The sequence below is a fragment of the Oryzias latipes genome, chromosome 17, assembly GCF_002234675.1.
Source record: "Oryzias latipes chromosome 17, ASM223467v1".
In the NCBI taxonomy this organism is placed as follows: Eukaryota; Metazoa; Chordata; class Actinopteri; order Beloniformes; family Adrianichthyidae; genus Oryzias; species Oryzias latipes.
The window spans coordinates 29,289,666-29,429,827 of record NC_019875.2 but is presented as its reverse complement, the minus strand read 5'-3'; the positions used below and the strand labels follow the sequence as shown (position 1 = coordinate 29,429,827).

The following is a 140,162-nucleotide window of genomic DNA, read 5'->3' as shown; positions in this document are numbered from 1 at the left end:
ACCAGTTAGTTTCAGGTGCGCACCAGTTAGTTATAGGTGCGCACCAGTTAGTTTCAGGTGCGCACCAGTTAGTTTCAGGTGCGCACCAGTTAGTTTCAGGTGCGCACCAGTTAGTATCAGAAGATATCAGATAGTTGACCTGCTTGCTCATTGTGCACCAAGTAGCTACAGTTGTCTTTAGAATGGCTAAAGTTGAGGATACAGACCTTGTAAACTTTCTGAAAACACGAAATATTACTGACAATGTCTTAATGTCACCTGAAACTAACTGGTGCGCACTTGATACTAACTGGTGCGCACCAGTAATTTTCTTTTTCTTTTTTACTTAAAAACAAAATGTTTTACTCCCAAAAAATGTTTTTTACTTAAAAAAAATTTTTTTTTCCTCCAGTTTTTTTTTTTTCCATCAATGGCCCTTTAGGGGCTCCGTACAATTCCACTTTATTTGTGAAGCACTTTTCCTGCTACAGTGCATCTCAAAGTGCTTCCCATAATAAAATAGATATTATTAAGATAAAAAATAGTAGTTAAAATAGTAAACATATTAAAAATACTACTACTACTAACAATAAATTAACTGATTAATAAATAAAAACCAAGACAGATCCCACCAGTACAATCAAAATAAATCAAATGAATTGTCAATAAGATTTATAAAATGAAATGAAAACATGTGGCCAGTGTAAAAGCTTTACTAAAAAGATGCTTTTTAAGGTTTTTTTTCTTGAAAACGTCCGCGGTGGATGAAGCCCCCACGTCCTCAGGTGGGCAGACTGGCAGACCTGCACCTGCAGACCTGAGGGCTCCGGGAGGGTCATAAACTAAAAGTAGATCTGATAAAAATGAAATGCAAACTTTTATTAACCAATAGAAGAACCTCGATCCTAGAGCTAACTGGGAGGCAGTGCAAAGATAAAACAATATAAAACATTTGGTTTTCAGTGGCCATCAGGAGCTAAAGAAACCCAATTTAAGCTCCTTACCTGGTCTGCTTGACAGGTTTATTGTTGCAAGCCGTCCACACGTCAGTCCCCACCACACTGCTTTCAATATAGTAGCCAGCTAAGTGTTTGACATCCTTGGAGGCCTTCCATGTGACCACCACCGAGGTGCCTGTGTTCCTGATGACCACCGGCGCTCCAGGGGCTGACGGCAGGTCTGAAAACACCACAAGACTTCCAGTCCCTGCAGTCTGGACAGAGGTGGACTCCGTCCTTAAGGTGACACACTGGCTCACCGAGGATGTCCCCGACGGTGACCTCCTCCGTCGGCTCAGAAGGCCCGCCCACGCCGGAGGAGTTGCAGGAGCGAACGCGGAAGCTGTAGGATTTACCCTCTGAGAGGTCAAAGAGGGCGTAGCGCGGAGACTTGACCGGCATTCCCGTGTTCACCCTCTGCCAGGCGTCCGATCCTGAAATACGCTGAGGGGGAGACGAATGGGTCAAACTATGCAAGAACATCACCGAGGAGAAGAAAGGTGTGATGGAGAATGTATATGTTCAAAACCCACTGATTGAATGTCAGAACACGTTTGGAAAACATGAACAACACGTAAATTCAAACTTTTGAACCCAGATGGTGTTTTTCATTTATTTATTTCAAATCAGTGACAAACTGCAGCTTCTTCTTCTTCTTCTTCTAGTGTCATCTGTGCAAAAAAATAGATTTTATTGCTGGCAATATAACATGTGAACGATCCTTCAAATGAATTTCCCCGCACGGAAAAACAGCAAATTTACTTTTCTTTGTTATCACAGGAAGCACTCATGAAGATATTATCACTTGGAGGTTTGTTTGTGACTCGAGAGAAATGAACTAGAACAAGTTTGTAAGTTTAATAAAAATGTTAAAATCACACTTTTTATACAGAAACAACCATTTCTGTCTATTCCCTAAAGATTGCTCACCTTCTCTATGAAGTACATGACCCCCTCGTGACCCCTCTGAACCGGGGGCTTCCAGGCCAGCACCACATAGCTCTTGGTTGCCTCGGTAACCACAACATCAGTTGGCTCTCCAGGTACGATTCCCACTTTAGGAAGAAGTTGAGATGAGAAAAAAAAAACACACACAGCCTGTGTCACAGTTCGCCCTGTAAGAGTCGTCTGAATGGGGAAAAAAAAAGGATTTCAGCGGCTCGGAAACCTATTTTCAATGAAACTGAGATTAAATAAAGCTTAAGCTTCAAAAACCTTTAAATGTGGACCACACACACACACACACACACACACCAGTATCCAAACCACAAGAAGCAGAGACGTAAACGTTTGAGAAAAAAAATGATGAACACTGATGGAGTTATGCAACAGAAAAAAAACTCTAATATATATATATTTGAATATACATTTGAACTGTGAATTTAAATGGAATCAAATGTGTGTGAGATGTTTTTATGGGTATATTTACCATAAACGTGTAGTTATATGTGTATCTGAAACTGTTCTCACTGGAGAGGGAGCAGGATGATGAGAGGTTCAATTTAATGGATGTAGTAATAAAACTGTTGTGGGCATGGGGGGGGGGTGATTTATGGCGCCTAAAAGCCTTATTTACATACACCCGTACGGATGCTCCAGGTTTTCCGTGTCCATGGAGGGTCCTGGAGAGGAGCGGCTGCATCTTGAGGGGACGTTTTGCACTTATGACGTACGGGTGATGCCGCCGTACGGTTTCCTTACGCCACACTCAGGTCGTTAGTAACGTGCGAGCATTGGACCCTTACTGAGCACGTGCAAAGGCTGTGTGTGATACACAGGTGCCTTAAAATGCCAGTATGATTGTCCACACAAACGACACTCTGATTGTCTCGTTTCGTGTCGCGTGAACAGTGCTAACAGTCTGCAAATTGAAATAAATACGTACGACTCACCTGCGTCTTACCTCCTTCACCTTTACATGTTCACTATAACCTGTCACTGGCACGTAGAAAAATATGAGCGTGAACATTCATTCTGGAAGGGCTGACTGAGCGGTCTACGACCTGCATATTTCGCGTGCCCCCTGCAGTATTTGTCACCCACACACCGCCCGTCTCCTCCCCCCAGGGCAGTGGGGACTAAGGCTAAATGCTGCAACTTTTGCCCATTTCCTTTTTTTGTCACATAAAGTAAAAATTTTCATCATCGTTTATAAAACTTTAAAATAAAGTTGCTTTGCAAATCGTTTTTTGGATTTAATTAAGAAAAATAAAGAAGGCTGTTTATGGTAATAAGGAAGTTGAGTAAAGTATTTGTACTTATTAAAAGACAAAGTACAGAAAAAAAGATCAAAGAGAGTGTGAGCTCTGATTTTCTATCTGATTACTTCCTGCAAGAAAATACATTTACAAGGAAAACAGAAAGGGATTAAAAGAAGAAATAAAAGTACCAGTTTTTGCTTTCTATTGCCTCTATTATTGCAACAATTGCTCAAAGGAACATTACATTGAATTTAAAAGAGTAGAAATGAAATCAGCTCCACTCTAATCGTCTTCTTCTCTTCCTTTGGACTTTTCCCTTCAGGGGTGGCCACAGCCAATCAGCTTCCTCCACCTTCTGCATCCCCTCCTCTAAAGCCAGGTACCTCCATGCACCTCCTCTATGGTCTTCCTCTAGACTCTACTTGTCAAATCTAGTGTCTGACCAGAATCTCTGACATACCAGTGGAGTCTTCCTCTGTGAACTTGATCATCCCGGTCCAGGGGGCTGAAGGTCCAGCTGTTGGTAAAGTGAAGGAAGACGATGACTGCAGTGACCTTTTTCATTCCTCTTCGTCAGAACTTTAGCGGCTCGTACCTCTGAGTCGAGCTCTGTCGGAGGGGTCCATGGCGACCACCGCCTCGGAGACGCGGGACGGACGGCTGACCCCCGCCGAGTTCAAGGCGCGCACCCGGAACATGTAGGAGCGGCCTTCAACCAAGCCGGTGACGGGGAAGCGGGCGTACTTGACTGGAGCGTCGTTGCACTGAGCCCAGTGATGAGCGCCCACTTCACACCTGCAGAGACAGGAACCTGGTCGAACTCACCTTTTCCCGCCTTAGGCCACGAAACGATTTCTTAACACAATTTGCAGAAATTATGACGTCACAGCCGGAGGAAATGTAAAAACAATGAATGAGGCCTTTTTCGCACAAAAGGTTTCACAAGATTTCACACATGCCGTCAGGTTAAGTCTATAACCACAACTGAAGTTTGTTGACCTTTGACCTTGAGAAGATGCTGCCATCTTGATGTAAAAAAACAAACCAAAAAACACCTTTAGTTCCAGCAACAAATGTAAATTCCTTCTAAAGATTTCAACCAATCGCATCCTCCCTTCTCGAGCATCACTGCGAAGCTACTTGGGAGAAAATGTTGGACATAATGTTTGTAGATTTTGAACGCCGTGAGCGTGGCGAGTTCAGAAATGTGGTGTTCCCCTGTTGCTGGCAGAGTTTTCAACTGGAATATTATCAAAACATGCATCGCTGGCTCAAGCTGAACAAAACGATATGACACATGACATGAACATGTTAGGAATGTGGGCGTGGTTAGCAAAAAAAGGTTGTTGCCAAGGAAATCCAAAAGTTTACTTCTGCAGATTCCTCTAAAACTTACATCGACCTGTTCGTCACCCCAAGGCGACCAAAAAATGAAATGGTTGCTATGGAGATAAAACTTTCAGGAAAGCCGCCATTTTGAAAATGGTCGTGTCATAAATTTGTCACGTGCAGCTCTGACCATGGCGGCAGACGGGGAGAGTGAGGAGCCTGAGCAGCCAATGATGTCAGGTGAAAAAGGGGAAATGGGGGGAGGGGGGGCAGATGGCGCCTGTGGGCCATACGACGCCATTCTAATTAATACTAGCTTCATTCTGACTACCTGGGTTGATTCATTCCTTCTAGGTCAGCTGAGATGACTTTGTGATGCTTTGACAGTTTTTTCTTTAAAAAAACAAAACAAAAAAAAAGGTCAAAAGGTGAAAAAAGGTGAGCTGACCGACCTGTCGATGTAATATCCGAGGATGGGGCTGCTGCCCTCCACCGCTGGCTGCTTCCAGGTCACCACCACATAATCCTTATTGGCATCATGACAGCGCACGTCCAGGGGGGCCACGGGAACCCCCTCTAACTCCACCTCAGCATCTGGCATGCACACGCGGACACACGCACACACACACACACACACACACACACACACGTGGGTGATGCTGTCTCTAAATCAGGTGGATCTCCGTCACACGCTCCGGTTTCATCGCTGTGACCTTCTACATCCTGGAAGCTGCAAATAAAGTTCCCGGATGTTTTCTTTGAAAATTGAACTTTACATCTACATAAACAAACTGACTTACCTGTAGGCTTTCAGTGAGATGTAACGGTTTCTTTGAAGACAATAAACCTGAAATATTCTGCTTAATCCTGAAAATATTTCATGTTAAGTCACATCTCTAATAAAAACAGGTTTTGACTCATAATTTACGTCTAATTTTTAAGATAAATTGATGTGTAATTCTACTCCTATTTCAGGATGATTGTGGTCTGGAAATGAGGATCGTAGCGCTTAAACTAGAATGAATTTAGAGTTAAAAACTATAAGCAAATATGAATGACATAATATTTGTAATTATTTGAGCTTTAGACCTAAAATGAGTGTTTATAGCTATTTTTAAGATTCAGTTTTGCCTTAAAAGGGCAGGAATTCATACCTCATTTTGGAAAATCATACAAAAACTAATTCTAGTAGCAATATTAGCAAATTTCTTTTACTCATACGAGAGAAAAAACATCTTGTATTCTGTATGGTTTCAGAAGGACTTTTTCTCCAGTGCAGAGTAGTTTTTTTTTAAATTGGAAAGTGATAAAATACATTTTAATGGAAATACAATCTGCACATTTCTGTTAGGATCTGTTACAGCTGAGGCTGTATTTCTATTTTGTGGATTTTCTGTCTCTGTTTATTATTTTTTGTCAGAGTGGGAGATCTTCTGTCGGGTTTTTGCCATCTTTGTTTACAGATTCTCCTTAACTGTTGGGATCACTTGATCTGTGTGGCAGCATTAATATAACGAGCATCTTGGTCCTTGTTTTGTTTGGTTATTGTTGTAAATTATTCCTCATAACCAAAATAAAATAAAAAGACGTCATAATAAAAGACTTTTTATTCCTTTGGTCTTTGTGAGAATTTTTGAAGCATTGGTTTTATTCCTTTTTCCTTAATGTAACGTCCTTTTACAATCAATCCCCTTTTTAGACGGGGACAAACCAAAATCTAAATTAGTTTAAAAGTTTTGGAAAAGTGTTCTGGCCCGGCATTACCTCGGACAAAGACGTAGGCAGAGTGGGTTTCGAAGCCGGACTTGGTGTTGACGCGGAGCGTGTACATGCCCTCGTCTTCCTTGTTCAGGTGGGTCAGGGTGAGGATGGCCCGCTCTCCGGACCAGTGGTGGTGCACCCACTTTGAGGGCTTCAGGGGCACAGCTGAGGGGACACGGTCACAGTTTGACAGGAGCCAGGACGACCTTTGCCCTTTGAGACTTCCACTTACAGTCTCGGTACCACACGACCTCAGGCTGGTACTTCTTCACGGTGGGATAAATGACCACGGTGCAGCCCAGACTCAGCGTCTCGCCCTCGCAGCCAAAGGCGACGTCAAACTTGTCGATGATGGTGGTTTCAAAGGTGACTCCATACTCTGGGCAGAAACCATCTGAGGGCAGAATCATCACAGCATCTTCCTTAAATCAGCCGTGGTATCAAAGTCTTCATCGTAGATGCTCAGGTATTCCTAAATTACTTCTTTTTTTTTGTATTATCTCATTTTCTTTTTTAACCAAAAAGTTACAAATGTGATTTCTAACTTTTGCCACGAGAACTTTAACCGTAATATACTTGTTAGCTTAAATAAAATGAAACAAAACAGTCTGACATTGAAAAAAAAGAGATTTTAAACTTCTTTCAGAGGTTAGGACAGGCGTCTGCAACCGGAGGTTCTTTGGCTTTGAAAAAAAAATGCTAATAATTTGTAGTTTTGGTTCATTTGTTTTTTTAGGTATATAAATTTTACACGTCAGAAAAAGTTGACTCTGCTGCTGATTCTCATCTCCGGCTGCACTGCAGTGTCTAGTTGCTGTTCAGAGTTCAAAGATTTTAAATCCGCTCCAATTAAAAATCACGTTTTTTGTGTTTTTAAAATGTTCTTGCGGCTTTTTTGCAAAGATGGAGGACATTTATGAAAAAGATGGAGCTCAAAATTGCATGTCTGAATGTTTCTTTTTTTCAAATCCTTTTGAATCAGGAGCTGACAAAAAAGAAACAGTTTGAAAAAGTTCTTTTTTGTGATGTAGAAAATACGCTGGGAGGGGCCACAAGCTCCCCACTCCGAGCTCTCAGCAAGGAGAAATGAAACGTGGGCGGGGTTTCTTCACACCTACAGTCCCGCCCACAACTCAGAGGTGAGTTTCTAATGAAGTCCTGTTGTCCTGCAGAAACTATGTCCTGGAAAACGACACAGATTTAATGATTTTGGCTAAAAACAACACAATCGTGATTAAAAGACGACTGAGAACACTTTGAAAGCAGGTCAGAAGATGATCTGAGTGGGACTTTAAAGTATATAATTGCATTAATATGTATTGAGCTCTGTGCCAGTGTTGTTTATATTTAATAATAAAATGATGAAAATAATGATGGTGCACCAAATGATATGATAAATATTAACATACAATTCCAATTTTTCAATTTTTTAATTTTTTATTCTTCTAAATCTGCTGCAGTAGGAGGGTGTATTTTATTTTGAAAGGAACTTCAAAAGTAAAAGAAGTTCAATTTGTTTAAAATAGAAAAATATAACATTGTCATAATTTAACTATTCTACATATTCAAAAGCAAAATTTAAGAAAAGAATGGCTTTAATGTTCTCAAATGATATTAAAAAAGTGTTTCTTTTTAAAACAATACAGTGAGACATTGCTGCGTTTTGGTCTGTAAGAAACTGAACCAAATGGATCTTTTATTTTTAAAGGTTGCAGACCCCTGAGATGAGAGAAAACACATTTTGGGTTGGCCTCATGTGATTTTCAAACTGCAACAGTAAAAAAAAGAAGTTATTGATTTTTACTAAATAACGTACGTGGTTTAGGATCAAGCGGGCCTGCTTCCTCGCCCTCCTGAAATCCTGCAAAGAAACATCTCAGTAAATGAAGAAATTTAAGATCAACTTTGGATCAAATTTACCATTAAATCATCAGGTTTTTATGTTAATTTTAAATGTTCAGTAAAACTCCATCTGGAGCATCTTTACCTGTAAATTTGAAACTGTTACCTACTTTTGACAACAACAGTGGCCACAGAAGAAGCCTCGCCCTTCACGTTCAGAGCGGAGGCGCAGTACTGAGCAGTGTCCAAGAAATCACAGCTGAAAGTGAAGCATGAGAGTCGATCAGCGTCTGCCGGAAGGCTGTGATCTGCAGGGGCGCCGTGCGGGGGGCGTGGCCTGGAGGATGACCTACTTCTTGATCTCCAGGGAGTGCATGTTGTAACTGCTCTCTGCGGTGTACTTCTCAGGGTGGGCTTTGGCGTCGATGAGCACGTTGTTTTTGTACCTTGGGAACATCATTTTAGAGTTTGTTAGGACGCAGAGGCGGGGAGGAAAACTGTCTCATGACTTCTGATGACGTCTCTCGTGTGACGGATGATCCTGGAAGGCGACTCACCAGGCGATCCTGGGTTTGGGCCATCCGGCCACAGTGCAGTGCAGCTTGACGGTCTTCCCCTCCAGCACGGTCTGTCCACGCGGCTTCACGATGAACTCTGGAGGGTGTGTCAGGCTGTCCGGGTTCATTTTCTTACGGAATTCGGACCATTCCTCCATCTGTAGTGTGACAGTGAAGAATTTCAAAATCCTCCGAGTGAAAATGACTTTTCTGTTGAAGATCCAGAAGAATTGGCTTTTTTTTTACCGTCTTCCCCAGCTCCAGGCGGTCTGCAGATTCCCTGACGTTCCTGGTTCGGGTTTTCTTCTCCACCTTGACCTCCACAGCCTCCCTGACAAATAGGTTCCTCATGGCCACGTAGTTGATCCCCTCCTCTGCGACCTCGTCTTCCTGGGCCTCCATCAGACCCCGGACTGTGTCGTGGCTGCAGGAATCAAACCCCCAACACATGAGAACAGAACCGCCTTGGCGCATGGGAGTCATTGCATCATTCTTCTGCGCTCACTTGGCTCTGAACACAGGAACAACGTAACCTATGACCTCTTTGTCCTTGTCCATGGCCAGGTAGCTGCCCTTGGCTGTCTTGGGTATGGAGCTCAGTTTGACCCCCTCCTGCCCTTTCTCGACCTTCACAGACTTCTTCTGGCTGAGAGGGGAAAATAGGAAAATGAAAAGATTCTCCACGGAAACATGAAGACCAAGCGTCTGCAGATCAGAAACAAACCAGATGAACACTTATTTATTTTAATATTCAGTTTGAAGAAAATGACTTTTGCCATAAAGTGTCCATCTTAGGCTTGATCTTTTGACCTTTGTGGGAACAGTTGTACCGCCACATGATCACATGATTATGGGGAGAATTTGGTTCACCTGCAGGGTGTTTTGGGTTGCTGTGTGTGCAGAGGGTGGGCGGGGCCTCATATTTTTGTCACAATGTTTACCTGGAATTATTTGAGCTTTTTTTGTACAGGAATAAACATAAAACTTTGTTAGGCCAAGAAGTATATATTTATTTTTGCATGCTATAAAAACATTCAACCAATGACTGGATCTGAGAACTGGACTGACTCCTCCCCCCTGGCGTTCCAAACAGGAAGTGGCTCCAAGAAGCCCAAATCCCACAGACTTCTATTGATAAATAAACAGCTGTTACTCAGTCATTGTATTGGACAGAATAAACCTTCTGGATCTGATACCTTCTTTTTATTTAAATCCTCATTTTCTGTAGTTCAAATTTTTCAAGTTATAATCTGACCAAACAGACGCTTGAATAAAAGTAGGAGGAGCCTGCAGGAGCCCACGTTTCAAAGATTGACAGTTTAAGTCAACGTTAACCTTCGAGTGGTAGGGGTGTGGCCTAACAACGTTTCCCCTCCTGATTGGTGAGAGTGGTTGCCATAGAAACTCTGACCGACCCGGACCAATCCCTGCTCGTCTGTTCTCCAAAAAAAAGGCAACTCAATTAAGTTAATTTGGTGATTAAACCATTTTCTGTGGACGGTGCACTTGCTCACTCCAGGTCTGAGATACAGTCCACGGTTTGGCCTTGAAGTCGTCATTTGAGTAAAACTTACATCCATTTTTTTGTGATCAAAACGGATCAACTGCATGTAAAGTTCTGCAAATACGTGTTCTGATATATAAACACGTTTTCTGAGCACTATATAGTCCAACTGCTCAGAAAAATAACGTTTCTGTCCCTGCTCTTCAGTTCCGGCGTGTCACTTTCTGTCTCGTTGTCCCATTGGGTCTGTGTGTAGACTCTGAGGAGCCAACGCAGCGTTTTCACTCACGATTTCTGCCAAGCAGAACGCTTTCTGTGCACGCCGTGCTGCAGCAGAGGCGCCAAAGCACGGCGGCCCAATGAAGCATGAGCACACTGATGTGAGGCCCTCCCAAGCACAAAAACCCTGTCAACCCCCCCTTCCCCTCCAAAAAAAAGAGCTTTGAGGAATGAGCGGCGGTCGTCCTGAAGTCAAACAACTCTCAAAGAATTTCAGTCTTTTAAAAGATGTCACTGAGAGAGTTGGTCTTAAACAAACAAAGAGGAGAAGCAGCTCAGAAAAAAGACAAATTACAGCAGCGAACAAGCACTATGGGGATTCCAGGTTTGTGGTTTCCACCTTCTGAAGGAGCTTCATCATATTTCTTGGCTTTCACACGGCGGATTTACAGTTGACCTGACGGCAACGTCTTAAAAATAGCTCTGCTGTCTACGAAGAACCTGGCAAGCCGCTGAAATTCTTTCCTTGACCCCGTTTGGAAAGTCCTCTTGTTCCAACATGTACTACAAGCCTGGCGGCTTGAAGGACACGTTCTTCCATGTTCAGAGAGGAGGGGATCATCCCTCCCACCGGTTTTTTACTTCAGGATTTGACCAAACCAACAGTTCTGGTGTTGAGGAGCATCAATGCAGAGATGAGAGACAAACAGCTGGAAGGACAAAACTGAAAATGTAAAGTCTTCCTCATCCTCTTGAATGCCAGCAGTGCATATTAGTCCTCTGTAGAGGACAGTTCTAAACCTGAAAATGAACTCCTTTTGGTTCCTACAGAGGACATTTGAGGCTTTTCAATGATGCCAAATGCGAAGGGGCGGGGCTCTGGGGCTTGTCGTTTAGGGTGGATTTTTTGACTGGACGTTTCTCTGGTAGTCAGGAGGTCATGGAAGGACTTTTTCAACATCCCCACCCTACCAGAAGTGGCGCTTCCCGTTATGAGCTGATTGTTTCATGTCTGCCTTTGACATCGGAAACACAATGAGGAGGCTAGAGTGAAGGAGAAGCTGCAGGAATAAATCCAAACACAAGCAACAACAAAATATGACTGTTGAACTTGGAAATCAGTCCTTTTGTTTTCATTCATGAACAAACCTGTACACTGTATAGTTAAAAGTTTGATGCATTTTGGAAACTAAAATAAGGCAAAAATTGGATGGAGGTTGAATATATGAATATGTATAAAGTGGACGGTGTCTGTAGTGTAGATTGAATCCATATGGTTTGTGTTATAGATGAGATTTCAACAATCAAACACTCCTGGTGAAAGAACTTCACAAAAAGACACTGAAGGAATCCACTATTGTTGGATTTAGACATTTAAAAAAAACACATAAAATCTCTTGGATTTTAAAGGTTTTTGAATAAAATATATGATAAATGTAAACTAACTTCTGGTTTTACAGATGTAAAAACAGCAAGTTTTTATATCTGTGACTCATCTGACCCTGATTTGACTGAAGGTACAGCTGACAGCATCGATCTGGGCCGCAGTTCTTGTCCATCCTCTTACCGACGGCTGGTGGTCGTGGTCGTGGAGGCGGAGAAAGCCTGCTGGCTAACAGACGACTTGGTGCTCAGGTAATAGCTGCTCTCATAGTGATGATGCTGCTGCTGCTGCTTCTCCTGCTGCTGGTGCAGATGCTGCTTCTGCACCGCTTGTATTGATCCCGACATCCCGCCAACTTACACTGGCCGTCCTTTACTTTACCGGCTCTGTAAGTCAATCTCACTGTTATTCATGTAGATGGATTTCAGAGCGGGGGTGGGGGGATGGGGGGCATTAGTAAGGGTTAAAGCTGCAGCAGGTATGAAGCTCACTGAGGCAGCAGCAGGTTCTCATTGTGTTTTTTTTTTTTATCTAAATGATTCATATAAATGCAGAAAAGTTTGATTCTTTCTGATTCAACAAAATGTTTTTGATGAAAGAAAAAATACAATTTTGCAAACTTTGATCAACTGAAACACAAAAAAATCAAAAGTGTGGACGGAGTATCCTGTGGGGTCTAAACACGACGACTGGACAAGAACTGGTCTCATCCCAACTAAAGACGCAACCAAAAAATAAAAAATAAATCTACGTGGTCAACACTACTAAAAGTGATGTTTATTGTGACAATAAGTTGCCATAAAATATGTTACACGAGGAGTTTTCCATCTCATCTCGTCTAATGATGTTTTTTTTCCCGGCAAACACGTTTCAGATTCAAGATTTGGTCTAAAGATGACTTTCCATAAATTTACCCACAGTTCCAACATATTTTCCTGGAAACATGAACACATCAGGCTTGGTTTCAGCCGCCCTGCCCATCACTGTCAACTTAATGTTTCTGAATAAACCATCTGCTGATGTCTGCTTCAGCCAACAAACACTTGCAAGCAGCAAACGCTGAGAGCTGCATCCTAAAATCTGCTGTGAGCCAGGAGAATTCTGGTTGTTAAACTGCAATCCAAGTCATCACCAAAAAACAAACCTTTTTTAAGGAAACTGGGATGGATTAATAGGTTATTTAGGTACACTATAAACCTGACACAGGGATCCATGCAGGCCTTTGTGACCCACACTATGTCAGGCAGCACTAAACGAGATTAGACAAGAAGCAAAGCAGTTTTAGGAAGATTATAAAATGACAGGACCCCTTGATAATGGGAGGTCAGAGTTCATAAAGACATTTTTTTTGTCTTTTTTTGTTTTAAAGTATTATCCATTGAGTGTCACTCACCACAAGGCAGAGGTCAGCAGTCAACAACAGTGGAAAATAATCAATGAAAGGGTGTGTTATTCCTAAAAGCAGGCTTAGTTCCAGGCAAAGCGGCAGGACGAGGGGCCGTGGACGCGGTGGCTGTCCACTGAGCAAAAATAAGGCTGCCACTCGGCAGAATGCAAAGACACTGTCAGGACCTTTTAAGGCCGGAGCCGCTTTAAATATAGAACCATGAGACCAGAAGGGCCACACTGGATCTAAATGCAGGCCTCGCCTGAGCGCTGGACTGCAGGGCCAAAGAATTATGAGACGCTATGACATTTTATTTTAGTATAATTATTGAGTGACAGCGGCTAGAACCGTGAAAGTATTTATTATGAATGAATAAAATGGAATCAAAATTATGCGTACAAATATAGTGAGAAAACTGTTCTCCTGAGTTTTGTTGCCATCTAGTGGTCAAACGTTTCCTGCGACCTTTTTTAATAAATTAATGTAAATACATGTTATTGTATTATTATTATCAATTAAAATAAATGTTAGCCCGCATGCCTCATACTTTAAATAATTATCTTTAAAATTATATACGAAAAACTAAAGTTTTGTTTAAAACGGCGCTGTAAAGTGGAACATTCCAGACCGTTGGTTTCGTCCAGCTGCCCTCTGATTGGTCCATTTTCAGAACCAGAACATAAAATATTGACGCTCCTCTTCTTCATTAGCCTGTGGCTGCGGTTTATTTTAAACCGTCATTTTCTCTGAGAGATTAATATTTGCACTGAGGTGGGTCATTCGGGTTATTTTTTCGGTCTTTAATTCTGTAAACAGATTAGTTTTAATCGATTTAAGGTCAGCGGAGATGCGCGGAAGTAATCCCGTGTAGCGGCTAAAGCTAAAGCTAGCTCACCGTTTTAATTAGGTCAAGAGATGATGATGAGATAAAAAATTATGTTTTGTTTGTTTTATAAATAAAATGCGTTGTTTTTTCTTTAAAAAAATAAATAAAAATCATATATATATATATATATATATATATATATATATATATATATATATATGATTTTTATTTATTTATGACAATTAATAAAATCCCATGAATAAGCTGTTATTATTTAAAAAAAAAGGATCAAATCATAATAAAACTCAAAATAAGTTTAGAATAAAAATTCCGCTGTAAGTTTTTGTGCTTTAAAATCACAGTTTAGCTGCATCATTTTATAATGTATTTTTCCAAAATAATACCAAACACACCACATCAGTTGATTCCTTAAACTTTAACTTATAGGGCTTTTCAGCAACAACAAAAAAGGTGTTTTGTTTATAGAAACTACTCAATGCAAACAAAACCTGTAATCCAGCACACGATCGATTTATTACAATAATCTATTAACATGTAATACTAAACCCAAGAGACCTTTTATTTAAAAGAAATCAGAGATCAATATTAATATTGGTTGGTAACAACAAATGTCAAGTTTATGCTGAAACTTACCATCATTCCTCCTTACTCTAAAGAAATTAGAATAAAAATTGGATGGATGTACTTCCAGGTAGAGCTTCTGTTTCACAGAAGTTTTAGTTTCTGCTTCACAAACTAAACGTCCTAAATTCTAAGGATCTGTCCCATCGGTCAAACCGTAACTGAACTCGGATCAATCGTTGGATCTCGTACTTCGGTTCCAACCTGTCTCCATGTCTGCATTTCAGGAGGTCGACCACGCAGCAGCCAGAATGTCCAGCAAGAGGGCCAAGGGCAAGAACACCAAGAAGCGTCCCCAGAGGGCCACGTCCAACGTGTTCGCCATGTTCGACCAGTCCCAGATCCAGGAGTTCAAGGAGGCGTTCAACATGATCGACCAAAACAGGGACGGCTTTATTGACAAGGAAGACCTTCACGACATGCTCGCCTCATTAGGTAGAGCTTTGTGTGATTCTGTCTGCGCTACACAAGCCGTGGGGCTGGTGATGCTAATAGGGACTTGAATGTGTTCCAGGTAAGAACCCCACAGACGAGTACCTGGAAGCCATGATGAACGAAGCTCCGGGCCCGGTCAACTTCACCATGTTCCTGACCATGTTCGGGGAGAAGCTGAACGGCACCGACCCGGAGGATGTGATCCGCAACGCTTTCGCCTGCTTTGATGAAGAGGGAACGGGTCAGTCCTCCTGCTTAACGGGCTTTTCTAGGAAATAAAATGAAAGCCTGAGAGGTCCTGGGCCCTTCTCAGCTTTTTTTTATTTACTACGATATGCTCCAAAAACATACTTTTAAAGTAGTTTTTTGTGGGACTGTTTAGTACAATCGCAGCCAGGGATTTCATAATATTTCACATGAACCTCAAACTATACAAAAACACAATTCAGAGTTTGTCTTTTTTTACCAAAAAAAAGAAGAAATCGCAAAAATGATGAAACAAATTGATTTTATGTTTAATAGCAAAGATCACAACTGTACAGATAAAAAAATGGTATAATCCTCCCTAAATATATAGAAATATATCAAAGCAGCTGCACTTTGCTGTCTTTCCTTCCTCTTCACCACAGGAATGTGGACAGATGGAACAAGCTAGCTTTATTCTTAAATCTACTTTATCTACACTTCAGTCTTCACTAAAGGGGGGGCGGGGCTTACTCCACACCAACAGTCCCGCCCACAACTCAACTCGCCTAGAAAACAAAAGAAAATTTGGGTTAAAAACGTCATAATCATTATTGAAAGACCAGTGGAAACGCTTAGAAAATGGATCAAAAGACGATTGGCGTGTCTGAAAACGATTAGATGTTTGTTTCTCCATTACCTTTGATGATATCAAAGGTCGGACGCTCCTCCTCGGTCAACTATCTCCTTGTTCTGCTGGCTCACGTACGCATGCACTCGCAGAAACGCACAGAAAACGGCCTTTTCGCTCCCGCTCGTCGACAGCGAGGTAGCGGTTTAAAGGACATTTGGTCTTGTGGTTCCTGTCGGCTGATTCTGAACGACTTCAGCACCACAGAGGAGGACAGCTCCATCTGTCGCAGCTTGACGAGTGAGAGGAGACGGTTGGACGTTTTGGGACATTCTGGTTTGAAGGACCTCGTCATTCTTGTCGTAACCCGGGCTGTGTTTGTTTTAAACCCAAAAATGATGTCAAAGCTGTTTGAAACGTCATATTGTGAATGCAAACTGTCAGTGGTGAGTCGGGCTGAAATCAGCGTTCAGAGACTTCTAAGGGTGATGATGATGATGATGATGCAACTTAACTATATCCAGGGTGGGTTCAAAAATATTTTAGGTCTCCTTGGAATTGTTTTTGATAGCAAAATGTATCCAAACAGAATGAATTGGGTTTATGACGTCCGATTCTGATTGGTTCCCAGTTTTTGGCAGAAACACGGAGGATTCCCCTGAAAGTGTTTCCTCCCCGCAGGTCTGATCCAGGAGGAGTTCCTCAGGGAGCTGCTCACCACCATGGGCGACAGGTTCACAGACGAAGACGTGGACGAGCTCTTCCGCGAGGCGCCCATCGACAAGAAGGGCAACTTCAACTACGTGGCTTTCACGCGCATTCTCAAACACGGCGCCAAGGACAAGGACGATTAGAGACTCGCCGCCTGTCCAAAGGTCACGGCGTTCTTCATGTTGGACGGCGTTGGCTGTTGTGGCGTCACGGCTGAACCTGCCAGCGGTGTTTTGTTGAAGCTGCTTGCGGGACCTCTGGGTCCTCCACCAATCCTACTTTAAAGCTCCTTTGCACAGACCAGACGTCTTCTTTCTTTCAGAATAAAGTGTCCTGAAATGATTTTGGCTTTTCAGAAAAAGTTATTATATGGGATGTGATGAGTCGGCGTGATTCACCGGCGCCATGACGTCTTCATGTCACAGAAACAACCTCATGTTCTAGAACAGCTGAAGGTGGATCATTAAGGGATTCCTATGAAGGAATCCAGTCACTTCTGCACGTCATTGTGGGTTCAACGATGGCGGTCACCATCTGTTCTAATAACATCGCTTGGGTCACTTCCTGTTCCTGCCTCCCTGAAGGAGGCAGACTGGTGCCATTCTTGGAATGGAGGCCTGATACAATCCATCAAAAATCCAAAAAACATGGCGTCATCCTTCAATCATCAAGATATCGGTATTTACGCTACATTTATCCACTTTAAACTACCGGCACTCGATCATGTTGACGATTAGCAGTTACTGTGTCCAAAAAGAAGAGGACTGAGCAGAGCAGCTTCATCTTTAACCGAGACTCGGAGCAACATGACCAGTAAAACCAAATTAGCTGCTGAAATTGCAGATATTAAGGAATCTCTGAACTTCATGTCAAAGGTCGTCAGTGAAGTGGTAAAACATCTGAAAACACCTTGTGGAAGAAGAGACCCAGGAGCCAAAGGCCATCATCGATCAAAAAGATCTAAGGATGGAACTCCTGGAGCGAACGGTGGATGACTTGGCGCCGTGTTCCAGAGCGGATGACCTTGCGATCACAGGGTCTCTTGGGTTGATTTCAAGCGTCATTTTTTTTCGCCTGCTCCTGATTCACAACAAGTTGAATAAAGAAATCCTCAGATTTGCAATTTAAGCTGAATTTCTTTTAAATATTTGTCCTCCATCATCAGAAAAATGCCCCAAGAAGAGGTTAAAGAAACACACCAGTTTCCCCAGAGTGGGTCTTTCCATTAAGCTCACTGTATAAAAGGATGGGCGATGGGAAGTGGGGGCTGGCTTACTCTGATTTTGGCTAAAAATGGCATCATCATTAAGGAATGCTGGGAAAATCGATCAGAAGATGATGGGAGCGGGACTTCAGAAATAAACGTCCAAACATTGGAGATCTGTCTTTTTGGCTTAAAATTTATTCATTTTTCTGCAGTCGTCGTGATTTTGATGAACATGTACAGTAGAAGTCAGTTGATGATGATGTGATTTGCCTAATTTGACTTTCTCCTTTTTTTATAACAAAAATACAACTCTGTAAATTCACAAACCTCTTCAAGTTGACGTGGTGGAAACATCTAAAGAGGGTTCACTTACTTCTGTGGATCAGGCTGGCGGCGACCGAGAGGAACAGCTGAAGGCCGATGGGAGGAAAACGCCACAGGACAGACGGAGGATTTGATCTACGGTAAACATCAAAGCACCACCGACGCTCCAGTCCATGTCTGAGTCTGAGACGCATCTTCACCTACGGCTGACCCTCATGATCTCAGCAAAGTCTCCTTTCGTTATGAAGCACATCACACCGAGAAATAAATAAAATCTGCTCCACATCTGAAGCCGTTGGTACACTTTGCTCACAGAGCAACAGATAGCACACAGTAAGGGAAGCAGCTTCAGTCTGCCAGAGCCAAGTTCTTGGACTGGGTCTTTGATAGGTGGTCTGATATACCCGCCTCCAGCCTGTCGCACTGGGCCAGGAAGTCCTGAGGCCACGAAAAACAGAAAAATAGGAGTCAATTTTTTTTAGCGTCGTCAGTAAAAGCAGAAAAAAAGAAACCTACTGGCTAACCTGCACGGTTTTTATGAGGCCCCTTTTCTTCACTCTGAAGTCGTTAAAATTCTCCGGGACAGACTTTAGAGGAAAGAGAGAGAGAGAGAGGAGTGTGTTAGAAATGACCAACACTCGAGGGATAAAAAGCTCAATCCAAAAAGAGATTACTATGGCGTCTATCTGCTCCAGAATCTTCATGAACTGCTCAGCAGCAACTTTAACTCTCTGGTCAAGTTTGCTCAAAGCCTCAGCTTGGAGGTCTTTGGCCAAGAAGCCCTGCAGAGCAAAGAAAAGAGGTGAAACCTCAAAGAAACGACCCATCTGACGATGCTTTTCTCCCTCCAGGATCTGTGGCTCACGTTCTTCAGTCCCGTCAACTCCCCGTCCACCTTCTCCAGCTTCTTGGCGGTCACTTCCACCGACTTCTCAATGTCTTTCAGCTTCTTCAGCTCAGCTTCTTCCTCCGGACTGTTCTGTTTGTACAGCGTTGTCAGTGGGATGTGCGCACGCCAACTCAATCAGGGGCGGCGCCCGAGCGTCTTACCCGTTTCCCGATCATCATGAGTTTGCAGCCGTCTTTGATCCCGTAGGTGGAAAGCCTCTCGTCCATCTCTTTCAGAGACTTCCCTGAAGAAAGAAGAATATGTTAGCAAAAAATTGCAGACGCACCAAGTCAAAGAAAATACAGAAATAAAGATTTGGTCTTCCTTATGTATAGTTTTTAGCAAATTAAAGAAACTGGTAACCACGACAACCGTTTTTGTCTGCATCACCACGACACTGCAACAACGCTCAGCTGGTTGATCACTTTAGATCTTCGTTTTCAGAAACTATCACAATGCCGCGACATGGAGTCAAGGCCTAATTATGGGATGCATTCAAAAAAAAAAAAAAAAAAGAATGTAGGTCAAACCCAAACCTTTGAAGATGAGTTTTTGAGAGGCGGGGGGAACGCCGGTGGCCTGACAGACAGCTTCTGATAAATCCTTCACTGCCGGCCCGTTGCCGTCATCTGGACTCGTTAGTTTGATGTTGTGTTTTACTGAACCTGATCAACAGACATTCATGCAGTTGTCATAACGTTGTGAACATAAATAAAACAGGTTTGTGTGAATTCATATCGCCAAACCTCAGTTGTGAAGCCAACAAAAATTAATCAATTACAATTTATTTCATTTAAAATCTGTAATGAAGTGAGACTTCTTGAAAGTTTATTATAATCAAACCCATTTGTAGAGTCTGATCCTCATTAGTCTTTTGATTTGAACCTTTTTTCTGCTATTTTTAGCATTTGATGACACGTTATATTTGTTATGAATCCACAATTAAAAATGAACATAATTCGAATTTTGAGCAGACAGGTAAAGCAGTTTGCTGAGACATTCAATGCCTAACAGTAAATAGTTCATTTCACATCATGATCAGCAGAAGTTTTTCCTAGAACCGGTTTTTGCGTTTGGGCTACACAACAACAAGCAAAGGATTTCTGAGCTACAGTCACATCTAAGACTCGGAGCCGCTTCAGTCTCCGTTTGTTTAAAATTCAAAACGTTTTCTTACCGTAGTTGACTATCAGGTTTATCGTTTGATCAGACATGTCTTTGTGTTTGTTCTTCAACCTCAACACAAGTCACCCGGCTATCTCCGCTAACAGCTAACTACTTCCGGTCAGCACCGGAAATGACGGACTGATTTTCCGCTGCATTTCAAAAGGTCCTTTTTATCCATATACATACGTATAAATATATAGAGACAGATTTAAAAAATAATGTCGAAGCGTGTTTTTCTGTTTGAATGTTTGATCCTTAAACTTTCCAACGCCGACAGTCAGTCACGAATGTTGAAAATTTTGCTTTCTATGCAGACCTTGACTCGACCAACCGGCTCTGTGGCGCAATGGATAGCGCATTGGACTTCTAGCTAAATCGATCAAAAGAGATTCAAAGGTTGTGGGTTCGAGTCCCACCAGAGTCGCACTTTTTTACTTTTACAGTTTATGCGCCTCAAATACTGCGTTAACTACAAACACGTGATGCATTGTGGGAAAAGGACAGCGCCCGTAAGTCGATATAAAGTTTCCAACTTTCATAACACACACCCTGAAGTTGCAAGTTCGAGCCCCGCTTGGAACGTGTGCGATTTTGGAGGTTTTATGTCGGCCTCGTGGCTTTCATGATCTCTTCTGCCATGTGTGAAATATGCATGCCTAATAGTATATGACATTTGTTACTAACGGAAATATACACTAAATTAAACTTTGGAGATTTTGCACATTAAAACATCATAATGGTCTATTTAATGTACTACAGCAGAATAACATAAAATAAATTATTTATGTGAAAAATACAGATGTATTGACAATATTAAAAAATCTGACTGTTGATTTAAAAGATGAACACACATAAATAACTTTTTAATTGTTAGATTAAAGGGGATTTACTTGTTATTTTACTACACGTTTCCATTAGCGGAAAAACACAGCTGGTTTACCTACAACGGAGGACATCTAGTATAAACCACCAAATGAAAAATACCTTTAGCACCTGCAACAGGTAACCCCATCAGCAAAAATGTGTGATTTGATTGGAAATCAATTCCAAGAATTAGCGAGCTTGAACTCTATCAACAAGCAGCTTTTGCAGAGTGGATGTCTAAATAAATCGTTGACAAGAGATTCAAAGATTGTAAGTTCGAGTCCCTCTAGACTCTAGAGACAAGGTATTTTGTTTTCTATATATGTATATGCCCTTACACGTCCAATTTAACTACAAAAATGAAATGCATTGTGGGAAACAATGTCCAGTCCATGTTCTTTTGGTTTAAAGAAACGGCGTGCGCTCAGTTTTTAACTCTATTTGCAAATAGTAACTCACTGTTTACTATAGTGGATGGAGATCTACTGCAGGAAATTACTACTTACTCTTTGTAAAAATAGTAAATATTTATTATACTAGACGTGCAACCCCTTGTGGCTACACAGTTTGACACTAGGATAGAGGGTCTAGCCCAAAGACCCACGCCGAACGAGGCTCATTGTAGTCTATGATTGCACCCCCCAGGACTGAAAACCGGTTTCTCCCGAGACTCTAAACCAACTGAGCCATCCAGCCTAATACCAACAAAAAAAACATCAAATGAACAAAATGAAAGCCGAGCTCTTGTTTGATATGCCTTTTTTGTTTAGTAGTCACATTTCCCCAGGTAATCAGACTTAACTACAGTGGTAATAAAACCCACAATGAGATGTCCTCGGTTGTGGACGCCTGGCCTCAAGATGTAAGGTCAAGCCATGAGACCAACATTTTTGGCCAAAAATGACAAGAGCCAGTTGTTAATAAGTTAGTCTTATTCAGGCATTGAGGAGAGAAGAGTTTGTCCATCCACCTCAACCCGCTATATTCCTTTTTGGGGTCACGGGAGCCTGTCCAGGCCAGAAAAAGGCAGGGCACACCCTGCACAGGTCACCAGTCCGTCCCACATGCAGACTTCAGAGTCCTCAATCAATAACGCCTGAGAAAAAGTTTACAGGAATAAAGGTGTAAAATTTTAAGAAAAAAGGTCAAAATTTTATTCAAAATAAAATTGTTCAGTTTATAGAAAAAAAAGTTAAAATTTTATTAGAATAGAATAAAAAATATAATTAAATATGTTGCAATTTTGAAATAAAAAAGTGAATAAGGTTGTAATTTAATGAAAATAAACTTGAACATTTACTAAAATAAACAAAACCTGACTTTACAACTTTATTCTCTCAAAATGTTTCCCTTTTCCTCATAATTTTATGAATTTATTCTCATATATTTGTTTATTTCTTTTTTTTTTATGGGGGCCCCTGTATCCTATAAGCTCAAGAATACAAAACAAAAATACTACATTTAATCAAATGTGAACAAATATTCAAATTTCTTAGGGTTTAGTTAGAACAAAGGATTTATTCTGTGACTTTAAAATTCTAGAAACATTTTTAATAGAGAAAAAGCTCAAAACAAACAACTTCTCTAACACAGAAAACTGGAAGAATGTGAAATAAATTATTGTTGACATTGACGAGAAGATTAAACAAAAAAGAAATGACTGATAAGGCCACACGCCAACACAACAGCTGTAACAAATGACGACACAAGGACAGCGACACAACCATAGTGTTCTCCGCTCAAATGCGTGGCATGTAGAAACGTTTCTCTACATAGAAAAGTGGATTCAGTTGAAGTGCAGTCTCTTTCGGGCGTCTGCGTTCATGTGGCGGGAATCTGCGGCAGGCCGAACTCGTCCACCAACACGCCGTCCTGCAAACAAACCACAACTTCAAATGGATTCTTTTCCACAGCGTGGAGTTCTTCCAGAGATTTGCAGAGAAGCAACAGAGTTTTCTGGACTCTCAGATCATCGTGTTGTTTGTGTCCCAGCGGCCATAGGGGGGACTAACCACACGGATCAAAGGCAGCATGGAATCGTCTCGAAGACAAAGTTTGAAACTGAAAAGAAGTTTTAGATGAAAAAGCTGCAAACTGAAGGTTCTGATCTGTCTTCCTCGCCTCGACTAACGTCAACGATCACGACCGATTCATATTGAAGGGCTCTACGAAAGCATCGGCCGCCATGTCTGGGTTCATGACCTCCTTCATGAACCACGTGTTTGTAAACTGGCCCTTAAACTCTGTGGTAGTTCCAATAGCTAAATTAATGCTGGATACAACTTTTTTATTGTTCTATACTGTGAACAAATTGAACTCTTCTTTCTTTCGACGTTCTTTTGTTTTGTTTTTCTGTGTGACCCGTCACCTTGTTTGTCTTGCTGTCACTGGGGATTCCTTCAGGGATGGACGGAGCAGCCGAAGCCTCATCCAGGTAGGAGCTGTCTTCATCCAGCAGCAGCTCGTCACCCAGAGCATCCAGCTCTGGAAAGCAAAGTTCATTTCCAGGAGAAACCAATTAAGATTCTGTCATCATTAAAATCCAATCTCAACAGTCATATTTCTCGCGCCCAGGTCGGCGTGCTCCACTTCCTTTGCCTGCAAAGGTGATTGGCGTGCAGGTTATTCCCTTTGAGGTTCTTGGAACCGTGAGGTAATTAAAGTCTGACGCGACCTGCAGTTTCATGTTGAGAGGCAAAAAAGACGTACCAGCTTCAAGGTCCTCCTCATCGATGTCTGGAGTTCCGTAGCTGCGGCTCAGGGACTCCTGGACCTCACCTGCCTCCTCCATCATGTCCTCCAGCTGGTCCTGCAAATCCTGCAATAAAAATGTCTTTGAGGCCGCCCTCTGACCCCTCAGCTACCCTCCTACTCTGTACGGGGTAAATATCACTCTGATACACAAAGACTCATTTAACCACAAAAAATGAATACGTATTTTAGTCGCATTTCTGTTCTTCACTATTACTCACGTCCAAATTTTCAAACTACATCATATCAGCTCAGCAGTAGAGCTTCTTACTGGTTAATGTCCTGCCGCAGCCGTCCTGGACCATAAGGACTGTAAGGACTATAAGGACGGTTAGGATCATGAGGACCATAAGGACCATTTGGACCATAAGGGCCGTAAGGACCATTTGGACCATAAGGACCGTTAGGATCATAAGGATCGTTAGGACCGTAAGGACCAATGGACCATTTAGACCATAAGGACCAATAGGACCACTTGGACCATAAGGACTGTAAGGACCATAAGGATCGTAAGAATCGTTAGGACTATAAGGACCGTTAGGACCATAAGGGACGTTAGGATCATAAGCACCGTAAGGACTGTTAGGACCATAAGGACCAATAGGACCAATAGGACCATAAGGAGCGTTAGGACCATAAGGATCGTTAGGACCATAAGGGACGTTAGGATCATAAGGATGGTAAGGATCGTTAGGACCGTAAGGACCAATGGACCATTTAGACCATAAGGACCATGAGGACCATAAGGACCATGAGGACCGTTAGGACCATAAGGGCCGTTAGGACCATAAGGGCCGTTAGGACCTAAACGATCATTAGGACCAGATTGTTTTCTTAATTCTTTCTTTCTGTGCCTTAGAGGGAAATTTCACCACGAACAAAGTCAGCCCTGTGACAGACTAGCGACATGTCCAGCATGTCCCCCGCCTTCCTACAGTTTTGTCCAACAATATAGGAGAAGAAAACTACACGTTGACTCAAGCTGAATGACAGGATATCACATACGACATGACCAAATTAGGAATGTGAGCGTGGCTAAAAAAAAAAACCTCCGTTGCCAAGGAAATCTAGAAGTTTACTTTTACAGATTCCTCTAAAATTTACATCGACTTGTTCGTCACCCCCAAACGACCAGAAAACAAAATGGTTGCTATGGAGATAGAACCAATGGAAGATTCATTATTTTGAAAGTGCTTTTAAAAAAATAAATAAAAGACGGTAAACTATCTGCAAATAGGAGCACCACCACCAACACTTAGTCCCAATGAAAACAGACATACGTCGATCTGATCCAGTTTGACATCTTTGTACGCCTTTTTCATTTCCTTTGCTCCGATCTTCATGGCCTCCACCTGCACACAGAGAGAAGGCAGGGGACTGAGTCACATGACCTGTCGTTCAGGTAAAGACCGGTGGGTCGAGTATGAAGCAGGATTAGCAGCTCAGCGAGGTAACTTCAGGTTTTTTCACCTAACAAAGATGGCTCCGGCTTTCTTCCTGAGCTACACCATGAGCAAGGCAGAAACATTTTTACTCTTCTCTGAGACACAAATTTAAATCAATATAATGCAATACCGTTAGGAGTTTTTGTTAAGCTACATAAATAACAAATATGCAACACATTTCTGGGTTTTCCCTCGGGCTGGAGATGATTCTTACGGTGGTCTTGGTGTCCTTTAATGTCTGGATGGTGTAGTTGGCCTGCTCCATGTTGAAGGACTGCTGAGCCAGCTGCTCCCTTTGACCTTCATACCTGAGGATGAGCAGGAGTTTCTTAAAACACCGGGAGCTTCAGAGGAATTAGTTCAGTCGAAACGTAGGAAGTTCCGATTGTTGTCAAGCATTTGACTAAAAAGGCAATTATATTGTGTGAGTTTCCAACATTTAAAATGTTGTGGGAAAACCACAAGAGGAGCCTTTTTATTCCACATTTCAGTGTAAACATGATCAATAATCCCTTGAATCTGCTTTTCCTCCACTTTTTTTGTTTTTTGAGACAAGGCAGATGTTTATTTTGTATCTTTTGTTCATACATTAAAGGATCCGTCTAAAACTTTTCTGATTGGTTTTGGTTAAAGTGAAACTGGAATGGGGCCAGAACCCTAAATGGTGCTTTTTGTGGTGAAGTAGCTGCTGGGTGTGCGACTCACATTCTCTTCTGCTTCAGGACCCTCATGGCCTTCTGCTTCACCGTGTTCTGCACATGAAAACAGAGGAGTGCAGATGTTTCCTCCGGCACAGACACGCCCAAATCCAATCCCATCTCCTACCTTGGAGGGTCCGTCTCTCATCTTCTTCAGCTGATCCTTGTACTTCAGCAGCTCGGCGTCCAGTCGGCCTATTTTCTTCTCGATGGACTCGGATCTGGCGTCCACCTGAGGGAGGATCCGAATTCGGAAAATACGTCTGTGACGTTTGAGGCAGCTGGAAAACTTCTACAGTGTCTTCATCCGAGAAGCTTTTCTGAGAATTACTTTGGAACTTTAGGGATTTGAATCTGTTCATATTCAACCAGCAAGACCTTTTTTTTCTTCTTCTTTTTTTTTTAATGGGAAAAAGATGTCTCCTAAAACATAAAGAGGCATCACTGTCAAATAAAAGCACTCCTTTATTTATATAGTTCCTTTATTTTGAAAGGAACCTGTGTGAGCTGATGTCAAAACTACAAAAGTTAAAATGATCCCAAATATAGAAATATAGACTGTTATAATTAGATTATTGTAAATATGTAAAAGCTATGAATAAATGGTTAAATGATAACAAAAAAATAAATAAAGTGTATTTTTTTAAACCAAACTAAACTAAACCAAATGACTCTTTTAGTGGGACAGGGCGCAAACGTTACCAAACATTACTTCTTTTGTTTTGTTTTGCAAGCTATAATGTCCCAAAGTTTCTTCTCCGTCACTGAAAAACAACTCCAAATCATGAAGTTCCCTCTGCCGTGTTTGATCATTCAGGGTTGACACCACCTTGTTCCATCAGACTATAAAACCTGCTCTGCAAAAGGCCAGTCTGGCTTTTCTGCTTCCTACCTGGACAGGTGGCATCCAGGTGGGTCTGCATCAGTGGAACTGACTGACTTCCTTCCATGCTTTTGTTTGCTTTTGGAAATTGTGTCTGCCAAAAGCATTGGTGGCTCAAAAACCAGACAACGGTCAAGGAAACGTGACGGATCCACGATCAGACGAAGCTGCCAGCAGACCTTGACCCCGCCAGCGGTTTTAGGATCCCGCAGATGAAAATCCTGATCTCAGCATCCCTGTTTTTAGAGCCACCAACACAGTAAACGGACACAACACTGCCCAAAAAATAAAAGATGTTTTCTATTCTAAAGGTTTTGCTCAAAAGATTAAATTATTTTATAAATGTATTTTATTGGTCAAAATAGTAATATGTAGACATATATATGTATATGAACTGCATTGTGTTTATTTGTGTTTGGGGGGGGGAGGGGGTCGCGTGTCATTTCTGGACTAAACCATCTGCTGGTTGATTTCTAGAATCCCCTAATAGCTTAAATAATTGAGGTTTAACTGTGATTTTAGGAGCGTCGACATCATTCCTCGGTTTATTGTTTACCCTGTTTTTTATAGTGGACATGCTAGCGCGTTCACGGCACCGTTATGTGGATGAAAACACCCCCGTCCTCCTTCCGCCTTTACTCACGGTGCTGATGCAGTCCGACAGGTTCGGAGGAGGCGCTTTGGGCTTCCCGCGTCCGAATATTCTGATCATGTTCGAGCCCTTTCCCCGACTCGCAGCGTTCAGACTTACTCGATTAAAATACAAAAAGCAAAGGATTTCTCCAGAAGTCACCCGGAAGCGACGCCGCACACGCAAAAGGCTCTGATTGGCTAGCATGAACGCTCGCAGCCAATGAGGGAGCTGGACGCGCTGCTGCCCCTCTGTGGTGAATGGAGGTACTGCAGTTCACACAGAAAATCTTTTGTCCCCCGCATGAGAGGGGCAGCATCGTAAATCCGTCTGGGGGGCCGTTTGTATGATCCCCCTCCCCAAAGACACTGCCCGAAAACGTCACGAGAGAAAAAAAGATAAAATGCCTGCTTTTGGAAAGTTTTAATTTTCAGCAGGACAGTCAGTTTTCTTGCCTTTAATGTCTGTAAATGTTTAATAATTTATCATGACGTTCTAATATTTAAGCTTTTATTGGCATTTTATTTAGATGCTATAATCAAACAAACCATCTGAATAAATTTGCAAAAACTTGCTTTTTTTTATTTGAATATTAATGCTGTCATTTAAATGGGGGAGCGCTCCAATAAAACATATAGCAGTATATGGTTTTTTTTTTAAATGTTTTTCTAATTTCAATCTTTATTTCATCTGAGGTCTAATTGAGTTTACAACATTTGACAGACTGGATCTGAGCTTCGATTGGAAAAATACAGAAACATTTTCATTCTTGTTTTTTTTAGAATTGAAAATGTTTTAATTATAGACAGTTGAAAGATTTGTCCTTTTCCTGAAACTCTCAAAACTGATCTGCTTTCAAGAATATTTTTTTTTTGTTTGTATAATTGAAAAAAAAGGTTTTGAAAATGTTTTTCTGGAGTTTGAATTGAAGGACGGGTCTGCACAGCATCAGGACCACAATCCCCTTTGCAGAAGCGTCACTTCTTTACGCCTGTTTTTATTTCCAGCTTTGGAAAAAAAAAACTTCCCTCATGTTTTCACTTTCAAGTAGACGCTAAATTAAGGTCAGTTTGAATCAAAAATGGTTTAATGTGTGTTTGCATCAATGGGCGTCAAACATTCAGCCTCAATGCTGCTGTTTTTATTTCAAAATAAAGCTGAAGCAAAAAAAAACAAGGAATAACAAACATAAACATTTATTTTGAAATTTCTTGGTAAAATGTTGGCTCTTTGGAAAATTTCTAAAAACAATTTCTAAAATTTCTTTTTTTTAATCTGTTTTCCAGCTCATAATTCATAAGTTACATTCTTCACGTTTACCATGTTTAACAGGCTTCTAATTCAGGTGCATCTTGGGATGCAGAAAGTGGGAGAACAATGAAAGGATGTGGGTAATTACAGTGGACCGTTTCATCAATGCTCTCAGCACTGAGTGATTTCATTTTGCCTCTCCAACCTCCGAGGACCCCTCTTATCTTTTCACCGTTAGGGACTGTCAGCTGCGGCGGAGAGCGCCACCCCGTCTTGAAGAGTTTCACGAAAGCCAGCTGGTGACAAACCACGGAGCTGTGAAATGGAAAAATAAAACAGAATCTGTGCAGGAGGCGCAGCTCTGGGTCCCAGAACTACTGCGCCTCCAAAAAGGCTCCTTTTAAGGAGACATTTCATGTCCTGAGAAAAGATTTGACAAAGGATTCACGATTGTTTCTCAACCAACAGCTAAACAGACTTTAGGCATTGCTACCATTCAGATTATGGGCTGTTTCTTTACAAAGATTAGCTGAATATGTTTTGCAATAATACTCAAATGGGGAACGTTAAACTGCAAAGCATTGTAAGTGAAGTCAAGAAGATAAGATAAGCCTGAATCAAAATGTGCCGTCAGAAAGAAAGTTGTTGCCAGAGATGCTGTGATTCTGGAGGTCCAGGATCATCCATCTCCCCATTTTCTGCTCTCGTTTCTCCATTTCAGGGTCACTCTGAGCCGGAGTGTGTTCACGGTGTGAGAGAGCCGCATGCAGCCTGGACAGACTGGCAGAACATCAGGGACATCACGAACCAAACAAAAAAAACAGCTCCAGTCCGGCTGCCTGCACCTCTGACGTCTGTAAATCTGTTGGTCTCTGTCGGCTGGAGGTTTGGTGAAAGCACAGAAACTGCATTTAGATAAAAAGACAAGTAGGGAGTCTGAACTGTCAGCCGTCAAAACATGTACTTTGTGAGTAAAAAGAACAAAATGAATGAATTGATTTAAATGAATCCTCGTTAGGAAGAGCCAACGGACTCATGAAACCAAATTTATTTCAAACGTCATCTTGAATTCCTTGACTTAAAAACTCACATTTTCTTTAAGTCACAAATTCCATTAAAAACTTTTTTTTTCATGACAATTAAATGCAGGAATGTAGCATGGAAAGTTTTCAAATTCAAACAAATTCTATATTAAAATTCATTGAGTAACATTTAAGGTTAGATTAAATTGATTTAAGAATTAAAGTCAGAGGAGTTCTGTGGCAAAAGCTTCTGAAGATCCTCTAAAGTGAAAAAGAAAAACACATTTTTACAAAAGCTTTTTGTCTGTAGGCTCTTTTGTCTCATCCCAAAGCGTCTATAGCTACGTTTGTCCACAAGGAAAAACGTAGCGTTTCTACGAAAAGGGCATTTTCTGCTGAAAAAAGAGAAACGTACTTGTCCTGTGACCCTCGCGCACGTCTGCAAATAAGAATGAAAAAAGAAATAACCTTGTTATTTTACAATATCAGAGCCTTTTTGAGAAAAAGTTGAACCAAACAAACAAACTACGAACTTTATGTCCAAAATGAACGCATATTATTAAAGTAAAGGGTGTTTTCTTGTTGAAAAAAGAAAGATTAGTCCTCAAAATGTATTATTTTGTTGGGATTTTCCACCGAGAAATAGTGAGAATCCGCCATGTTTTTTGTTCAGAGCGGGAAAAGACTGAAACGTCACGTGATCCTCAGAAGGCTCATAGAAAATGAAACGGAGCCATCTCACAATAGAAAGCCCGTTTTTGTAGAGCCGTTACGTTTTTCCCTGTGGACAAGCGTGGTTACTGCACGTTTTGGGATTAGACTGGGTGGGAATTTTAACTCTGAGCTGTGGGCGGGACCCTTCACTGAGAGCTCTCTGTTCACAGCCCCTCACACCCCAAACTGTCCAACAATATCGGAGCTATCCAGACGTCCAGTTTAGACCCAGATTCCAGCTCAGACCAGGAAAACAAAGACGTTCATGGATCTATGTGTCTGCATCAGAAAGGGGCGGAGCAGGGAGCTTGTGGCTCCGCCCACCGTCTCGTTTTCAAACTGTGTTTTTTTGTCCGGTTCTCAACGATTTGAATAAAGAAATACTCAGAGTTGTAATTTTCAATCTATTTGTCCTCCAGCGTCAGAAAAACGGGACACGTTCTTTGAAGAGCAGAAGTCTGCGTCTAAACTCCACAAAGTCTCAGACTGTTTTCAAAAACATTTTTGTCTCCAAAAGCTCAAAATATTTTAGTAAACAGTATTTATGACTCAAACCAAACCCTCCCGTAACTCTAAATCATATCATCCTTTAAACTGAAAAATAAATGCTCACTTGTTTGGTTCCTCTTCCTTTATCTTCATGCTCGACTGAATGTTTGTGCACACTTTGGATAAAATCATTTTTAAAAACACGAATAGTGTGTCTTTTACCCAGTAAAATGAGAAATAGAACGATTTTTATTGCTGTTTTTTCTTGGTGGGGCTGTAAAAAAGAGTTAAACACCCATATCTGCAATCTGGTCTTTTTCCTTGACTAATTAGTTGCCATGGTGATCCCAGTCAGCTTCAGAATAACCTGCCTGTCCTTCATGTGATCCAAATAAATCCGTGGGAGTCCCTATAAGTAGAAGACATTAGCTTAAACGTTCTTGTGCTTTCAGCAGAGCACGTTTGCAGGAGGAGCCACCAATCACCTGTGGCTTCAGCTCTGGAGAGATCATCGTCATGCGTGGTGGAACATTTAGTGGAATCTGCTGCAACAGTGACTCATTCTTCTAACTTTATATAAAGTTATTTATACTCGTCATCACTTTTCAAAGAGAACGGCTTGAATTGACTGTGAAGTTGCTGAACATTTTGGCGCTTTTGCGCGATGAAAACTTCTGGATTTGATCTGCAGGGCGTCATGAAACAACAAACGCCATTGGGTTTGTTCGAGTGCACAAATGAGTGAAGCTCCAGATGATTTGGAGGAGACATAAAGACGTATTTGTGATGGTTATGATTCCCCGGCGCAGTGCATCCACTACAGCGGCCATCTCCCCCACTTTACAGCTTTATTAGGACTCAGTCGTTCATGCATGACGCACGTTTTGACATTCAAAGCTACAGTTTACATCGAAATACCCAAAAGATACAGCAGCACATTATGCACACGCACACATGTGAGGTTCACCTGGGCTGACATTTTGTTTGTGAATCAAAGCAGAAGTGGGAACAGTAATTTCACACGGGAAAAAAAATTGCCGTTAGGCCAACAAAACGCGCACAAAAAATCCAGCTGTGGGTTGAAAAACGGTCAAAAAGGGATGATCTTATACTGAAAGCACACAAACAGTTGTTTTTCTGCTGCAAACACTGGATTATTGGTTGTTTTAGGAAGGTTTCTACATCAACTGTTGCAACATGACAGAACAGATTTTTTTCTTTCTATTTTTTGCATTAATGAAGCCAGTTTGCAGCAAATGTTTTTCAGGCTGGATAAGGTTAAAATAATCACACTCTGAGTTTTATGAGTAGTTTAAAGGTTTGATTTCAGCCATAGATGATGCACACTGCTGAGAAGTCTATACATTTTCATCTCAACTAACCACAGTTTTATTTCTATATACAATAAGCGCACAAACACAAAGCTGAGCTGACATTTACAAAGAGCAAGTTTTGCTAAATGAAATTAGGAAACAGATTAAGAAGATTTAGTTTCCAATTCTGGCTTGTTTTTTTCTTTTGTTTTGTTTTTTTCCACAGTCCAAGCGTCCTTTTCTGCCAGAGCGTCGTCTGGAAACGTTCAGGTCGGGGTCAGACGGGGCTCAGAAAGTCCAAAGACTCGCTCATCGTGGATGAGAAAAGGCTGCCGTTCAGCTGGGATTTTCAGATCCCTGAGTTTGAGCCAAATATTCCAGAAATGTACATTTTCATCAAAGCAAAAGAAAAACTGATTCCATGTCCAGCATCTTAAAACAAGGATCTGCATTTCTATTTGTGTTTTTTCCTGCTTGACTGGATGAAAAAACCCTCAAAGTGACAGTTTGTAAAGAAGCAAAAGACGTTCGAAAAGGAATCCTGTTTTCATGGACGTCTTTCATTATTTTCTGTTTATAAATGCAATTTAAACAATTCAGAGTCCAACTTCACATCAGAGTTTAAAATAAATATCAATCCTACAATCCTAAATGTGTCTAATCTTCACTTTTACCTGAAAGAATAGCTGCTTTTCTGTAGCTGTGACCACAGGCAGGCTAAAAGTACTAAAACTTTGAATGAAATGACCTGAAGTTTATGTCTGCGAGTTCTTGACACGAAATGGAACAAATGTGGCAGAAACTGAAACGAATATAAGTATTTGAGTGGTTCGTTTTCCCTCAATCTAAAGATATGAATAAAATATTTGTAGAGTTTGAGAAGCAGATTTTCACAGATATAAAGTAGAAGTACACACAGGAAGTTGAAGATCTGGAAAAGTTTGCTTTTCAAAACTTCAACCACATCTGTAATAAAGTATGAAGTAGACGTACAAGTATGATTGAAGTATTTCATTTTACAAACACTCAAAAGCATATGAGGTTAAAGTAATTGTTAAGTCTGATTTACCAATATTTCTACCTCATATCTATGAAGTTTTTGTATGTTTGACTAGAAGAAATCCAGAGTAGAAAGTAAATTGCTTATTTTAGGTTAACTAAAGTGCAAATCTCCACATTTTAACACGACTTTAATGCCAGTGGCACCTGGAATAATACTACGGTTAGGAGGAGTATTTGTGGAGTAAGATTGAAGTACTTTCACTTGGGTCATAGTTCGTGGCAGGTTTGTTTAAATACTAGTGGTGACTTGTGTCAGACAGAGGTCATTGGAGTCCTCCCAGCTGTGGAACGGCACAGAGGGCGTGTCCATGGCTAGTCATACGGGCCTGGGCTGCTTCACGTTGCCCCGGCCTTCGGGGGGGCAGGTGTGGTCCCTCAGGGTGCTCCTCACTCTGCTCACCCCCTGACAGTCCCCTTGTCCCACAGCTCTGGGGCAGCAGAAGTCCCTGAAGCACCGCTTGAAGTTCTCGTCCAGGAAGGCGTAGAGGATGGGGTTCAGGCTGCTGTTGGTGTAGCCCAGAGCCACGCAGAAGAAGTAGGCGGCCATGACGGCGGTGGTCTCGGGCACGCTGGCCGACAGAGCTTTGACCAGGATGAAGATGTGGATGGGGGTCCAGCAGACCACGAAAACCGCCACGACCACCAGCACCAGGCGGGTGATGCGCCGCAGGTTGCGGTCCTTCTCCCGTGAGCCGGAAAGGAGCCGGACGCTCTTCAAGCGGAGGACCATCAGCGTGTAGCAGACGGAGATGATGATGAGGGGGGCCACGAAAGCAAAGATGAAGACACAGATCTTCATCAGGGTGTCCCAGTAGGCGTAGGGCTCTGGGAACTGCAGAGCACACTCTGTGGTTCCTGTCAAAGGGAGGGAAGTATAAACAGAATGAACGTGGAGATGTTTGGATTGGCTTGGAACGGTTCAGATCATGTTAAAGCCGTAAAACGTCACTTTGAAATCCTGCGATAGGAAGAGATTTGTTAACTTAATCAACAGCTTTTGGGTCAACAAATAAAAGGTTTTTGTGTTCAGAAAATCTAAAACAAAGTTATAACTTTTTAGGATTAGAAGACAGAATGAGGCAGAGGTATCTGGAAACGTAGGAAGAAGGCCAGTGCAGTGTACCATTGTTGGTGTTGGTGCTGCCCAGAATCATGGCGGGGATCCCAGCAGCCGACGACAGCATCCAGATGACCACGTTGATGATCTTGGCCTTCACTGGCGTGCGGAAGTCCAGCGCCTTCACGGGGTGGCACACGGCCACGTAGCGGTCCACGCTCATCATGGTCAGGGTGAAGATGCTGGTGAACATGTTGTAGTAGTCGATGGAGATGAAAACTTTACACGCCACCTCGCCAAACGGCCAGGAGCTGAGCAGGTAGTCGGTGCTCTGGAAGGGCATGGTGGTGGTGACCAGGGCGTCGGCCACGGCCAGGTTGAAGATGTAGATGTTAGTGGCTGTTTTCATTTTGGTGTATCTGTGTTTGGGATGGAGAAACCAGGAAGGCAAACAGTGATACGGTCATTCAGATGTCAGATGGACCAGATTTTAAAAAAATTAAACACCAGATCAAGAACACATCAGGAAATCCATTTGGAGGTTGGAGAAAAGTTCGGAAAGGTGTGATGCAACTACCCTGTTGCATCAGCAGCCCTGCATTTGCATCGTGGATGTGCTGCAGCAGCTGGAACAGAATGAATCCCCTCATTCCTGCAGAGGAGGAAGGACGCTCAGCATTCACAACTTTTGCTCACTTCCTGCTCGGTGAGGCAGGCCTGAGCTGCAGGTCTTTGAAACATCCATGATGCAAGAAGTAAAAAACGCATGTGGGCTGGAATAAAAACCAAAACTTTCTCTAAAGATGTCGGTAAACCTGTCCCCAAATGTTGTATTTAGCAGCACAAGACGTGCCGATTACGCACGCCTCTTGCACGGATGTCAGCACTGACTGATGCCGGCTTTTGATGGCGCCGGTGAGTCATGATGAGTCCAAAGACCCCAAAATATTTCTGGAGGTTATTGTGGTGCTCTTCCCACAATCATCATGAGCTGCGTTTAGGGACAAACGTCCGTTTTTTTAAATCATTGCATATTATTTTTATAGGTTCAAATTGCTAAAGAAAAAGATTTTTTTCTTCAGAACATTTGCAAAAAACATCATATTTTTTAAATACGTTTTGTTGTTTTTTGCAGAAGGTTTTCAAAAAGTCATCAGCTCAGCTGCAATGACAGAAAATTGAAATCAAAATCGGATTTTTCGCAGAATTATTGCAATGTTTAATACTTATTCGGTTCTCTTTTGCATTTAAGTTTGAACCGAAGCCCTGCAGCCCTCACAAAGCTGTCATTCATGCTGCGCGTTTAAGTGATTTGGCTTAAACAATAAGAGTGCGCAGGCGCGCACACGTGAAACAGTCAGACACAAACTTAAAATCCAATCTATATGGAAATAAACGCAATGCGCGCGGGCGCGTGTTTGCTTTTCTGTTGCTGCTCCTGTCTGAATGCAAATTAACGCGCATGTTCCCAGATTTATGACAGCACGTGCTCAAAGGCTGAAAAGCCGCGATCATTTTGCGCCAATTATCCATTTAGTGTGCGGGCGCCGCCGCGCGCGCAGACCCGCTCCATCCCGCACTTTCTGTTACCTGTTGTTTTTTTTTTTTTTATTTATTTATTTTGGAAAAGGATAAAAACTCACCTGATGATGACATACATGACCAAACAGTTCCCCACTAAGCCCACCACGAACACCACGGAGTACACGGCCACTATGATGGGGATGATGGGCGACAGCGGCTCCGGTTCCGAGTCCCACGTGCCGTTGGGGGTGTAGTTGTAGATGTCCGGTAAGCCGGGCTGCCAAGTGAAGTTTGGGACGCACTCCCCCATCTGACCCGAGGGACACTTGTCCTCTTTGAAGATGTGCACCACGCCGCTCTCCATGGTGCTGAACGCGGCGGAGGCGGCTGCTGCGGCGGGAACTGAGCGCTCAACTTCGGCTGAAATCCTCGCTTCTGCTACAAAAACAATGGGGAGGGGGGCATTCATCCATGAGGGTCGGCTCTAACAGAGAGGAGAAAGACAGCTCGCGCTCAAGGACACCATCACACAAGTGGAGCTGCGCCTCACCTCTTTTCTCCTGCTCCCAAAAAGTTCCTCAGGGGGGGAAAAGCACGAGCTGTTGGAAGAAAAGCTGAGCTTCCAGGAGGCTCGGCGGCCGGTTTCTGGGTAGATACTGAAGGAAGAGTGAAATTCACTGCCTGTGCCACTGCTGCGCCCCCGAAGGTGCGCACTGGAAGCCCGCACTGCACATTCAGTGACATCAGAGGCTGAGCCAACAGAAATGACAGCAGCCCGGCTCAGTCAAATCCAAATTGGGTTCCTCTTGGTTTAGATTTGTTTCATTTGTTCATGAATCCTTAAGATGCTCCGATTGAGAGCCAGCGGCAGCCATGGTCACCTTGACACACCTGTGAAGGAGTTCTTATTCAGTATCTCAAAAGTCATACCACCTCCAGCTCCCTTCCACTTCACGTTTTTACTGCGGCGGCCAGTTCGATGAGAAGCAGCTTCCAAGAAAGGAGATGTTTTTACCTCATCAGGGCATCTGGATCCCTTTGGGTCGGTTTCCCAGCATCCTTTTCATCGTGTCCCCCTCAGATCTTTGGGTTTGTCAAACACATCTTCGTCAGTTCTGCTGCCACTCTGCCTCACTCCTACAACAACTCAACAATCTGAACCTGAAAACACCGCCTGAATGAAGAAGCTCCACCATTAAGGGAAACATCACAAACTACTCCACTTTTTCTGGTTCCAGCCAGATTGTCATTAAGCAGGTGCCGCTTCCTTTCATGGACTAACAGTAGTTGCTTAGAGACCCACCATGGCCAGGTGTTGCCTGAGCAGCGGAGCCTCTTTGTCTGTGTGTTCTCATTTCCAAGGACCAGGCAGCCTTGACTTTGTGTGTTTGTACAAATATTTGACAGAAACTGTCTCAGAGGTCCTGCTTGAACCTTGAACACACAACCGGCTGAATCACCTCCACACTCGTGGGACAGACCGTGCGGATCAAAAGGACACTCAGAGCGTTTGCTCTGAGTTATAATCACGCAGCGCCGGAGGTCTGTTGGTGCACTGATAACCTCCTCGCTTAAAGCTATTTTTTCTTGCCCCTCTGAGTTGGAAGAATGGGAGGTACTTTTTCTGAAGCCCCCAGCAGAGAAGGTCACAGGTGAAGTTGAGTTTGTGTATTACTCCCTCTTTAAACCAAACTGCTGCCTCTCTGCTGTCATTTCTAATATCAGTGTCATGGGAAAGACTGAGACTTCCTCAGGGTTAAACAACTCCATTTTTTTTTTTGTATTTCTCATTTAATCGGACAAAAATCATCAGGAGTGTTTGAATTTCAGAGCAAAGTTGCATTTTAGAACAGTTTCCTGTTACACAAGCATCACTGCAGGACAGGAATGCAGTTTGACATCAAAAGCAGCTTCCAAAAAGCAGAAATCTCTCCAAGATTTTTGATAAATGAACAAAATCTTTAACAGCTCAAAGCTCACGTGACAAAAAAGGTGAAAAGATAGTTAAATGGTGTTTTCAACAAGTTTTTGGACTGAAAACAGCATCATTAGAATGAACAGAAAATAGATCAAAAGATGATGGGAGAGGGGCTTTTAGGACAAAAAGGGTAAATGTCTAAAATGTTGTTTTTGCTTTACAAATTACAGTTTGGATGTGAAAAGGTCCACCTTGATGATGGACATGAAAAACAAACCGAGACTTTTCATCTCAGGAAGCTGAAGATCTGTTTTCAGGAGAGAGCTGAAGGGCCCTCAGACAGAGCAGAGCAACAGGTCAAAACTTCTCCGCAGGGCCGAGGAGGAGCCCGATTCGCGTTTGACCTTTTAATCACGCAGAGGGGAGCTGACGGCCAAAGGTCAGCAATAATTACAGGCTAATCTGGAAGCCTTTGTGGTCACCAACAATTCCTGCAGACCTCTTCTGATGGACCATTAGGACTATTGTCTGAGTTTGAGGTGAACATCTGAGCGCCGGGAGTCGTCCTCCAATGAGAAGGTGAGTTCCAGGAGCGGCTAGTACACAAATGAAGAAGGGATGAAACCCGCTTCAGTCCGCCAACACACAGCTGAAGCGCCGTGACGCCAACCGCGTGAGGAAGGGGATGGGCTCCACCCTGCAGCGGTTTGTGGAGCGACCTTTACCTGCGTGAACTTTAAACATTGTTTGCTTTTGATGGCAGAAGCACCCCCCCCACCCCCGTGGGGACACGCTGTGCCTGGCATTCGCCAAAGGCCGGGCAGCACACGACAGCAAGACGTCCTGATCTTGAAGCCCCCGTCCCACAAAGCACAGCAAGAGTCACCAAATCCGGCTCTTCTGTCTTCTCGCTCTTCGTGAAGAAAAGTTTTCAGTCTGTTGCTTTCAACCCATTGTTTTCCTGTTTCTCTTTCTTTATGATAGTATCTTCCGCCATTTTTTTGCCGCTTAACTCGTCCTCTGTTCTGGTCTTCATCACTCTGGTTTCACGTTGTGGCGTTTGAAGGAACTGTTGATGGAGGAAGCTCCAGTTGGGACCCAGGAGGTGTGTCTTAGATGGAAACAGCCACGTTTTCCAAAGTTTCAAACACTTAAAGAGCTTTTCTTTTTCTTTTTATGAAAACAGGCTCAGACAATATGCTCCTTTTGTGAGGAGGTTCTCATGGGATCCGGCAGCACAGATGTCGGTTAGCAAAGACAGCGGCAGACACATCACTGACACTTTTCCACACAGACCAGTGCTAGAGGAAAATAGCTAGCCATTTCATCCCATTATCTGTGTGTAACGTGTTGTTGTGTGTAGGAGCGTCTTTGTTGTGCTCGCCGGGGATGAAGGCTTTCATTGCTGCACTTTTTTTATTTCCTGAGAGCAGAATTTCAAGCTTATTACCTTAAAATTGACACCATATGCAAGTTCCTGCTGGAATTGTAATGATCCCCAATTTTCTGTGTTTTCACAGCGGTTTAATGTTTTTTTATCTGCTCCTTTGGTCGGACTGTAATAACACAGATTAGATTTTTCTCATTAAGCTGCTCTCTGACCACCACAGCCAAATGGAAACAGGTTATCTGTCCAATTCAAGTGTTTCATTGCTTTATAATTACCTGATTGATTCCTTTTCAGAAGCCTGCTCGGCGTTCATCAAAGCCCGCCGTCTTCTTGGGTAAATCCCTGCAGGTTTTGGACGCCTACGTTTGGAGGGTTTATCTCATCCTTCCAGATGGATCCCATCAGGCTCAGTGTGGATGGGCAGTGAGTCCAAATGGGGGGGTGTGGCGGGCGCGTCTGTGACCTGTCATCTTCGCCGCTCTCCACAGGCCGGCTCAGCAGCTCAAGGACAGACCTGCAGCCCCCGCCGTGACACTCGGTGGAGGTTAAACGCCGGTCTGAAGGGGACACAATCCTCATTGTTGCAGGTTTGCTGCAGGGACATCTCATCTTTTAGCGCATTAATGTAAGCAGCAGAAAAAAGGTGTTTCTGGTCATTTTATAAAAGATTTCAGCACACGAAGGCATAAAAATACTCAGTAAATTGTAAGTATGGAAAAAATAATGTCATTGGTGCTACAGGAGTAAACTATGAAATATAATCAGGAAAAACTATTGAAGTGATGACATAAAGTTATTTGTACTTCGTATCAGGAGACAGAAAATTAGAATAAATAAAGATGAAACACCAGGAACTAAGAGAGCAACAAAAGGACGACAAAACAGAAGATCTGACAAGAAAGAACAGAAAAGTGGACCTTAAATACACAGAAAATGACACAAACAAATAAAGACGGCGTGGATCAAGAACTGCAGCCTGCTGTGACTGACAGGTAAACAAAGCTGAAGAACTGAGGAAGCAAACCAAACTGAAGGTCATGACCCCACACTGATGTCATGGTTGTCATTAAAATGAACTCAAAGTCCCCATTCACTCACTCTGGTGTGGGACATTTGTCCTCCGCCTTTGACCCCTCCCCTGGGGGAGCGTTGAGCTGCAGGTACCGCAGCGCTCAGGAACCATTTGGTGATGTAAACCCCCCAAACACACACCCAATCCAACCCCTTAGTACTGAGGGTCAAGCAGGGACGGATTTTTTTCCTATCACCTGCAGTGGATTAGACGTTTGTGTCTATTAGCTCCTTTGTAAATCTTTTTGTATATTTATTGTTTAGCTGATTGAAGAACCTAAATATGTGTTTTCGTGACACAATTTCAGGCTTTCCGCAAAACGCCACACACTTCAAACTCCCACCAACTGATATTTCTGCATCCTCTGATGTCCTACTAGAGAAAATGAAGCTTCAAGAAGCTTTGAACTGGAGTAAACCAACAAGGCTTCAGTGCTTCATGAAGCTTCGTTTGCCCATCACTATAACAAGAAAAATATATTTTTCTGCAGGTTTGGCTAAAAAAAAAAAAAAAAAAGAATGTAAAGGAGTAGAAAAAAGAGGTGGCAGATTTGAAATTTACACAAAAAGGACCCAGTTTTAACTCTTTAAAAGCAAAGCGTTTAGCTCTTTGGCTCAGGAACCATTTGGTGATGTAACCCCCCCAATCCAACCCCTTAATGCTGAGATTCTTCTTCTTTTTTTAAGAGTCTTTGGTGAGACTTGATCTTAGATTTGAACCTGTGATCTACCAGTCTCTGGGTGGACACTCTACCATTTGTCCACTGAGTTAGTAAATGACTGTAGCTGCACAGTTACTTTGCTAAATTCAAGATTTTGGACACAATAATCCAAAGTCCAGCAGGTTTCTGTTGATGAAAACTTTGAGTCAATTTAAAAAAAAACCTCTGTTTTTATGTTGGAGGCAGTTCAACTGCTGGTTTGTGTAGTTTTAGTCGCAGTTCCAGCGTTTGTTAACTTTGACCAAATGATGCTCATTTGAGATCACATTCATGCAACTCCATTCTTGATGAGGGCGATGCGACGGGTTCTTCTGTAAAATACGTCCCGGATGATGGACAGATGGATCATATGTATGTTTTACGACCTTCAGGTCAGTCTTGTTTGACTTTTTTAGAGAATTGCTTTTTAACAGACAGACGGGATCCAACCATCCACTTTCCCCTCGATTCTGTTCAAACCTCAATTTTTGGATTTTGTTTCGGTTTGATATATAGTTTGTGGAATACAATAAAGATCTTCTTTTTCATTTGCTACCAAGCAAAGAAAAAAAAGAGTTCAGTTGTCTCATACTGAGCCTGGTGTAATGCTGCACAACACGTGTTTGACACTGCCAACGTAAATCTGTGCAGCAAGAATGCAGCGATTCACTTTCTCCACCATTTGGTTCCATGGCGTCACATGCAGTTCGGTTTGGAACCGAGGATTCTGGCATCCCTACTATACAGGCAACATATTATTACTACTGCATTTATTCACTTTAAAAAAAAAATAAACGAGAAGAGCGTTGGGCTCTGTAGAGCAGAAAGATGTGTAAAAAAACAAACACAAAGAACTTAATAATGATGGGAGGCACTTTGACATAATGATGTGAAGTTATGAAAGGATAATTTGAGAGAGAGCCATGGTGAACAAAAAAATACCCTTAAATAAAAATAAAACAGTCTTCCACTCAAAACCTTCAAAATAAAAGTTACAAACCAGCATGCTGACCACTGAAAGGAACTAACAGGAGGAAAACCTGTTGAAAGGAAATGGCAGCTCTCCCCTAAAAGCTCCAGAAAAGTCACCTTCAACGCCATGAGCCCACCAGCCCAGCCAGGTGGAACCACTGACACCAGACGCAGGCTGTTCTGCTGGTCCCATTATTCTTCATCTGGTCCCCAGAACCGGCTCCGGGTCAGGGGTGTGTCCAGTGGAGGAACACAAACTCAGAGGCGGGAACACAGACTGCTGTGGACCTTCACCGGGTCGTGGCTTTCATGATTTTAAGATGGAAGTCTCTTTTGCACAGCTACTCTCAGATGAATTTGCACAACAGCTGATTTGTATATAGGTTTAGTCATTTACTGATGCGTAGTCATATCTTCTGTTATGTGTGAATGTTTTTAGATATCCTGTCTATATTTTATCCAGTCTTTATTTTATTTAATCTTTGCCCTTTTGGCCCTCAGAGCAGACAGCAGAGTAAACATCTCATTCTACAGAGAAACCCATTTCCTTACTGTACATGTAAGGGTTAATGGCCGGCAAAGTGTGCATCATCGGAAATTAACGCAAGCAGGGGAACCCTGAACCATCCGACGCCAAACGGAGGATGTTTGCTGCCACAAAGTGCGTTAATTTCTGACAATACACACTTCCAAGGCCATTAACCCGCTTATACCATGATCACTTACAAAAGAAATAAATGTTTAGCCAGTTCTTAGTGCTTTACTCTCGTTTTTCCCCCGGTTTGGATCGCTTTTTCCAAAAAAAAGTGGACTATTTGTCATGTTACCATGACAACGCGCTGCTTAGCCGGCACCGATCTCGAGTGCAGCGGCAAAGGAAAGCGGCGTATCTATGCTGATGGTCAAGATGGGTTGATTAAATGATCAGTTCAGAGGGAAAGTTCTCCTCCTTGTTTTAAAGAAGCCAGCGCAATGATACAGAACATTTAAGCCATACGTGCGGTTATCTCTGTGCATCATCACTTTTTAATGCACACCCAGCAGCCAATCAGAATGGAGTATTCACCCGGACCGTGGTATAACTGAGAGTAAACCCCTTTGAATCCTTATGAAGTGAAACACTCAAACAGGGTAATTCCAGTGTCCACACAACACGGCTGATTTGCCAGCAGGCCTCCACGGCTCCTGCGTTATTGTCAGACTTAAAGGAGAGGCACGGAGAACACGCTCGCGTTTGTCATTCTCCTCCTCAGACAGCAGCCCAAAATCCAGCTTTTTTTTGTGGTCACTATGGGAACGGACAATCTCTGACCCACAGTTTCAAGAGCAAAGAGACTTGATCGATGAAGAAGAGGAACAAGCCTCTTCACTGCAGGACCGGTCAGATGAAATCCTCCTAAAGAAGGGGAGGGGGGGGGGGGCATGGAAAAAACTAAAAAGTGAAAAACCTGCAGAGCATTAATATTCAGAAAACATCTACTCTCCAGAAAGACGGTTGCCTCAGGGCAGCCTCGTCTACCAGGCTTCCTGTGCACGCAAATGAACCGGCTCACCTTTTTCCTCTGAACAACACATGTGGGCAGCATGATAAAAGCCGAACACAAAGCAGTGGGGAGCAGAGGAAAGCGTTTGCCCCGGGGTCAGGGTTCAGGCGGTGTGCGGCAGCCATGCGGCCCCTGCATCAATATTTACTTTACCTGCATCTCTGCTCCGCACCGCCCGAACACACCGAGGCGGGAGGGACAGCTGCTCGAAACTTGTTTTGAATGCCCGCAAACAAAAACGAAGGACAGGCTGAAGAGACTGTAGGCGTGCAATGCTGAATGGCTGCTGTTATTCCACCAAGGCTGAAATCTGACAGGAGAAGCGCAAGGAGACTGCAGAAACCCTCAAAGAGCCTGGTCATTTGCAGGTGGAAGCTGTCTCCTCCTTTGCAATTCCTGGCTGAATTGGTGTCTTCTGATCTCTCCGGGGGGGTCGGAGCTGGTAAACAGGCCCCAGTATCCTCCAGGACTACCTGGAAGTGTAGCGGTGTGTTGCAGCAGCAGCTTGGATGTTGGTGTTTCAGCGTTTGGGGAGCAAACAAGCTGTTATAAACACATTTTCCAATCAAGCCTTCCACTCATTTTAATTAAAAATGAAAGTCATGAGCTGCGTTGTATGTGTGCCCGCAGGGTCTACCCGTCCCCACCCTCGTAGCCAGCTTTTGCCCCGCCCTCAGTGGCTGAGCCCCTGCTACACACCCCTCAGTCTTCCCCTCTGCCCCTGCCGCCCTGGTCAGAGATGCACATGACAAATTCATTAAAAAAACAACACTTTTTCTCTAAATGGCTGCTTCTCTGATGGTTTTATCTCCATAGCAACCGTCATATGTTTTGGTCACATGGGGGGGGGGGCTAACAGGTCTGTACAACCTTTAGAAGACCAGAGGTTTTGTGTTAACTGTGCTCACATTCCTAATATGTTCATATCGTTGGTCACATACTTTTGATCAGCTTGAGCCAAAGATTCCTGTAATAAATTTATTCAATTTTCACAATATTCTGGTAAAAAAAAAAAAGTGCGACTGATGGATGAGCACCAATTGGGATGTGCCACCGTCTACTAGCGGTTGGTTAAGTGCAGGACTGGCACACAAAAAAACCAGGGTTCGATTCCCAATGAGAGACCTTGGGCAAGACCCTTCACGGGTCTCGTCTGGGTCTCCCTGTGCCGGTCCCCAGCCCGGATCAAAAACAGCGCTGTATCATCTGTGCCCAAACCACCTGTGTGCATCACTGAAAGCTGATTCGCTGTGCCGAAAGGTGATCATCATCGCCGTCCATTATGTGAGGGTTAATGGCCGACGAAGTCTGCATTATCACATTTTAACGCACGCTGTGGAAGCAACCGTCCTGCGCACACATTTTAATCTGCATCCAGCAGCCAATCAGAATCAAGTGTTCACTCAAACCATGTTTTAAAGACCCATAAGCTTATTAATGTCTAATAACTGGATTGTTAAGGAACCTTAATATATATCATTGCCATTTAATCAAATATCGTGATTTTTCCCAGAATCTGCCCCCTACCCCCCCTCCTGTTGAGGTAATAAACAGTTTTTGAACACTGGCTAGGACTTCGCATGTTTCTGAATGACATGAACTTTTGTTATGAAAACATTTTCATCTGTTGCCGAAGCTTTTCTATGCTGATAGCTGCAGAGGTTGCTGGTTCACGCGCCGCTGTAAAACCCCGATAATGGCGCAGGAGGACGAGTGATCGATGGTCCCACCGCGACCTTTACATCCCAACTCCAGAGCGAATGAACACAGTCGTCATCAAATCCGAGCGCGGTGCCACGGTTCTCCAGGGAAGAGATGGTGAACGTTGGTGGAGAACATCAAAAGCACGGTAATGACTAACCCATATGCTATCCTATGACCCCCCCCATTCCATTGACGTGTTCTCCCTACCATGACAAAGGTGGATAAAGGTGGAAAGATTTCATGTAATCCATGGACACCAGTGAAGATCACAAATCATTGAAGAAAAAAGGTTCAGAGGACTGTCTAGTGGGTCTAGATGACCCAACTCCCAATGTTAACGTGCTTCCAAGGCACTAAACACTGGGAGTGGGGTCATCTTGAACAGCATTATTCAAAACATTGGAGCCCGGATTTGTTTTTCAAATCTTTTTTTTCTCGCTTCGTGATGACCCCACGAGAAGGCACAAGGGCTAATGACCGCTTCCACGGTGGAAGTGTAGTCAGATGAGAAGCAGATTAAAGGTTGGAAGGAAGAGACGAGTCGTGTTCTGTGTTTGGAAGCGCATCAACTTCAGGTTGGCGGAGTCGTCTGCTGAAGCTCAGACCTGCTGATGGGAATTAAAAGTTACTGTTGAAAGTCAAGTTTTCAGAGAAAAATGGCAGCGACGAGACGCCACAACTCCCAGAGAGACGTGACCCTTTTCTTATTTTAGCCGTCCGGCACTAAGGTGACCTGCTCCGTTTGGAAACAGACGACTTTAAAACCCCAGAGCGCCGAGTGTCCCTGAGCTGAGAGATGGCGTTCGTCGTCTGAAATGGTGACCTAACATCAGATTAAAGTCAGTCACACAGAAAAAGCATTTTTTGTTTTGTTTAATTCTTTTGGAGTAAACAAAAAAAGTGCCATAAACACAATTTCCTGCACTTATTTTCTTTCACATCTAAATCTTAAACTTTAAAATAAAATCATGAGAAAGTTCGTCCTGTGAAGGACAAACCCAGTGTGTAAATATGGTTTGATAAACATGAACATTTCCTCCAGTTAGACAGTAAACAAATAGGATTTTTAACATTCAAGCATTCCCAAAGAGCAGCTGCACAATTAAACATCTTTATTGGAATTGATCTGTTTCACAACATAAATAACTCGCAGTTTTACACATGAAATCACCACAAATCACGACACGAACAGCTTCACGGGGAAACACTGAGGATCATCTGGGCTGCAGCTGGACGGGCAAAGCATGTTTGGTTCAGTCGTTGGAGCGGACGTGGAGGCGGTGGCGGGGCGGACCCTCACTCATCCGCTGGGTAACGCCGGAACACGGAGCAGCTCAGCTTCGAGCCGCCACGGCTGGAGCCTGCTGCTGGTCGCCGGACTGCAGCTGTCTGCCCAGGTACTCCCTGCCAAAGAGAGTCGGCGTTACTCATCAGGTTCAGCGTCTCTGGGGCTAAGAAAAAGACTAAATGATCGGCTGCAGTGTTTTCAAAACTCGGCTGAAGGTCTTTTGATCAGTTTGTGATCCCTCTGGTCCTCAAGTGGCGAAACCAAAATCCACGGCGAGCAGCCAACCAGAGGATGTGGGAACTTCATCTACTGTGGAGGTTTTGAAGAAAAACTGCTGTTTTTAGCTTTTGAGGAGGCTTTAAACATGTTTGAATTGTTTTATAGACCGTTTCTTTCAGCGCGTGTGTTGGAGGGCTTTTATTTTGATGATTATTATGACTATTATTTATATGACGCATTCTTTTTTTTATATAGAAGGGCTCAATAAATAAAGTTGAAACTCCTGGAGGTTAACATTCAGGAATTACAGATGAATCCTCCATGAGTTTGGATCTGACCGGCGCCGCATTCCCGATCTGTTCTGGTCTGTGATTGGTCTGTTGGCAGTTTCAGGGTGCGTTCAGACGGGGAAACCCGTTTGGTCCGGACCGAGTCCTGAACCTGTTCAGGAGGACTTTCCTGTTCCAGACTAAAGCTAGTAGACAAAACCATGTGACTAGAGATCTCTTCACTCACTGGCCAGGAATTACGAGGGCGGGGCAAAGCAACTAGAGGCAGAAATCATGGAATACCATTCAAACGTCATATTTCACGCGTCTGTATCCACGTCAGGCCTTCTACTGGCTTTTCCAATCCCATTTCAATGAGTTGCCGTGTCTCATTGTTGTGGCGTTATTTTAAGAGAATTCTGCAGAGGAACTACAATGTAGCTTTCAGAGTGACGTCACAGACACAGAAAAGCCTGTTAGAAGCATTTTCAGACTGAAAACAGCCCAAATCAAGCCTAGCCTAAAGTAACAGGTCACCAGTCAGAGTCTGAGATTTGCTGACATTTGTAGTTCTTTAAAATAAAACTTAAATGAGAAAATAAAAGTCCATTTACTGGGAATCAGGGCAGCTGTTATATTTTCTTTAATTATGTTTTGGTTTAATTTGCAACAAGTCAACAAACTCAGTAAGGGAAAAACCTTCGAGAACTCCAGGTTCTATTAATATTCACACAAACAAAAATGTGCTTTTATTTATAATTTGACACATAACTTTCTAAGGAATAAAGGAAAACAAGAAACAACGGAATGATAAAAGTGGAAAAGGATCAGATTTGTTAGAGTTCAGTGTAAATCTCATGTGTTTTATGGCTGCTTGAGATAACTGCTTTTTAGTCATTAGAGCTCATTAACTCCATTGTTCAAGCAGAAGAAATGTGAGCTACAATCAACTCTGACATTCAGAAAAGCATCTGCAAATTTAACACTTGAAAATAACCTGGAAAAGCACGTTTATATACCAAAAGAAAGAAAACACCCCACACTTTAAAAATCCCTTCATCCATTAAGTTTTCCGTTTTTGATGGAAAAGACCAGAATATTTCTTTCTTAATGAAATAATGAAACTGCAATGATAAACTGGTTTCCCGCTGCCTCTGAGGCTGTAAACACATCAGAAACAAACAAAAACTAAGTGAGTCATCTTCCATCTGCGTCACCGATGTTTATTTCCCACCAAAAGGATTCGGATCTCCTGTCAAAACTGCCATGTTCTCCATAATTTGCCTTTCAGGAGCAGGTTAAACTGAACTGTGATTAATGAGCTGCGGGCTGCAGACAGGAGTGTAATAAACCTGCAGCTCAGCGAATCCGCTGGCAGCCTGGGCTCTGGAATTACAGCGCTCATTATCCCTGAACAAGTTTCAATGGAGCGCCACACTTCACTGTCCTCCCCCACCGACCCAGACGGTCGTCAGCGCCGACACTACGCCAGTGTTTTTGAAAGGTCGCCCTTTTTCTCAGCCACGATCGTCAAAGCGTCGATTTTGAGATGAGACTCTGCTTCATGGGAGCTAAAGTATCAAGGGCTCTGAAAATGAAAAAAACTTCTGTCCTAAAGAGGCATCATACTTCGTGATTTTGTTATAAAACCACTAAAACAAGAAACGGATCCCCTTTTCATCTCTTAATGCTGTTTTCAATGTTCCAAAAGGGTCTAAATTATGGCTCAAAGCTGCCATTTGGGGTAATGATCTTGTGCTCAACCTCAAAAACACAACAGAACTGGTCCAGGACTTTGGAAGACGATCCTGGACGACAGCCGCTCGTCATCCACGCCCACAGAAGACTCCTTGGGTGAGAGAAAACTGCTTGAACGAGTCCTAAATGCTGCGGAGGGGGGGGTCACTGGATGCAGCCTTCCAACCACGGACTCCCTGTATGCCGAGCGCCGCAGACGCAAGGCGAAAAGCATCCTGAAGGACAGAAACCACCCAGCTAGTGCTCGCCTCCAGTGGGTGGAGTCAGGCTACAACCTGAGGCAGCGCAGGCCGGTGAGCATCAGCGCCCGCAGAACCCGACTCTACAACGCGCCAGAATTCCAATGTGCGGCTGCTGCCATGTATCTGTGCATAAAACTGTTGACATGAAACGCACACAACTTTGTGTGTGAAGTAATACTTTGTAAGTAAAACTTATGACTACAACATTTAGATTTACCATGTCTGTTGTAAATATGACATCTTTTGTTTTCAATTGGAAATTTCCCGTGACATTCCTGTCAATCATGTCACAGGGTTAGAGGCCTACACGGGTATAAATATATATATATATATATATATATATACATGAAGTTCCAAAACACTGATTCAAAATGCAAACATGCGTACTGAGGTCATTAAACTAAAATGGAATAGTATTTATTGATGTCATCATGAGGACATGTACTCGTCACCATAGCACAAGTGAAAAAAACTAAACACACAAATCGTAACACAGCGATCTCCAGCCGCCTCCCCAGCACAGGTCAGTAGTCACCACATCTATCAGGTGTAAAGGAGCTCGTGCCCATAAAAAAAAAGGTTGATAATGAGAGAAAAATGAAACAAAATCATAAAACAGGAGCGCCAACTCGGTGCTAAAGTAGCTGGCGGCGTACTGTAGCGCCAGTAAAGAAAAGACGTTCCTTTTTACCGGCTTATGGCAATAATTTATGGTGTTATGGAGGTTGGGGACAGTTCGTCATAATATACATTGATGAAATGTTAATAAGGTAATTCTAAAATAATACTAAAGCTGTTTATAAAACAGGTTTATTTTGACGTTCCATCTCTAGTGCCAGTCAGACGCATTTTGTTGAATCAATGTTTCGTGACTCAATATTTAGCATATGCATGTACGCTTAGAAGCAACTTAAATTAGGCAGTAAATTCATTTTGCAAACAATTTTGCTATGTGAACATAATTCTAGGAAAACTGTACTATTTTCTATGAAAATGTATCATTTGGTTTTCGGAACAAACCATTTCATTTAGTTGATCTATTTATAATACTAGCAACATTTCATATCCACAAATGCAGATTTTCATCTAAAAATCCCCAATTCCATCTTTTGTTAATTGGAAATTAAAAACTATATTGAATCTGTGAAATTCTCTTCAGACCTCCCTCAGCCATCACGACCCGTGATGCTTCAGAGTTTCCTGGGTTTGGGTCATTAGAAATGACCAAAGCTGCTCTGGATCCGTTTATGTGGACCAACCGGTTCCTCCTCTGATATTTTCCACATCTCCCCCTTCGTCGTCTGCCGCAGCTTCTCTGTGATCTCCTCCTAATTGCTGACGCCGGTCTGCAAAGAGCGCGTCTCGGTGGGGAGCGTTAATGGAGACAGGTGGAAATAATTGGTGTCTCCGAGTCGCTCATGGATCCAGTGATCTGCAGCCAAGACGCTTCCCGACGTCTCTGCAGGTGCTGCACTGGAAACCATCAGCGGAGGCCAAACAGGGAGGAAGTGAACCATCTGAGTGTTTTGGTTCTCCTATGAACCCCGTTTGTGTATTCATATAAAAACTATGAATGGAATTGTAGACGTTTCAAATAAAGAAATTTCTTATGACTCAACAGCAAAAACTGCCCCCCCCCCCCCCCCACTGGCTGAGTGGTCCTACATGCCCCCTCACCCCCCCCCCCCCCCCCTTGCCCCAACCACACTGGTCAGAACGAGACGAATCCATGACAAAAAACCCTTTCTGTTGCTTTCATCACCATAGCAACCTCTTTAGTTTTTGGGCACCGGGGGGGGGGGGGGGGGAGACAGGTCTATGTCATATTTAGAAGGATATGCAAAAGCAACATTTTCAACCAAGGCTTTATTTTCAACAACACCCACATTCCTAATAGGTTGATGTATCGTTTCATTCAGCTGGAGCCAACGATTCATTCAGCATTTTCACGATCTTCAGATAAAACTAGTGCAGGGAACAAAGGAACGCCACTTTTGTGAGCTCGCCACGGCAACGCTGTTCAAAATCTACAAACCCAAAACCAACATTTTTCCAATGATGAGTTATGAGGTGATGGATCAAAATCTCAAGGAGGACTTTAAATTTGTAAAAGTTACCAAAGGAAGTTTTTTTTGTGGAGGAAAATTCAAGATTGCGCCTTTTCCTGAGGTCAACAGTCTCCAAAACATGTGGGTGGGCAATAAATCATAGAAATATAACCACAAGATAAGAAAAATTACAAGAACATATTAAAAGGGGCTGCACAGAGGCCTCACAGCAGTTAATTGGTCACTCCAAATTGTCCATAGGTGTGCATGGGTGTGTGATATGTGTGACCCTGTGACAGACCGGCGATCTGTCCAGGTGCCCCCTGCCTTCGCCCACAAGTGGTCGGGATAGGCTCCAGCAGCCCCGTGACCCCGAAAGGGACAAACGGAAGAAGATGAATGAATGAAATTAAAAGTTCAAGTTATGTCAAATTCAAGTCCGAATAAATCCTCATCTATGCTTTTATTTTGAAGTCCATTAGCAAAACAAAGAAGCTTCTAGGAAGCAGCTTCTGCTTTCTGGAAATAGTCAGGAAGTGTGAGAAAACGGGAACAAGACTTTAAAAGCAGGTTGCTTTTGAATTTTTAGCTAAACTGGTGGATTCTTTCCACTGTAGAGAACTTCAACCCAATCATTCATCACTGAAGGTTAATTGGAGGTTTCTCGGAACGACACCAGGATGGAGATGCGGCCCTCCGACACGGAGCTGATGGGCACAAAACCCCTCCTTCAAGAAAATGACCTTTCTAAGCAGTTCAAAGGGCAAAGAACGATAACAGAGCAGACGCTCATCTGTTGTTGTCATGACAGCGCGGGATAGGTACAGAAACTAACGACTTCCCAGCAGCCCGCTGAAAGTGACGGCGGCTGATCTTCACAACGTGGCGCCGCAGACTTTTAGCAGAGAAGAGCCGAGAGAAGAGACTGGGTGAGGCTTGTACCCCCCCAAAACACTGAAACCATCAACACAACAAAGAGAAGAAATGACAGAGAACGGAGTCTTGTGTCACAAAAACACAACAAGTGTCGAGTCACTGCGTCAGCGCTACGGTCACAGGGGGGGAGGGGGGGGTCGCACGAGGACAGACGAAAGTGCGATTTACCTGTCAGGGTTTGATAAACGGCTGCTGCTGCTGTTTGGTGAGTGTGACCCAAAGTCCATTTTCAGATCAAACGTCAGGTTTTTCAGGACTGGAGTTTCAAGCAGCTTCAGTCACAGATTTCATAATCTTTATTTTTACAGCTAAAGTCCTTTTCCTAGATTTTATTGTTCTATAAGTTAAATTGTGCACCACAATCCTGTCCTTTGAGATTTTATTCTTTGCTTAAAGCTCAGGTGAAAACCCTGAAACTAAGATCCACAGCTGCTCACAGAACTTTAATTGTGAGCTTTAGATTCCGGTCACACAGACATTTGGTGCTGGTTTTCTGACTAAAGCAACACAGGACTTAAAATGTAGGTAACAGAGAAAAAGGTGGATCATCTCCTGAAAAAAACCATATCAAAAACCTAGAATCTGCCGGCCAAAACATTTAAACGTTTGGATCGTGATGTCGTTTCCTGCTTTAAAACCCGGCAAAAGGAAAAACGAAGGAGCATTTCTGAAAGAACTTTGCTACATTTCTGTAAAAGCTTTCGCTTTGGAAATTAAAGGAAGTTAAATGAAATAAAAATAAGGTTTTAGGACAGGGGTCTCAAACTCAATTTACTTGGGGGCCACTGAAGGCGGGGTCTAGCTGAGGGAGGGCCGCAACTTCAACACACACACACACACACACAACTTGTGAGTGTGTGAGAGCCAATAAATGTTGTATGGAACATTCACTTTACAATTAACTATACTCTATTATTAACTGTTTTAAAACTCTCATTCAAATAAAATATTTGAATAAAAAAAATCAACGAGTAAATAAATTAGTAACACATTTCTGTTTATTCAGTCTTTTATATCTGCTGTTTTCTAATTTAAACATCCTTATTAACACAGTTCAGTTAACACTGTTGAATTATAACTATTAAACACTAAAAAATACTCCAATTCTACAGTTCTGTAAATCCATCAATGGTTCCTCTGAACACGGCTTCTCTTGTCTTTTCTTACTGATGGACACTTGGCAGCACTTCCTCCCAAACAGCTGAGACCCTCAGTGTGGATGAAGATGATTGTCAGTAAATCTGGACTGAACTTGAACTTATTGAAATGTAAGACGTCAGAGAGGATGTGCTCCCAATTCTGAGTCTGTGTTGAATGTTATTTTTTTTAACTTTACTCTTTAAACCACAAATCAGTAAAGGAGAAACAAAATTGAGTAAACATTTTTGGATTTTCTTTCTTATGACTTTTTGCACATTTAACCCCTGGTTACAAGTTATTGTAGAGCAGCCGCTCAGCCACTCCTATGTTTTTATAAAACAAACGGATGGAAATTCATGTTGGCGACACCAAATAGGTGCAGCCAAGATGCACAATCGCCATCACCCCCCCCCCCCCCCCCCCCCAGCGGATCCAGGCGAGCCCCGTTAGTTGTCACGCAAGATGTGGGACATTTATTCTCCGTAGCGACCCATCTCCTGCGGGAGCGGGATGAGTCGGCGCCGCGCGCGCCTAACTGGCGGAACCATAACCTCAGCCCTCCTCCGGGTCTGTGCGACCCAGAGAAAAGTTCAGCACTGACTGCATGGATTTAGATACGTTCTAAAAGGGAAAGTAAGGAACTCTTTAATGTGGTCCGGGGAGGGGGCTGTCAGGTTTCCTGCCTTAAATGTTCTCCTGCTTTCAAGCCCGGTCAATGTCCCGCCCCAAGAGTCATTAACTCTACTGTGATTGGTTGGTTGTCAGCTCTGCGCACAAAATTGAAAAGGTGTCATTCATACAGACTGGCGGGCCGCATTAACATTAAACTTTCATATTAAGGCGATGGCCGCAAAATATCATCTTGGGGGCCGCAAATAGCCCGCGGGCCGTGAGTTTGAGACCCCTGCTTTAGGATGAGTTACTTTATTTCCCTTTAGATACAAATATGTTTTGACACTAAAGAAAATGTATTTCTTAAATGCGGGCAGAAAAATGTTAGGTTTATGGAAGTTTCATTTTTCTATTATGATTAGGCCAAACCGTCAATAACTTCACTGTTGGAACTTCAATTAAAAAAAAGACCCATTAAGAAAAAGAAAAGACCAGGGACAGGAAGATGGAGACGGACAGGTGCTCAGACACGCCCCCGGACGAGCCCCGGACAGGCACTCGGACTGGGCGCCCGATAGACCCGGGATAAGACCCAAACAGGCCCCAGGGGGGGCCGTTGGACAGGATGCTGTCAGGTCTCAGACACGCCTTCAGTCTGGCCCCAACACAAAATATTTAAATGTCGTAATCAAAGAATCAGGATTTCCTGTAACAAAATTAATGTGTATAAAAGAGTATATAAAATAAGTGTAAATATAAAATACAAAAACAAAACTTAAATTATAAAGTCTACAATATGTAGATCTAGTGTTGCTGAAGGGTAATATTAGTAGGTGCTGGCAGCCAAAGACTGACTAACCTGTTCTGCGCTTATATAAAACTATAAACCTAATGCACATGTATAAGTGAGTTAAATAAATGTATGATGGATATTACATATTTCAGTCCTCACTAATATTATTAGCAGTGTTTGCAGAAGTGAAAGTGTCAAGCATCAAGACAGACATCCATTTGATTTCAATCATTGGAAAAATGATTCACTTTTTTCAAATTCTTGATTTGTCTGAGAGGATTTTAGTCTTTTAGTAGGATTTTCCCCCCTGTGCTGTTTAAAATGCTCTGATGTGTACATTTTATTTACGTTGCTGCATCTCCAAAACAGAAAACTCCTTCGTACTCGTCCTAGAGCTGAAGATTTCCATCTCCACAACACATTTGCCTGTCAGAACGAAGGAAACTACAACGGGAGTGTGGAGAATTTCCACATATTCTTTGACCCGTCCAGGCAGAATCATAAATCAGCCGTCAGTGAACGTGCAGTTTAGTGCGGTGAGACCTCCTCACCCTAATCAGCACAGATCTCCACTGACCTTCTGCGATCTTCACCATGTTTCCACTGAGAGTGGAGCATAATCAGCAGGAATAAATGAAGGAACGTATGGGGGCGCGCGGGCGGGCGGCCTTCAGTCATCTGTATGCAGATGGAGGCGACGGTCACCTCCACGCCGGAGCTGCTCCACGTGAAAGCTCAGAAACCGAACGGCGCTTCGCCGGGAGGAAGCTACGGACGAGTTCGTACCAGTTGTGGACCATCAGCTTCTGCACGGCCAGCAGGGCGTTGTAGCGCACGAGCTGGTCCTCGTGGTGCATGTGGTTCATCACCAGCTGCTTTCCACCCAGTTGTTCAATCACCCTGTGACGGGAGATAATGGGAGAGAGCGTTTATTCACAAAAAACAAAATGTCGTTTTCATATTATAGGTCAGGGAACGATCCATTATGGATCGTCTGCTTCGGGCCAACTGAAATGTTCTGTCTCCTAATGGATCAGAACCCCTGTGAAGGGTCATGGTGCAGTGAAAGGAAGAGGAGCTCCATAATGCTGGTTGTTAGAATAAAATACTGCCGGAGCAAAAATAAAAAAAATAATAATAGGGAAAGGAACTTAGTTCCCCGTTTATGGAGAACCGAGAACGTACTTTTAAAGAGTAAAACACTAAACCTTTCAGCCAACAAACTCATATGATCAAAGCTGTTTTATGATGATAAAGAAAGAAAGATGGTTCAAAATTATCCTTAATCATAAAAGGTTTGACATTTCAAACAGCTGCTGTGAAACCAGCTTTTCACAGTGGGATCCTAATAGATGAACTTCTGAAGAATTGGACGTTTCTGCGTTTGCTGTCGGCTCCTAAACGATGGAATCAGAGAGGTCATTCCTCCAATTTAGCGCTTTAGCATCAGCCTAGCCCTCTTTTAAACTGAGTTTATGCTTTTTATTTTACTCTATTTATGTCTCTACAATGTTTTAATTTGGTTTTATGCTTCAATCCATTATATATTTCGTTCTCCATGACTTTGGGTCTCCTTGGTTGGGGGTGGAAGGAGCTTCGTAAATAAATGATGATGAAGAATAAAAAAAAAAGAATAAAAGAAATGTGTGGTAGTGTCGTTAAAGTGCCAAGAAGACACAAGTATTACTCTAAGAAATCAAATTCATCCTTTTTCTTTCCAGTTTGATAGTTTTCTTAATTGATACACTAAACGGTCAACCAGCTAAAATAATATAAAACCAGAAAAAGAAAGGGGCTGCTTCACACCAACAGTCACGCCCACAACTCAAAGGCACATTTCTGATGAACTGCAGAGACTATGTCCCAGAAAACGACACGTCTTTTACAACTTTGGCTAAAAAAAAAGTCCTAATAATATTAAAAAGAGCGCTGGGAACACATTTAGAATATATCAGAAGATGGTGGGAGTGGAACTTCTCCATTCTTAGGCTTTTAAACTGTGAGCTTATAAAGAAACGAAGGGTAAACTTTGATGAAGCAGACACGGAGCCTCTCCTCCATCCCGCACTTTGATCCTTTTAATCTTGGTCACATAACTGTGCAACAGAGCAAACAGCCCTCCACTTAATCAATGCTATCAATTCACACATGCTCTCCTGTGATGAGCGTTGCCATGGAAACACCTTTTCCTTTTTTCTTTATAAGGGCTGTGAGTCTATTTATGCTGGGAGTCTGTCATGCCTCATGAAGAGGAACTTCAACAAAACCTTTCAACCCACAGAGAGGGAACGACTCTTAATGTGAAATTAACTCATTAAGAACAAAAATTGTACTTAACGAGCCCCCCCCCCCCCCCACTACTCATTTACATTTTGCTATTAGAAATTCTGAGTTTGTACGATACATGTCTCAATAGAGCCACAAAATTGTTGATTACATTCAGTTTTCCATGAAAATGCTTACCGTTTTCCGCGTGGATAGTGTCGCACGTATTCGCCAACGTCGTGCGCCGCCACTGCGATAACCTGAGGATCATCGGAAACCTCCAAGAGTCTCGTCAAGATCCTGTCAGAGATCAAACAAATGCAAAGGAGGCTTATTAACCTGCCTTGAATTACTCTGACAGGGATATTTTAGCCCCTTTTAGTCAGACCTTTATTTTGAAAGCTTGGTGAAAGAAACATTTTTGTAATGTAAATGTTTTGGTGGGGGGGAAAGCAGGCACTCTCAGAAAAATTTACTCCAAAACTGAAGAGATGACCTTAAAAAGTCGGATATGTTCAATCTGAGGTGTGGGTGGGAAGAAAGAGACAAGAGAAAGGAAGACAAATAAGCTCAAGATGATGATTGATGTTATTACAAGGACACGGATGGGAATAAAAGACGGCAAGTCCACTTTTTAGTGAAAGTCAACAAGCACGGCAGTGTGAGTTTTAATTAAAAAAACAACCTTCAAGTTTAAACTCTTGTTTTTTTTAATTTTGCCATCTTTTTTGTATATAAAATATCCTTTAGTAGATGTGTTGAGTAATAAACATCAACCTCAGACCAACCCTCTTCAAATACGGTTTTCCTTTCTAGACAAAACCATTTCTTTTCAAAATAAATCATGTTGGCCATCCTTTATTTTGAAAATCCATAAATGATCCTAGAACAGCATCACACTAAAATATTTTAGAAATCCATAAATGTATCAACAGAAACCTGGCATTGCTTTCTCATAGGTAAATCCCTCAATCAACAGAACGACAGAAGAGAAAAAATGATATTTTGGATTTTAGTTATTTTTGAAATCAAGTAAAAGACAAAAAAATAAAATAAAAAAAAGCTCCTGTTCTGTGTTTTCCATTAGACATAAACGTACTTTCCCCTCAAATCACTGACAGAAAGTGCAGTGTTTAATATTCTCTTGATTTAATCTGCTTTTTAAGAGAATAAAAGAACGAGTGTCTCCAGGAAACTAAGTATGAAAGGGTTAATGTCAGAAAGAAAAGCTCAGATTTATATTGAAAGTGTTTTTTAAACTTTATATGGACAGATTTTTCAGCAGTTTCAGGGAACTAATGTCAATTAAATCACAGTATACTGAAAATGAAAGGTTTTAGAATGAAACGCAGGAGGAAGGGGTTTCATTCACAGCTGACATTTCCTTTCCTTTGATTGGAGAACAAAACCCAGGAGACTTTAGGAAGGATTCTGGTCAAAAGACAGAATTTATGCCTCAAATCGTCCTCGTTTACTTGAAGTTTGTTACATTTATACATGAAGCGATTACATTCTGCCCAATAAATGATAATAATATTCTGGGCTGATTTGTGCTTTAAGATCAACTAAAGGATTTTAGTTTTTTTGCTATTTTTTTACTGAGACCATTACCTTTACAGCCCATGACTGCTTTAGACACTTTTTAGGTTAACAGCTGGAAAAATAAGAATAAAATTCAGTTTTGTTTTAACAAAATCCTTTTTTATTAATCATTTTGTTTCATTTTCAAAGTGTCTGTAATAAATTGCCTCTGTAAAAGAAAAGTGAGAAAGGCTCAAGATCTTTTTTCTATTTGTAAACCAAAAAAACAGCTTGAATATTTGTTTTCGTGCCGAGTTCCTTCTTTTACAGGAGAAATGTGAATTTCGGCTTTTATTGCCAAAAGATCTCCTCGTCGTTTTCATTTGGCCCTTTCTCCTTTTCATTGTTCTGCTGACTGGAAGTCTTTTATTTTTGCGGAGCTGCCACTTCCTGCCATTATTGTCATGTTGAGCTTCCACTGGCATTAATGGGTTTACCACGACTGACGCCGTATGAGGGGGCGGAGCTTGATCATTTGTTCTAATGATGAACCAGCACTGAAATGGTCAATGCTTGTTTTGGATTAAAAGTCACACCTAAAGGAGTAAATTATGACTATTGAAGGACTGTCAGCATAGGAAAAAAGTTGTTAATTTTTAGAATAATTATTGAATATTTTTTCAATATTAATTTTTCAAGAACTCATAATTTAATATCAGTTTTTTTTTTACATTTGATTTTGGTTTCAAAACATACATTTTATTATCTAACAGTAAATAATCTGTGTAGATTCTCTTATCTATATTTATGTACACATGATTTCAAGACATTTGAAAATACTGTGAAAATGTTGTAAAGAAAAAGGGAAATAATAGAAGCAATGCAGAATATTCTGTCTTACTTGAGGAGTTCGTAATTTTTCTCATTCAGCCGCACAGCATTTTCTCTCCAGAACTTCTCCGACTTGTGGACGGGACTCCATTCCAGCCGGCCCGACTTCAGCTCAGAGCTGTACTCGTCAAAGGAGCTGTGAGGGAAAACAGGGAAACAAAAACCACCAGCGAAGGGCAGAGATGAGAGACGGTCCATCAAAAATACACCCGTTAAAAACATTCACGTTTTCAGTCTATTTATCCCTTGTGCCATCTTGTGGGGTCCAGATGACCCCATTCCCAATGTTTACGTGCCTCCAAGGCACGTTAACATTGGGAATGGTTGGGTCAGAGTTGGGTCATCTGGACCCCACAAGATCGCACAAGGGTTAGAGATTCATAAAAATAATCTCCCCTCATGGGGACAGAGTTTGCTTCCTTAGCATGACAGCACTGTGCTCTTCATGATGTTCAAAACAAAAGAGGGTGTTATCCCCCCATTCATGTTTCCATAGCATCATAGACTACTGTATATCCGTCATAGAATCGAATGTACTAGATTTCACCCACAGGACTCTAAACAGTGAAAATGAAGCCGGCAGAATGTGCTCAACAAGGTGCTGAAAAAGGGGGTTGGACAAAGTAAATGTTGAGTTGACCTATTGGTCCACCCACCTGCCAATCAAAAACAGTCACTATATGATTGCAGACATTTGATATTTAATAAGTAAAACAACTTCCTTTTTTTTTTTCTCAAAAAGAATCCATAAATTATTCCTTAGCTATTATCATGACGACAGAAAGGAGCATTTTAGGTTAAACATTAAGAGGCGTGGCCAGAGCTCCAGCAGAGGATGGTTTGGTCCGGACTCTGGAGATCCTTGGGTTTCATTAGTGATGGCAGTGTGAGGAAGCCAGGAAGTAGAGATGTTTAATGTTTAAGTTCAACTTAAACATTGAGAAAAAGGTAAAGAAAAAAAAAAAGACAGATTGAGATGGTTTGGCGATGTTCAGAGGAGGAAGACATGTTAAGATGAATCAGATGTCAGAGGAGACGAGACTAAGGTTCAGGACGTATTTGCTGATCATTAACACACCAATACGGTACACCTGCACAGGTGGATGATGAGCTGTCCCTAACAGCAGTACCTCAGATCCTGCACGCTCTCTCCCAGACTCTCCAGCAGGAACTTGATGTCCTCCGTGATGTCCTCGTCGTCGTACTTCTGCTGCTCCAGGTTCTCCAGCTGCTTCAGGACTTTGCACTGAATCATAGCCAGAGCATATTCCTGCCGAGTCTCCCTCTCTGCAGACTTCTCTAGAAGATTCTGGAAACGGAGTGAAGACTGCCATCACAATCCATTCAATGCAAAATACTCCATCTACCCTCCTGTTATGCTCTGGGTCTAATGGACTCATTTAGAAATTTGAAAATCGGAAAACAACAGAGAAAAAAAAGAAGACAAAGAAAAACATATATGTTTTTCCCCTTTGACTTATTGAATCAACATATTAAAAAAATGCTTCATTCAGTTGAGTTATTTGAAATTCAAATAGAGACAAACATTAGAAACAAACTTAAACAGAAGAGTTAAAGGGGACTAAATAAATACAAAACGGAAAATGTGCGTCTTTCTTATTTTAAATATAGGAAACTGAATCCTGAAGGCAATAAATAAATTTTAAAAAATTCCGTAAACACAAGCAAAAATAAGGTTTAATTGTAGCGACTGTTTAAAGAGACCGTTAGGTTAATCGTGTATGGAGAGAAATTAGACTCAGTCGGATTTGTGCGTGCGTAATTCTTGATTTGTGCGTAAATTAGGATTTGTGTGTGATTTGTTACTCACATAATACATTTTGTGTATAAGTTAAAAAAATATAAAATGAAAAAAATACAAAATGCAATTTACGTATGCACAAATTAAGATTACAACAGCTTGAAACTACTTACACACACACATCTTAAAAAAACACGCACAAATCCCTTGTTACGCACACACGAAGCCAAAGTTACGCACGGATCTACCGTGAGACTGTTTTCACGTCTCACAAATTCGTCCGTAAGTGCTGCGTTTAAATACCAGTGGAATGCTCGGTCATTAGAATTTTCCAGCCTTCCCTTCTAAACGTATTTCCTTCAGTGGGTGTAGCAGGGCTTTAAAAAACTTTAAAGGAAAGTAAAAATTATTATCTGAGAATATGACGTTCACTTTTAATATATATATTAAAAGTATATTATTCTCAGCAGTGGCGGTTCTACACTAACTTACTCCCTGGGCGAGTAACCCCACAGGCGCCCCCCCCCCCCCGCACCGCACACATACAAAATTTGACAACATCCTGTTGTGTTCCCTATCTTCTTTTTAGCAATTTTACATAAAAAAATGCATGCATTTTCTAGACTCGTATTACAGGGGGGTCAAACTCAGTCAAACACGCTTAGGGTTTTTGGCCGAAGAAGATAAACATTTACTGAACACACTAAAGCTAAACTTTTAAACCTTTTAAACTGAACTTTTTGAACATAAATATGAATAAAAACAGGAACACAAGTTAACTTAAACCCTAAATAACTTGTAATACTTAGCTCTCCATAGAAATATATTCTGTCAAAATTATACAAATATGAACATGCTGCAGAATAAAACAAAGAAAGCCTGGAAATATTAATAAGAAATTACAATTCAAATATTTCCGTTTTTTTTTGCTCTTTTATCATTTTTTAGAGCATTTTTTTAAGCTGGACTCCTGCTTCATTTTTAGCAATAATTTCTTAATGTGTGACGTCCTGAGTGAGTCTTTGTGAAACATATCAGAGGGATTAGATCTAAAAAAAAAACGTATTGTTTTTAATATGTTTATGTCTTATAGAACATAAAAGACTAAATCATAGAATTCATCAGTGGGATTACTCCAAAAATATTTGGCATTTCCCTAAATTTGTGCAACACCAACAGTAGAAATCCTCCAAAGAAACTCAATCCATAAAAAATGGTCTGCACCCAGCACCCCTGTTACGGTTTCTGTTTCTTTGCCCCTGTGGTTTGTTTCCTTTTTGTTCTGGCATGATTTGAGTTTAACTTCCTGTTTTATTTTGTAGGGTTTCCTGTTTCGTTTTTGTTGTGAGTTTTACTTTGGTTCCCCATCCTTCCTGATTGTGTTCACCTGTGTCTCGGTTGTCTGTATGTATTTAAGTCTTGTCATTCCCTTTCTCCTGGGCTGGTCCATAGTATGTTAGTCTGCTCTCCCCGTTTCGAGTGTTTAGTGTTTCTAGCCTCCCGTCTGCAGTGGTTTTGGTTTTGCGTCCTTAGTTTTGTTTATTAAAGCCCCCGCCTCCTCTCGCTCTCTGCGCCTGGGTGCTTCCTCCCTTCTCCCCCCGTAACAATCCCTCCCCCTCCCCTTCCCTCTGAGGGGAGGGGGAGGGTCTCTATGACGGAAGGCACAGCTGCGGCCCAGAGTTGATTGTCAGATAGAAAATTCTCCCAATCACCTCTTAGCGTGATTCAGCCAGCCACCGGCGAGTTGCGCCCCCCTCTCGAGTTTTTGGACTTATGCTCCAAAGACTACCGCAAAGAGGTGTGGCCGCAAGCATCTTGCAGCAGAGGGCGGTGGTCACGCGTGCGTCGGTTCTGCTGTGTCAGAGCAAAGAATTATGGGAAATAATCCCCATTGCCTGCTTTTGTTGAAATTGGGTTGAGCACGGGTGTTTGTTCTGCCTAATTCCTTTTCATGTGCCTGTTTTATGTTGTTTCACTCTGAGTTATTTCATTTTTTTTTTTTTTTTTTTTTTTTTTTTGCACCATAAGTGTGAAGAGGAAACAGGATGAAGACATTCTTAAGAGTCTGATGTTTCAATTTAAAAGTGTGAAGTGTCGGCAGCTGAAGCAATTTCAAATTAAAAGCGCAAAGCTTCCTCCTAGAATAAAGTAGCCTCTTTGAATATAGTTGCACAGCATCGGGCACGGCAAATGCCGCCCCCTATGAAGTGCCGCCCTGGGCGACCGCCCACATCGCCCATATCAAAAACCGCCACTGATTCTCAGAGACACCGAATTGATACAAAATGCGTAATAGGAACGACCAGTAGGGGGCACTGTTTTTTTTTCTTCCGGAAAAAACAAAGGCAGTCAGACTGAGAGAGTCACGGGAAGAATGGCGGCCCATCTCGGTGGTCAACGCCCCGAAGTAAGTAGCCTCTATGTTCAACACTAACGTCTACTGTCTTCATGTATTGATTGAGTCATTGTCTGGATACGTTTAGAAGGGAAGGCTGGAAAATTCTAATGACCGAGCATTCCACTGGTATTTAAACGCAGCACTTACGGACGAATTTGTGAGACGTGAAAACAGTCTCACGGTAGATCCGTGCGTAACTTTGGCTTTGTGTGTGCGTAACAAGGGATTCGTGCGTGTTTTTTTAAGATGTGTGTGTGTAAGTAGTTTCAAGCTGTTGTAATCTTAATTTGTGCATACGTAAATTGCATTTTGTATTTTTTTCATTTTATATTTTTTTAACTTATACACAAAACGTATTATGTGAGTAACAAATCACGCACAAATCCAAATTTATGCACAAATCCTAATTTACGCACGCACAAAGCAAGAATATGCATACACAAATCCTAATTTACGCACAAATGCCCTTAGATGCGAAGGGGGGTCTAAGGGCAGGGATGCCAGTATAGCTTAGTTTGTTAGTTCATTTTAGTATTTTTCTATTGAACTCTTTGTATTCGTGATCCTTTTGATTTCATGTTTTACTTCAAAGCCCATCGAGACGACTGGTGTTGTGATTTTGGGCTATACAAATAAAATTGAATTGAATTGAATTGAACAAATCAAGAATCACGCACGCACAAATCCGACTGAGTCTAATTTCTCTCCATAATCGTGGGGCTGAAAATGTTTAACGCTCATTTTACAAAACATTAGAAATGTACAATAACTGTTGTTTTTTTCTTTCTACGTTTACCACAAAGTTGCCGTATTAATGTCTAAGAAGTCTCTTCTAGATTCTGGGCTTGGCTTAAATAAGTAAAACTCTCCATGATGTTACCGTGATTTAAAATAGGGTCACATTTTCAAGGTTTATAGGTGTAGAAATGCATTTATTTAAGATCTGAGTGTTCTTTAGGGTTTTTTTTGTAAGTACTGAGGTGTGAAATGTATTTTTTCAGATTCAGGTCAGCTGTCGAGAGCGTCAGAGCGAGCCAGGAGACGTGCTATAGAAGCCATTTGTGAACAGCAGATATGGAAAAGTCTGACACCATAATGGAGTAAAAATGCGCACGCTGAGAAAAGTGGTTTCGGCTGCAGGGATGAGGGAGAAACTCACACTTTGACTCAACTCTAAAGACGCCACGGACACATATTAAACATGTTTTTAAATCACCTCATCCAAAAATGATAATTTATCGCTAAAAATAATAAAGGAAATGACGCCCACTTTTGAAGACTTCAGCAAATGACATTAAAAAAAAAAAAGCAAAGAATATGAATGAGAGCTACAATATGATGAAGGGCGTCCAGATGGTGTGGATAATTTAAGTCACTTAGCTATTCCCATGTGGTGAGGAGCATCGTTTGCATAATTAGGACATTTGGGATAGGCAACAACATGATCGAGTAAAACAGTTTTAAAGAAGAAATTGTGGAAAACCCAGAGGTTTCTTGATCTGTCAAACTAAACAAATGCTTCGGTGTAACTCCTCTTCCTCGTCAAAGATTCAGAACAGGTAAAAAAGTCGCTCAGAGTCTCCGTTCGCTGCTCGATATGAATCCTCTTTAATGAGGGAGCAGCAAACACTTTTCATGCATAAAATCTGGAGACCACCAGCCCTGCAGCCCAAAAGACAGTCAAGGACAGTCCGCTGCACGCACAAGTCTCCTGGTGCAGGTCACAGAGTCAATGACAGACACCCGCTCAACCAAAGCCTGAACTACTGCGTCTGGAAATCAGCCGCCTCATGTTTCAAACATGTAATCAGGGGCATTCATCTCAGCGCTGAGCCGAGAGCCAGGCCGCCGAGGCTGTCTGGTGGTTTGGGACGGACGCAGCTTCACCCCGAACCCCAAACGTTTCCTCAAAGCAGAAACGCAAAGGTTTAAGATGAAGCTTTACTGAGCTACTTAGAAGCTTAGTACTCTCTGATCCAAATAAAGGGTGCAAGAGGAAAGGAATTAAACCACCTATTATCATGCCAAATCAACTGTTTGAGCTTTTAAATGTATTATCGTGTTAATTCCTCACTATAAACAACCCCAAAGTGATTTTTTAATCACGCATTTTTTGAGTTTTCCCTCTTAAATTCTGCTCTGAGCATCAGTCCCTCCCAAGTCCCAACCCACGAAAGCGTCACATTGTGACATCACAAAGTAAGGAACCGCCCCTTCCAGGAAGAGTCCGCTGCCAGTTCTGCCCCCAGGCTAACAGACACACCCACTTTCTCCATGGAGCTAGCGCCGATCGACTAAATGCTTTCCTATTCTATGCACAATGTTCACATCCATCTTTGCAAAACTTTGAATGATGTTTGTTTTCGTGGATAAAACGCAGACACGTTGCCCAGGCCGGCTCACAAAATTGGGTGGCGTCCATAAGGAGAGGAAGGCGGAGCCTCAGAGATGGAGGGTACGAAAATGAGCTGCAAAAATAACTCATATTTCATTTTTAAAAATTATTGTTTAGTGTGCCAATGATGATATATACACATGGTGTTCTCCCTACCATGACAAAGGTGGAAAGATTTCATGTAATCCATGGACACCAGTGAAGATCACAAATCATTGAAGAAAAAAGGTTCAGAACACTGTCTAGTGGGTCTAGATGACCCAACTCCCAACGTTAAAGTGCCTAGGATAGCACAAGGGTTACATGGATATATTTTACTCTGAAAGGTTAGAGAGCCTTTAAAGCTGGCAAATAACCTCATAATCTCATTTTTGCAGATATTTAGCGAGTGCAGCAGATGTCTCAATCCTTCAGTCTGTGTCCTTAAAAAGAACAGTTTAACGCTTCATAGTGGATCTTTGGCGATTCATTCAACTTTGTCAGTATTTCATTACGAGACATAAACACAGACTCAGAAACAAACTTGGCTCACATGTTCTGAGCAAAACCAGCAGGAATACCCAACACCAGGGGTCTACAGCCGTCAACACCTAAAGCCTTAGTCCCATGCAGCCGTGGAGGGGTTGACGCGTCCCTGTAAGCATGCTCCTAGAAATAAACGTGGACGTGGATGTATCCACCTGCAAACCGATTAATAATTGGCAAAAACTAACTAAAGAAAGAAATGAACAAAGTTGACCAAAAACAAAAAAGATATTTTTGTGAAAAATGCTAACGCTGGGTATCAAACCAGCGAGCTTCAGCACCAAGGGTTTCTCTTTGGAATATCTTGAAAAGTTCAAGGACTTCAAGGACCAAAAGTCACAGCTGGAAAACGCTGAACATTTGAATAGTTGAATGGCTGAAATAGCTCAACAATTGGAGAAGGACTTAAGCGCCAAAAATGGCAGAAAATACTAGAATAAAGAAAGAGAAACAGGAAAACAAAGACGTGAATGTTATATAGCATTCAACCAAATAGTTATAACTCATGACGGAGGTTCATGACTTCCTTTCAAAATAAAAGGCGTCCCATAAAACATAGGATCATCTCACTGCAGCAAATGTGGTAGTAGGTAATGTCAACAATGATTTAAAAAACAACAAATATACACAGTGTATTTGATTGTTGTTGGTGCATCTCAGTAAGAATTTTGGAAATCTAACAAACTAAAATGTATTCAAAGCTAATTAAATGACCCTGACCTTATTTTGGATGGAATACTGGAGCACTCTGGGTAATGTAGTCTGACAGAGTGAAACTCTCTGTGCTTAAACAGTCTGTGAAGGAGTTCCGGCCCTTTCCCGGAATATGTTTTGACGGGATTAACTTAACATTTCCAAGCGTTTATGAAGTTGATTCTTCTAAATGGGTTCCTTTTAACGCTGGTGTTGCTGCAGATGATCCGTATAAAAAAGCACTCTCGAAATAGACTTTGATTGATCGATAATACTCTTGCACACATGGGATTGATGGGAGGCATTCATCATCCACTGGTGTGGCGGGAACGGATGCAGGGAGCGTGGTAGCGAGCACACGGAAACCATGGCAACACATGTGGGATAAAAGTCTCAGATCTCTCTGTGTAAAACGTGTCACTAAAGGCGCTGAAAACAAAACGTGAGCCGTTTCCCACTGACCCTGAAGGCGGCGAGGATGATGCGAGTGACCTTCTCCTTGACGGACTCCTGCAGGATGTCGGACAGGGCCGGAACCACATTGTAGCGTCTCAGCTGCTCACAGAGCTGAGGACTGAAGGCCAGCAGCCAGACGCAGAAGACCATCTGGTACTGGAGCTGGAAGCCACACTTGTTGCTCAGGACTGCCGTGATGCTTCAGGAGGGGAAGATATCCAAAGGAATAACACAGATTTTACAGTTCTGCATCAACCTGTCACCTGTTCATTCCGGCTGATTCCTCTTAGGACGCAAAAACTGTGGAGGACATTTGTGTGCCAACACCCAAGTCTGACTCGTGTGTTTGTAAATGCCGCTGTTCAAGACAAAAGCGTGAATCTTCAGCTGTAATTTCCTCCCAAAGGAAGCAATAAAGCTTTCAAGTTTGGTCCGAAGAAAGGGTTCAGGCGAGCAAACGTTACTAAGAGTACACCAATTATTATTAATAGTATTCTAATTAAGTATTGCATTAATATTTAACCTTGTTATAAAATAAATACACATTTAACCAAAGCAATAAATTTGGGTACAAAATAAGGAAATATCTACATTTATATGAAAAATACGGCTTTATTAAAGGAGGAAGTTGATTAAATAAAACGCTGTCGCCAACATAGATTCTCTTTAAAGACCCACTGATGCGAAATCTGTTTTTGGAGTTCTGGTGGCATTTTTCTGATGATGGAGGACATGTATGAAGATAATTAAGCTTAAAACTGTATTTCTTTATTCAAATCTTTGTGAATCAGGAGCAGACAAAACAAAATGCTGCAGGGAAAAGAGCTTATTTGTGACAGAAATACACTGGGCGGGGCCACAAGCTCAATGCTCTGAGCTCTCAGCAATGAGATAAGGGGGGGGTGGGCTTACTCCGCCCCAATGGCCCCGCCCACAACTCGGAGCTGAATTTCTAATGAACCCCTGCCACTCTGCAGAAACTATGTCCTAGAAAACAACGGGTTTTTTCTTAGATGTTGCTTATAGGAACAGCATAATCTCTCAATGATGAGTAGATGAAGAAAACTGGAAAACATCCTCACAGATGATTTATTTATGAGATGTGATCCATCCTGATCAGGGCAGGAATTTATGGTAAAACAGTCTAGAAATGACAGTTTACATTCTAGGTTGCAAATACCATCTTTTTCAAAAGGCACTTTTTTCATTTGCTCCCGATTCTCAACGATTTGAACAAAGAAATGCTCAGAAATACAATTTTAAAATCAGAATTCTTCATATATGTCCTCCATCATTAGAAAAAAGCCACAAGAACAGCAAAAACAGAGTTTTCATCGGAGTGGGTCTTTAAGCGGCAGAAAAAAGAAACATTTAGAAAGATGTGTTTGGAGGAGACGACATTCTTTAAACTTAAAAATACGCGTTTTTAAAGTTTCTCTAATGTTCCTTCTAAGCGCCACTCCTTACCAGTTGACTCCGTCAGCTTCCACCCAGGCAAACCTGTATTCATTCACCCTCAGCATCAGCTGCAGGCATCCAGCCACACACTGCACATACTGAGAGCTCTGCAAAAGACAGATGCAAGTTCACACGGGAAAGGACCTCTGCGATGAAGAACAGGACAGCAAGCAGAAAACGTCAGTATGGTTTGGTTACTGAGCAGATGGAGAGGGATCGGTCCAAACGCTGCATCACCTTGGTGAATCAAACCTGAGGCAGTGCACATGCAGTCTATCAGAAACACATGCCAGAGACAACACGACAGCAGGGGAAAGTGTCCATCACACCTGAGCGGAACAATGGCATGTGGAATTAGAGTGGAGGAAGCTGACAGGAGGAAAAAGATCATGTTATTTGGTTAATTGAAAAGAAGGCTGAATAGAAAGCAAAAGGTCCAGCGGCAGTGGAGACAGGAGCGGTAATTACCTGGTGAGAATGCAGGGAAGAGGGAAATTATGTTATTGTATAGCTTTCAAGGACGACTTCCTGAGCGGCTCTCAGAATAATTGTGCTTTCGCTCGGCAAAGCAGGGTGTATAAGATGGAGGAATGCTTGCTGCAGTGCAAATGTGGTTTCAATTTGCTCGGCTTCCATTAAAGGGCCGAGGAAGGCCGCTCGTCATGCGTTCAGCTTTACGAAGACTCTGCTTCTGGCATGCAATCTTCACTTGTTGGTTTAGGACCAACCAGAGGGGGCCAGCACCATGCTGCCTAGATGAGGACTGCTCTCTATATTGGCTCAATCATACTGCCAGCCAGCTAAAAATGATCTAGGATGGGACAGGAAAAGAAAAGGACAGAAAAGACGGGAGGTTCCAGCGCCTGCTGCTCGCACAAACCCAGTGGTTTTCTGGTTTTCCGCTTTGGGGAACGCTGAAGGCGCCAGACTGAGATGAAAAACTGAAGGTGTGCTTCCCTCATACTCACATCACTGGGGGAAATAGTTCCTGCTCCTGTTTCGTGACCTGAACCATGTAGATTCTAACAAGAGATAAGGATAAAGAAACAAAAAAATACAAAGTTCTTTACAATCCTCTGAGTTGGGCTGCAGTGGTAAAGCACCATCCTGTGTTTGCTGTAAATCTGACCAACATGCATTTATGAATCCTTGCCTGTCTGTGGAGGAGAGATGATAACAATTTTTGAGAAGTAGTTTTAGAAAAAACACTTTAAATGTGAAGAACGCTTGAAAAAGCAGACACAAATCGGACTCTATAAAGAGTCGTTTCTGTTTAATTCAGCAGGCAGCATCAATATGCAACAGTGGGCCTCAAAGGAATTTAAAAAAAAGAATCAATATTAGCTATTTTGTCATCCCACTCTTTAAAGCATTCATCTGCTGAAACTAAGCCACTCCTACAGAGCAGCTGCTGCTCGACCATCTCAAGGTCTGACTTTCAGACAGCAGTTCCTGGAACCCAAACAACAGACTACGATCCATTAAAAATGTCAAAAGAGAATAATTTCAAAGCTTAAAGCTGTAAAATTATGAATACATTTAGACCCTTTTAAGACAAAAACGTCAAGAGTTTAGTGTTGCTGTCAGAGAATCTTTATGGAGGCAGATTTATACATATTTCAAGCCAAAATCTTTGCTTTTTAGAAAATGTTTGATCTATAAAATGATGAGAATTTGTCAAATTCCCCCAAAAACTGGTTAAAAAAAATCATTAAAACTAAAGGAAATTTCTGGGGAGAGGATAACTAATGAAATGTAATCATTAATATATTTTTCTTTAAAATAATTATTTGCATTTTACTTAATTTTTCTAAGGAAAATAAATGCTTTTGAACCACTTTTAATGCAAGAATTTAAAAAAACAAAAACAAATGTAAGCATCAATAATCTCCTTTGAAATTTTAAAACCAAACTATGAAATAATGCAAATTTTAAACGTGTGAATCAAAACCATATCAGTAGTGTGGAAGTAATAACCCACCCTTAAAATTCACAATATACTTGATGAAGTGGTAAAAAAACAAATTCATCCAACATAAAGCTCCAATGAATAAAGTGGATGTGTTGGTTTCTCATATGTCATTTTAAGATCAAAGCCTCTAGAAAGGATCAAACAGAACTTAGATCTTAGAAGGTCCTGAGTGTTTCCTCAGCCAATGTCTGAATGAAGATCTGAGGCATGTACCTGTGAGCTCAGCTGACTCTTGATCCAGTTGAAGTAGTAATTCAGATCACTTCCCTCCATCAAATCACGGCCCCAGGCCGCCAACTTGGCGATGACCCTCGCAGCCTGAAGCATAGAGGAGGAGCTTTTATCTTCACTCTGCCTGTTTCATGCAACCTTAGACATTTAAATCAAGATCGGAGCAAATCCCAGGTCATGGCGCGATGCGTGCAACACTTTTGGCTTTATTAGTGTCGATAAAAGACACCTGTAATCCAAAGTTTGTCAAATATAGTCGAAGAATTACTCAATATTCGAGCAACAGAGGGAATGTGTTTAATTAGTTGAGGGAAAACTTCAAAAAGAGAAACTGAAAGATGGATTTTGCCCCTGAAACTTCATTAAAGTATTTTTAATTACCTGGCTTTAGGAAACGAGCACGGCCAGACACAGGACATATTTTAAACTCTGCGCTCAGCGGGACACTCGAAGGGCTAGAAGTGGAGTGTTTCAGACTGGAGGTGACATTATGCCCGCCTGCTGGAAGCCGGCTGGCTGCATTTCTCAATGAATACTTCACTAAAGCCTGCACTGCAGTCAAAGACGGACGGAGGAATCCTTACATACATAATACTGAATACACAGTATATAGATTTGATTGAATTATTATTAGATTAAACTCATTTAGAAGGAGATTTTAAGTGTATTTGATGTGAAAAACTTTGCTCCTTTGACAAATATCCTGCAACCATCTTGCTCTGATTCTGGTTTCAGTGTGAAAATATTTGTTTCTGCTTTGCTAAAACAAAAAAAACAAAAAAACGGTTGAGGTGATTCTCCACAGAGGTTCAGAACGTCTTCTGATGAGAAGGTTAAGAAATAATCTGGTGCTAAAGCCATGAAGGATTGTGAGGAGATTTAAAAGTTAGAACCAATCAAATCAAGAAATTGATCTGATTTGTCAAACTCCATAAAAATAAACAAAAAAAGACTCCAGACAAACTTAAAGTCGTCTTTGAGAAATGGTTAGATGCCTACATGCACAAAACGGGTCAATATTTTCTATTTATGCACTAAACTTTTACTTATTTTGGGGGCAAAAATCTGGAATCTAGTTCAAAAGGGGGCAAAATAAAATAAGCAGATCTGCAAAAAAAAAGTGAAAAAAATACAGCGATATGTGCTGAATATTTATTTACAGAACAAATTTAACTTATTTTAATGTGTTGAGTCAATCTTTGGTTGTTAAATGATCCATTTTTCCTCACCTTCCCTTTGTCCTGGAACGACCCTCATAAATTAGAGTTTGAGGCCAAACTGGAAACTTCCAACAACAAAGTGTGCCGCAGCATTCAGACAGTGGTTTGGTTAAAAGACGGAACACTAGAGGATTTGACTCCAATTCTGACACATGGCTGCTCGTCACATCCTAGAAAACCTGTTATAACTCCTTCAATATCAGCCATATTCCTGTCACACGTTCAGACTTCTAATGTTATGGCCGATAAATGTGTCTTTGACCTTCATGGTGGCTGAAAGGCACCAACCAGTCCAGTGAGTAACTCACCATGTGTACAGTGAAGAGATCCTGACGATTCAGCATGGGAAGGAAGTAGGACCACGCGGTGTTTTTGGTCTTCTTGGCGTAGTCAAAGAAGATGTTCACCCTCTGATGGTTCTCCTGAAGGACCGGAGAAGAAAAAGTCTTAGGGCCACGATGGATTATTATTAAATTTAATATTCTAAAAAGACTTTTTTTCAAATATAAAAGTATAAAAACAAATCTTCATCAGGCTAATTTCCCTAATTCATCAACAAAGTAAAAGTTTTCATCTGTGATGGCAAAACCTTCTGTTTTCTCCAAAATCATAAATAATACTTTAAAAAGATCCTGACGATGGAGGACATGAGATTAAAATTGTATTTTAGAGTATTTCTTTAGAGAGGGTGGGAGCAAAAGGGAGGGGAAGGTGTTACAGAATCCAACGGCACGGCCAACAACTCGGAGGAAACTCCTACCGCTCTGCAGAAACTATGTCCTAAAAAAACAGCACCGTATTTTTTTTTTTGTTAAAACGGCATAATCATATTTAAAAGACCACTGCGAACGCTTGAAAAAACATCAAAAGACGATGGGAGTCTGTCTTTAAATTGAAAACTTTATGACTTTACAACTATAGGAACAGGTTTTATTTTAAAGGTGGAAAGTGAATTAAGATGATGAAGGGAAGCTGCAAAGTTAACCACTTTACACGTTTGATTCAAATCTGCTGCTGATTTTTATGAAACTTAATGACTTAAAGAACCTATATCAAAACAATACATATATGTGAGCTTTAAAGTGTTTTATGAGGATCATTACTCCCTATAAACAACCCCAAAGTGGTATTTCTGATCCATTCATGCATCTCTGAGTTGTCCTCTAAAAACCTGCTCTCTGAGCACCAGCCCCTCCCAATCCACGAAAACCAGCGGCTTCTTATGTTGTGACGCCACAAAGTGAGGAACCGCCCCTTCCAGGAAGAGTCTGCGCTGCCAGCGCCGCCCGAATTCATCTCTTCATTTTGCTTTTGTTAACTCAACCAAAAGAGCAACAAGTAAATCACTAAACGTAATGTCTTCAAAGAATTCTCAACTATTTATGGATCCATAAATACTCAAAATATTTTAAAATATTCAATCCTTTTATAGTAAAAACTAACCACTCCAAAGAGTTTGTAAAAAGAGCTAGAATGTAGTTTTCTTCCCGTCTTGGTACCTGCAGAGTGTCGTCGATCAGAGTCAGGATGTACTGGACCGTCTGCTCCTTGGAGATGTGAGCCATCAGGTTCAGGAACGTCTTTGCGCACTGCTCAGTAACAAAAACATGACAGTGCGTAAAAAAAAACACCTTCTCTGCCATCTTGACCCGAAATAATGCAGCTTCATGGGTCCTAAGTGAAATTTACTAAAACAAAGTTGGAGCCATAAAAAAAGCTCAGCTAAAAGAAGTGGAGTTTGTTTTTCAGATTAAAAGCATTTCAACATTAATGAGACTATACCAAGTTTATGACTCTGAGGCAGGGCTGTGTAACACAAATATTACACTTGAGTTCCACACCTTGATGTATACAAATATAATCTTCAATAAATTGTGTTTTTAGAACATTTATCAAAAGTACAAACAACAGGATTGCTCACCTGATGTCCGTCTTTAGCTAAAATGGCTTGTTTTTCCTCAGAGTTGGCCATCTCAAATTTCTTGATGAACTCACAATCCTCTGCAGAGATCATCTGACTTCTACAAAACAATCCAGTGGAACAAAAGCAGGTTAGAACAATGACTGTCGATAGATGATTTTGTAAAAACTTCTCCCTGAAAAGCATTTCTGTCTAATTCTAACGTGTGCAATAGGAATGAATCTTTTTCCTGAGCAGAAACAGAAAAGCAATAATGAAAAATACTTCAAGATACATCCCAATCAGCATATGATACACGTGGCTATTTAAAGCCAACTTCTTATATCACATCAAAACACAGAATAAACCAGAAATAGGAAAACAAGACTTTGTTATATATACATGATTCAGTCAAAACAAAACAGGAAATTACAGCTTAGAACAAAAATAGAGTTGCTTTTCCAATAACAACACTTTGAAATTCATTCTTTAGTAAAAACTGTAAAAAAAAATTAAAAATAAGTGAGGTAATACATTATAAGTGCTGTAAGTATAATTGGTACAAAAGAACAAAAACGTGAATTTTTCTTTCACGTCTTAAAGACCCACTCAAGTGAAAATTTGGGTTTTGGTGTTTTTGACAAGTTCTTGTAACATTTTTCTCATGATGTAGGACCTATACATAGAAAATTAGGATTAAACTGTGTTTGAAAAATTATACACTTTTTTCTAATCGCTGTAATTCAGGACTAGAAGAACAAATGGAGTTTGAAAAAGATTGCAGCTCCCAGCCGCAGCTGCCACAGTCGGCGGGCAACAAGCTCTGCTCCATTCTGATCATCCACTGTCACACAAATAGATCAAAAATCGTCTTTGTTTTCCTCGTCTGAGCTGGAATCTGGATCTCAACTGGACGGATGGATAGCTCCAATTTTGCTCGCCAGTTTTGTTGCGTCTGTAACGTTAGGTTGGGGTTGTGAGGGGCTGTAAGCTAGTGGAAGGGGCATGTTAACAGATAGATGATGGGAAATAAGCTTAGTTGTACTTCTGTACCGACAGTCCCACCCTCGACTCAGAGGTGACTTTCTGATGAACTCCTGCTGCTAGAAACCACACAAGTTTTTTTTGTTTTTTTTTATTTTTTTATTTTGGCTAAAAAATGACGTCATCATAATAAAAGACCACTGAGAAGGTTTTGAAAATGCATCAATTCAATTCAATTCCATTTTATTTGTATAGCCCAAATTCACAACAACAGTCGTCTCGATGGGCTTCGTATCGGTAATTGAAAAAGTAAAACATAAAATTAAAAGGATCATGAATACATAGAATTCAATAGGAAAATACTAAATTGAACTAACAAACTGACTAAACTAAACTGGCATCCCTGCCCTTAGACCCCCCTTCGCGGTAAGGAAAAACTCCTAAAAAAACGGATTTGGGGAAAAAACGGAGAAACCTCATTGGTGACCACATGAAAGAGGCCTTCCTTCCTGACGCAACCCTCTCAAAGCAACCGGGCTTGGGACCGGCACAGAAGGAGAGAAGGGAACATTTAGTAGCATATAAAACTCCCAAACATTTTTAGAATTTGTTTTCTCCTCTGACAGTTTGATATTTATTTTGCGTTCTTGTTGCTTTAAATATGATCCCAAATCTAAAATGTCCACACAAAAAAAACAGAATCAGAGAAATGCTAACTTTTTTAATATTTTAATTTTAGTGTAAAAAATAGTGTGTTGCAGTTAGGGATGGGTACCGAGCCCGGGTACTGAACGAGCCCCAGGGCAACATTCTTCAAGACTGCAGCATCGGTAAGATCTGACCTCAACGATTCTGCTATCGGTACTGGAGAAGTCGCATTTTAGGTGTGTCCCACAAGATATAACCTAGCGATGTGACGGTGTGGGATTTTTGATCACCGCGCTGATGAGGCAGTAGTACCGTTAAAACCTTAACGACACCCATCCCCATTTGCAGTAGAATACTGTTAGGAGTACAGTTTTATAATGCAGTTGACCATCTCTGCATGTCAACACAAGAGTGTAGCTGAATGAATGAATACATACATGGATGAAGGAATGACTGGATGGGTGAATTGATTAATTAAAATCAGGATGTGCAGCATTTTGAAGGAACTTACTGCAGGTAGGACTGCCAGTTGACCATGTTGGCCCGAACCTCAGCTGCTTTAGCAGCGATGATGTTGGTGGGGACGGCAGCGTCCACGGCCCCTCGGATGTCCATCCCGTAATCTATGGTCCCAAGCCTAAACAAGTCACCAGGAACCGGGATCGAACTTCAGCACACCGGCTCCACTGTGATCCCAGAAGCAGACACAGCGGGTCCGTTAGGAAAGTATTCATTTTCAAACACTCAGTGGAGGTTTACGCGTCCGAACGGACGTTAACATCGATGACAGCTCGTCTTGAGCGCTGCTAAGGTGTAACCTGGATAGATACTCACATATACTCCGTCATTTTACAATTTGCTTCTTTATTTCTAAAGAGAATTTTCCCAGAAGGACGCGATGCTAACAAGCTAGCTGGTCGATTTAGCCAACTTGTGACCCCATCAATGTCACGAGTTTCAACAACCGCTTAAGAAACAAAAACAAAAAAACATCATTTTGGCTTCACCAAATAAAAATAAAAAAAGTTAAAATACAGTGAGATAAACGCTGCGATCACAGGACTGCTGGTTAAAAACCAAACACGGAAAAAACACAGACAGAGGATGCTAACAGCTAGCTTAGTTCGTTTTTAGCGAATGGCGTTAAAAACGATAAAGATCTGTGAGTGTGATAAAAGGAACAATATTATGCTTTTTAGAAACATGTCGACTGAATAATTATCAACACGAGTCCTTGAATGAAGCACTTACCGAGCTAATATGCTGCACTGTGCTAACTGACTACAACACAGCGGCACAGTCGGTCATGTGACACTGACAGTCGGTCACATGCGCGTGACTATCAGGGCTTCAACAAACAGCAGGGGCGTTATTAGATAATCCTGGGGCGCCACTGGAGGGGGGCTCCTGACAATGTTTTCTGTGATATTTGGGATACACAATGTAGTTTACATGAAACAATTTAAATATGAAGCAAACAACCAAAACAAGCACAATTTGTGTGTCAGCATTAACAACAACTTTTTTAATTAAACTTTAAGGAAAGTCGGAGTGGGGGATGTAGCCTTGTTTGAGGTTATTACTGCTTCTGACAATTGTACATTTATGCATGTTTGTATCAGTATAAACTTTTGTTTTCTGATAAAAACACAGAAAGTAATTAAGCATCTGTTAGTTATGATTTCACACAAGATTAAAAAACCTGAGTTGTTTCTCTAGGACATAGTTTCTGCAGAGAGGCAGGAGTTCATTAGAAATTTGCCTTTGAGTTTTGGGCTGGAAAATAAATGCAGAGACACACCACCCTCATTTCTCTTCAAATTGAAATTAATTTTTATTTATGAAGCACCTTTCATGTCAAACAGACAGCTCAAGGTGCTTCCCATAAAAAAACAAACAAGAATACAATAAAACCAATCCCCACACATGTAATAAAATAATTAAATAAGCCCCTCATAATAAAATACACAAAAACAAGCACAAGTAAAAGAGAAATGACAAAGCTAAAGAAAAGAGAACCCAGAAGGCGCCGTCCGCCCTGTCCTCCTGTTGGCCGGGGTGTCAGCATCTTTACAGCACAAGCACAACTTATCCCCAGCACCCAACGCCCCAGAGACCCCCAACCCCCAGGCCCAGTGCACCCAACATGGGCACACCAGGCCCGGCAGCCCAGAGGAGCTGGAACAAGAGATGCCAGAGGACAAGCATGGCCAAATCTCTGGGAGCCCGAACACTAACAGCCCATCCAAGGGTGAGAAGACACTCATAAACTTAAACTTAACTACCTGTATTTAAAATATAAATACAGGTAAAATATGAAAATATTAATTAAAATAAAATAAGATAAGATGATTTAGTGCATAAAAGTCTAAAATATAAATTAGAACAAGTTAAGACATAAAAGGACTAAAAGGTATTAAACAAATAAATATGTGATAAAATAGCATATAAAATATAAGAATAAAGATACCACATATATAAGATCTAATTAAAAGCTGAGTTAAATAGATGAGTCTTTAGTTTCTTTTTAAAAACCTCAACAGAGGATGAGGTCCTCACATCCTCAGGCTGTTCCACAGACGAGGTCCGTAGTGTCTAAACGAGGCCTCGCCGGGGATTTTTGTCTTGACTCTAGGGACCCTCAGCAGGCCCGCCCGCGCCTGAGGATCTAAGGGCTCTGGGAGGTTCATAGGCTAAAAGCAAGTCTGATATAAAAGAAGGACCAAGGCCATGGACACTCTTAAAAACTATTAAAAGAATCTTAAAATCAATCCTGAAGGGAGCCAGTGCAGAGATTTTAAGATGGGTGTAATTTGCTCCCTCTTCCTGGTTCTCGTTAAAAGGCCTGCAGGAGAGTTCTGGACTAGTGGATACTAGTGTATCCACCTGTATACACTCTCTCCTGTTTATAACTGCCACTCACAACCCCAGCCTATCATTATTGATGCAACCAAAATGGCGAGCAATATTAGAGCGATCCACCCATACAGTTTAGATCCAGATTCCAGCTCAGACGAGGAAAACCGACATGGATCTATTTGTCTGCAGGGAGCTTGTTGCTCATCCAGCGTATTTTTTGAAGTCAAAAATACACCTTTTTTTTTTCAAAAACAGCCTTTTTTCATCTGCTTCTGATTCGCAATAATTTTAATAAAAAAATACTGAGAAGTTGCAAATTTGAGATTTATTTTCTTTATATTTGTCCTCCGTCATGAGAAAAATGCCACAAGAACATGGTAAAACCATCAAAACGCAATTTTCATCACAGAGGGTCTTTGATGTCTTGATTATATTCAGGTAAAATCAATGCTTTTTGTGAAACCAAACAAAAGGGGGGTACGTTTTTGTTCGACTTCATGACATCCTTATCTGGAACAGACGTCACACATCAAAGGAAAACACCGCAACAACATGTTAAAATGACCCAAAACACCATTTTCATTGGAGTTGGTCAGAAACACTTTTTTCTATTATGTTAAAAAGGACATGCTAGAATGAATTACTGTTTTCAACAGTGTTGCTCAATCAGTTTTCCAGCTGCCACATTAAGAACTTTGCCTTTCAAGCACATTAGCCTCACATTTTCAGTTTTACTTTAATTAGAATAACATTTTTTTTAAAGGATTTAAATTTTAAATTAATTTAAATGAAATAATTAAATGAAAAATGTAATAGTTTAGTTCTTTTGTCAGATCATTATTTCACACCTTGTTGTAAGACTTAAAAATGCAGAGACGTCACATTAGAAGTAGAAAATATTGTTGCATCTTTTACGATTGTTTTTCTTTTCTTTTGTAAGACATGTTTATTCCAATCAAAAATGATCCTGTGCCTGTCACTGGCCTTCCTCTGTCCGTGTAGTTCAGACAGTAAGACCTCCACGCTTAATCTGGCCTAAGCTGGTGAGACGCAGTAAAGCACGGAGGAATCAGGATTGCATCCAGTAGGAACACTGTCCTAATCCCCTTCTGCCCTCTCCTTTGTAAACACTCTGCTTCGTCCGCTTCACCGATGCTTCTTCCTTCCTTTTGCAGCCATGATGCGTTTCAGAGCTGAGGGGGTGAGAAAAGAGCGGGAAGAGTGGATGTCCTGTGATCTAACGCAAACTGGGGTCTCGCATGGCAAGTGAGGCCTGGTGGTTGGAGCATGCCATGTGTTAGCGTGCTGAGGCAGTGGGAGATCCGGCCCACGTCTGTGCTGCGGGGGATCAAACACGCCAGGGTCCTGATGTGGCAGTGGATACGGGGACTGGTCCGGGCCTGCCGGCACAGCGTGGGATATGAGCTCAACTACAATGGGCCTGTCAGAGAGGAGCGGGAGATTGTTTGCCTTGAGGTATGGAAATATTTGTCATCAAGGGTTACCATAATAGTCATAAACTCCTAGCCCCCCCCCCCCCCCCCCCCCCCCCCCCCCCCCAAGGAAATGTCTGTTTCTCATCTAGTTTCCCAAAAATGATTGACAGGGAATCTGTTTAGGCAGATTTGACTGACAACACGGAAACAGACATTTTCTTTTTCGGCTTCCATAAACAGCCACAGATAACAATTGTCTGTCAAAGAATTTAAGACTGAATAAAATACTTCATATCAGCACATGAACAAGTCCCCAGACAGCTTCTTATTAATTGCCAGAAAATAATTAAAACATCTTTGGTGCCAGAGTGTGCTTATTTCAGATAGACTGCAGCTGCTGGAGACTCAGCAGCCTTTTTTTTTCTTCAAGCTGAACGTCTATTTAGAGAAGTCCTTCCAGTCTGAACAAAGCCTAAGAAGATTAAAAGAAGAAGATAGTCAGTCTTGAAATAGTTTGCTTCAAGTTACTGGAACTCTGAATAAAGTTATGCCATCAAATAAAATGCAGCACAGGCACCATCTGTGTGCAATAAATAAAAACAGTTAAATTAGTGTGTTGAGAACTCCAACACTGTCATCTTGTAGAGAAAAGAATTGTTCCCGATAAATGGATGAATAAGGATTTCCGATCACTGTGTGCAGTGAAGCCTGTTGCTATTCCCAGAAAGGAAGGGATTGCAGGAGAACCACGAGAACCCACAAAGCTTTCTCCAGTTTTGATTGGATGGTCAGGATGGGAGATGATTGGGTTCAGGTCATTAGCATATATCACACAAAGTTATGTGGCCAGATATCTTGGAGCAAAAGTGACGCTGTTGCATTGTAATTAGATTATTTCCTGTTGAATAAAAGGAGCGGCAGCAAACACACATTTATGGAAGTTCATAGAAGAGTTTGCTGGGATTCCTGAACTTAGGATTTAGTGCATGTACCCACACGGCTCCAACAAAAAATGCCGGCTGGTTGGAGATTCACATTTTTGGTGTTTTTTTACATGTTTTTGTGACATGTTTGTCATGATGGAGGACATGCATAAAGGAAATTAAGATCAAATGTGCATTTCTGAGTATTCCTTTATTCAGATTGTTGTGAATCAGTAGCAGACGAAAACATGAGGTTTGAAAAAGATTTTATTTTTGACGAAGAAAATGCGCTGGGAGGGCAACAAGCTCCCCGCTCCGCTCCATTCTGATGCATCCACTTGTAGACAAATAGATCCATGAACGTCTTTGTTTTCCTCCTCTGAGCTGGAATCTGGATCTAAACTGTAGACGTGGTTGGCACGTGGATTCGGGCCCCTCTGCTTTCTGTTTTAACTGCACCTTAGACATGTAGGACCCTTGGTGGTGGTGGTGGTGGGGGGGGGGGGTGCTTGGACATCACTGCCAGCAAGCAGGCGATGTCCTCTCAGTGCCCTACACGCCAACTTTAGCTGCACCCTTTAGTACACACACCCTTTACACCACAACAATATGCACTCCAAAACACACACACACACAAACACACATCACACATACATTACACAAGAAAGGTGGGACCTCTGACCTTCTGTCCCCTACCCCATCCCTCATGGGGGAAACTAGGGTCTCGGCAACGGCGGCCGTGTTCCTCGGGTGCTGGCTCCCCGGTGGCCCTCTCTCCACGCAGGGAGAGGGATCGATACGTTCTCTGGCAAGACCATGAGCCAGGGATCACATCGCATCTGATCCTGGGGGTGTCTGTGTCCCTGTGGTGTGGGTTCTGGTCCTTGGCCTTGAGCGCTGGGCCTCGCCAAAATTCCAGGTGAGCCTGGTGGGGCCATGTTTACAACACTCTTTGGGGACACCCACTTCTCTTGGGTGTCCTCCTCCCGGGCAGCCCCTTGCTTGCTCATTCCTGGACCTCCCTCTGCCTGGGTGGGGGGGCTGCCTGGAGCATGGGGCGGGTCGCCCTTGGGGAGCCTTGGCTCGTGCCTGGGGTTGGGGGATGCTCAGAAGTCCTGCTATCATTGTCCTGGTTGGGCTGGAGCTTGCACTCTCTGTGCTCGTGGACCTCCCTGTAGGACAGCTGGATTGATTTTTCACAGTTCTGGCTATTGTTGCTAAAATACTGAATCAATGTGATCATGGATTTCAATTTTACTTAGATTCAAATTAAGATTCAAGAAAATGAATTGACATCAGTTTACTTGTGAAAGTTTGGTTTTGGTATGAAAAACAGTTTTCACTTAACTGGGAATGTCAATCAAACAACAGTAACATTTTTAGATAAAAGTATTATCACTTACAGTTTGACAACAGGAAAGCTGCTTTTTTGTCTAATGTTATATGTGAAATTGCATTAGAATTGATGAATTGATGTTGCATATTTGCAGTAAAATAATCTATTTTATTAATCACAGCTTTAGTTTTCAGACTGGTTGTGAATTACATACATTCGTCTTCTTTATTAACTAATGCGTTCCTGTCACGCATGACAGACAGAAGAGAATATTTCAGAAATCATGATTATTTTGTTTAATAAAAATTTGCTTTGAAGATCTTTTAACTACATTTGTTTGGGTTAACATTTCAATTACCTAAAGTTATTTTCCTTTTCTTTGATTTTTTTTCCTGTTTACATTTGTTCTGATTGTCATTTCCAATCTAAAGTGCAGTGTTCCAGTCTCTATTTTTTTTCTTTTTTAATCATTAATCATATGCAGGATCAACGCAAGGTCACCAATGCCATGAAATGATTGGGATGAGAAGAACCGTTTGCCTTGCTGAAACATGAAAATATGAAAAACATATATTTTTTTAAATGCCGGCTTTTCTATTGGTTTTTATCTCCATAGCAACCATTTTCATTTTTGGTCACCTGGAGGGGATGAACAGTTCTTTGTAATTTTTAGAAGAATAATCAAAAGTTAATCTTTTGGTTTCCTAGGTAACAGACCTTTTTTTTAACCACACCAACAATTCGAATATATTTACAATGTATGTTATATCGTTTTGTTCAGCTTGAGTCAGGGATTTATGATCATTTTTTTCAAAAATATGCAAGGAATAGATTTACTTTTGTGAGCTCGTCCCACTAATGCCAATAAAAATCTAGAACTCCTAAAACCAAAGTTTTTCCCCCAGTATCTTCTAAATGCTGCTCAAGGAGTTAGAATGAGATCAAGGAAAAACCCTTGGAGAGGTTTAAATTTGTAGCTGGCACTAAAAGTGTTTTTTGATTTATTTATTCAAGACAGCGGCCTCTTCCTGAGGTCAAAGGTCATTGAAACTTGCTATGATGTCATAATTTTTTTTGGGGGGGGGTCATTCACTATGCCCAAAAATCACTATTTTCCCCGTGTACTAGGTGTGTGCAAATTTGGATGAATTTTGAGTATGTGGCAGGGGTAAAGATTTTGCTCAGAGGCACAGGTAGAAGGAAAAATTGCAAAAACGATCTGCTCCTTCAGTTCAGGACTGCTGCAGGACAGAACAGTCAAATACACAGAACAGGTAAAGGGTTTAAAAACCGAAAGCGCAGGAAGGATTGAATTTAAAGGCACAGGTAGAGTTACAATGGGTTTGGGAGCCAGTTATCGCTCATATGACAGTAGCATTGAAAGAGACGTATGTAGTTCTGTACAGTATTATTAGGTTTTTCAAGGGATCATTGAAGGTACCAATAAGAATTCTGTAGTCTGACAGCTTGGGGGCATTAACTGTCTCTGAATCTTTTTGTATGGGACGCCAGGCTCCTGCATTGTCTCCCAGAACCTTTGTAAGGAGCAAAAGCTCTCAAATATTTTCTGAACACCTGAAACCGCAATATTTATCATTTAAAGCCAGTCTGCATAAAGGACAGGAATTTGAAGTTCGGTTCTATATTGGTGGTTAGAGTGCGCCAAAGACAACTGATGACACCACAAGTTGATTACAAGGAGGAAGACACTGATTGCACCTCATGAAAATGAGAATGACATTTAGTGTGAAAATAGCACCTTCATCAGCACACTTTGAAATGATGGGAAAAGAGGATGTTTTGCTGTGACTAAACAGATGCTCATGGGAAGCATGAGGTCCTGATGAGATGATAAAAAAGTGCCACTCGTCTCCAGTCTTCTCATGTTGAGTTACAGGGATTGAACATAAAGTACATTTTTGGATGCCTCGTAAAACATTAAATACATTGGATTCACCTGTTTCGTCTGCGTGACCTTGTTCATTCAGACATTCCTGCACCACCTTGCTAAATCACACAAGTATTATTCATCACACATGTGTGTCTATGGAACGCACAAGCCTATTTGTGGGTCTGGGTTACACAACACCACCACAAGAGGAGGTGTTAAATGAAGGGAGAAGGTAACAGTTCCTTTATTTGAATCAGGGAGGATGAGGATGTCTGAATGCTCTGAACACTTATGAATATCAATAAAACAGAGCAAGTCTTTACTGAAGGAAATATACGTATTTTTCTCTTAAAAGAAACAAAAAGCTGTTTATATGAGGAATATTTGCAGTATCAGACCAAAAACACCGGAACTGTGCAGACTGACATAAAAAAAAACCTGGTTTCTATCGAGTCTCCATGCTCACATTTATGTGGTTCCACTCGAAAGTGACATTGATTTTCACGGCATCGGGAGGCATCTTGACCAACAATGTGGCACCGAAATGCAACCGCATGAAAGCAGCGAAGCAAATTGAGCAGACAGAAAAAGGTGTGTCTGGCTGGAGTTTTGCAGAATGTACAGGTGCTGAGTCCAGACTGCCATCTGCTGATTAGAGAATGACGGACATGAAGGGAATTTGAAAAGAAAGGTGTTAATATCTTTTTAGTTTTGAACTGCCTGTAACAATTCATATTCAAATGTACACCGGATTGATTCCAAAACATCATAAAAATTTCTTCTCAACGTGACATAATAAACCTAAAAAGAATAAAAAGGAAGCAATGAAACTGAATAAAATTAAAATAAAACAAAGATGTGTCTGAAAAATAAGGCACCTCTCAGATCTTGATGTTCATGCTGTTCTTACTGCTTCCTTCAGGTGGCAGTGTCGTTTTTGTTCTGCTGATGATGAAGAACACACAATCCTCAATGAGGGAAATAATACGAAATAAAAACAAACATCATCTGCACACCCTAAGGATGTATATCCAGCCCATAATTTCTGCTTTTCTCATTCAGGCTGGGGGTGATACAGATGTCCAGATTCGATGGAGAGGATTCGCATTGTTTCACTGCTGCTTTTACAATGGACAAAGTTAACAAACACGCGCACACACACGCATACACACGCACGTCACTGTGCATGCGATCCCTCTGAAACTCAAAGCAATACAAATTCAAAGAACACCTAAAAAATGACAGTCATTGAGATGAAAATGCTCCATCAGCTGTTTCAGCACCACAGACAGCGACTTTAGACCCAGATTTGGATGAATCTGCCAACAGAATCTCAACTTTTATTTACTCAGTACTGCTTTAATGCATTTGTAAGCATCGTGGAAATTGAATTAGGCGAAAGTTTAGGTTCCTGACACTCGTTTAAGATGCTCAGAACAGAAAACGACAGATTTTTTAAATGTCCTGTTTGAATGTTCTGCTTCTGCGCTCTCGCCTTCAGCTCGATGGGCGATAGGGCAGCAGCTGAACCTGTGTCATACTGTCGGGATTTTACTCTCGTCACTGGGCTACTACGGGTTGCAGAGGGGACGCATGCGTAGTGATTTGAAGCAGCCGGTCGGTGAAGGAGAAAAAAAAGCCTTATGTTCCATCGGATGTAATCAAGGCTCAGGTTTCCCTCTTCGTGCTGTGCATACATGGTGAAATTGTGAGTATTTGTTGGACAGGGACGCGTCCCTGCGTGATGGTGTTCGTGCTCGGAGCGTTTTCTTGGTCGTTTTTGATGGCATGTTTGGCTTCAGAGGGTTAGGTGCCTTTTCGGCGGTTGTCTTGGGCAGATGGAGCGCCACGGTTCTCCACTTCCCGCTGCTGTGATGCGCCTCTTGTATCGGTTTGGATGTGAACCCGCTCAGTCAGGAGCCTTTTTTTAATCCCGGTGTCCTTCACGTTTGTGCTGCAAGGCTGTAGAGTGGGTGGGAGGGTGGGGGTGGGGGTTAGCTGGCGTTTTCCTGGGTTTTTTCTTTGAATGAATACTATCACCCCACCCCCCACCCCCCCCCAATTCCATCGGCTATAGCTGTTGAGTCAACCCGAAGCGCACTGCGATGCTGTCAGCTCTGAAGCGCCCGACACCCCAACGCGTAAAATGTGTCATTTTGGCAAGGCGCGCGGAACCTGCGGCTGATGCTGATGCCAGCTCGGATTTGGGGTGGGGGGTGGGGGGGAGGTGAAACCGCGGATCCATTTTGGAACTGGTTTTGTTTTCATGGAGAGGATGTTGCGGTTTCCAGATTCCGGAGCTGCGGCTTCAGCAGGCCCCGCGCTCTCATCATCCCCCCCAAAATGTGTTTGGAACAGGGCTCGCCGTGTCAGGTAGTGGCGGGAAGATGCCATGTGTCAGAAGCGACAGCTCTGTTACATAAACGATCTGACAGGATTTGGCAGCGTCTGACCTGGTGATGACACATTTCCAGAATCAGACAAGAAGTCCTTCTGTGAGCTGAGCTCCACTGTCCACAGGCCTACCATCCGAGAGGGGGGGTTCTGATGAACACCGCAGAGACTTACAGTCACAATAGTGACACAGTGATTCCTCATGCAGCCTGGGGGCCCATACAAATCTGATGCTTGACTAGTTCACATCCTAAATAGGTGTGTAATTATATTACCCCCCCCCCCCCCCCCCCCACACACACACACCTGCACAGAGCTTCACAAACCCCCATGTGGACTGCTTTAACAATTGCAGGTGGGATATTTTAAAAAAATCCCCTTTATGTGTACATTTTTGGAAGAAAAATGGCTTCCTTTGCACAGGAAATACCAACACAGGTACATATATACCAGATAGGTGTGCCGTCATTGATATCGATTCAATTCTAACAAGTAAAATGCTGGTGAGGAGGGACTGCTGGTCTGGATCTCAGACTTCCATCACCTCTGTTGTCATATTAGCCTGCAGCACGGCTCATCCTGCCCTTGCTCCACTCATTACGCTGGCACCCATTTCCATCACACTGATGCATTGCGGGCCAAGAGCTTTTCCTTCACGATAAAATCTCAGTTACACACAATTCCTGACATCAACACTCATTGGCCTCCCTCTCCCCTGACTGCAGCCCATGGGATCAGAACGGATGGAGATGCGAAAGAGGCAGATGTCGGTGCAGCAGGAGTCGGCAGCGGGGGGAACTGCACCGGCCCAGCAGGACCAGCCGGGCCAGGCCAACCCACGGGGCTCAAATGCGTGCTGCTTCTGTTGGTGCTGCTGCTGTAGCTGCTCCTGGTAAGTCTTCTTCAAGCTCACTGTGCCACAGCATGGGCGACATTTTTGCACGCAAGACAGCCGCTGCGTCTCAACAGCAGGCCCGAGCCTCTGCCTGATGCTCCTGACAGATTCACATGAAATATGTGCACGTTCGCCCAGCAGCAGCTTCATTACATTTGGAAAAGGCTCAACCTAATTTTAAACCGCATATCCGTGTAAGCTCCTTTCTCGTCTATGATATCGACAGATCAGAATCCGACTTATCTATTATTTATTTATGAGGATTCAGGCTCTTTTCTGATTAAATCAACGCAGCCACACAGGGAAAACGGAGACGTTCAGCAGATGACAAGCTCCTGCAAGCAAAGAGCCAAAATCTGGGGCAGAGTTCAGATAAAATGATAAATACACTTCTATCTACAAATAATTTTGTTTTTGCATGGTGTACAAATACATCTATGGATATGTGTTGACAAATATTTCTGCAAAATCTGATCAATTTTAAGAACCTAAAACAATAATGATAAAGGTTTTCAGTTTATTAAATTGAATCGTAAGTGGTCAGGTTTTAGACACGCCTCTCCCTGCTTTTTAAAAAAGCATTTAGGTGTTTTTTCTTTTAAGAGTCTGAGATCAATTCTAATTCGAGGCAAGCTTTATTTAAATCTTGAACGGCGTTTATCCGTTTGATCATTTAAAGGTAAACAGTCACAAGTCCTAGTTGTTTTTTATCAGATAGTTCAGTCTAAGAAGGCAGCTGCCATCCATGAGACTGAGTCTAGGACTGCAAACTGATGCTTTGCTTTTAGACATTTTCATGCACAGGCAGCATTTGTTTTCCTGTTTTAATTGATACATTTTCTGTTTCAATTCTGTCAAGTACGTATATGTTTGTTTCTATAGCAGTTAAGTGCTTCAGAATTGTAAAAGGGAGCATCAAATGAAGCCGAAACAGGGAATTAGAACAATTATCACCAACGAAATAAAATAAAGATTTAGTCACGGTAAAGACCAACAAAAAGCTTTGCCGAATAAAAGTCTGTATTTTAAGACACTTAACAGAGTGGATCTGTCGTAACGACAAAGGGAGGGCGTTCCAAAGACGAGGAACAACTGCTTGGAAAACAAGCTCTTCTCTGATTTTACAGCAGTCACACGTTTTTGGTTTGCGGCCCCTCAGAGGACGAGATGAAGAATAAGGGGTCACATTTTCAAATCTGCTCTAAATTTGACTGGGAGGCAATGAAGGGAAGACAGCAGAGGAGTGATATGAGCTCATTTATTGACACCGGGAAAAGAGATCAGTTCAATCTGCATTCGTTTCAGCAGTTCAATCAAAAGGCAGTTCTCTAAGCCTGAACATTTTGTGGCTTGTTTCACATGTGGACCCAGTCTTGACTTTTATTAAAGATCAATGAGAATGGATTGATTGGTGTAGAAGCATCTTCAATGCCTGCAGCAGCAGGACATGACTTAAGTTGAAGACCCACTCCAACGAAAATGTTTTTTTTTGTAAATTTAACACATTCCTGAGGCATTTTTCTCATAAAGGACATATATAAAGCAAATGAAGCTTAACATTGCATTTCTGAGTATTTCTTTGTTCAAATTGTTGTGAATCATAAGCAGATGTGAAATGCAGTATGAAAAAGATTGTATTTGTGAAGTAGAAGATATGCTGGGCGGGGCCACAGTCTACCTGCTCCGCCCCTTTCTGATCCTCCACCTGCAGACAAACAGATCAGTGAACGTCTTTGTTTTCCTGGTCTGAGCTGGAATCTGGATCCGAACTGGACGGCTGGACAGCTCAGGCATTGCTCCCTATTCTGTTGGACCTTTCATGTTAGCTTGGGGTTGTGAGCGGCTGTAAGCTAGCGGCAGAGAGTGTAAACAGAGAGCTCTCAGCAAGTTGTTTCACATGAACTCCTGCCACTCTGCAGAAACTATGTTCTAGAAAACGACTTTTTAAATGTTTTGAAATTTGGCTAAAAATGACATCATCATAATTAAACCACCGCTGGGAATACTTTGAAAATAGATCTAGAGATGGTTGGAGTGGGACTTTTAACAAAAAATCGTTTTCATCCGACAACACGGTGTAAAGTTTAAAAATGGATTGGTTTAGACGTGTCACCCCCCCCTTAAGCATCTTTAATGTTCATGAGCAGCAGGAAATCCCTGAAGTGAAGTTTGGGTTTAAGCTTGAACCGTTTTTGTTGAGTTTTTGTGTCTGTTTCATCATCAGGAATGAAGACCGGGACGACCGGAACAGAAAAACATCGTATGACGTCAAAGAAGGGACCGCAGACTGTGAAGACTGGTCAGCTCAGTTCAATGCGAAAAACCGTCATGCACATCAAATTAATTAAGTGTGCATCATTGTTTCCCTTTAATGTTTTTCCTTGCCTCCAGTCCCAAGCCCACCCTGGAGGAGGTGCATTCGTGGGGGCAGTCGTTTGATAAGCTCATGGGCTGCCCGGCCGGGAGGAACTGCTTCCGACAGTTTCTTCGCACCGAGTTCAGCGAGGAGAACATGCTCTTCTGGCTAGCCTGCGAGGAGTTCAGCAAAGAGACGAATAAGAGCATGATCGAGGAGAAGGCTCGGGTCATCTATGAGGATTACATCTCCATTCTGTCGCCAAAAGAGGTGGGCAGATCACAATTCTGACATGGTTCTCATGGAGTTTGTTTAAATGAAAAACAATGGATTTGCCAAGAATTAGGATCTTCTTATTGGCAAAATAGGATTAAATGGTTCTGTTTGAATTATATCTTTGGGCCAAATGTTCTTTAAATTGCACATTTGTAGTAAATTTACTCCATAATTTTATGGTTGTGAGTGGATCTTAGAACTGTGTGATCTAGGACTTCATATTTCCTCTAAGGGTATTTTGAAGCAAGCATGAAATACATGAATTGACTGATCTATGATATCAAAATAAAACTTTTACGCCCGAGAAGTAGACCTAAAAAGTACAGGTTTGAGCCTGTTAGCTTCACTTTTACCAAAGACTGGACTCTGGGAACAGAAAGTCTGGATCCAAATGTTTAAAAAATGTTTAATTCTCCTGAACTCAAGTTTTAAAGTACAACGGAAAACACACCAGTTTATTTCAGTTTTCAGCTGTTTCAGCTGAAAAACTAGAAAAAAAATCCTAAAACAGATGAAAACACTTAGAACTACAAAACAAGATGTGATAATCTACATATTCACAAAGCTTTACAAGTAGTTACACTAGTTTAAATAAGTCTTTGTGAACAGTAAAGTCCCACTGTGATCATCTTTTGATCTATTTTCAAAGTGTTCCCAGTGGTCTTATAGTCATGAGGATGCCGTTTTTAGCCAAAATCTAAAATCCGGTGTTGTTTTCTAGAACATTGAGACATTTGAGAGGATTTTACAGAAAAAATATTGTTTCTTTTAAAGACCCAACGGGATGAAAATGGTGTTTTGGTGTTTGTAACATGTTCTTGGGGGATTTATTTGATGATGGAGGACAAACAATTTAGCTCTTTGCAATGGGGAGGGGAAGAGGGGGTGGGGTTGCTCTGCACCAACAGTCCCGCCCACAACACAGAGGTGAATTTTTAAAAAATTCCAGCTGCTCTGCAGAAACTATGTCGACACAGGTTTTTTTTTTAGGGGGGGAATCTGGCTAAAAACAACATAATCCTAATGAATAGACCACGGGGAACACTTTGTAAGTAGATCAAACGGTCATCGGAGGGGGGGGTCTATTTTGTCTCTACTTCCTATTTTCTCTCATCTCCTCCCAGGTCAGCCTCGACTCGCGTGTGCGTGAGACCATCAACCGGAACATGGTGGAGCCCACCTCGCACACGTTCGAGGACGCCCAGCTGCAGATCTATACGTTAATGCAAAGAGACTCGTACCCCCGCTACCTGAACTCCTCAGCACACAAAAACCTGCTCAACTCCCTGTCAGAGCAGTCCCCCGAATCTTAGGGCGGTGACGACACCACCTTTTGACGGTACCCCCCCCCCTCCCCTTCCCCAAAATCCGCATCCCTTTTTTAAAAGATGTTTTCCTTTGTATGTTCAGTGTAGGGTTAGACGGGGCGTGGGCCTCGGGGCCCGGCCCCTCCCAGGGATCTCAGAGCTGTTGTGATCTGCACCTGACCGAAGACACTCAGGTCTTAAAATCTCCCGAGGGCTCAACATCACAAGTACTGCTTCAGATCAACAAAGCAAAACTCTCCAAAGGAAAATGAAAACGCGTCGTTTCAGTTTTCTTTCTTTTGATAGAAATACTCTATTTTATTTGTGTTTACTTTTTTATGGTCTGTTGGTTTTTTTTGTATGATTGTTTAGGTAGGGTGGTGGTGGTGGTGGGGGGGGGGGGGGGTCATTCCTGATGTAGACTATATATATATATATATATATATATATATTTATGAGTTTGTAAATAGTAAAACATGGAATTGTGGGTATTTTATGTGGAAATGCCTGGTTCTCTTTACTGCGTATGAAAATCAAAGCTCAAGTCAAAAAGCTACAGGCAGCTTTGTGGGGTATCGTTTGGTTTTTACCTTGTTTTGTCACCAAACCTCACACTTTGGTTCCTGTGTCGGTGACTTGGCAACTCCAGTTCATGCAGGACCTGAGCGTCGTGGAAAACCGTGTTATTTGGGGTCATAGAGGGGCAATAGAACAGAGTGGGAACAGGAAGCACGGATGGAGGTGAGAACCACAGAAGGAATCAAATGAATAAAGTATCAATTATTTTCAATAATTCTGTATTTACCAGAGACGGTGTTTGCAGTTATTGACTGTGAAGACGACAAATTTGAGAGTTTTTAGTCAAAGCGAACACATTTTGAATCTTTATACTTCATTTATTGGGCATGTAATTTTCCATCACACATATTTCCCGGAAAGACTCTGACGCTGAAATATTCATGATTCACGTGGTAACCGGGAATAAAAAGGTATTTGTGGAAATATACCGGTTAGACCACATGATATTGATGATGTCCTGCTGTTTTCTGCTTTACCGGCTGAACATCAAAGTTCCTAAAATCAAACATATTTTTCATATTTTTGAAAAATCTCCACGTGATTTTTATTTATATATTTACAAGGGTTGATAAATATTCAGGGCTGCACGGTGGGGCAGTGGTTAGCCCTCACAGTGAGAAGGCGCTGGTTCAAATCCCAGCTGGGTCCTTTCCGTCTGGAGTTTGCACGTTCTCTCTGGGCACTCCAGTTTCCTCCCACAGTCCAAAAACATGCTTCATAGGTTAGGCATGTCCAAAGTCTGGCCTGTGGCTCAAAGTTTTATTTATCTAACCTTCAGTTATCCAGGCAAGACCGAGTAGGAAAAGAAATTCCTATTTTTTTTAACTGGCCTGCATTCAAAATTCCACTGGCGGAAAATGAGCAACATGCAGCCTCCAGCACTTTCTAAGAAGTGTGTGTCGATTCCTCAAATGTGATTGGCTAAATTAGCCGTCGTAAACGTGTCGTTCGTTCGTCTGAATCGGACAACTGTTTGTGTTATCTGTTGTTTACATAATTCAAATGTAGAAGTTTACGGTGAGCATTTGACAATACATAATATATAGCATTTCATCTGAACTCAGATTTAATGCTGGCCAAATTAGTTTTTTCCACACATTTTCTCAATTTAATTTCTGCTCTTTAAATGTGAAATTTACTGTAATTTTGGTTAAAAAAATAGAAAAAGAAATAAAAGAATTTAGATACATATCTGTTCTTTGTCAAGAAATGAAAAGTATCACACATTTTCCCTTCACCCGGTTTGAGCACCCCTGTCATTGGTTAATTGGTGTCTCTAAATTGTCCCCATGTGTGTTTTGGGTGAACCTCACCGTCACCCAACAGGGATGACTACACCGATCATGACCCCCAAAAGGGATTTGGTGGCTTCTGAGGATGGTGATGATGCATATTTCACTCTAACTGACAGATAAAGCAGAGAAGGATGATAAAACCCAACACCCAACTGCAAGATTTCTTTTTTTGTGGAACATGGAGATGATGGGAAATTACAGACCTTAATGTTCGATAAAAGTGTGTCTTAAAAAGATGAAATATCTGACGGTAGGGGGTGCGGGTCAGACCAGGTTAGCTGTGTTCATGTGCTCAACGAGTGTTTCCAATGACTACAAATTGGAGTTGCCAAGTGTGAGAAACTTTTTGCATAACTAGTTTTCTTTGAATTACTTTGTTGCCTCACAAAACGTGTCACACACAAAGACAAGATCCTCACGTGGCGAAGTGCCTTGACATCCAGTTTCATGACATCTTTCTGATGGGAAACGCTGGTTTTCAGATTGATGCGATGAAGGTTATGAACTGCAGCAGAAAGCCAGTTTACTGGAGCCGTCCCCTCTCATTGGCCAAACAAACAATGGCGTCTTGATTGGTGACATCACGCTTTGGCAGTGCAGAGGGAGGCGACAGCACATTTCTTTACTTGCAGAGGCATACGAGGATGGGTGAGTTTGGGATAGGAATTTTTGGCCAACCGGGGTGGCACTTGTCTTAGACTTAACCTTAACCTACTATGTGCAATTTGAGCTGATGGGTGCACCGTGCAGATCAACCTCAAAACACAATCTAAGCCAATGGTTTGGAGTGATGCCTATAACTGTTTTTTTTTTGTCTTTTTCTTTTGTTTACTATATAAAATGTGTTATTTTGTGCTGACTTTACTCAAGAATACATAAGAAATCAAATAATGTGAATGTTTACAGTATATGGGTTAGATTTCTTTCTCTGTTACTCTGAGAAAATAATGACTTGTGGGCATTTCAACTAAGATAAAATAAAGCACAATAATTTTACTGATTGTGGAGGAGTTTTTGTCACTAAACCAAATTTCACATTTGGCATTGGTGCTAGAGAATTTTTCCATTAATTGTCTTTTTCCGGCCTAAATAAAGACAAAAAAATACTTTTTTAATCAAGCAGAGGTTAATCAATACAAATATAAGTTACACTCTTTGCTATTTAATAATGATTATTGTGCACTGTGATCTATATTCACTAATCTCTCCTGGTAAAAGTTTTTTAACTTAACTATGAATCCACAAGACTTTAAGAAAATTGATTTAGAAAATAATTTTAAACTCATTGTAAAAATATTTTAGTAAATAGTTAAATAAAATACTTAATAAAAAAAAAGGTAGTCCCACATTATGATAGCTCCTCCACCAGGGATTTTCAGGTATTTTTTTTTATTTTTTTTACATGAGCCTCCCCTTTAATGTACTCTTTCCTCTCTGCTCAGTTTGGGTTTACTGTTTGCTCTGAAACCAAAAGTCCATCCAGCAGCTCTATAGATGTTTTAGTTCTTCCTTTTTGGAAGCTTCGTCAACATTTTCTCTGAACAGAAACTGAACCAGCAGTTTTGTCTTCCCCATAAAACCAGATTTGATTTTTATCCTTAAGAAATGAACTGACAATCAGTTACCATTCTAAAATAATGATAATTAGTATGAAAACCAAACGTGTTTCAAATACTTTATCAATGGTAATACTGTATTTTTTTCTGAATAAGGGATCTTGTGTACATATGCGGCGTTGGTCTTTTTAACAAAGCAGTTCTGAGGTTTTTTAATAAGGAAACTCTGTAACGAATTTCATGTCTTTTGTGAATTTCCATTTCCCTTCAATGTTGTTTCAGGGTCAAACCAAAGTAAAAGTGGGTTCGGTCAACCGGAAAACAGAGACTTGACCACATCAGCTGGTTTGAAACATTCAAGGTCCGCTTCGTAAATTGGAATCTGTTCTGATTGAATGTTAGATCCCGATGCAAGAGCTGTGTAAAAAAACAAACAAACACACATTTGAGGTAAAATAACAAATAGAAAAAAAGCAGAAATGCAACCAGTAAACAGATTGATGACAGTGACCTCCTCACCAACATCACTGCTCCTCCTCCTCCTCCTCTCAAACCGTCCCCATCTGCTTCCCTGCGTTTATCTCCAGAACATCCACCATCATCTGATGGATTCATTCCTGATCCATCCTGGTCCCAAAGAGAACCTCAGCATCTTCATCTGTTACTTCCTGTCTCTCTAAGCCAACATGGCTGCTCTCTCCACAGCCGTCTACACCTTTTCTCTCCTTTTTGATGACACCTGAAACTCTCCTCCACCCATTTCCACCTGCTTGGACACGCCTCTTTCTCATAACTCTGGACAGTTGACCTAAGATAAAAATCCTCATTTACCTCGAGGAGCTGTAGTTGACAAAAACTTCAAAAAAGTTTATTAAAACCCAAAGCGTTTGTTGCAAAAAATAAGTTTGAACCAGAATTTTCTCAACCTCCCATTCTTATCGTCTAAATTCCTTTTTGTTTATTATCTTTACACTAAACTTGTTGACCCGTGTTTACACAGGTTGTCAGGTCATCGTGGTTTTTAGGGCGGATGGTTTGCCGCCACAAATAAAGCTTCTCAATACAAAAATCTTTTTATTCTAACAAGCCAACAGATTATCTTTTGGATATCATTTTGTAATCTGAAAAAGAAAAATAGTAATAATAATTTTATAAGATTATAGCTCAAACAGGAAAAAAAATCAAAGCTATTTTTTTTCTCCTTTAATATGTGAAATGAATGCTGGGAAAATGCGTTTTTACTTAGAAAACCAGGATTTATTCAAGGATTTAGAAAAAAATACACATTTGCTGTTTGGGTTCAGACGTCTGGACCTCTTGGACGGGTTTCCTCCTGCTGGACGTCCTCTGGGTTCTGCTCAGACTGAGGTGAACCAGCACAGCCAGCGGCTCGGCGGCACAAAGCCGCTGCACCTGGCAATTAAAACGGCTCCAGGGAATGGGGGAACAATCGAGCATCTTCCAGGATCCAACCAGCGCCGTCTCCCCGTCTCCAGACAGATTAATATGCATACATCCGCATTCGCTTTGATGTGATGAATATTCCACCAATTACAAATGTATCCTCCCACACACTCAATGTTTTTTCTCTCTCAGGGCCTTCCTGGCATTATTCTCACAATGTTCCACATTTACATTGAGGCTTCTCCTAAAAGAAAGGCCATTAAAAGCACTTGTTAATCAAATGGATATCACTTTATTGGGGGAATTAAATAAAACACATTGCTCAGCCAGAAAAGCCAAAAAAAAACATGGTTAAAAATGTTAAAACTAAATATACAAAAGATGATAAAAGAGTATGAGACAAGACTGGTGTCATATATATATATATATATATGTGTGTATATATATATATATATACATATATATATGACAGCGAGAAACAACGAATAACAATGGTAAAGGGATTTGGAGGAGTGACGGTAAGCTCCATCTATAAACATGGTTTTTCCCTCCAATGGTAACCATCTCTGTATGGCACTGCAGGTACCACCGACTACGAAAACTAAGCTCTGGTCTCTTGCAGATAGACAGAACCTGGTCCAGGAATTATGCTACTTTGCAGCGAGTTGTGGGTGGAGCCAGCAGCTTCAGCAGAACTGGAACGCACAAAAACAACACATGAAGGAATTAAGAATGAACCATGAACTGCAGTAAAAGAGAGTCAAAAAAAAAAAGGAAAGGAAAGAGGGTTTTTCCAGCTTCTTGTTTCTTAAAAAAGTTGGGTTTTGAGCATTTGGCTTCGTCCCTCGATGCTTGGTGCACTTAGTAAACTACAGAGGGTGTCTGAATCTACTATTCCGAAATCCAGTGTCCTAGAAAATTTCCCAGAAGTCTCTGCAAAAAGGCAGTGTGCACCGATGCTCACTAGATCACCGAATATAGACCACAATGCATTGCGTCAGAACAATTTTTGCCAAAAAAATGTATTTAAATTAGGGCTGCACGATATGAAGAAAACTCGCGATATGCGATATCAGTGATTAATATTGCGATAACGATATAATTTGCGGTATATAAACAATTAGCAAAACAACCAAAAATATTATTCCCATTCCATTACAACAGCTTCAAAATTATACTACAAATGACCCTTGTTGACGTAGGAGGCGAACATACAACATAATAGGGCGCCATCCGATTAGTTAACAACGTGAAGGGGTCCATCTGATTGGTCAAATGCAGAAAGGGATTTTTTTCAATCCATACTACATGCTATAAGATTGCTTGGCCACATCTAAGGTAACCATTTATTGCAAATTTGCTGTCTTTTGCGATATGCATATTGCACAGCTTGATATTGCGATAACGATAAATTTGCGGTATATTGTGCAGACCTAATTTAAATGCATTTTTTTAATAAATCATCAATGTTTTTATCATCAGAAGACAGTGGATTCATAAATAATCGTCGTAAAGCGTTCATATTAATTACATTTTAACGGCGAGAAATCAATGACGTCATACCTGCCATTTAAAAAAAATAAATAAATAATGAGCATAATGTCCGAATTGCTTTTATAATATCTGGTTTTTTAGTAGTTAGGGCGGGAATTCGGACACAGCCTACAATGCCAAAATCAATCCAGTGTTCTGGAAATTTCCCAGAAGTCTCTGCAAAAACGAGCGTGCATCGATGTTCACCATATTAGCGAATATAGACCACGATGCATTTTATAAATGCGTTTATTTTGCTATAAATCCTCCGAGTTGTCATCATCAGAACACAGTGGAATCGTAAATAGTCGACGTAAAATGTTCATATTTAGCAGGTTTATAATTCGGCAAATGAGTGACGCCATATTTTTGCCCTTAATAGTATAAAGACATTTTTGTTATACTTGTATATTTTTCTAATATTTACATGAATTTTTTGAGGAATTCTATTTAAATGACACAGAAATAAGACATCAGAGGAAAATATTTTTCATGTCACTGCTTATCAGCTTGATTTTACTTTTGATTGCCAGACTTTTTATTATTTAAAGGGCCTATACCATACAAAAACAACTTTTTTAAACTTTTAAGTGTATCATAATATTTAATCCTTGCATAAGACAACAACCCCAAAGCGGTGTTTGGAACCAGCGGCGGCTCGCCTTTTGCACAAGACAACGTCTTCTGAGCGGCAAAAAAGAAGTTTCAGGCAGTTTGTTCAGCCTCACCAAAGAAGAGCCGACTCGTCAGTAATGGTTAGTTTATCGACTTTCCGTCCGATCGCAACTTCACAGACATCTGCTTAGTTAACCTGATCAAAGTGGATAGTATGGGCATGAAATGGGCAACGCCCACTAGGAGCGAGAGGCGGAGCCTGAGATCGAGTCGTATTACTTCCAGGTAGGAAAAGAATGGTTCTTTAGTGTGCCAAAGATGACATATAATCACATACATGGGTATAGTTTGATCTAAAGGCTTAAGAAAAGCAGCATGTAGGCCCTTTAAGTTGTGAATTCTTACATTTAAACAAACGTAAAAAGTTTTTTGCCTAAAAAACAAAACAAAAACAGTTTATAAATGTAAAGAATCGATGTTTAAACAATCCCAATAATAGACGTTTAAAGTCAGCTACAGCTGAACTATAATGTCTAAAGGAAACAGCGAATCTGAATGAAATTAGTGAATCCGATTTTTGATCCGTCTTTTCCGACTGAAACACTGAAATTATTTTGTCTAAGAGCTGTATGATGTTTTTCTAAAAAAAACTATATCCTTAAACCCAAAATGGACTGAACCATTCTGTGTAACAGAGGCTACATTCACACTGCAGGTTGAAACGACCCTATTTCGATCTTTTTGCCCCTATGCGACCTGTATCTGATCTTTTCATGACAGTCTGAACAACACAGATCCCATCTTTTCAAATGCGACCCAGACCACTTGGGTATGTGGTCCTGAATCCGATACGTATCCAATATTCTCAAACGTGACCTTCGTCTGAACGGCCAGGCCACACGAATCCGACCTGTACGCCATCGATACGCTACAAACGTCATCATTCTGCTTTGAATTAGGCGGGAACGAGAACATAAACATCAACCATGGCGGACGATGCTGCTGAGACCAGTCAGTAAAAGGGAAGCGAGGTCTCCGATTGGATTCATATTTGGGGTGACCGCTCTATTCAGGCCAAACTCCAGGGCTCTTATCGCAACAACCGGGCGGTTCTTGAAAACATTTCCAGCAAAATGGCCGAGCGTGGCTACAGACGATCCTGGCTCCTCACATCAGTATCCCACCGCTCCAGGCTGCGACTCCGCACCCACAGGTTTCTCTGTACCGACTTGGCTAACACTGCCCCACAAAACGCCATGGCCAAAAACCTCGCTATCCTCCTTTTTTATTTACTTCTTAAAATGAGAAGATTGTAATTGTGCTGGCTCCTTTGTGAAAATAAATGTAATGATGCAAAAAGAGCTCCGCTGTTGACAACACTGTTGTTGACGTCCATTGTTAACGTTAGCTACTACCCCGTTGAGTACTCTTCTGCGCATGTGGGTCCATTCTGGGTCATTTCACGGTCACAGATCACAAAAGTTCAGATTTAATTGGAAATGTGAACGGCCTTGCAAAAAAAAAAAAGAAAATCGTAATTTTTCATAAAATCGTAATTGAGCATTAAGCCCTGCAGTGGTGCAGATAACGTAGCCTGAGAAATGAGCTTTTTTTACTTGTTTTTTTTAACAGGGTCGTATTTTTCCATGAAAAAGTTACTGAAAGACAAATTGTTTTAGCGATAATGAAATAAAAGCTAAAGGCTGACTCAGCAGAAACATACCTTCCATCTATTTCCACACTGATTGCAGAAGACGAATGTGGTCATTGGCTCGTCAGCGCTGCGAGTTTGAACCTTTGAGCAAGCACACAGAACACAAAGACGTCATTCTTGGACTTCAGCGCGGTCCCTCGATGGCCTCAGCAGTTCTCACCTGTGTGTAGGTGCAGCACTTCCCCTTGCACTTGCCGCAGGTGAATAAGTCGGTCTGAGTGCCCCCGGTGGTCGCCATCTGGTGGTCCCTGACGGCTTCTTTGGTCAAGTTCTTCCTCATTTCCTTTAACTCGTCGCTGGCCATTTCCTACAGACAAACGTCGAAACAACGCGAGCTCTCGGAGCAAAAACGTTGGCGGGACGTGAGGACGGGGGTCCACGCACCTCGGCGGTCATCTTGGCCATCCGCTCCGGAGACACGCTCCCGCAGAGAACGGTCCTCCTTAGGTTTGGGTTCTTCATGTCCTTCAGGTTCGAGATCCGGCTCCGCACGCGGTTCTTGTATTTCATGTCTGTGTTTTTGAACTCTTGAAAGATGCGTGGCGACGGGTCAAGAAAAAAAAGATTGTTTTGACATTTATCATGAGGAAATGAATCACATCAGGCGTTTGTTGTATAAAGTCCTAACCATGCCGAGTTACGTCGTTTCTGTTTGTTTTATTGATTTAAAAATAAAGAGCCTTTTTGGAAAACCTCTGGTTTTCTTTCTCAAGCGACCAAAAGGGAGCATCGTGTTCAGCGATAATCGTCTCCATCTTTGTTTGGCGTGAACCTTCAGATTCTAATCTTTCAAATGTGAAGGATATATTCTTCGATCTGCGCTCCCAGCTCCTCACAGTCAGCACCGATAGCAATGTAATCCTCTGTAAGAGAAAGAACAAAGAGTTGAAGACACACGAACGAAAGCAGAGCTGGAGCCGACAGAGGAGAACTGGATGACCTCCAGTCTGCAGAGCATTGGCCAGCATCTCTCTGCACTTGAGCCTGATGGAGTCGGAGGTGCTCGGGGCGCGAGGGAAGTTGTGGATTAGCGAGTTGGGCGCCACTTCAGTGGTGTCGCTCCGACTGCTGAAGTTACTGCTGGAGCTGCTGTTGAAATGACCAGACAATTCCATGAGCTTTTATCCTAAACAGGGCTGAACCCCGGGGGGGGGGGGTCAACGGCGGCTCCGTGCTACCTCTCTTCTTTGGCCTCGGGGCTTCCCTGCGATGGAGAAACCACCGGGGTGGTCTGCTCCTTCCTCTTCTCCTCTGAAGCTTTGTCTCCACCTCCAGGTTCATCTGAATTTACAGAAGTGGAGAGAGAAAAATCAACAAAAACAAACAGAGGAACACTTTTCATACAGAACCTGTAAACTTAAAGTGTTGATATTGACTCTGGTTATTAAAGTTGACCAAAAAACAAAAAAAAAAAAAAAAAAAAAAAAAATACCTACAAAAGTTAGTTTAACACACTTACATTTTTAAATAATAGTTATTTTCTTTTTTGAATCAAATGAGGGACTGCTGAACCATTTTTGCTGTCTGGTTGCAGCTTTAATGCCAAGTTTAAACTTTTTTATTTGTAATTATTCACATCAGTCCTTAGAGGGAAGAAGCCATATGAAAAATAGTTAAAACACTATTCAGTCATGAACAATTTCAAAAACGGGCAAAGACAGAATTTATTGCCATAATTATCCGTCAAATTGCCATAGAAACTCCAAACAAGTCGGACAAATCACTGCTTACTGAAAACATGTGGCTCCAATGTAAAAACGGTTTTCCTATGGATGATGTCACACTCACGTGGTCCGATTCTCAATGAAAAAATGACACCACCACAGGAAAAATGTGTTTTACCCCGACCCACAAGAACAACAAAAATAATCCATGTGTTGTTTCAAAGGGATGTCATTTCTGTACCATGTTCCAAAAACTACTGGAGACCTTTTCTTCCCGACAGTATTTGGAGGAAAGGCTGGAGTGTGACCCAAAAATGTATGATTAATAACAAAATGAAAGATGTTTCTTTTAAAATAATTCACAAAATTGACCCCACCAATCAATTCATGCTAAGATACATTAAAACAATTGATCATTTGGCAAAAAGAACATCCAGAAACAATTAACCATCTTTTTTGGAATTGTACTGAAATTAGAATTTTTTGGAAAAAGTGTTTACAATTTATTAGAAATCATATTCACCCCAACTTTACTCTGAAGTGTGAATATATAAGTTTTGCATTTCATAATAAAAACTTGGACTCAAATAAAAATCTCATAATTAATCTTATTATTTTATTTGGCAAATGTTATAATCATAAATGCAAATTTTCTTCATCTTCTATTTTTTCCCTGTGTTAATCAAACAGTTTGAAATGTATCTCAGTAACATCTCTAAAGTCTTAACCAGAAAGCTGTATGTTTGTATGAAAGTTGTAGAAACCTGAATGTTTTTATGTGAAATGCATGTAATATGTATGCTCCCCTGGCATTTCTGAAGTTTAAAAAAAATGCTAAAGTTTACCTTTAAATACAGACAGTGGTTTGAGTCGAGGTTTCTCACAATCCTTCTAGCCAATCAGGAGTGAGCTTGTTGGAAGGCCACACCCCTACCATTTGAAAGCAGACTAAATAAAATCTGCCAAATGTTTTTGATGTGGAGGCCAGCAGGCTCCACCTACTTTTATTTAGGTATCTGGTAGGTCAGTTTATAACTTGAAATAAAAAAAAAAAAGAAATGAATAAAAGAGGATTATCAACAAGGTTACAAAAAAAAAAAAAGGTATCAGATCCAGAACGGTTCTTCTGACCAATAGAACGACAGTAACAGCTGTTTATTTATCTACAGAAGTCTATGGGATTTTGGCGTCTTGGAGCCACTTCCTGTTTGGAACGCCAAGGGGGAGGGGCCACTCAGTCCAGTTCACATATACAGTCGCCACCTCTTTTCTGACTGTTACAGCAGACAGACACAGACGGCATTTTTCCAGCAACTGCTGGCATGAGCTGGAAACCAGGAATCCAATTATGGATCTGCCCCCCCACGGTGCCCACGAGGAGCTCCGTGTGAACCGCATCACCAACACCAATAAATCCCATATGAGCTCTGTGCGCAAAACAGACTCCACAAAACAACCAATTCTGAGCAACATCTACAGAATTGGAATTATAAAAGCAGAAGAAACACTTTTGCTTAATCACTGCTGCAGCATTTAAAATGCTGAAATGCTAAACAAAAATCAAATTGTTTAATGTTTATTAAACAATTATTAAACGAATTTAAACCAATTCAACAGAAAATCTGGTGGAAAAAACTGAATTAACGAATGGATGGAAAGACTGCAGACAGGCTTTTGCTCCTGATGCTTTTGTGCTTTTTAAAATAAATCAATCTGATCTCTAAACATCCTCTGTGTCTTCAATGCAATGTAATGAGACACACACAGACAGAAATGTCTGTCTACCGGCCAGCCAGCTGCCCGAATGCCGGCATGACAAGCAAAAGAGCCCCACGGCGGAGCTGGGAGCTATGTCCGGTGAATCGTATGGCAAAGCAGCAAGCCTAGGTATCATAAATCTTATGATATTTCTCTTATATTCATTGAGACGGAACAGAGATTGAACGGAGAGCATATCCGTGTTTATGAATGACTTGGAGTTTTAGGGCCAGTTTACCCAAAACGTTTTTTTTTTTTAAATTACGACTTTTAAGTCGTAAATTTACAAGAAAGAAGGTCATAACTGTTAAATTGCGAGATTTTAAGTCGTACATTTACGGGTTTTTATCTCGTAAATGTACGAGATAAAACGAATAAATTTACGAGTTTATATCTCATTAATTTATGACTTAAAATCTCGTAAATTTACGAGAAAAAAGTCATAGATCAACGAGGAAAAAACACTAAAGTTTTCCGTTTATCGGAGCCCAGCTTGAAGATGAAATATATGGAGCCTTTTGTGAAGCTTTATTTCCGGATAAGTTTAAAAACAAAGAGATTCTGAACCTTTTGGCGACTCAAAATCAGATTATTGTACGTGGAGCCGGCCTTCCAGGGTTCGGTGTCGGTAAAGCGGAGTTTCATCTGTAAAATAAGGAGCTCAGAGACACGTTTGGGTGTAGAGGACCGCTGCTGCAGCCTTTATTCTCCTTTTCATTCACATAACCTGAAGTTCATTTGTCACCTTACGTCATGAACCTGTCATCCCAACACCAATGCGGAAGTAAACTGTGTTACATACGCCCCCTCCTACAGACGAAACGTCCCGTTTCAGCATAAACAGGGATCCAGAGTGCGAATTTTGCGACCAAAATTTGAGAGTGTGAATTTGAATTTTACATCCAGTCGCTCATGTGCTACCAGTAAATTTGCCTCCCCCACCCTCCGTATTTTTTTATACATTAAACGTGGAAGGGGCACGTCAATGATCAATGAAATAATCAATGATATGCGAGCGCACACGCACGCAGGCAGAGACACACACTCACGCACCTATTCATGAAACGCGAGCACGTACACTCTCGCGTGATGCCTGTGTGTGAGGCGGCCACTGCGTGTGAGAAGAATAGGGAAAGCCACTGTGAGTGGCTAAAATGCGTGTAGGGGGAGGGGCCTAGAGATAATCGAGTGCGCGTAAACATCTGTGGGAAGGAAACGGAGACAAATATCATCACAACCTGATATGTGCGTCTGAGCTATGGGTAAGCGAACTATTGATTCGTTCTTCCGACCTGCGGCTAGTGTACCAGTGCCAGAGTGTACAGCAGGGGTCTCAAACTCGCGGCCCGCGGGCTATTTGCGGCCCCCAAGACGATATTTTGCGGTCCCCGCCTTAATATGAAGGTTTAATGTTACTGCAGCCCGCCAGTTTGTATGAATGACACTGTTTCATTGTCGTGCGCGGAGCTGACCAACCAATCACAGTGGGGTATATGACTCTTGGGGGGCGTGACAATGACAGGGTTTGAAAGCAGGAAACCTGACAGCCCCCTCCCTCCCCGGACCACATTAAGGAGTTCCTTACTTTCCTTTAGAACAAATTTATTCGCTCGTAATTTTCTTTCTTTTTTTTTTTTTTTTTTAACTTGTCCTGTCCAACAGCTAGGCAGACAGATGAGAGCTGAGGGCCTCTTGGGTTGGACATATTTTACTTTAACAAGAGGGGTTATTAATCTTCAGACAAACCAAAGGTATGTCTGAATAAACCCCTTTTGTAATTGAGGCCAAACTTTATTAGTTTCAAACATGTCTGAAAATCTTTGGTGTTGGACCGGACGGAAAAGGAAAGAGGGGAAGAAGAGAGAGGGACGTTAGAGAGAGGGGGGGTAGGGGGTGATAATAGGAGGGGAAGGGGGATAAGACCATGAAGCAGCATAAAGCAGCAAGTTTACTGGTTGTTAATCATTATGGTAAGGTTCAAATGAAAAAAAAAACAAACAAAAAAAGGGCGGAGCCTGTCCACACACACACTCAAATGTTATAAACACACCTGTTAGTTGCAAAAATGTCCACCTGTCGACATGTACACAAAACAGATAGTGTTCACACGCATACTTATGCCTTAAAACCAACTAGTGTGAAATATTTCAGTCATTCAGTCTGTTGAGCTAACACCTGTGCTCAGGTGAGTGTTTATGTTCTTCTAAAATGGATGGTGGAACGTGAAAAGAAGGAGGGAGAGTGCCCAGCCATCCCCACCCCAAGACCCCCACCGCACCAGCAGCGGCAGCCGGAATCCCCCCAACGCCACACGGGAACCGGCAGGGAACAACCGCCCCCCGGGCGACCAAGCCCGCCACCCAGGCCAGGGCCAGCAGGGCCGCCGCAAGGCCCCCAGAGCCAGAGAGCAGGGAGGCACGGAGGGAAAGAGGGCGCCGCCCCAGCCCAACCAGGAGAGCAGCCCCCCCGCCGCGCCGGGAGAACCCAACGCAGGGCCCCACCGGAGAAGGACGCCCACAGCCCCAGACGAGCACCCCACCACCACCCAGGAGTTCCGGGCATCCCCCCGCCCCAACCCCAGGTACGAGCCAGGACCCCCCAAGGGAGACCCACTCCGCACTCCAGGCAGCCATCCGCCCGGCCCACGGTTGGTCCAGGGAGGAGCGAGGCAGGGGCCCGCCGCCCCCGCCCAGAAGGGGGGAACCCCAGGGAAAAAAGAGGGCCCACAAGGGGTGTTGTAAATATGGCCCGACCAGGCTCGGCCACAGTTGGAAATTTGGCGGGGCCCAGCACTCAGGAGCAAGGACCAGAACCCACCCCCCAGGGACACGAACACCCCCGGCTCAGATGTAATGTGAACCCCCCCACCGCGCGGAGAGAGCACCGCCGGGCCCAGGAAGCCGGCACCCCGGGGACACAGCCGCCGTTGCAAAGGGGCCCGTACCCCCCACCAGGGAAGAGGCAGGGGACAGATGGTCCTAGGTCCCACCTTCCTTGCAAAATGTGTGTGCGTGTATGTGTGTTTGAGAGAGTGTGTGTGTGCATGTGTGTGTGTTTATGTTGGGATGTATATATTGAGGGGGGAGGGGTGTGTGTACTAAGGGGGGTGCGGTTAAAATTGGCGGGTAGGGCACTAAGGGGACGTCTCCTGATTACTCACAGTGACGTCCCCTCACCCTCCCCACCAAGGGGCCCTAAATGTCTAAGGTGCGGTTAAAATTGGCGGGTAGGGTGCTAGGAGGACATCCGCTGCTTGCTGGCAGTGATGTCCAAGCACCCCCCCTACCAAGGGCCCTACATGTCTAAGGTGCAAATAAAACCGAAAGAGGGGGGGCCCACTCCATACGGCAACCACAGGAGGGGGGTCACTGCCTAGTAAACCCCCCCCCCCAAGGCTCATCGCAGGCTAAGCCCCCCACCCCCTCACCCTATTATGAGGTTATATGAGGAAGGGGGAATTCGCTCGTAATTTTCTAAATACATGCAGTCCGTGCTGAACTTTTCTCTGAGACGCACAGAACCGGAGGAAGATTTAGGTTTTGGTTACGGCGGCGCATCAAACGGTTATGCACGGTTGTTACGGCAGCACACCGTCCCGCGGGAGTCGGGTCAGCTGAGGAGAATAAATGTCCCACACCTACATGCGTGACAGCTAACGGGGCTTGAACTTTAAATACGTGCGAGCAACAACAACATTAGTTTTAGACACACTGAAAATACGTGGGGAAAATGCAACGATAGACGTGTTTGAGATGAACCGGCGGCTCGCCTGGATCGTTGGGGACACCAGGCGGGGGGGGGGGGGGGGGGGGGGGGGGGGGTGAGATGAAAGCGAATCTGCAGCAAGACTGAAGGAGAACAGGAAGATGGAGTTGTCCTTAACATTCAATTTAGTTTTAATATTCTTCTCCCCCTTAGTATTATATGTGTTATTATAGATTTTATGATTATTTTAATGTTTTGTGATGTATGTAGCCTTTTTTAATGAATTGGTATTTTAAATTATTTTAATTACTCACTCCACTACAAAAACCATCAAGACACATGTCCCATAATGCATTGTATTGTAGTCTGTAGGGCAGCTTTCAGTCAGTTCAGTTTCCAGCTGTGTCCGGGTAGGTTTGCCCCTTGCTCCCACCCCTTTCTCGCGATATTTTTGTGATGATTGACAGTTAATATTGGAGCAAAAACAAAAATATAGGTCACACACCAGGTGATCTGCGCAGCGTTGAGTTCACCTGGGTGATCTCAAACACGCTTGTTGTGCATCTTGGCTGCACCTATTTGGTGTCACAAAGATAAATTTCCATCCGTTTTCTTAACTATTTGTACTGTCATGACAGCGATGCTTTTGTCAGTTTACCTTCTTGGTGCATCTTCAAAAGTGCAGAATAAAATGTGACACTGAATCTCAAACAGCACATTGTAATTTCTGCATCTATTATTAAAGTATTTATTAGTAATACAGTGGAAATTAGTAGATTTGGTTAGAATGTTGATTTACGGTATGCGCCCCTAAATTTTCTGGTTGTGCCTCTAAAATTTTCAGTTAGGGGCCACTGTGCTCCTAGTGAAAAAAGTTAGTCTGGAGCCCTCATAAAACAATGAAGAGGAATGAAAATAGTCTGTTATATTAGCATTAGAACTTAGAAAATGCCAGAAAGTGCTCCTCCTCCTCAGACGGAGGCGTCACACAAACGTAGAGATCTGGTCTTTGGTGGAAGAAAGGATTGAAGTGGACATCTGCAGAAATACCGACGGCTTCATCGGGTTGCAGAGATTCTGCAAGCCGCCAATCAATAAATAAAACATTAATAAGTCGTAAATCAAACAAATGAGCTTCTAAACATTTGCCACGTTATCAATAAACATTCAGCTCACCTGTTCAGTTGAGTTTAGTCGGTCTGCTCTGCTGCTGCGCGGCGTTCACCTGCTGCTCTGTATGGTCACTTCCACTAAAATCTCGTAAATTTACAAGTTTTTTCTCATAAATTTACGACTTAAAATCTCCTAATTTTACTTTTTTTTGGTGGCCCTAAAAGTCCGTTGTAAATAATTTTTTGTTCGCACGAGTTAATCATTTCGAGGGAACGCAATATTATCTTGTGGGAACAAGATATATTTTAATTTTTTGATGTCAGGACACGGGCTCCGTAGTAAAAGACTGATGGAAATCCTACTTTTTTGTCTCTTTTTGTGTGTTGTTTTTGTCATCCTAGTCACAGCCATCTTTATCTGTAGTTGTATACTCTGTATTGCTATATAAGTTTTTAATTGTATTTTTCTATGTCCAAGTATCATAAAGAATAATAATTTACCCAAAAGCTTTTTCCAGGACTTGATCAAGGACTTGGCGAGGGAGGTCACCTCCTCGTCTGTGCTCTGCTTGCGGATGGCGTTGACGGACATGCCAATTCTGGTGGACTGTGGACAGGGGTCAGAGGTCAGAAGAACGCCGTCTGACTCCTTAACTGGCAGTGAAAGAGCAGATGTACCTGCAGCAGTTCCAGACTCATGGGGATGTTACGCAGCTCCTTCAATAGATCCAAGGCACCCGCCTGAAGAAGAAACAGGAAAATAGTTCAAATCCAGAATCAAATTTTTTGTTTTCATATGACCAGATTTGAAAGATCCTTTTCTACATGAGTGAGATTTTTAGCTATTAGTCCTCAGCTGACGAATAAAAACGTCTGAAGATATAAAGCACTGACAGCACAGATGTAAACAGTTATTTCTTCTGATAAAAAAGTTAGTGTCAATTAAAAGATGACCAATTAGAAGTAAAACATATGCATCACTCACACTAATACACACATCTTCAGATTAAATCCCATTCAAGCAGCAAATTCCATGAAGATTTTTTCTAATTGAGAGATTTTTCTAAGTGAACGTGTTAATTAAATTTGCTGCTTTATATTTAAAAAAAAAACACAAATTATTTTTATGTGATGCATATAAAAGACATTTATACAATAGAAAAATAAATAAATAAATAAATAAAAATCCCAATGTAAAGTCATCATAAAAACAAGACTTAAATTTGTTTTTCTAATCGCCTAAACAGAAAAAATATTATATTTGTATAGTTTTTGAGGGAGGAGAGAGAAATATAAAAATATAAATAAAGTAAAGTTTTTAAAAAAGTGTTCAAGTGACTAATATTGATAGAAACTGCCGCAAATACAAGACTTCATGGTTGGAGTTATAGATGCAATAGAGTTAAACAACTACTGAGAGGAATAAACAATATATATTGTGATAAATATCTATTAACAAGGTAGAAGAAAGACATAAAAAAACAGCATCAAAAATGAACAACCTAAGCTAATCTGTGAGGTAGAGAATGTTTAAATGTGTTGATGCAAACACAACAGAACATGCCTTAATCTTGCTTGGAACGATGCTTGATTATCTAAAAATGTTGAATGTTTCTAATAAAGATGACTAAAAGAACAAATTCTTTAAAAGTCTTAAACTGCGACAAAAACAAAGGTATCACGACAGATATGTGACGTTTACGGCATTTATCTTAAACACAAATGAATGAAACAGTCATGTCAGGTACTAGTTTCTCTATTGTCAAACTGTAAGTGATCGTTGAAGCTAAAGTTTGTTACAGATCTTAACTCTCAGAGAGCAAACACTTGAGCTGGGATCGGAGCTCCTGGCTCCTGCTGAATGTTTTGAAACTGAAACTGTTGCTGCAGTTAGTTTGCTGGAAATCTGAACTTCTTGCTAAAAGCGTTCAGGAAAATGCTGTCAAATGCTGTCAGCGCCGCGGTGACACAATAACTGGGTTATTTAATTGAAACGTGTCTTTAAGTTTAAAATAGCCACATGGGGCAATGTTTTCGTAAGCTAGGAGGCGTTCAAATGCTACTTCAGTCAGTGGCTAACTGTTAGCATAATAAACACTACGGAGAGGCCAACTGTTTCCTTAGCGGCTAAGTTTAAAAACTCCGACAATTTAACGGATTAAGATGAACACCAGTGTACAAAACTACGCTAGGACAGAGTTGAACTGAGTTTGTGTTTAAACTAAAATGAAACCTGTTAGCTACACGTTAGCATAGTCGGCTAAGTAACAGCAGACAGGTAAGCTTCGCTCTCTTTAGTCGTCTCACCCCGTTCTTCTTCTGCGCCATTTTATCCATCTTTTTCGCGATTCGGATGATCTCCTCTTCTTCCTTTTTGCTCATGATACCCGATCCGGTAAAATCCAAAAGAATAAGGTGCAAAATAAAACAAATTTGTGACAAAGACCACGCCACGAACGACGTCAACTTGGCGGACCCGAACCAGCTGCTGTGTAGCAGACCTGAGTAGTCGATGCCCGCATGCGCACAAAGGGCAAAGTAATCGAGACGGAGCCAACGATCGACCTGTTGAATTGGTGATTTATCTAAATTGCTGTGCAAAAAGCACAACAAAAATAAGTAACAATAGTTAATAATAGTAAAATATTTAGTAAAAATAATAAAGTTGCAAATAATAATTTAAAATAATGTTATCATTTTCCTGGAAAATAGGTTTTGGTTGATATTATTGAGTGATTAAATTATTGATAAAAAGCAATAATGAAAAAAATCAATGTATTAAATGAAAAGAAAAAGTTTCTTTTTGTATTTATATTGGATGTCAAACAATTAAATGGTTTAAAAATGATAAACGCTGCATATGAACTATCCTTTTAACATGCATAAAAATCTATCTTAGGGGGGCACCAGAGAGCTGATTGTATTAACAGCTCAGAGGCTGAATGATGTAGTAGAGTCTCTTGGGGGCTGGGGGGTTGTGGGTTCGAGGTCGGGTCGACTAAAAATGAGACTGTGGCTCCCTGTGGGACACTTTGTGTGGCTGTGACATCAACTCACTCTTCTTCAATGAGAGAAGCCAAAGTTACATCCATCTATACATACAAACATTTTCTTGAGCGTTTTCCCCTAAGCACATGGTATAATCTGGCAGCTGGAGCTGAATCCTGTGATCCTCAACTCCAACTGTGTGCACGTGTCAGTCTGAAGCAGCTTTTATCCAGTGAGGGGAAGGTTGATTTTTGCTTGATCCTTATAGACCAGCGACTACTTACATAAAGAGGTGTGTAGGCGCTGTTCTACAAGTTTGGTGAGTTAAAAAGCTCTGATGTGGAATGCATAACTCTCGATTAGCTATAACATAATGTAGCATTGGAGATGTAGAGGCAATAAAAATATGTTAAAAGTTCAAATCCATCTTGGAAAAGATAGACTCTACTGTTAGAAGCCCTGGTGCATGTGACTTGGGTTTAACTGCAGACTTACCCATACCTACCGTGAGGCAAAAGTGCCCTCTTAAGACCGTATTCTGCCCCGTGCTGTCAGCAAGTGTGTAAAATCTTTTAACTAATCCCTGTCAGGCCAGGAATTTGCAAATCAGATTACGTGGGCCGCTTGCAGAGACGAAGTAACACCTGTCGCATTCACCAGGAACAGAAAAAAAACAAGAAAAGGATGTTTAAATTTCAAAATGTACTTCAAACCATTCTCCACACATTCAAACTAATTTAGAAACAGAGATATTTTTCTATTGTGAGCTTAAATTCTTTAATGCTTATCCATTCGCTCTTTATTTTTCACTCTTAAACCTGATTTATTAAAACCTTATAAGCAGCTTTTTGCAGTGTAACAGCGTATTTCCTTTTTGCTTTACTTTGTGTGCTCATAAAGTGTTGGCAAAGATTAAGCAATTAGCCATGATGTTGCATGTCCCAAAATAGCCCTCCAATGCTGCTGAGAGGCTTTGAGGACTGCTCCAAGCAGCAACAGATGCACCCTTTACGTTGTTTTAGCCTGGCCTTTTACGAGGAAAAAATGCAAGATTTACGGTAAGAACTCATTGTTTGTGCTTTTTACACCCCTTTTTTTATTTTACTGATTTATTTTTACCCCCTTTTTCCAATTACTTTTTGTGTTTAAAGGTCCTTAAGGCCTAGTTCCATATTTACATATAGCTGCTAAGCATTAGCAGGTAGATTTTACTGAAACAGCTAATTTTATTTCCGCAATTACACAATTTCTCTGTTTGAGGAAAGTATCTGGTTTACTTTAAGCACATTGAATGCATTGGGTTCCTTCAGGTGTTTGTTTACATGCAGCTTTCACTTTAGCTGGAGGTTTAAGCTCATAAAAGAGCCTTTTGACAAAGTTTTCCAAAGAAAACCTTTATTCCTGCCGGCACTTTATTATCAAGTACATATTCTCAGGTGTTTCCATATTTTTATAACCCATAAATTGATATAATAGAGGGAGATCTCAGTTTATTTGCGTTTATTGGTCAGTAGTGTTTTATGCGTACAGCCTCTTTTAATTACACTTTCAATCCTATATACAATGCAAAATTAGGTCTTGTAGAAATTGGTAATAAAATACTTAAAAGCTTTTCTTACAGGAACCAAAAATCTGCCAATAGGTTGAGAAAAACGATCTAACCAAGAATTTCTTATTTGAAGAAAAAAAGATTATTTTGATATCGAAAAACCTTGATCAGAAAATTCTTGCAAGACATTTTTTTTCTTGAAGCAAGGTTTACTTTTGTTTTTTAATTTTAGTTTCTGCTGCAGTCTATGATGTCTTTCAAATTATCTCTTTCAAAGAGAGTCACAAGTGAGCACAAATCTACACAATCTTAAATAAAAAAACAGAAAAAAGACTCATGAGCTTTTGTAATGTTTTAATAATAATTTAGCCAGTTGAATCTAAAATATTAAGAATAACACAAGTGAGAAAATATGCAGAGATTTCAATTTTTGAGTTTGATTTTACAATTCAATTTTTCACCTGAACTATACATTTATCACTAATGTCACTAGTGTTCAATAGAAACTGCACAGGTATCATGTTGGGACAATAATAATAAGTAGCCAAAGCTTTATATCACTTTTTAGTTATGATTCAACTGAGTTCAGTAAAAACGTTTAGTGTGGAAACTTCAGCATAATCATTGATTGTGCGTTAGAATTGGACAAACTGAGTGTGATATCCCCCACAGATGATGGTTTATAGTGGCTTCAACCAAACACAAGTCAATTCATTCATTTTTTGGCTATACGGACGCCGCCATGTTGGAGCCAAGCGTTGTAAGTAGACAGTCCGAGTCGGTCAGAGTCATTGTTATGATGGGAACCACTCCCACCAATCAGGAGTGAGCTTGTTGGAAAAGGGCTATCAAACAATTGCTTTGAACGTGGGAAGTGGGGGCCAGCAGGCTCCACCTACTTTTATTGAAGGATTTAAGTGGAGAGTTTACAACTTGAACTACAGCAAAAAAAAAAAAAGAAAAACCTCATTCTGACCAAAAGAATGACTGAGGAACAGCTGTTTACTTCTCTATAGAAGTCTATGGAATTTTGGCTTCTTGGAGCCACTTCCTGTTTGGAATGCCGGCGGGGCAGAGCCCATCAGTCCAGTTCTCATAAAACTTCAATGGGTACAACGGGGAAAAAAATACTTTGAGGTAATAATCCTAACTCTCTACACTTTTCCAGATACCATGAGTAACACACCTGTGCAGGACCCCCCGGCCCAGGGAGGGTCGTCTGACAGCGGGCACACTCTACCCTCTCGACCTCTGCTGCCCGTCAATGATGCTTCAGCATCCAAAAGAGTCTGCTTCTACAAAAGCGGGGACTACCAATTCACTGGGCACCGTATGATCATCACCTCCCGCACCTTCAAGACTTTCGATGCTCTGTTAGATGCTCTGTCCAAGAAAGTGCCTCTGCCGTTTGGAGTTAGGACCATCACCACACCTCGAGGAACTCGCCTTGTCAAAGCTTTGGACGACTTGCAAGACGGGGGAGCCTACGTGTGTTCTGATCAGAAACGGGTGAAGCCACTGAACCTGGACGAGGTGACTCGGCGGCAGGTTCCTTGGAACACCACCAGAGTGCTAAGTTCAGAGCGACGAAGGCGCCAAGGTCTGCGGTCTGGGCTTCCTGGCAGAGGAAACAATGACAGCGGCAGACCAGCAAAGGTCACAGAGAGAGCGGCAGTCAGGACACCAAGGAAGCTGGTGGTCATCAAGAACAAAGATCCCAGTGTGAAACGGACCATAGTGCTGCAGAGAAGAACAGCTCCAACATTTGACACTCTGCTGGATTACCTGTCCCAGATCCTGCAGTTTCCGGTCCTGAAGCTCTACTCTACCGATGGCAGAAGAGTAAGTGACAAACCGAAGGAGCCGGTAGACACGTCAAAGAGGGAGAACTTAACTTCTTCACCTGTTTGAGATCTCATAAATATTTTTCAGGTTGGGTTGTCCCAACAAATTATCCTCAATTCTGAGTCACTAAAAAAAGGAATCAAATCGAATCAAATCACTATGTCTTTGTTGCCACAAAATCAAAAACTCAACAAAATTTGCACACACCTAGTACCTGGTGAAAACGAATTGTGGGCTTAGTCAATGACAACCCCCCCCTGCCAAAAAATGATGACTTACAGCGGGAGAAATGGTCAAAAAAATAAATGGGGGCCAACATCTCTTATAGGGCTCAATATATATATAATATATATATATGTGTGTGTGTATATATTTAGATTAAAAAATAAATGGAATAAATGGATTACTAATTTAAAAATCTGTCGGTAAAAAAAAAAGAAAAATTACAAGAAATTACTTTTAAGATGCCCTGCCAGAGAGGTGCATTGCCTGATGGCACGTGGAACAAAAGATTTCTTCAGTCTTTCTGTGGAGCAGCGCTGGGACAGCAGTCTGTTGCTGAATGTCCTCCTCCTGCTGGTGAAGGCCTCATGTAGGGGATGTGAGGGATTCCTCATGAACAAATAGAGAATTTGTTATTTAGAGATAAACCTCCGTTGCCGTGGAAATCCCAGACTTTACTTGTGCAAATTCTTCTAAAAATTACATGGACCTGTTTGCCACACCCAGGCGAGCAAATATTAAAATGGTTTCAATGAAGATAAAACCTGCATTTAGAAATAAAATGTTTGTTTTTTTGATGGATTTACACCACAGCAGCTCTGGAAAGAGTGGCAGAGGCAGAAGAGCCTGAAGCAGCAGCTCAGCCAATGAGGATATAAAAACAACATCTCATAGGTTAAAAGATGAAAAAGTGAAATGGCAAAATACAAAATATGTGACATAATAATAACACTGATAAAAGCTTAAAACCTGGCTGTAAAAATAAGTTCTAAGATGCTCTTTTTTAAATGGACAGTGAGAATGGCTGCTGAACAGTCAGCGGTTGTGCGTTTTTGGCCTCAGGCTGAAAACATTCGTTCCCCTCTGAGCTTCCTCTTGGACCGCGGTACCTCCAGAAGAAGCTGATCAGCTGACCTTTGGCACTGGGATGTAGGAACAGAGAAGATCAGAGAGCTACGGTGATAAAAGATCATTTAAAGAATTAAAAACAAATAAAAGAAACTGAACTCATAAATTCACAGGCAGCCAGTGAAGGGTTGCCAAGATTGGAGCGATGTGGTCCCAATACAAGACAGACACACTGTCGTAAAGGGGCTGAACGTGCACAACAATCAATGTCTGACATACTTCTGCTCTAAAGCATGAAATGTTTCAGCAATCAATCTAAAAAACAATCTTCCTCATTGTCTTAAAAGTAGGAAAAACTTTATTGCATTGCCCGCTGCAGGGGTATCGTGCTTCTTAATGCCACCTCTGTTAGTGTCCTTAATGGACTTCCTTTCTTAGAAGCTTCTGGCTTTTTAAGGCAACGGCATGTTTGGATCATCCAAACATGTCACCAAACGAATAAATCCGTTAGTTCAAAAGGGGCCCAATTCCACAACTTTTTCAAAATAGAGATATTATATGTTCTATGGTCCTCAGGTGACAAGCTATCTGATTATGTGCAAAACAGTCCCAAGTCTGTTGTAATGTATTGACTATGCTTGACATTTAAAGTGCATTAAGTGCAAAATTCCTGGACTTGGGCCTCTCTTGCATGGGTTTAGCTTTTCCCATAGATGGCAGCACTAGTTATCCAATATGGCAGCACCCCAGTTTAATTCAAGAAGGGCCCAAGTCCAGAGACTTTAGTTTGCTAGTCCTCTGAAATGATAAAAGTGAGGTGCTTCATATTATAGCATTTGTAAGCAATGAACTGATGCTAAATCTGGGTAAAGTATAAATCATTTGGTGTAGCCTCCCTTTAAGCTATGCAATTAAAATCATTTCCTGGAAAACCAACCTCTTGGACTTGGGCCCCTTTTGAACTAACCAATTCAAATGTTAGGAAATAGATATGAATTAACAGTTTTGCAATCAATTCTTCACTTAAGAGATCATTGCCTTAAATTTCGAGCAGCAATGTTTATGGTAAATCAAGGCGTTGATTTGATGGAGACCTTTGGAGACCAACTTGCGCTTCTGACTGTCTCCCCAACCACAGCTGGATGAAGCTCGTCTGCTGGACTTTATATATGTAGTTTTAGGGTTAGAGAAGTTAATTCTTCTCTAAGAGTTCTGGTAAATCGCCTGTCCGTCCTGGGGGAGGATCCCTCCTTCATGTGGGCACCCCTGAGGTTTCTTCGTTTTTTCCGGAATCTGTTTTTTTTAGGAGTTTTTCCTTACAGGGAAGGGGGGTCTAAGGGCAGGGATGCCAGTATAGCTTAGTCAGTTTGTTAGTTCATTTTAGTATTTTCCTATTGAACTCTTTGTATTCACGATCCTTTTGAGTTCATGTTTTACTTCGAAGCCCATCGAGACGACTGTTGTTGTGATTTTGGGCTATTGTTTTATGGAATTGAATTGAATTGAATTGAATTGAATTTACAATTTAAAACATTTCAGCATCAAAACAGTTCAAATTTGTCCAAGCAGAGAAAATATGGAGTGATATTTACACTACCATGTTGCAAACAAAACTTTTTAAGTTGCAAATAAAATATATTAAATAAAGCAAAGTTTTTTTTTGCTTTCAAAAAACATTTTTGCGCCTGCAACACAAATGTTTTTGCAGGCATTGTGTGTCATTTCGCTTTTTTCCTATCTTTTGCTCTTATAAGTTTCAGTCTGGCATGACAAAGCTGTATGGAGTTAATTCAGTCTCAATAATCAGAAATGCACACAACCGGTTTTACAAATGCACACGCTCCGATTCACAAATGTCATTTTATGCAAACGTGAAAAAATCAATTCGGAAATACACACCCTGTGTTTCACAAACACACAGATTGTGTTTCACAAATGCACACTAAATGTTTTACAAATGCACAATAAGTGTTTCTCACAAATGTGCACACTGTGTTTCACAAAAACATTTTAGAAATTCACAATAAATGTATCAGAAATGCACAGTAAGTGCTTCACAAACATGATTTTTAGGTACACATGTGATGTGAACTCACAGATCATTCGAACTGCAGACTGTGCATTCAAAATCCCGTTCTCGTTTATGAATCTCCCCGTGTGTGTGAGAGATTTTTCTACGGTGAATATTGAGACTCATCTGACGGAGCAGGTCAACTAATCTCACCATTGGCTAGTGAATCTGTCAATCAAACTCATCGGCAAAGCAGGCGGGTTCGCTTTTAGCCAATCGAATGGCCCCTTACACTTTCTCTACGCTTTCTGCGGGTGGCAAAAGCCCCGCCCATATTTGATTCTGGACCAGTCGGTCGTTAGCGTGTTAGCCTTAGCATGGCTTGTCGGTTTATTGCCTTCGGTTGTCAAAAATTACTGGCTTGTGCAACTTTTCAGTGGACCTGGAAGCAAGGCAACAGTGGTTGAATGCAGTTGACATTGAATCCATCGAACTCTGTACTGGTCATGAGATTTAAAATGAATGTTTCACTCGGGATTGTTTGTACGTTATTCTCTTAGCTTTCATGCTAGCGTCATTTCAACACTCAGACACGGTTTTGATCATATGAAGGTGGAGGAGAAAAATCTTCAACTTCCACAGGTTTTGTGGAGAAACTGGCATCACTTTGCTCCGTACCACGCAGTGGGACTACATTACCTCAAGTTCATCTCACTGTCAATCACAGATACCCAATACACATCCCCTGCTCAGCCCGAAGTCACTTTGCTTGACCTTAATTTTATTTTTTTAATAACTCAAATGTCATTTATTTTATATTGTAACCATATACATATACACCTCTTGGCCAGGTCACCCTTGCAAAAAAGATCCTCATCTCTCTGGGTTTTATAGCTGGTTAAATACTACACAACAAAAGATGGTCATAGAACAACAAACTGCAAACATTCACCCTTTATTGCAGAGTAAAATTCAGTGAAAACATGGACAGATTAAAACATCAAAATTTAAGCAAATGTGGGATCTCTACTGATTTGAATTTTATTTAAACTGGAACTAATTTTCATAACTTCCTTACATACAATGAAGTCCCTTGAACAATACAGCAGTATTGATTTGAACTTTGTCTTCCTCCCCTCAGTCTCTCTTCTTCTGTATGAAATTATGTCGCCTAAATTAAGTTCTAAACAAACGGGACAGTAAAGATATAGGTCCACTCCCAAACGGTCTGAATTCCACAATGGATTGATGTCGTCTTGCAGTTCCAACATTTGTGGACCCAAAAGAGGACTGTCCCATACCGGGACATTGATCCCAGGATGAGGTTCAGTCATGGATCCACTCTCCTCCCATTCAATCTCTGGAACCAGCACACCCTGACAAAAAAAAAAAAAAAAGATACTGTTTATGAACAGCACTGTTTTTTTGTGTTTTAGATTATGTAGGAACAGTGACCGACTAATAATAACTTATATTGTTGCTTGCAGGCAGACCTCATATCTCCATAACTGTTTATAATTTGCAAATAAGTGACTCTTAACAAAGTAGTGACATTAGTACATCTGATGGCTCATAAGGCCATGCATTGTGATGCATTTTGAACTTGCAGATGTGCTATTCTTCCTACAAACAAACAATTTAGGGAAATTGTTTGCACCACACAACAATAATCCTTTTCATTCATTTTCGATGAAAATTCACTGTAGTCATTATGATTTCATGATACTCTTCTTGATACTTTCCACTTTAGTCGAACTGCACAGAAATCAGTTGTCCAGTACAGTGAGATTAAATAAAGCATTTACCCGGGGATCAGAAACAGGGTTTTGGGTCAAGCCCAACTGCCACAGCTGATTTGGTGTCATGCTTTGCTCCGTCCTGATTGGATGGCTGTCCCACGCGTCACTAAAGACATCCAAACTGGCCTGAATGCGTGGTAGGAAAATGTAATGGCAGCAGAATATGTGATGTGACTGATATTGAGAAAGTCTTGGTCCTCAGGAGAGTGCAGGATGTTGTAATATAAACCAGTAACACTCACGAAGACATCACACCAGAGGAGCTCAATCCTGTATTTGGAAAAAAGCAAAAAGAAATATTATATTGTCAGATTTATTTTTAATACATCATTCACTTTTATGTATCAGGGCTCCAGACTAACTTTTTCACTAGGAGCATAGTGGCCCCTAACTGAAAATTTTAGGGGCACAACCAGAAAATGTAGGGGCGCATACCGTAAATCAACATTCTAACCAAATCTACTAATTTCCACTGTATTACGAATAAATACTTTAATAATAGATGCAGAAATTACAATGTGCTGTTTCTAATTCAGTGTCATATTTTATTCTGCACTTTTGAAGATGCAACATGAAGGTAAACTGACAGCACCATCGCTGTCACGACAGTACAACTAAGTAAAAATAGTAAAAAAAATACCATACATTTAGAATAAAAAAAGTTTTTAGTAACAAGTGATTACCGTAGTAACCTTTCGTAATTTCACAGTTTCAAACAATACTTAAATGTATGTAAACATTAGGGGATGGAAATTCATGTTGGTGACACCAAATAGGTTTAGCCAAGATGCACAATAAGCGTGTTTGAGATCACCCAGATGGACCCAACACTGCACAGATCACCTGGTGTGAGATGTATGTTTTTGTTTTTGCTCCAACATCACCTGTCAATCAAAACAAAAATATCACGAGAAAGGGGTGAGAGCAAGACACCAATCAGAGCGAACGCAGCTGGAAATTTAGTATTGAACTGACTAAAAGCTGCCCTACAGACTACAAAACAATGCATTATGGGACATGCGTCCTGATGGGTTTTTTGTAGTTCACTGATCAATTAAAATAATTTAAAATACCAACTGATTAAAAAAAGGCTACATCCATTACAAAACATTAAAATAATTATAAAAGATGTAATATCACAGTTCATACTTAGGGGGAGAGGCATATTAAAACGAAATTGAATGTTAAGGACAACTAATTCCTGGTCTCTTTCAGTCTCGCTGCAGCTTCGACTTCATGCGAGTTTGAGACCCCTGCTGTACACTCTGTCACTGGTACACTAGCTGCAGGTCGGAAGAACGAATCAATAGTTCGCTTGCTCATAGCTCAGACGCACATATCAGGTTGTGATGATATTTGTCTCCGTTTCCTTCCCACGGATGTTTACGCGCGCTCGATTATCTCTAGGCCCCGCCCCTCCACATATTTTAGCCACTTGCAGTGACTTTCCCTATTCTTCTCAGACGCATTGGCCGCCTCAGGCATCACTCAATGAAACGCGAGTGTGTGCTCGCGTGTGCTCGCGTGTGCTCCAGTCTCATGAGTATTCGCGCGAGTGTGTGTGTCTGCCTGCGTGCGTGTGCGCTCGCGTCTCATTGATGATTTCATCTCTCATTTCATCGATCACTGACGTGCTCCTTTCATGTTTAATGTATAAAAAATACGGAGGGTGGAGGAGGCAAATTTACTGGTAGCACATGTGCGACTGGGTGTAAAATTCAGTCGCACACTCTCAAATTTTGGTCGCAAAATGCGACCAAATGGACGCAGTCTGGAGCCCTGTGTATATATTAAAGCTTCTAAAACTAGGTTCAACTCACCGTTGATTGTGTGTACACTTTTCCCACAATGAAGCCGTTTGTGTCAGTTGTACGTACTGTGAGCATTAACTCGGCTATGCCCACATTTTCTCCTCCGTGATCTCCTCTCACCCTGACAATAACATGAAAATCATGTCTCAAACACATAATTACAAATGCATCGCCAATACGGTACACATCAGTTTAAAATGTAATGTTCTTATGTATGATGCCAATAAGTAGAATTTCTAGGTTAAAAAAATTCCAGGAGTGGGTTACATGTATCACTGGGGAAAAAATGAGGTGAGAGAGACTGTTAAGGGGGGGTAAAATGTTATTCATGAGGGGAAAGAGTTTTAGAGTTGCCTTTGTTTATGGAGAGGAGTCTAAAAAAAGTAATTTTATTTTTGTACAAATAACCAAGTACTTATACTGCCTGATATGTGAATAAAATATTTCTTTATGAATGACATGAATACCTCAGAGGAAAGCCATAAACGTTCACAGCGTCACTGAAGAAGGCCAAGTGGGTGTCTGCACAGTTGTTCTCTGCTATCTTCAGGTACAGGATACATGGAATACAAGTACAAATACTTTCAACTGACAGATGTTTACGGCGGCAAAAATGCTAAATTCCCAATTGACAGGTAAAACAGTAATACAACAGGATGATAAAATATGAAATAGAATAGAATAGAAGGGTATTTAATAATCCCTGAGGAAAATTTTTTAAAATGGCCATCTTAAAAAAACACATAAACACACATGCATTACAAATAGAAATATCACAAAATAAAAAGATTGATAAAAAAAGGTAAATAATTGGAAAATCAGTGGGTAAAATTAAAAGAAATTACTTGTAAGATGCCCTGCCAGAGAGTTGTATTGCCTGATGGCACAAGGAACAAAAGATTGTCACGCTGTCACGCTTCAGTAATTCCTAGAGAATAAATAAAAACACAACAAACATGGATTAGATCATTTAGCTGTCTGATCTTAAATTACATAATTTTCAAATATATGAAAGGGGAATTTTTTTAAAACACTCTTGCTATGATTACTTGAGCTTGTAGTAAAGAACACCTTTAAAAAAATCAGAGACAAGACTCTGATCACAGGAAGCCTGTGTGTAATACTTACAGTAACTTCTACTCTAATCACTTTTGACAGCAGATTTCTCCCATCCACCCTTTCTGTGACTACTTATAGACTACAAAACAGCCTAAAAACATAATGTTTGGGATTCTTGTCATTACGTCATTGGAAGTAAAGATACGGGGATTTTAGTGGCTGTCACTCTGACACAATCTCACAGGGCTTTTCAGCACAATACGGGTTCTAACGTTAGAAACTTAATGAGGCTTCTTTCATTCAACAGTGGATTCACGTCTGTTATATTTAAAAAATGCCGTTTTCATGAATGTCATATGAATTAACTTTGTTGCACAGTCCACCCCGTCTTAAAGTCTGGGTTGTGAAAATGCTGTGTCTAACTTTAACCCGGATCGCGTTTACATAAAGGCAGCACACGGAACAACTAGCTAGTTAGCATAGCATAGCATCAGTGTTTAAACAAATCGCCGTCTCCAAATCAATACTTTTTATTAAACTTTCTTTGCTGCTGTAAATCCGGCATGCTTTTCCCCTTAGTTCCTTATGAATCATGTTAAGAACCTACAGATCATTGGCTATAGACGCTAGCTTGAACCGACACCGGCTTAAACTTCACTCACACTCACAGGCAGACACAACTTGCACAGGCTAAGCAAAACAAAGCTAAGCTAATTTGCGGTGGGGGTACTCTGCAAACGACTCGGCTGCAGTGTTCATAAAGCATTCACACATGTCACTTGGCAAAGGAGAACACTTCAACTTAGTATTCAATAACATTACAGGACGCACAACGAGGGAATGATCAAATAAGTGCATTACTTACGGGCTGAGACTGATCCCGTTCAGAAGACCTCTCCGCCATGTTTGCCGCCCGCGTCCTTTCAACTGCTGTGCTGAACAGCTCCCTCCCTCGTCACTTTGAAAGTGAGAAGTGTAAGGGGCCATTCGATTGGTTAAAAGCGAACCCGCCTGCTTTGCCGATGAGTTTGATTGACAGATTCACTAGCCAATGGTGACATTAGTTGACCCGCTCCGTCAGATGAGTCTCAATATTCACCGTAGAAAAATCTCTCACACACACGGGGAGATTCACAAACGAGAACGGGATTTTGAATGCACAGTCAGCAGTTCGAATGATCTGTGAGTTCACATCACATGTGTAACTAAAAATCACGTTTGTGAAGCACTTACTGTGCATTTCTGATACATTTATTGTGAATTTCTAAAATGTTTTTGTGAAATACAGTGTGCACATTTGTGAGAAACACTTATTGTGCATTTGTAAAACATTTAGTGTGCATGTGTGAAACACAATCTGTGTGTTTGTGAAACACAGGGTGTGTATTTCCGAATTTATTTTTCACGTTTGCATAAAATGACATTTGTGAATCGGAGCGTGTGCATTTGTAAAACCGGTTGTGTGCATTTCTGATTATTGAGACTGAATTAACTCCATAAAGCTGCCTTCAAGCAGCTGCTGATTGGTCCAGACACATTCATCTAACATGGTGTCTGCAACCAGCTCTTTTTACCCTTGATTTAGTCTCTTTGGCTGAAGAAATTTTCATTTTTAATCATTTTAAAAATAATTTATACTTTATTTATTGATTGATTGATTGATTATTATTTTATTATTATTTCTCTGTTCTATGAGACAGAGACACCTGATTGGTTAGAATCTTGACTAATCAGCAGGCTGTTTGATGGCAGCTATGTCACGCTAAACGTAAACTTGTGCGATAAAAAAAAAAGATAGAAAAAAAAAGCAAGATGAGACACAGCGGATACGAAAACATTTGTGTTGCAAACGCAAAAACATTTTTTGAAGGCACAAATAAAATTTGAAAGCAAAAAAAAAATGGAAATATAAAGATTTTTAAAGCAAAACAAAAAATTTTGAAACCAAAAAAAAAATGTGAAAGCAAATATTTATGTGCAACATGGTGGCATAAATATCACTCCATAGATAACAACAGCTTCACTTAAAGGTCATTTCACGCAGAGTTCACTGAAGGATGCTGCTGCTAACTTCTTGTGTTCAGCCAAAGTATTCCCAGAAGAGAAGAAAAACTCCACCCACTGAGTTACCGCTTTAATCTTGCATTGCTCCACAAACTCAGCGGGTGACCAGGCGGATAACGTTCACTACCTGTTCTTAAAGGCAAAGGAGTCTATAAAACGTAGGTTTTAAAGTAAGAAGGGTCATTTTCTGTCCTCCTTTTTTCAGGTGGATGGTCTGGCTGCTCTCATTCTCTGCTCTGGAGTCGTTGTGGCTGCAGGCAAAGAAGCTTTCAAATTAGGAGGTTTTCGCTTCCAAAGAACGAGTCAGGCGGCTCAAGTCCTGTACGTGGAAACGGTGGAACCAGCAACACAGCAGGCCAAAATCCGTAAGTGTTACCTCCCACTGACAGGTACAAGAACCACACACAGACCCACTTGGAACACTGAATAATAAAGCAAACTAAAAACATTAAACCAAATCTGCAGTATCTGATTCTTAACTTTATTTAAAAAATAATTTGAAAGGAGTGAACAGAGAAAAAGAAAAAAAACTCAAAGTAAGAACAAATCCAAAGAACAGATCCTTTAGAGACAAGGAATAAAATGTCTGCTTTGTTTTATGGATTTAAAAACAAGGTATTCTTTTATTGTGATGTTTTGCTGTGAGTGAAGGCTTTACAACCTTAAACAGGCTTTTGGAAAATGTTTGCATTTTTTTTAAATTGAAGCAACAGCTTTTGTTTTGATATGTTTAATGAAAAGGTAAAACTAATCGCTTTAACTGAAACCTTTTCAGTTATCTTTTTGTTTTCACGTGTTAAAACAAAATTAATTATTTATTTTCTTACATTTTCAGCTTCCTTGAATTTATTCACAGCTGACGCTCTAAACTGCAAACATTTGATCTGGCAAACGGAAAGGACAAAGAACGGGACAAATCTGCTTTGAATATTTTTTCTATTGACATATTTCTATGTCTAATTTATTTTTTGCCTCATACAAAATCACACAACTATGATCTTGTGACTAGCCTTCCATTCTGAAATAAACCATCAGCTTTGGCGCCATAAATCTGATCCACAGGAGCCAAAGAAGCAGTTTTTCAGTCTTTGAATTGTATTTAGTTAGAAAAGTCTGTTTGGGCTATTTAGATGTATCTAAAACGAATTTGTTTTTTCAGAAGCAGAGGAAAAATCACTTTTATTGGTTGATGATGTGATGATGCGTTCAGGTAAAACTCACATCAATGAGTCTTCAACCTTTTTACTAGAGGACATTACAGTAAATATGAATGAATTCAGCATACCCCCCCCCCCCCATTTGTTCATAAGACAGCGTTTGCCAGCTTAATTGAATCAAAAGACATTACATTGTTTCATTTTAGAGTTGAATAAGTGATCTATCATCTATTTTTATTTCACCCTTTGACGCATGAATGGAAGTCGCCAGGTCAAAATTTTATTCTGAAGTGTTTTTGTTTTCAAAACTGTGATTTTTTAAATCAAAGTTACAAACATCTCCAGTGTGTCACAACAACAGTGAAACATTCACATGATTTGGGGACATTGGACGCTTAGTTTATTCTAATTTTCTACCTTTTGTTTCTCAAACAAATACTATTCTCTTTCATCTTTTTCTTTTAGTTAGTGATGCTCTTTTAGTATAGAAAAATTAACAGGATATGCCAGAGTTGGAAACAGGGGAGGCTGATAAAATAAATAAAATAAATATAAATTGATATGCAGTTACACCGACTCACCACTGAATTGAACTCAATGGCGTTTGGCAGCGGAGAGCACTTCAGTGACTGATGTACAGTTTCTCTGCAGAAACCAATTAAAGAGAGAGGGAGTTTTTAGAAACTGTCCACTGCAGTGACCTCTTTGCACCAGAAGGTTACTCATTAATTTGAAAGGAATTGATCACAATTTTAGTTATTTTGACCATGTTTAACATAATTTCTTTTTCTGTTTTCATTCCACGCTTCTCCGACCTTTATCTTCAGAGAAGAAGAAATCTCTTACAAGTGGAAGAGGCTCAAAAAACTTCTCCTTGTCATCGGAGCGATACATAATCAACCAGATCCAAAACTCTCGGAATGGCGGCGTGAACGGGTTCCAGCGGCGCCACGGCTCGGATGAAACTGAGGCTCACCAGTGTCCCACGCCCGTGGAGACGTGTCAAAAAGATGCCGAGCATCCGTCCTGCATCATACCACACGAGGATGACATCGAGAAGTCATTCCGCGTGAATCAAGATGGCAGCATGACTGTGGAGATGAAGGTTCATCTGACCATCAAGGAGGAGGAGATGCTCCACTGGACCACCACGGTCAGCCGCTCCAGCCTTAGCAGGAGGAAAGTTTGTGCCTCTGCTTCAGAGTCAGGCAACAGCTCTCCTGACTCCAACCACACTGTTGCCAAAGACTCCTCAAATATTCAAGAGGATGAAACCAAAGAGGAGAATTACCAAGGTGGAGCTGGAAGAGGCGTGGGCTTTGCTGGTGACGCTTCAGCAGCTCTGGGGAAAGCAAAAGCCAGCTTCAAGCGCACGTCTACGCCCGGTCCTCGACGTGTAAACAAGAAAACCTCTGTGGAGAGCGTGAAGATGGTTACAGAGAACAGCTTTCAGGAGAGCATGATGGGACACTATTCCTACATGGAGAGGACAGCAGATGGAGAGACGACTGAGGGTTACTGCGTTGTCAGACACAGCAGCAGCAACAAACCCATCCCCAAACCGCGGAAAACTGCCTCTGCGGGAGGGAGGAACCCACCCACCTCCATCAGGTCGTCAGGAGGATCCGAGGTCCCCCGAGTCCCGAACGACGTCACAGAAACTGTGATGCACATCTATGAAACTCAAAGCTGCTACGACAACTACTTGGCAAATGAAGAATACAGTGCAGATGGGGCTTCTTTACACGAGTCCCCTCTGGAGTCTGAAGGCAAGCCCTCCCCAGACTCCAGGTCTCTCTCCTCCAACAATGACTGTGACATAGATTGCAACTGGCAGCCCCCCACCAGTGACTCACTGCTAAGGCAAAAAGAAGAAATGCTGTCACTGTCATCTGAGCCAGAATGTCTGACACATCAGGCTCCAAACAATGCAGAGATTCAAGCACAAGCTGAAGATCTGGAGGAAAACCCGGCCAAAAGCACCAAGAAGAAAACAGTTGGAAGTTCGACTTCAACGAGCAGCACGGATAAAAAACTGAATCGCAGAACGATGAGCCCCTCAAAGCGTAGCAAGCGGTCATCCCCAGACAAAGGTAGCAGTGACGCCAGCGCTGGAAGGAAGAGTCTGAACTCAGTGGAGACTCTGAAAAATGGACTGAAGAACAAAACAGCGGAAACGCCCCATTCCACCAAATCAGTTCAACAAAAACGCCCCACGAAGGAATCAACCGCATCCCCGAGCTCCGGCAACCTCAGAAGAACCTCATCAAAGAGTCCAAGCACAAAGAAACCACCTGCCAAGGAGAACGGCCACAACATAGACACACCCACTGCAAGGCCCCAAATGAAGAAGAAAATGTCGGACATTTTAGAAACAAAAAAGGCTTTTTCAGGCAAAAAGTCCCTCAGCAAACCAAAATCAATGATCGAATATAAACTGTCTGCACCCAAATCCTCCTCACAGCAGAGCGAGTGCAGTTCAAGGCCTTCCCTTAATCCATCTCCTTCAGAAGTCCACCAGTATGTGGAGAACTGGTTGGAGAACGTCAGCCCAGATCAGGTGCCGTGCGCAGAGGAAGCAGCTGGACCAGAACCTCATGCAAAAGTTATCTTCAAGATAGGAGCGGATTCCGAATCAGACGAAACTAACGAGAGCCAGGCTGTTTTCCAAGACTCTTTGAAGAAGTCATCTTCATGTCTGTCGGTTCCTCTTTCCCATGAAGGAGCAGCTCTGCTTCACGGAGAACGTAGAACCCTGGGTTTGTGCGTTTCAATGCCGAGTATCAGAGCTGAGCCGGCAAACCAGGAGAACAGGTTGAGGTCGCACAAATCTGCTGACGTCATCGGCCCAGACGGCAGCGAAGCGTCATCATCTCACCTTTTGAGTCCCAAAGAGAAGATCAAACCTGTCCTTCGACAGCTTTGCTCATCGATTCAGTGCATCAGAAGATCGTCCACCAGCAACTCAACGCCGGCTCTGCACACCTCCAGCAGCACTCCTAACTTCTCAACACAGGTGGCGTCAGTGTTCGGCTCGTCATGCAAGGCCTTCCTTTCCTTCTTGTCAGTGATGACGCTCAGAGAAAACCTAACAGGCTCAGCAGCAGGAGAGAGCAAGCCGTCTGAAGCCCCAGAGGCCCTGCTGATGCTGGAATCCCTGCAGCACATCTCCAACATTGAAGACGAAGAGGAGCAAAGGGCGAGTCTGACAGATTTGCAGAGCACAGCGTCTTCTCACCTCAGGGAGCGCTGGAAGGACTTCCAGATTCTGAGGGAAAGGCTTGAAAGTGAACCGCTTTCCCCCAAAATCTCCGAAACAGAATTTGCTCTGGACGTCGTCTCTGAGGGGGGAGACATCTTCGAGGATCAGCATCAGGCCATCGATGAGCTGATGGAGGAAATGCACATGCCAGAAGACCTCAGAGAACAGATATCTTCAACCATTAAAAGTTTCTACCCGGTCGAGGAGAGCACGTACGTGGAAACGGTCAAAAACCAGTCAGACTCAGAGGAAGACGTGGAGATGTTTGTCAGCGAAAGCAAGGAGGAAGTTCAACGTTTAACTGAGGTTTCTGAGGATCTAACTGAGGCGACAAAGGAGGGCATGGAACGCAAAGACGAGGCAGAAAAGCACCAATCTGAATGCGAAGGCAAGGAAAATGTGGAAAAGGACGAATGTTCATCAGAGGCAGATGCTGAGGAAGAGGAGTGGGAGGAGCGGGAAGATGAAGAAGAGGAGAAAGACACGGGAGGAAGGAATGATCAGCAAGTGAATCAGACCAGAGAAAGTGACCAAACGTCAGTTGAGAAACTGGAGGAGGAGGAGCCAGAGGATGAGGAAATACCAGGTGAAGAGGAAACGAGGGAGGAGTTTAAGGAAGAAGAAAGCTTAGGCACAGATAAGGAAATAGCAAACGAGGAAACAGGAAATTCAGATAGAACTGAGGATACAGATGAGAGAGAGGGCGCTGTGGAGACAGCTGAAGAGGAGGAAGAGGAAAGAAACTCTGGGGGAGAGGATCATGAAGATGTGCAAGAGGGACAAGAGGAGGAAGAGGAGGCAAACGGTGAGGAATTGGGGAGTATTGATGAGGATGTTGATAAAGAGAAAGAAAAGGAGAATAAGGCAGATGCAGTTGAGGAAAGGGTTGAGGAGGAAGAAGATACCGAGGAGGTAGATGAAGGACACACAGAAGAAGAAGAGAAGGGACAGTTCTCAGAGGTGGTTAGTGAGGAAACCAGTGAAGAAAATGAGAAAGAAGAAAGAAAATATACTGAAAAAGTTTTGGAAGAAGAAAAACATGATGAAGGTGAAGGTGGCATGGAAGGAGTGGAAGAGGAAGAAATGGATGATAATCTGGAGGCAGAAGAGGATACAACTTCAGAGCAGAGTGAAGATGAAGAAGAGAGAAACAGCAACGAAGACGAAGAAGAGAATGAGAGTTTGAGGCAGCTGGACCATCAACCAAAGGACCAAACAAAAGAAGAGGAAGATCCTCTGAGTTCTGCCGAAAATGACGAGGACACAAGTGAATTAAAAGATGCTTCAGGGCTGAAGCAGAGCAGAAGTAACGTGGAGGAAGGACTTGCCGAGAACATGACAGAATCTCCAACCAATTTTTCCACGGACGGCCAGGTTGAGGATGACAAAGTCGTAGAATCTGTACACGAAACAGACAAAGAAGGAGGGGAGGAGAGAAAAAGCAGCAGTTCGTCCCATCCTGTCGAGATCTCTCAGGATCTCCTTGACTTTGTGAACTACGCTCTCCGGTCTTGTTCTCTCAGATTCACGTGTGACGCTCAGGGAAACATCCGGATCGAGCCTGAAAATGCTCGGGTCGTACAAACAAAGCAGAGCACGACTCACACGGGTGAAAAGGAGGGTCTGAAATGCCTCCCCAGCCCGTTCACCTCTGATTTGTCTGATTACAGACCAGAGACATCCGAGAGCGGCGGATACAAAAGTCAGGGGTCTGTCGATATTGCCTCAGAGAGCGGAGGAGAAGCCCCAAAGAAGTCCTCTTTGGTCTCCTCGCGCTCAGCAAACGGTGAGGAAACCAATGTGGAGCAGACCAGGTCAAAAGTGTCTGTTCCCAGCAGCTCAGAGGCCTTGAACAGTTCTTCATTAAAAAGCACAGGCAGTTTGTCTCCTGGTGACGCCGACACAAAAGCCTTGAGAGAAGATCTCTCTTATTTCAGCGCTGCCAGCTCACTGAAGGAAGACGCTGAGGTTGTCGTCCGGAGCGCACAAACCGCTTGTGTCACCTCCGATAAAGACTCAGCCGATGGAGTTTTAATTGATCGGGGTCGGTGGCTCCTGAAGGAGAACCACCTGATCAGAAAATCCCCTCCCCTCTCAATGGGAATGTATGGGAATCTGGACAGCACATCCGTAGACACGGGTCAGGACAACACCAGTGAGGATTCGCCACCCCACTACTCCAAAAGCCAGCACAGCCCGCTCGCAGTGATATCCTCCTCCGATCTGGAGGAGATGGCGAAACCAGGCGCCTTAAGTTGCAAGTACTACAACTTGCCACATGGAAGTGACTCTGACCCCTTCTTGGATGACGCCGGCAGCATCCACAGCGGCAGGCTCGATGCCAGTGTCGTGAAAGGTAGAGGCTTCAGGGTGTCGCCGACCGTCGACACCACCAAGACCTGGGCCAACAGGAACGGCAGCCTGTCCTCTTTTGCTTCTGTAGAGTTGAAAATACCCGACAGAAAGGTGCATCCAGAGGAGTCCTCAGCTGCCATGCAGCCAAGAGGGACATCTAGTGGCGAGCAGGGAGCCCTGCAGCCACAAGACTCTGTGGACTCGCTGCATCTCAGGTGCGGCCAATACTGCCCCATTCTATGAGAGCACGGGGTCAGAGTTTGTCATTTTAGTGTGTAGATCATCAACATGAACCTCATAGATGTGTGTGGTGACTGAGGAGGAGCTGTGCCTCATCTTTAAAGGGAAATTTTAATGCAAATACCAGTAAATTATATCCAAATCTTTTTATAACAGCTTCAAAATAGTTATACACAAATGTACTTTTTAAAAAAAATATATATATTTTTAGAGTCATGCTTTGTTTTCATGCTTCCTACATGTAAACCAAAGTCACACTGTTGTACTTTCTTATCCTTCTGATGTTTGCTTGAGAGAAAACGTTCACCAACAAACCAAAAAAGTCTGTCTACAGATCCACATCCATCCAAACGCTGCTATAAACAGATTTAAACTGTTTCTATGGAGACTGTTCTTCAACATTAATGTCTTTATCTGCCAAAAAAGAAGCCGTTTTGCACTTTGAAAAGCAGAATTTCCAAATCAAAATTGGAAGGTTAAACTAAATCCTGCACGGTCCTCTTAATGATTTTCCCTCAGTCCTGCAGAACGACACACATCGCCCTCAAACCAAAATGTTTTCCCTCCTCCTTTGAAGTTGCTCAGATGTTCCCCAAACTCCATATTTGGTGATTGCCCTACAGACGTCTCTGCACTCTGGTGACATTTGACTTTTCTGAAGCTCTTAAGTGAGTGAAGCATGAGAAATCCAAGTTGGTCTTAGACTCATAATATGCAGCTTGTTCCGGGAGCTTTGGTACTGAAGGTCACATCAAAATACTGCTGGAATTTCAATTAAATAAATGAAAATAATTTGATTTTCTCTGCTGAAAACAGGTCAGGTTTCGATAGCAAATAGTTACTTTTATTAGTCCTAAAATTCCCACATACTCCTTTTTTTTTACACTGATAACTTTTTACTGTTTCAGTCACAAACTATTACTTAAAAAGAAAGGGATAATTTTTGTTTCAATAAATAAAAAAATCAACAGCTTTCTTAAGACTCCCTACAACGGTTTTTGCTTTTAAATTGACAGGTCATAAATTCACAAAACGAAATAATGCTTTGAATTCCTTCCGTTGGAATTTTCTGTGCAGTCGTTATCAGCATCACTCCCATAAATGAGCTTTGGAAAATTAAGTCATGGAACAGTTTCACTCCTCAAATTCTTGGCCACTTCCGTGGTGCAGACGAAGCTGCAGAGATGGTTTTAGATGAAAAAGCTCGATTTCTCGTGCAGTTAAAGTTTGGCAAACAAAGTTATCAGAATCAATAAAATCCTCTCATGTTTTGAAAGAAATAAAATGTTTCAGACTTATCTGTGGGGGGGGGGGGGGGGGGGGGGGGGGTCAAACTGCCACCTCCAGGGACCAGACTTCTGCTGCTGATTACCTGGATCAGGTGTGTGTTGCCAGTAAAAAGCAGGGAATGTGGAGATAGTCTGTTTGTTGATTTGAGAAAAACATATGTGTTAAATTGTGTATTTGAAAACTGTAAATGTTGTTTAAAGTTATATTTCTAAATCCTTTTCCATTTTAGCTCTTTTTACTGCCCTGTCCTGGGGGGTTAATAAAGATATTTTCTAATCTTGCTGTCGTGTGCAACTCCTTGGCCAGGTAAAATAAACCCATTTCTTAACCCGGAGTATCCCTGTCGGGGTCACGGGGTCGCCGGGGGTCATCAGTCTGTCGCAGGGGTAAAATAAAAGATAAAATAAGATAAGATAAGATAAGACAAGAGAAGCAATCAGAGACGTCAAAGCAAATCTTCTGGCTCTGCTGGAAATGTTGTTTCTGAAGGTCGATCCATGAGAGATTTTTTACTTTTTCGCTGCCAGTTTTATTGCTTTGTATCTCAGTGACAATTAAAAAATAAAAAATAAATAAGCAGCTTATGGCTTCTGCTGCAGTGTAGGCGAACTTTGACTGTCCAGAGATTTAAAAAACAAAATGCTTTAATAACAATAAAAAACACGTCTTAAAAAAACGATAGTACAAGATTATCTTTAAGCTAAACAAGTTAACCAAAAAATAGATTTTTCTTAATTACAAGACAGCAATCTACATTTGTCAAAAGCTATTTTGCATTCAATTAAGTGGAAACAAATGATCTTGTTTATGTTCTGTTTGCTTTTTGCTTGAAGGTCATGCACTGATGGAAGCCTGACGGGGATTTACAGCCTCTCTTTGTCACAGTCAGACCCTCACTTGTCTGCTCTGCATTCCCTCTCTGACAGGTTTAACGGTGGAATCCATAGAAGCACCAAATAAAGACCCAACGGACACATCTAGTTGATGTCTGAATCATAGCTTTTTAGACATTTACAGCTATAAATATGCATCCAATAGTCATCCATTCATAGAAGCCTATCGCACGTCTCCAGTGGACGCTGTTCCCACAGTGGGTACCGTTGAAGTCCCATGATAAAGTGCATTGATGCTGCCATTTTTTTCCTGAGGAGTAAATTAATTAAAAAATAATAAGTCATTCATAAAATAAGATAAAGAATAATTTAGAATTTGAAGTAATTCAGGTTTTGTGTCCTTTAGAGGCCATCCTAACGTTCAATAATGTCAGAAAGGACAGTTTTCAGAAAGAGGAATACAAAAAGAGCTGCAACGCTAAAGGACAATCTGATAGTATCTAAAAACTGGAGAATGGCATTATCCTTGACATTTATACCTTTTTTCTGAAATTACATTTATAAGTTGTGTATGGGGTCATGGGAAGCATGAGTAAAGGGAGCTGGGGAGGGTTGGGTTTTTATTTTAATTTATTGTAAAGCACTTCGAGCTGTGCAATGTCTGAGCAGTGTTGGGGTAAATTGTCCCTTGGCAACCTGTTCAGGGTGACCTCCGCTCTTCCCACCAGTGGCTGGGTTGACTCCAGCAATGGTGACCCCAAAAGGAATTTAATGGGCTTTAAAGATGTAAATGTAATACATTTTTTAAAAAAAACCTCCAAGAATACCCCAATTTAGTTGTTTGTGTTACGGTTTCTGTTTCTTTGCCCTTGTGGTTTGCTTCCTTTTTGTTCTGGCATGTTTTGAGTTACTTCCTGTTTTATTTTGTAGTGTTTCCTGGTTTGTTGTAGTTTTGAGTTTTACTTTGGTCCCCATCCTTCCTGAGTGTTTCCACCTGTGTCTCGTTTGTCTGTATTTAAGTCTTGTCATTCCCTTCCTCCTGTGCTGGTCCATAGTTTGTAATTGTGCTGGTCCCTGGTTTTGAGCGTTTCTGTATTTTCATGTTTCGAGTCTCTAGCCTGCCGCATGCAGTGGTTTCGGTTTGGTATCTTTAGTTTTGTTTATTAAAGCCCCCGTTCCCCTGCAACCTCCTGCCTCCTCTCCTCTCTGCGCCTGGGTACTTCCCTTCTCCCTCGTAACAGTTTGAGATGTCTAGGAGACCTCGATTAGAGGTATGTCAGTTATTTAAGAGGCATCTAATTCCCAGTGGGATAAAACAAAAGAATTTACAAAATAACTTGATCAAACACTTTTTCAATAGATCAAATAACAGCAAACATTCAGGGTTTTTTGTTTTTTTACAAGGCCATCTTCATCGTTTTTATGTCATAAACATAACATTTGCAGTGATTGCTATGGCTACAGGCTGCACGGGTTGGTGATTCAGCATCATGGGAGAAGAAACAAAGGATTCTTTTTCTGCAGTCGGCAGTTTTCAAGTGAAGACACCCAGAAACAAACTGTTTTGCTCTCAGTCGCACTTCACGCTGAGTCTGACTGATGTTGTCTTTTGCTTTTTAGATTCTTGTAACTCTTTGTTCTCAAACAGTTAAGCTTCATAAAAGCTCCACCAGATTACAACCAGAACGGAAAAATTAAAATAATTTTCAAAAATCCAGATTTAGCCAAAAATGAGATCCCTGCTCTCGCCTCACACTGAGTCACCAGCTGCAAACAACAAGTTACCGTCGGCTGTCTGCATACTGTCCTTGTAGTTGATAGATCAGCAATACACAATCCCCGCTCTGTGTGGGACAATCCTGGGGCCGCTGCGTCTGTCCACTCTGACAGAGCTGACTCATAATGGGCTCAGGAACAGGAATTTCCACGCTGCACGCCCCTCGCTCTCACTGAGAGCTTTCCTTTGGATTTCACCAGCTTGTTTAGAGCCAGACTCCAGTGTTTTCCCAGTCGGGTCGAGGGTCCTGCAGGGTCAAAGTGCTTTGGATCTGTTTAAATCAGCTAAGCTCTGGCTATCGAAGCCAGAAAAGGCTACAAGCTTTTCTCAAAATCAGCACAGTCCAGAATGTTTCGTCCCATTAGGAGCTAGGACATGATTCTCCAAAATGAATCCAAATCCTTTTGCTGCGTATTCTTGACAAAAGAAAAACTTGATTTAAGACTCAAAAAATCTCAAAAGTTCAATCTATGTTCGACTGACACTCGTTATTTTGGAAACAGAAATTTAGATTTATGTTCAAAGAATAAATGCTAGTTTGAGATTTGATGAGGATTTATTCAAATGGACTAACGTCTAAAATGAGTCATTTCCACTAATTACACTAGAGTTTTGTCACTGTAATAAAAAAGAAAAAGTACAATTAGGTTCATTAAAACTCAATAAATACAACAATTTGCTTAGAACTTTGTAAAAAAACCTTTTTATTGGGTTGTTTAACCTTCAGTTTGAAGTAATTCTGTTAACTTTTTGAGCTTATTTCTCCCTTTTTTAATGTGGAACTCCTTGTTTCTTTACGTTGATATTTTATGAAAAGATTTCTCATAAACTAAAATGACTTGCTGCATGAACAGATACATTTACTGCTTTCTAGTGATCTTTAGTGTTCTTTTCCAATTTTTAGGTTACTCATGTTTTCAGTGTATCCCTGAACACAACTCAGTAACACTGCAGCTTTCACACCATTACCTGCCTGTCAATAAATTAAAGTTTGATGATAAACCAACGCCCGAAGGTCCCAGCAACACCAAAGGAGGCTCGCTTTGGAGGTTTAAAGTGTCACTGACTCAGCTTTGCTGCATGTTTTCCTGCAGAATCTGTGCAATTCAGCAGCGAGAAAGCAGCAAATCTAGTGAGAAAAGAGAGCACAAGAGGAAGGAAAAAAAGGATTAGAGCATCATGACTAATTTTTGTCATGTTTGAAACTGGTTGAAGCGGCAGTCTGTCTGGAAAGCTGCATTTTCAAATCCTGGAGCAGTCGGTCTCCCAGTTTCTCTCCAGATCACTGACAGTGAAACACTGCAAACATGGAGTATTTATTGTCCTCGCATTGGAAAATATTTCCAAAACGTGTGACACATTTGCACAAGACCACCTCATGCACTGATCAACCCTTTTAGTATGGTTGGGGTGGGGTGGGAGGGGGGAGTCTCATGACACATTTGAAATGACCAAAGGCTCCAAGGAGGAAAAAAACAAATTAAAAAAAAGCAAATATTTAACTAAGTTAAAGCATGAAATGGATGAAGATCTGATTCCAAATAGTCACTTGGTTTGTGGATTATGCTTTTCTTCAGGAATCAAAGAAAATTGAGTGTGAAAGAATCTGATGATCACAAATTCTTCTCTTCCTTGGATAACGAGCTCCATTCAGAGTTTATAAATGGAGCCCGAAGAGGAGGAGATCCTTTACTGGACCCACCACGCGTCACTCAAAACCCACCGCCGCATTTGCATAAGGAGGAGACTATAAGCGGGTGAAGATGCAGGAACCGCCCATCCAGGCGCAGTCCGCGGACGCAGCTCAGGACGCACCAAACGCGCGCAGCATCACCCCCGGAGCTGAAGATGTCCTACAGATCTGCCCCCCATTCTTCCTACAAGAAGATGTTTGGGGGTGAACAAGCTTCGGCCAGAAGCAGCTACTCCAGCCGCCAGTTCTCCAGCCCGGTTCGGTCCAGCCGGGTCTCCTTTGGTCTCTCCTCTGCCCCAGTTTACGCAGTGAAGACGCAGAGGCTCCGGAGCAGCGCCGCCATGCCCCGGCTGGCCTCCGAGAGCCTGGACTTCTCCCTGCACGACGCCGTCAACAGCGAGTTCCTCACGAACCGGACCAACGAGAAGGCCCAGATGCAGTCCCTCAACGACCGCTTCGCCAGCTACATCGAGAAGGTGCGCTTCTTGGAGCAGCAGAACAAGATCCTGCTGGCGGAGCTGGAGCAGCTGCGGGGCAAAGGCACCTCCCGCATCGGAGATCTCTACGAGGACGAGATGCGGGAGCTGCGGCGCCAGGTGGACCAGCTCACCAACGAGAAGGCGCGCGTGGAGGTGCACCGGGACAACCTGGCGGACGACATCGAGAGGCTGAGAGAGAAGTAGGGGAGGGGGCGTGGCCCTCGTGGTTCCGCTTTTCTGTAGGCCTGTGTGGCTGGTCGTGTAAAATATCCCCACATCACTGATATTATAGAAATAAAGTTTGCAGAAATAGAAACGGAAACACATGAAAAAAGTTTAAGAGAAAGTTCCCAATTCCAATAAGTCTTGAAAAAGTGTCTTTTCTCTGACTTTTGCAGGCTGCGTGATGAAATTTCCCAGAGGGAGGAGGCTGAGGCAACCATGCAAAGCTTTAGACAGGTACTGCTGGATCCAACTCAATCCTTTCCACCCCAACAAAACACAAATGTCTTATTTTCAAAGGTTTTTGCTGCAGAACTCTTAGTGAGAACCGGGATGCTGATCTTAATTTCTCCAGTTCTGCAGTGTTCTTCCACTTCCAAACCTTTTAAAACGTTAAATCTGTTACCTTAATTTCCATCTATTTAACAGCAGGTTTTTATATGCCGTGGGACGGATGTGCTCCCCAGCAGATTACTGCTGAGCCAGTGGAACGGTAGAGTACAGGCTGACCTGGCCCTGGCTGCAGAGGCCAAGTTTTGGCGTGTTGTGCTCAGTCAGGCCTGCAGTGAAAGCAGATTGTTTGAGTCTGACTAGTCACAGAGAAAGGGCAGGACTACAGTGTGGATCTCAGAGGGATCAGACATGTGACCAGAGCTGTCCCGTTCCCGGATCATCAGACTCTCACTTGTTTTGGTGTGGCAGTGGGACTGTCCCGCCGTCACAGGGTGTCATGGTGAATCATGTAAATGCAAAAAAAAAAGGCCTCATGTTTCAAGATAAGTGAACATTTTCTGACGACTGTTTAAGAAAATAAATGGCTTGATGTGGAATTTGTGTGAGCGACAGGATGGATGGCACTGAGACAACAATGCGGCGGCCGCAGCTCCTGCTCAGTCAGGCAGACAGTCACTCTCCCAGCCTGGGGCTTGCTGGGAAAACCCTGCTGAATAGCCCACTTTGTTTGTGGCATTAGTGTGGGAGGGGGGTGCTGCTGCTTCATTTGCTGATACGTCAATTACAAGCCTGCCAGCGCCCCGACAAAGCTGCAAAGCTGCACGGTGCCACTGCAAGTGCATGTGAGTTAAGAGAAAAAGAAACTGATTAAAAGAAAAAAAAAGGGAAACTTTTAATAATGGAATTAATTTTCTAGTCTAATGAACCGTGGAGAGTTTTAGTTTGAGAGTGGAGTCAGCTAATAATAAAAAAAAGAGATTAGGAAGCTCTACAGGAATGCTTGGTGGTTTGGGATGCTCTGAACAAAAGGTATTTTAGAAAAGTCCCAGTGAATTGCTCCCTTGTCCCTCCTAAAATAAAGCTATGCAGGCACACAAAGGCCACCTCAGGTTCCTTTCTATTCATTCACACAAATCTGCTGGTTTCCTGTCATAAATTAGGTGCACATCTGGTCAGAATGTGGACAAATAATGAGACACCTATTTTCAGCCGTAGTAACCCTGGAGAACCCAAGGAGTCAAATTTGGCCACTGTTTTTTTTTAGGCTGCCATCTGGACTCTTCCATTAAAAGATCTTTAATAAAGTGCTAATAGTGGTTTTAGTCTATCACCTCAAAGCTCTTCGAACAACACTGGCAACCTACTTGGGAAAAAAATGTCGGTTGTAAGTTTCAGATTTTGAACGGCTGATTATGTTGAACAAAATATTAGCAGTTTTAGCTTAATTAGTGTCTTTGTACAAAGGTAATTTTGGTTGCGAGGAAGCAGGCCGTGTCACACAGCCACTACCTACATATCGCACATTTTCCCTCGTATGACATGTCTGTCTGTTTTGATCCATGCGTGATTTACGTCATTCATTAGTGTTTCTTGCGTTCGTCATTCGTGGATGTGCGCAGATGTCCGTCGAGGGTTTCAGCCAACGGGCCTTTACATGATTTTAGGTTTTGAGCTGCTCAAAATTTTTGGTCGGTATAAAATTACGCAGTTTACGCATATTTAAAGTACAGTATACGCGTAAGACTCACGCAATTGTGTGTGATTTCTGCAAGATGCATTTGCAAATTTGTGACCTTCTACAACCGTTCCACGTTTGTCTGACAGACTTTTCACGCACAATCTCCAGATGCATAATATTTTTATTGTGCACACGGCGCAACTATCACGTATGACCACGTATAGTGGCTGTGTGACACGGCCTTCAGCCCGCGAGGGCAGTTAGAAAGGGGGCCACTAGGGCGGTCGCTGGGGGCCATCCAACACCCAACATCGTGCAAGACTTTAATATCAT

At 41.8% G+C, this 140,162-nt stretch overlaps 11 protein-coding genes and 1 non-coding gene across 19 annotated transcripts in view; 6 read left to right on the top strand and 6 right to left on the bottom strand.

Annotated features, from left to right (window-relative positions):
• Positions 1–13,319, bottom strand: part of LOC101161583 (myomesin-1) — a 27,468-nt gene extending 14,149 nt beyond the window's left edge. For 2 of the 3 annotated variants that reach the window (XM_011487065.3, XM_011487066.3), the window contains exons 1-16: positions 13,168–13,319; positions 11,958–12,160; positions 9,173–9,313; positions 8,914–9,091; positions 8,668–8,825; positions 8,464–8,556; positions 8,281–8,369; positions 8,085–8,129; positions 6,501–6,662; positions 6,272–6,433; positions 4,960–5,101; positions 3,774–3,973; positions 3,639–3,695; positions 1,908–2,032; positions 1,238–1,421; positions 984–1,158 (exon numbers count right to left, since the gene is read on the bottom strand). In XM_011487065.3, the coding sequence (XP_011485367.1) occupies positions 984–1,158; positions 1,238–1,421; positions 1,908–2,032; positions 3,639–3,695; positions 3,774–3,973; positions 4,960–5,101; positions 6,272–6,433; positions 6,501–6,662; positions 8,085–8,129; positions 8,281–8,369; positions 8,464–8,556; positions 8,668–8,825; positions 8,914–9,091; positions 9,173–9,313; positions 11,958–12,121 (2,075 nt within the window). In that variant the 5' untranslated portion in view covers positions 12,122–12,160; positions 13,168–13,319. The remainder of the gene's footprint in view (positions 1–983; positions 1,159–1,237; positions 1,422–1,907; positions 2,033–3,638; positions 3,696–3,773; positions 3,974–4,959; positions 5,102–6,271; positions 6,434–6,500; positions 6,663–8,084; positions 8,130–8,280; positions 8,370–8,463; positions 8,557–8,667; positions 8,826–8,913; positions 9,092–9,172; positions 9,314–11,957; positions 12,161–13,167) is intronic. The other variant, XM_011487067.3, reaches the window with a different exon arrangement.
• A 479-nt stretch (positions 13,320–13,798) lies between these two features.
• Positions 13,799–16,931, top strand: LOC101165346 (myosin regulatory light chain 2, smooth muscle minor isoform). Its single transcript, XM_023965746.1, has 4 exons — positions 13,799–13,932; positions 14,857–15,064; positions 15,144–15,305; positions 16,560–16,931. Exons 2-4 carry the CDS (start codon positions 14,881–14,883, stop codon positions 16,730–16,732), a joined length of 519 nt encoding a protein of 172 aa, XP_023821514.1. The 5' UTR covers positions 13,799–13,932; positions 14,857–14,880; the 3' UTR covers positions 16,733–16,931.
• A 1,038-nt stretch (positions 16,932–17,969) lies between these two features.
• On the bottom strand, positions 17,970–20,317 carry bag1 (BCL2 associated athanogene 1). Its single transcript, XM_004079444.3, has 7 exons — positions 20,187–20,317; positions 19,546–19,674; positions 19,171–19,253; positions 18,986–19,099; positions 18,795–18,902; positions 18,645–18,707; positions 17,970–18,558 (listed from the first exon to the last, which is right to left on the bottom strand). The coding sequence occupies exons 1-7, from the start codon at positions 20,221–20,223 to the stop codon at positions 18,469–18,471; spliced, it is 624 nt and encodes a 207-aa protein (XP_004079492.1). The 5' UTR covers positions 20,224–20,317; the 3' UTR covers positions 17,970–18,468.
• Positions 20,318–20,508: 191 nt separating this feature from the next.
• On the top strand, positions 20,509–20,600 carry trnar-ucu. Its single transcript is given in 2 exon segments — positions 20,509–20,545; positions 20,565–20,600. It is a non-coding gene; the product is annotated as a tRNA-Arg (tRNA).
• Positions 20,601–22,538: 1,938 nt separating this feature from the next.
• LOC101164680 (charged multivesicular body protein 5) lies at positions 22,539–27,644 on the bottom strand. The gene is made up of 8 exons (XM_004079443.4): positions 27,461–27,644; positions 26,062–26,166; positions 25,942–25,988; positions 25,451–25,544; positions 25,072–25,143; positions 23,750–23,858; positions 23,409–23,524; positions 22,539–22,912 (listed from the first exon to the last, which is right to left on the bottom strand). The coding sequence occupies exons 1-8, from the start codon at positions 27,527–27,529 to the stop codon at positions 22,862–22,864; spliced, it is 663 nt and encodes a 220-aa protein (XP_004079491.1). The 5' UTR covers positions 27,530–27,644; the 3' UTR covers positions 22,539–22,861.
• Positions 27,645–31,755: 4,111 nt separating this feature from the next.
• On the bottom strand, positions 31,756–42,583 carry LOC101164436 (delta-type opioid receptor). Of its 2 annotated transcripts, XM_023965424.1 has the most exons (5): positions 36,896–42,583; positions 36,431–36,771; positions 36,000–36,318; positions 34,423–34,775; positions 31,756–34,154 (listed from the first exon to the last, which is right to left on the bottom strand). In XM_023965424.1, the coding sequence occupies exons 3-5, from the start codon at positions 36,242–36,244 to the stop codon at positions 33,616–33,618; spliced, it is 1,137 nt and encodes a 378-aa protein (XP_023821192.1). In that variant the 5' UTR covers positions 36,245–36,318; positions 36,431–36,771; positions 36,896–42,583; the 3' UTR covers positions 31,756–33,615. The 2 variants fall into 2 exon arrangements, with proteins under 2 accessions (XP_023821192.1, XP_023821193.1); XM_023965425.1 differs by having other exon boundaries at positions 36,431–42,583.
• Positions 42,584–46,275: 3,692 nt separating this feature from the next.
• atp6v1h (ATPase H+ transporting V1 subunit H) lies at positions 46,276–77,129 on the bottom strand. Of its 4 annotated transcripts, none has more exons than XM_004079441.4 (14): positions 77,056–77,127; positions 76,316–76,490; positions 74,194–74,293; positions 73,772–73,861; positions 72,581–72,694; positions 71,035–71,139; positions 69,818–69,871; positions 68,859–68,956; positions 67,398–67,590; positions 60,293–60,471; positions 59,173–59,298; positions 56,949–57,050; positions 55,272–55,385; positions 46,276–46,584 (listed from the first exon to the last, which is right to left on the bottom strand). In XM_004079441.4, the coding sequence occupies exons 2-14, from the start codon at positions 76,417–76,419 to the stop codon at positions 46,515–46,517; spliced, it is 1,449 nt and encodes a 482-aa protein (XP_004079489.1). In that variant the 5' UTR covers positions 76,420–76,490; positions 77,056–77,127; the 3' UTR covers positions 46,276–46,514. The 4 variants fall into 4 exon arrangements, with proteins under 4 accessions (XP_004079489.1, XP_011485363.1, XP_020566878.1 ...); XM_020711219.2 differs by having other exon boundaries at positions 46,515–46,584; positions 76,316–76,441; positions 77,056–77,118; XM_011487061.3 differs by lacking the exon at positions 69,818–69,871 and having other exon boundaries at positions 77,056–77,129.
• Positions 77,130–79,742: 2,613 nt separating this feature from the next.
• On the top strand, positions 79,743–91,838 carry LOC101161339 (regulator of G-protein signaling 20). The gene is made up of 5 exons (XM_023965115.1): positions 79,743–80,139; positions 87,369–87,535; positions 89,763–89,837; positions 89,930–90,164; positions 91,295–91,838. The coding sequence occupies exons 1-5, from the start codon at positions 79,951–79,953 to the stop codon at positions 91,481–91,483; spliced, it is 855 nt and encodes a 284-aa protein (XP_023820883.1). The 5' UTR covers positions 79,743–79,950; the 3' UTR covers positions 91,484–91,838.
• A 4,742-nt stretch (positions 91,839–96,580) lies between these two features.
• Positions 96,581–110,922, bottom strand: tcea1 (transcription elongation factor A1). Of its 2 annotated transcripts, none has more exons than XM_023965113.1 (10): positions 110,720–110,922; positions 109,091–109,153; positions 108,914–109,019; positions 101,352–101,454; positions 101,114–101,262; positions 100,980–101,036; positions 100,558–100,712; positions 100,334–100,480; positions 100,183–100,254; positions 96,581–97,006 (listed from the first exon to the last, which is right to left on the bottom strand). In XM_023965113.1, the coding sequence occupies exons 1-10, from the start codon at positions 110,792–110,794 to the stop codon at positions 96,998–97,000; spliced, it is 936 nt and encodes a 311-aa protein (XP_023820881.1). In that variant the 5' UTR covers positions 110,795–110,922; the 3' UTR covers positions 96,581–96,997. The 2 variants fall into 2 exon arrangements, with proteins under 2 accessions (XP_023820881.1, XP_023820882.1); XM_023965114.1 differs by having other exon boundaries at positions 101,114–101,259; positions 110,720–110,896.
• A 1,439-nt stretch (positions 110,923–112,361) lies between these two features.
• Positions 112,362–114,891, top strand: LOC110016926 (oxygen-regulated protein 1-like). Its single transcript, XM_020711216.1, has 2 exons — positions 112,362–112,458; positions 114,118–114,891. The coding sequence occupies exon 2, from the start codon at positions 114,123–114,125 to the stop codon at positions 114,858–114,860; it is 738 nt and encodes a 245-aa protein (XP_020566875.1). The 5' UTR covers positions 112,362–112,458; positions 114,118–114,122; the 3' UTR covers positions 114,861–114,891.
• A 9,647-nt stretch (positions 114,892–124,538) lies between these two features.
• LOC110016925 lies at positions 124,539–132,930 on the top strand. Its single transcript, XM_020711206.2, has 2 exons — positions 124,539–124,974; positions 126,594–132,930. Exon 2 carries the CDS (start codon positions 126,854–126,856, stop codon positions 131,624–131,626), a length of 4,773 nt encoding a protein of 1,590 aa, XP_020566865.1. The 5' UTR covers positions 124,539–124,974; positions 126,594–126,853; the 3' UTR covers positions 131,627–132,930.
• A 4,355-nt stretch (positions 132,931–137,285) lies between these two features.
• The window catches only part of vim (vimentin), a 6,479-nt gene continuing 3,602 nt past the window's right edge, over positions 137,286–140,162 (top strand). The window contains exons 1-2 of the mRNA XM_004079440.4: positions 137,286–137,895; positions 138,094–138,154. Coding sequence (XP_004079488.1) covers positions 137,372–137,895; positions 138,094–138,154 — 585 coding nt within the window. The 5' untranslated portion in view covers positions 137,286–137,371. The remainder of the gene's footprint in view (positions 137,896–138,093; positions 138,155–140,162) is intronic.

What these genes read in the sequence shown, in the direction of transcription:
- LOC101165346 (XM_023965746.1), top strand. Translation starts at nt 14,881, where the DNA reads ATGTCCAGCAAGAGGGCCAAGGGCAAGAACACCAAGAAGCGTCCCCAG. An exon ending in CGACATGCTCGCCTCATTAG is followed by an intron (nt 15,065 to 15,143) that starts GTAGAGCTTTGT and finishes AATGTGTTCCAG; the next exon opens with GTAAGAACCCCACAGACGAG. An exon ending in CTTTGATGAAGAGGGAACGG is followed by an intron (nt 15,306 to 16,559) that starts GTCAGTCCTCCT and finishes TCCTCCCCGCAG; the next exon opens with GTCTGATCCAGGAGGAGTTC.
- bag1 (XM_004079444.3), bottom strand. Translation starts at nt 20,223, where the DNA reads ATGTCTGATCAAACGATAAACCTGATAGTCAACTACG. An exon ending in AAACCTGATAGTCAACTACG is followed by an intron (nt 19,675 to 20,186) that starts GTAAGAAAACGT and finishes TCTGTTGATCAG; the next exon opens with GTTCAGTAAAACACAACATC. An exon ending in GCCTCATAAAAACCGTGCAG is followed by an intron (nt 18,559 to 18,644) that starts GTTAGCCAGTAG and finishes TCGTGGCCTCAG; the next exon opens with GACTTCCTGGCCCAGTGCGA.
- LOC101164680 (XM_004079443.4), bottom strand. Translation starts at nt 27,529, where the DNA reads ATGATCAGAATATTCGGACGCGGGAAGCCCAAAGCGCCTCCTCCGAAC. An exon ending in TGTCGGACTGCATCAGCACC is followed by an intron (nt 26,167 to 27,460) that starts GTGAGTAAAGGC and finishes ATCCTCCCTCAG; the next exon opens with GTGGACGCCAGATCCGAGTC. An exon ending in GTGACAGCAAGACAAACAAG is followed by an intron (nt 22,913 to 23,408) that starts GTGACGGGTCAC and finishes GTTTGTTTGCAG; the next exon opens with GACGGCGTGTTGGTGGACGA.
- LOC101164436 (XM_023965425.1), bottom strand. Translation starts at nt 36,244, where the DNA reads ATGGAGAGCGGCGTGGTGCACATCTTCAAAGAGGACAAGTGTCCCTCG. An exon ending in GTCATGTATGTCATCATCAG is followed by an intron (nt 34,776 to 35,999) that starts GTGAGTTTTTAT and finishes TCCCAAACACAG; the next exon opens with ATACACCAAAATGAAAACAG. An exon ending in CAGCACCAACACCAACAATG is followed by an intron (nt 34,155 to 34,422) that starts GTACACTGCACT and finishes TCCCTTTGACAG; the next exon opens with GAACCACAGAGTGTGCTCTG.
- atp6v1h (XM_004079441.4), bottom strand. Translation starts at nt 76,419, where the DNA reads ATGGACATCCGAGGGGCCGTGGACGCTGCCGTCCCCACCAACATCATC. An exon ending in GAACTATTTCCCCCAGTGAT is followed by an intron (nt 68,957 to 69,817) that starts GTGAGTATGAGG and finishes TGTCTTTTGCAG; the next exon opens with AGCTCTCAGTATGTGCAGTG. An exon ending in CACTATCCACGCGGAAAACG is followed by an intron (nt 55,386 to 56,948) that starts GTAAGCATTTTC and finishes CTCCCGTCACAG; the next exon opens with GGTGATTGAACAACTGGGTG.
- LOC101161339 (XM_023965115.1), top strand. Translation starts at nt 79,951, where the DNA reads ATGCCATGTGTTAGCGTGCTGAGGCAGTGGGAGATCCGGCCCACGTCT. An exon ending in GGGAGATTGTTTGCCTTGAG is followed by an intron (nt 80,140 to 87,368) that starts GTATGGAAATAT and finishes CCCTGACTGCAG; the next exon opens with CCCATGGGATCAGAACGGAT. An exon ending in CCATTCTGTCGCCAAAAGAG is followed by an intron (nt 90,165 to 91,294) that starts GTGGGCAGATCA and finishes ATCTCCTCCCAG; the next exon opens with GTCAGCCTCGACTCGCGTGT.
- tcea1 (XM_023965113.1), bottom strand. Translation starts at nt 110,794, where the DNA reads ATGAGCAAAAAGGAAGAAGAGGAGATCATCCGAATCGCGAAAAAGATG. An exon ending in TGGCCAAGATGACCGCCGAG is followed by an intron (nt 100,481 to 100,557) that starts GTGCGTGGACCC and finishes GTTTGTCTGTAG; the next exon opens with GAAATGGCCAGCGACGAGTT. An exon ending in AGTGCTGCACCTACACACAG is followed by an intron (nt 100,255 to 100,333) that starts GTGAGAACTGCT and finishes GCTTGCTCAAAG; the next exon opens with GTTCAAACTCGCAGCGCTGA.
- LOC110016926 (XM_020711216.1), top strand. Translation starts at nt 114,123, where the DNA reads ATGAGTAACACACCTGTGCAGGACCCCCCGGCCCAGGGAGGGTCGTCT.
- LOC110016925 (XM_020711206.2), top strand. Translation starts at nt 126,854, where the DNA reads ATGACTGTGGAGATGAAGGTTCATCTGACCATCAAGGAGGAGGAGATG.